General features: G+C 54.3%; 1 protein-coding gene and 1 non-coding gene across 2 annotated transcripts; one reads left to right on the top strand and one right to left on the bottom strand.

Moving 5' to 3' along the window:
• Positions 1 to 418: 418 nt before the first annotated feature.
• TRNAT-AGU (transfer RNA threonine (anticodon AGU)) lies at positions 419 to 491 on the bottom strand. The gene has a single exon. It is a non-coding gene; the product is annotated as a tRNA-Thr (tRNA).
• A 52248-nt stretch (positions 492 to 52739) lies between these two features.
• On the top strand, positions 52740 to 118426 carry NECTIN1 (nectin cell adhesion molecule 1). Its single transcript, XM_074357013.1, has 6 exons — positions 52740 to 53668; positions 101798 to 102148; positions 102694 to 102996; positions 103424 to 103541; positions 105004 to 105155; positions 114092 to 118426. Exons 1-6 carry the CDS (start codon positions 53590 to 53592, stop codon positions 114637 to 114639), a joined length of 1551 nt encoding a protein of 516 aa, XP_074213114.1. The 5' UTR covers positions 52740 to 53589; the 3' UTR covers positions 114640 to 118426.
• Positions 118427 to 141566: the final 23140 nt, after the last annotated feature.

Below are 141566 nucleotides of genomic sequence, written 5' to 3'. Positions count from 1 at the left end.
CCACAGGAAAAAGGAAAACAGAAGCCCAGCAACCCTTGCTGCCCTGCTTCCGGGTCCCGAGGCTTGAGCAGATCTCTAAAGTCCACGGAGAGTCAGTATTTTGAGGGTGGAGGACACATCTGGGAGAGAAGGGACACATCTGGGCCATTCCCGTGGGAACCCCCCGGGGACTTTGCCTCCAAGGCCCATGTCATCACATCCTCTCTGTTGGCTCTCACCTTGGGGACTGCCTGCTTCTCCCTGGAATTTCCTCCCCAGCAGCCCACTCTAGCTCTGCCCGGGCAGCCAGGCCCCTGAGCACCACCTCTCTGCCAGTGCAGAGCCCAGGGCCCCTCCTCTGTTTGTTCTTTTTTTTTTTTTTTTTTTGGAGGGGGGATAATTAGGTTAATTGGATTATTTGTTTATTAGTATTTTTTAATGGAGGTACTGGGGATTGAACCCAGGACCTTGTGCACACTAGGCACGTGCTCTACCACTGAGCTATACCCTCCCCACGAGGGCCCCTCCTCTGGAGGAAGGAGAACAGAGCCAAAGAGTGGGAGAGTCGGGGACCAAGGCCCACAACTTTGGGCAGCCCAACTGATCTCCTGGGGGTGTGCCCGGCACTGGGCTAGGGGCTGAGAGACAGTGCCTCCAAGTTTCTTCCCTGAATGTAAGGAAGGCAAGAAAGGAACCAAGAGCTCATCTGGACCTCTTGGATGGGGACACTGAAGCCGGAGAGATCGGTGACCAAGACTAGCATTTGCTGACTTCCCATTCGGAGCATCGTGCTCAGTGGGAGGACGAGGCAGGTGCCCCTGAACGCAGCAGACACTCAGGGAGTCTTGGGGGCTGCAGAACAGGGTAAGGCACTTACACCAAGAGGGATGGGGAGGGACTCCAAAAACTCAGACCCTGAGACGGGTGTTCTGAGAAGACACCCAGAAACAAAAAGGGTCTCAGAGGCCAGGCCCACCTCACCCCTACTCCCAAGCCCCTAGGAAGGCCCTAAGCCCCTACGAAGGTCTGGACCAGAGCAGGAAGAAGGGGCAGGGGAGGGAGGGGCAGAGGAGAGGGCGGAGGCAGGTGACTATGACTGGCAGAGCTGGAAGTTCTCTCCAAGGACGCAGTCCGAGGTGCCCTGTTGTTGGCAACTTGACCTCCTGACCCTGCGGCCAGCACATCTAGGGCAGGGAGTCCCTCTCGCCAGGCCCTCTGCTCCAGCCATTGCGCCTAGCAGCGGGCTGGCACTGGCTGAGCCCGCTTGACAGAGGCTGGGTATGCTTTGAGCTGATCCGCTCACACGGAAGGTGCTAATTGCGCTGATTAATTGAGCCAATTACCTCAGCCTCCCAGGAGGGCTGGGAGCGGGCCTGGCTCCTGGGGACCAGGTGTGAGGCTGCAGGATGGGTTGACAGAGGGAACCAGGCCACGAGGGGCGGAGACTGCGCCCTGCATCCCCAGGCCTGCCAGCCAGCACAGGCGCAGGATAGAGGACCCACTGATGCCCAAGGTGAGTTTGGGCTCCTGGGCAGATCCAGGGGAGTGCATCAGAAGGGGAGGCGGGGCCGGAGCAGATGCAGGACCCCGGGACAGGAAGGGGGTGCAGCGGGGGAGTGAATGATCGCACGGAGAACGAACTACCCTTTCCTGCTGCACCTTCTGCTAATTCTGGGGCATGAATGAAAGCGAGAGAGAATGTGGAATTCGAGTCCTCACTACAGAGCATCCAGGATGTGGTGCGGGAACAGTGTGAACTGCCCACTGTCCTTCCTCGCGGCCAGTCTTCCCAGCCACCCGGGAGGCAGGCCCCAGTGTTGCTGCCAGTTTACAGATGAGGAAAATGAGGCGCAGGGGCTGTCCCTTGCTCTGAGGTCACACAGCTAACCAGTAAGGGAAACATGATTCAAACCTGATCCACCAGGCTACGTGGGGCTTGGGAGCCGATGAATGTGAGCCTGAATGTTCGAGAACCTGGGGCTGAGCGTGAGTGTGGAGATGGATGGCTGAGGGCTGGCTAGGCTCACATATGTGCAAGAGCACAGGGGCCAGGGGAGCATGTCTGCCCACAGATGTGCACCGCAGAGTATGTGAGTCCTCTCCTGGGGCCACAGGCTCCATCCACCCAGACCCAGCTGAAGGCTAAGGACAGTCCCTCAACCTTGGAGAGGAAGCACATGTCCCAGCCTTGGGGTGGACACAGTCTCCTCCTGTCTCCTTCTCTGGTCCATCACTACAGTCGCCACCAACACCCTGGCTTGCCTGAACTCGTCCAATAATTTCCCACTTCCACACCTGCTCCCTTCCAATTTCATCTCCATATAGAAGCCAGAGGGCTTTAAAAAAAAGGGGGGGGGGGCACAAATCTAATCACAACTTATTTGCGTTGTCTGTGTTTGTGCAAATGGTATGTCTGTTTATCTGGGTGGTAGAAACTACACTCATTTCAAGACAACAATGTGCTTTTCTTCAAAGATGGAGTTTGTTGACATATAACTTACAGAAAACAAAATGTACCCATTTAAATGGAAAGATAATGAATTTTCACAAATATATCCACCTGGGTAACCACCAGCCCATCCCACTTACATCAGCTCAGAAGGTTCCCTGGATGCCTACCCAGTCAACATCCCACACCCCCTCCCATGTCCCACCCTGAGCGATCACTGAACCGGTTTTTATCACTGCGAACTCATTTTGCCTTTTCTGGAATTCCATGCACTGTGTGCTCTTGTGCCTGGATGCTTTCACTCGGCGTAACAACGTTAGATTCACTCAGGCTGCTGCATGGAGCAATGACTAATTTATTCCTTTCCTTGCTCTGCAGTATTCCACTGTATGGATACATCGTGTGTTTATCCAACCACCAGTTAACGGACGTTTGGGTTGTTTCCAGTTTAGGGTCTATAATGAGTAAAGCTGCTATGAATATTGCATGCAAGTCTTTTTGTGCACGTATATTTTCATTTATTTTGGGTAAATACAGCAATTGAAATAGAATAGCTAAACATGGTAAATTCGCGTTTAACTCTTTAAGAAACTGCCAAACTGATCCTTAGGATAAATTTTGAGATTCTTTAGCCTGATCTTCAAGGCGCTACATGCCCTGGCCCTCCTTTCTTTTCAGCCCCACCTTCCCTCCCTTCTTCCCTTGCTTACTGCATATCAACCACACTCTTGCTTGCTGTTCCTTTAAAGCGCCAAGCTTCTTTTGACCACAGGACCTTTGCGTGTGCTGGTTCTGCTCCCTGAAATATTTTCTCACTCTTCTGTTCTGCAGATCTCACCTTACTATCCATTCCTCAGGGGGGCTTCTGAGCCGTCCCTCACCCCATCTACACGTGGTGCTTCTCTGGCCTTCTCAAAGCTCCCTGTACTTTTTTCTCATAACACATATCACAGTGTTAATTATCTATGATTATGAGGATGTTGTGTGATCTCGTGTTTAATATTCCTCTCCTCCACTCAACTCTAGGCCCTATGAGTGCAGGAATCAGGCACATCTGTGTGTCTAGCACAGTTCCTGACACATAGAAGCTACTCAATTTGTGGGGATAAGATTAAGGAGGCTGAACCCTAAGGCCCCCAGGCCTAGGATGAGGATCACCTATCCTGCTGAGGAACCTGGGAGCCCACCCCCTGGGGAGAGGCCCAGGCAGCCAGACTGGGCTGCAGATTTCATCCCGGATCCAGTGACTGGGTGGAGAAGGGAGGGAGGGAGGTGGGGAAGACAGGAGGGGAAAGAGAATGACTCATCCTCAGAGACACACAGCAAAGGGAGAGAAAAGTGCAATTCAGCAGCGTCTTGACCTTCCCCTAGTGAGGGACAAATGCTCCAGACCCAGCAAGCGGCGGGTGGCAGTCGGGTACTCCCAGAGCCAGAGAACATTTGCCTTGGCCCATGAGCAGTACCAAGAGAGATTTCTCAGGCTCAGAGAGAAGTCAGCGTGCCCACCCCACCCTGCTCCCAGGCTCTGCCACTGCAGCCATGTCCCCAGGCTCCCCAATTTGCCTGTCCCCACCTCACCCCAGAGGCTGTGTGCAGCTCTGAGGCTGGGAGAGAGAGCGGCTTCCTCCCAGGACCATAGAAAAGCAAAGGAGCCTTCCTTTTCCAAAAGCAAAGGGGATATGAACTCGCTGACCCCAGCACCAGGATAAGGCTGGAGGCAGGGGCACCTTGGACCTGAGCAAGGCGCACCTGGGGGAAATTCTCAGCAATCCTTTGTTATATACAAAGTCAGGCCCGCAAAGGGGAGAGAGAGTGGGACCAGGAGCAGAATTGGGGGGGTGCAGGACCATAGAGGGGCGGCAATTGTCTGTAAGACAGCTGGCCTCTTGGCTCTGGACTGCGTGGCCTGACTCACTGAAGCAATTCCCCTGTCCCTAAACAAGAAATCAGGATGTGCGGGGCAGGCTTTCAGCCCAGAGGGGAAATGGTCTGAAGGCCTCGCAGAGCCACAAGTACTGACGGATGAGGACCTCCCTGCTGGGTCATCATCCAGAGCTTAACTGTAGCAAATCTGGCTTTTAACTTCTCACTAACAGGTCTCCGCCTGTAGTTCTCCAAACTTTTCTCCTTCAGGCAGGGCTTGGTTTATTATCCCCAAGATGGTCTGAGTCACTTTGCCCCCATGACCCCTTGTTCCCACCCCCCAGGACACACCCAAGATAAAGCGTGTTAGGCTGGCTCATTCCACAAAGGAAGCGGTCAGGATCTTGACTGTTTGAGCTGCCAGAGCCTTTGAGGGGCCACTGGAGCTGGATGAGGCCACTGGAGGAACTCAGGGGCCAGAGCCTGGGGCTATTATTCATGGAGATCAGCAATTTTCTGGATTCTTCAGGGTGTAAACAGTGGCAGTGTGGTTGTAAGAGCCTGGACTTCAGGTGAGCCTTGGTTCCCTAATCCTAAAATGGGGATTGAAACACCAACCTGAGTAATACTTGTCAGGATTAAATAAGGTAGATACTCTAAAAAGATGATAGCTCATATTATGCATAAGCCTTAAGTTCTGTCATAGTTTGTGTTTTATCCTGACATTTTAGTCTTCATACGTGTAATGTGTTTTATAATTTACAGAACACTTTCCCATTTATGATCTCATTTGATCCTTATAACAATCTTGTAAGCACACAGGACAATTAGGCCCATTTTACAGATGAGATAACAGCAACTCAAAAGGATAAAGAAATCGGGCAAATTCCTCAGGACCTCATGAGTATGTAAAACCGGAATTAAAACCTGATTTCTAGCCTGAATTTTTCCACCACTGGACTTACACTTTGTTATGCAAATTCCTAGCGGAAATTAAAAAGTGAATTAACATCTTTCCCATGAAATGCCAAATACCTGAGGGACACATACTGATATGGGGGTGCATTAGTTATATATTGCTGTGTAACAAATAACCCCAAAACTTAGTGGCTTAAATAAAAAATACGTGTTATCTAACAGCTTGTATGGGTCAGAAATTTGAGAAAAGTTTGGCAAGATGGTTCTTTCTGACTCAAGTTCTCTCATGTGTCTACAGTCAAGATGTCAGTGGGGGCATGAGCATCTGAAAGCTTGACTGGGGCTGGAAGATCCACTCCAAGGTGGCTCACTCACATGGCTGTGTGCCGGAGGCCTCAGGTCCTCCCCACGTTGACTTTCTATAGGACTGCTTGAGTGTCAGGACATTGTAGCTGCTTCCCCAGAACCAGGGAAAAGCCACAGTACTTTTTATGATCTAGTTTCAGGAGTCACACACCATCACTTCTGCCTTATTCTATATGTTAAAAGCAAGTATCTACGTCCAGACCACGCTCAAGGGAGAAGAATTGGGCTCCACCTTTTAAAGGAGCATCCAAGAATTTGTGGACATATTTTAAACCACCCCAAAGGATTTAACACCCTCAGATAGGCAGAGTGTGCTCAGAACAGCTGCAGGAGACAACCTTCAGGTCAGGACCAATGGGCTGGAGGCTCTCCCAGAAGCACCAGGAGGCCCCTCACCCCAGCCACAGACCCCAAATCCTGCCGTCATCACCACAACAACTTGGGGTACCCTGGATCAAGGGGACCAGGAGCTCCAAGACAGTAGCTGAGATGGAGGAGGCGAGAGCTGCTCGAAAGTGGTGGAGGCTGCCCTCACTCAAGCCTGAGCATATGGGGGAAGGCGAGACTGAGGTGTTGGACACTCCTGGCCCCAGGCTGCAACTGAGCGGGAGGAGGGCTTTATCTGTACCCTGCACAGGTAATGGGAACATTTCTAGGGACACCCTTGACAATGCTCATGGGTTTGGAAAGGAGATTACTTTCCACTGAATCCTGATTGGCCTAAGGGAAAATTTAGGGTTCCCCGGTTTCCCCTTCTAACAAACCTGCCCGCTTACAATCCTGAGAAGGCAGCATCTTGTACCACCTACTGCTGTCTGCTGGCCTCATACAATTAGATGGGAAGTGGACACCTGACCCACAAGACGACAAGTCATTGGCTGACCAACAGCCAATCAGATTGTCTTAAGGTTTTGGCACTAAAGGGCCCAGAGCCTGGGAGTCAGTCTAGGGCAGGGCCTGGAGCTAGAGGTCAGGCAGTCAGGGCAGGTAGGGGGAGGATGGAGGAGCTATTTTAGGAACATGTGTTGATGAGCAAGCGAAGAAAACTGATCTGCAGAGTAAGGTAGGAAAGTGGAGCGCGGAGAGCATCAGGGTGATTCACAGTGTGGCATCAAAGTGGGGGAACAGGCAGCAGGAACAGTTCGCCGGGTCACCGGGCACCTCTCAACTCTCCTGAGGCCTGAATGTTCTGGTGGTGGGTCCCATGAGGCACTCTTGCATCCTTGAGCTAAATCCCCTGCTCCTGAAACAAGTTTGAGTGGTTTCTCTCTCGGCAATCAGACAGTCCTGCCTAAGATCTGAAGGAGGTGAAGGAGACAGAAGGATCGGGGCCTCACTGCAATGCCACCAGGAAGGGCTTTTGGGTAAGACTGTCACATTCACACGCACCCTCTTTAAGCCCAGGGAATCCAGAGAAACAAAACATAGCACCTGCTCCACTTTCCCAGTGGTGTGTTCTTCTGGCACCACCGTCTCCTTTCCTCCTTACTCTCCCTGCAGCTGGTACCCAGCAGAAACAAGAAAGCTGACACTACAGCTGCTGATTCCCCTCCTAACCCCTCGGGGCAGAGGTGAGCAGGAAAGACAATGTGCTACAGACAGGGCAACCCTAAGTAGCCGGTGTTGGTGTTGTCCGGGAAAACAGGCCAATAGCAAGTGGGAAGGAGAGGAGAAGCAGAGGAGCTGGATGGAGAGCCTGAGAACGCCGCTTCCTCTGTTCGGGGCTCCTCTTGCCCTGAGATTGCATCATTCAGCTTTAAAGAAGCATGAATTCCTACAACAGGAACCACACCCATCTTCACATGCAAGTTCAATAGAACGGACTTTTGAATTATTCATCGCTTCATTCAACAAACATTCTCTGAGCCCTTTCTAACTGCCAGGCCCTGAACTGGGTACAAACTTGAAACCAAGCCAATCCCTGCCCTCAGGGACCTCCCAGCCCAGGAGTAGTGATGAGACGTGGAGAATACTCATTAAGTGACACTCAGGATGGGGCCATTGGTAGCTCAGGGGAAAGACGGGTCAGGCCTTGAAAAAGAAGCAGGGTCTCTCATGGGAGAGAAGGATGTTCTGGAGACACGGGAGGTGGGCAGCAGGCTGTGGTGGGAAGAAACACGTGACAAGGATCCAGGAGGGGTGAGTTGTGGGTCGGGTTCTGTCATTAACTCAGAAGATCCCCTTCCCCTCTCTGGGCCTCAGTTTCCCATCGGTCAACAAAGGAGCTTGACTTACTGACATTGCCATTTGAGAATCTATGGCGGCAGATGCTGGGGGGAGGGGCAGGTTGGGAAACAGAGTTTCTATAGTTTGATTTCGTTCAGTGGTTTTCTAGGCAGTTTGCCTGGGCCAGATAGGCAGCTGCCCCGAGTCCAGGCCAGGGGAGCTCCATCTGGTAAGACTGTCTCATCGCTGTTTCTGTGAATGCAATATTAATTCAACGCGGGGTGGACCCTGGGTCCAGCCCTTCAGTCAAGGGTCTAGGAGTGATGTCGCAGCATGCTCTGTGACCAAGAACCTTCAGTACCTTGGCAAGGTCCAGGCTGTTCCAAGGAAGGACATCCCCGTTTCTGCCTGCTCAGTGAGGTCCCTTACCCGGGTGTGAAAGCAAGAAGACCCCAGTAGACTGCTTTTCAATGTTCCAACCTAGTGACCAGGCTCCCAGGACAGGGTTTACTGTTCTGTTCCAAAGCCCACTTCTCAGCAAGGAGACCAGTAAACTTCGTGATCATGTTAATCAGCAATGTCCCTGAAATGACTCAGCCTCCCACAGACTGACCATCTTAGAGAAACACAGGCAAGATGACCCTGGAGCTTGTACCAGGAGCAGAGATTTGCCCAGTGTGACTGGTACTGAGGGTAACTTGGAGGGAACTAAGACTAGGGTGATCCGTCAAGGTCAGATCATGGAAGATCTTACATGCTGAGCTGAGGGGTTAGATTTCGGAGCGGAGGAGTGGCTGATGGGAGGTGAGCTTAGGAATATATCCTGACAGCCGTGAGTTACGTGCACCAGTGTCAGAGGGTGGTGGGGGCCCCAGTAGCCAGGAAAACACTCAGGTGAGGGCCTGAACCAGGCAGAGGCAGGGATGGAAAGGAGCAGGAGCTGGCAGATGGGAGAGATTATACAGAAGAGAGGACCCACAGGACTTAGCCACTGACCGAAAGTGGGAAACCAAGGAGAGAGAGGAAAGGGGAGGTAGCCTAGGAAAGCTCCAGCTTTCCTCCCCAGCATAGATCCAGCAAATCACACACCTCGAATCACAGAATGCCATAAGACTGTCCACTTGGGAAAAAAAATAGCTACAACCCAAAACATTCAGAAAGCCCCTAGATGCCATCAGGTCTGCAAATATCTGGAAAGCCGCTCTGCTTTTCATCTAAATGCTCGCAAAGGGCATGGGAGTAATTTGGCTTCTCTGCCTTTAGCCCCCACAGTCCCCTCCAAAGCACTCTGCAGGAAGACAGCAGAGAGCCAAGGTGCCGGGTGAAGGGGGAGCCAAGCCCCTGCTCTCATCAGAAGCCACACCGGTATTTTTAGCCGCAATCAACAGCAGGGCCCGCCTCTGGATCGGCTCAGGCAGCCTGGGCCGAGCCGGGCTGTTAAAAATGGAATGACACACACTGCAATCAGTTGTGGCGGGCGAGGGGCACCCGGCGGGGCAGCAGCTGTGGCATCTGAAGCTCTTAGCCCTCGAGCTGGCAGGCGAATGGAGGGAGCAGCCTCCCAGAGCATGCTGGGGCTCCGAGGTCATGCTGTCCCGTACTTTCATGTCCCATACCCTCCCGTGATGCCCCCCCAAAGCGTCCAGGAGTCAGGCCCCTGCCCCAAAGCACTGCCTTCACCCTGGTTCTTTACTGTGCCAGAAACCCCACCATTAGCATCTGCCCTCTGCCCTTTCCCTCTGTCAGGGCCAACTCCAGGTGCCTGGGGAGCCTTGGGTGAAAGGGGGAGGGGCTCTAGACCAGTGCTGGTCGGGGGCCAGAAGACAGGAGCACCGAGGAAGCTGGACAGAGCAGGACATAGAGCGCCTATCGTGTCGCTGAAGCAGTGGGAACCAACTGCTGCTGCCTCTGCTGCCCTCACTTCCCTGTTCTGGTAAGAGGGGTAGCGTTATGGGAACCCCTGCCAGGAGGGTGTCCCTTCCGGGGAATGCGATCCAGCAGGTAGCCTGGGACAGTGCTTGTTCACCACACTGACATCCAGGAGGCCTGGGTTTGGAGCCATTTCCACCAGTCTGTGATAGCTTTGGGGCCTCGGGCAAGGGCCTTCCCTCTCTGGCCTCCATGCCTTCATCTGTAAAATGGCAAGGCGGGAGGAGAGCACGGACACCCCTGGTTCTCTGAGCTGGTAGCAGTCTGGGTGCAGGGTGCTGGGTGCTTTAAGGGCCCTGGTCACACACCCCCTTTCCAGAGCAGAAGACTCCTGGCCAGGGCAGAAGTGGGCCCCACAGGAGGGGGTGCCCTCCGTACCCTCTTCCAGAGCAGGAGCCCAGAGGACAGGCCGACCTGGGGTGGTTTTGGCAGCATGATCTTGCCCCAACCAGGAGCTGAGAGGACTCTGTCGGCGTGCAGAGAGGACAGGAAATGGGTGGGGAACTCAGGACACCAGAATTCTCAGAATAGAAGGAAGTCTAAAGGCCATGCATTCCATACCCTCGTTTTGCAAATCTGGGGGCTGAAGTCAGCGAAAAGCCGGAAGGCAGCAGCGACCCAGGCAGACATGTGCCTGCTTGGAGGCAGGCGTGGGATGTCTAAAGGCAGGAGCCAGGTCAGCTTTCTTAATCCTTCCCCTGGATCCCTGGTCCTTCAAGCGCCCCTTCTGTTGGGATCTTCAGAACCCCAATTTGACTCAACTGAGCCCCCAGCCTCACAGATCCCCTGTGAGTCTTTGCAGTCGTCTGCCAGCCGGCATGTGGGAGGGTGAGGGCTATGGTGTTTATTGAATCCGTGTAGAAGCATAAATCTGCGTCGACCTGCCTTAGAACAGCGCTCAGCTGGCAGGCATTCTGTCTTAGGAAGATGCTTCACTGCCTGTCCTAGAACCCTTTACTCCCCAGCGGGGGAGATTCAGGCCTGACTAGCTGGGTACCTCGCATGAAGAGGCACCTTGACACATCATTTTCTCCATCCCTCTGCTTCACGCCCCTGGCTACAGCTATACCAAGTCAGCATCTCCTTGCCAGCCTGCCCTGGACAAATGTGCTCCATAGATGGTTGGCCCTGCAGATGTTCAGCAGCTGGATGAGCCCCCTCCAGGCACGGGAAGCTCCCTGCCGCCTTCCCTACTAGGACCAAGCCGAGCCCGTGCTCCCGGAGTCCACAGCAGGAGGAAACACCCAGTTCTCTCAGCCTGCCTCTGGCTGCCCCGTAGGCATCACATCCTCCCACCTGGAAGGTGGGCCCACACCCAGGGTGTGCAGACTTGAGCACCCCAAGGCTGGCATATGGCAGAGCCACGTACGTCGCCATGCTGTGGGTTGGTGGTGCATCTCATGTTTCCTCAACACCTCAGAAGGCGGGATGAGAATCTGCCATCTGACAGCCTCAGGCCCCGCAGCCTGCTCAAGGCTCAGTCACACACCTAGCGCTGCAGATGGCTGGGCTAAGCCGGGGAGAGAGAGGGGTGATGGATTCTCTCACTGCTGCTGCTCAGCCTGCAAGATGGGTGATGCCTGCCTCCCCGAGCTGCAAGAGAAGAGCTGAACCCCCTACCCCCCACCATGCTGCACTCGACCAAGCCTGCCACTGCCCTCTCTGAGTCTGGGGAGGCTCTCTGCTGAGGGCTTAAAGCTCCTTAGTAGCTGCTGACTGTAGGGGACCAAGAGAGGGGCTGGCTGGTACTCAGCAGAGGGTGGAAAGAAGGAAACTGCATGAAGAACAAGAAGATTAGCATCTCTCCAAAAACTGCCAAGGGAACAGAGACTTCTCCCAGGAGGCAAGAGGAGCATCCATCCTCCAATCCAAGGAATATTCAGAGCCAAAAGAGAGGGGGTCTTGGGAGGGGCAGAGCAACAAAAGGGAACGAGGAGAGAGTGGGAGATGGGAGTAGGAATGCCTCAGTGGCTTCACCTACACAGTGAGGGGAGGGCCTGGGAGATCCCTCCCAGCTCTAATTCTAGAAAGGAAGAAACACTTGTCAGTGACTCCATCCTTAATCTCTCCCTCCAACCCTCTCTATCTCTTGCTCCATCCTTTCCCGTAAGCAGCTCTCAGTGTCTGCTTGGGAGACGCTGCATGCCTCTCTGTATATTTCTCAGTCCTTGTCAGTCTTCCCCTGTGTCTCCTTGCTTATATCTGTCTCTCTCTGGTGGCATCACCCCAAATGAGAGTCCCAGGCAGGAAAGCTCTTTATGGACTTGAGCAAAGGAGTACCCACAGTTCTGAAACACTGGTTTATAACTAATAATCAGGTCAGTGGAGAGGATAAAGCTGGTCACCAGTGCCATGCAGAAACAATGGTGGGGAGAAAACAGAAGGGGATCTGCCTGCTTCCCTCAGAGAGCTCCCTTTTTAATTGCAGAGACAAGAGCCATCCAGAAAGCGAAGAGGAAGTTCAGACTGGTGTCAGGCCAGAGACAAGGCCCAGCAGCTGGGAGAGAAAAAGAAGGCAGACAAGCAGACAGGGCCATGAAGGCCTGAAAAGGACCAGGCAAGTTCACAAGAACATCCTGAGGGCCAGCCATCCCTGGGACAAGATCCACGAGGGATGAACAGCCTTTCAGCAAAGACTTCTGGCAAAGGCAAAGGAAGATTCAGACCACCAAGGCCAAAGAGAACGTACAAGAACCAGGTCTGCTTTCTCCGCGTCACCCAGTCCCAGCGGCCCCTGCCTGTCAGAGACCACGGCAAGCTCAGATGCTCCTGAGCAGAAGGACAGCATCCACATGGCCAATATGACGCTAGGTAGTAGGTAGCATCTCCCACAACAGCAGATAAAGGAGACGGGAAATTCTGTTCTTAGAGGCAAAGTCTGGTTGCACAAGTACGGGATGAGTTAGAACCCATTTCTCAGATACATGTGGAAAACAGACTCAGGGCTTAGCTGAAAACCAGCTTGACGTGAGATAAGAACACAATGAGGCCGCTGAAATGTCTAAACATAAGTGTCTTGGGTCAGGCTAACAGAACAGTGCCCAGAAGGAGAGGAGTCAAGATCTGGTGCCCCTAAAGTCCTGTGCTCAGTCCTGGATCTCCCGCCATGAAGGGACACTGACGACCAAGGCACTTCCAAAAGGATACAATCACAGCAGGGGAGGGGGCAGGCCCGTCATGTATGCAATTTTACAAATGCTGATATGATGCTGTATCCCCGGCACTCTTTCAAGTGCCCAGCACGACTGCTAACTCTTTACCTTTTCATGATGGTGCTGTGAGGCAGGCATTGTTGTCAGCCCACTTTCAGGCTGAGAAAACAGAAGCATAGAGAGCCTGATGAACTTGCTCAAGGTAAGCTGTGCAGTCAGGACTCGAGCCCAGGAGATCCAGCTCCAGAATCCACACTCCTAACCCCTACACTCCACTGCCTCCCTAGTACAATGAGCTGTGAAGGAATGGGGACTCTATAGCCCACAGAGGAGAGGACTCAGCAGGCAGAGGGTTGCCTGTCATGTAGGCAGTGGCAGAATCCATGCTAGGTGACCCAAGACAGCAGCCCGGGGCATCAGGAAATGTTAAGGGGACAGAATCCAACTCTGCAGGAGGAAGGATGGGCTTCCTCACTTGCCTCCACTCTGTGCTGTTCCCAGGGCTCCCATGTTCTGCCACTGTCAAGTCCTCTAAGGAACTTATGCCAGCAAAGGCAAAGGCAAAGGCAAATCAGGCTAGTTCCCAATTTCCTCCGTATCACTTCTGTCTCCACAACTGACCAACTGAACTAGGTGTAGTCTCTGAGGCCAGCGACTGTACTTTTCACCTCTTCAGACAGTCCGTTATCAACTTCCACTCTAAGTGCTTGATGACGTCATGGAATCTGAAGTTCTCCTTCTCGACTTCTCGCCCATGCGGAATTCCCCTTTGCTTCAGCCCAGCTGCAGGAGCCCATTCGCCTTGGTCACCTCCAGTAATGGAGCACTCAGTACCTCTCAAAGCACCTATTCCAGCAGTGGATGGGCAATTCTTTCAGAATGAGAGCTTCTCAATATTCTAGGATAGTTTGGGGGTGGGGGGTACAAGAGGAGGGAAAGATGAGGCAAAATAGAATGTAGGGGCATATAGGCTGAAATCTTTTATGCAAAAGGAAATATAGCACCTTCTATTTGTGGGAAACCTGAGAAAGCACATTAGAGCCTTCTGGTGCTATAGAAGGGAAGCAGAAATGATCCCCTCTTTTACAGGGTCAGGTGACAGAAGAACGGAGGACCAGTCCTAGCTAGTTACAGAGTGAAGAACAGGAGAGATGGAGCATGAGCCCAAGATCTGGGCTTCTGTGGACTTTCTAGCCTGCAGACACCCAGCAAACAGGTCTGGGGTGGCACCTGGCACCACACGAGCTTAAATAGCCTGTTCTCAGTGCCAAAAACTGTTCAAATGCGCTGTCCACCCTACCTGGGGCTACTGAGAAATGTGAATAGTGTGAAATGAGATGTGCTCAAGGTATAAAACCCACCATAGATTTTGAATAGAAAAATGTAAAATATCTCATTAATAATTTTTTTAATATTGAACACACTGAAATGATACTATTGGGTTACATAAAATATATTAAATTTTTTAAAAAACTGTTTAAGCTCTGGCATGCCAAAATGGAGCTAAGACACATACATAACATACATAAAATATGAATTCCTTGTTAATGTTAAGGGGTCCAGCAAATCAGTGACCCAGGAGTTTAGGAAAGAGAAAGCTCACTGCACTGTGAAGAAAGAGTCAGGGAAGGGTCAGGTGGTAGCCTTGGGAGAAGCCTTGAAGGATAGATTAGAGGTAACCAGATGTCAAGAGGAAGGGGTACACATGGTATGGGGAAGTAGGGGAGACCAGCGTGGTTGGGGAGAGAGGTTCCTGGTGAGGGCAACAGAAAATCAATCAGGGCAGGGAAGATAGCTCCCAACAGAGGCCCATTCAAGGTCTCTTCTTTGTTCCCATCAAGCTCCTCAAAATGTAGTCAATAATTAATCATTGAATAGCGCCTACCACGTGCCAGGCTCTCTGTTAAGTGTTAGGGGCACAGCAGTCCTCAAGGAGCTTAGAGCTGGACATCAAACAGACAGGATATGACCTCCCCAAATCCAGTTCCAGCAACTGCAGTCCTGGCAACACGTCTATAAGTCCGCCTCCGAAGGAACAGCCTAATCCCAGGACTCCCTTGCATTTTGCTGACCAGTCCTGGGCAGTCAAGTCCTCCGAGAGTCCAGTCATGAAAGTCCAGTCCACCCAGTATCCTGGGGGCCCAGATCTGGACCTACTGGGAATTCTGAGTGTTGGCACCCATGACCACTAGACCCGCAGGCCTGGTGGGGTTACCAAAGGGCGTGAAGGGCGTTCCTGCCTTCACAGCCTTGTCGCGGACCCTGTCCAAGGTGCTGAATTTACTGAACTCCAAGGAGGGAAAACACTGCTTGACTCTACTACCCAACCAAACACTCCTCAAGCAAATGGGGCCATGGACTTTAGCTCATGTTCTCAGATATGCCAGACCTGAATTCCCAGTCCTGTCTATCCATCCCTCTTCCAAGTTCACTGAAGGACAAAAGCTGCAGAGAGCAGGAAGTTGGGGGCTGAGCCCAGTCCTTTCTCCGAACTGCCCAGCCTGACCTAGAGAAAGCCAACAGAGGAAGTTGGACTCTGTCACCCATTTCAAGACTCCTTGGAGTTCCTCAGAACAAGGGAAGTGAGAATGCCACTCTCATATCCCATAAATTAGAAACTGGTCTTGAAGTTCTGCATGCATATTAGTCCAATATGTACACAATTAGTATACATCCTGCAGCCCTTCATGATCCCAGGCCCCCAACAGACACACACACACACACACACACACACACACACACACACACACACACACACACACACACACCTGGATGCAATGAAAAAGGACTAGGAAAACAGTCCACTGTATGGAGGCTGCCTTAGTGTAAGAGGCTCTGTCACATCCCAGGCCCCATCAGCAGGCTGGCAGCCCATTCTAGTCATTATGACAAGAAGGCCCATCACTCAAGGAGGGTGCTGAGTGAAGCTGCTCAGAGGTGGGTGTCAGGAGAGGCCATCCTCATGCCTTAAATCTCCTTTGCTGATGACCTTTACTCCTCCTTAGCCTTTATCCTGCAGCTCTGAATCTCTCAGTGACAGTGTCCCTGCTTCCAGAGAGTAAAAATACAGCAGGAGAATGGAAGCTGGATGTGAAAACAAACTCTAGGATGGGAGTCAGGAGAGGCTACCTTTGTGTGACCTTGAACAAGTCATTTTTCCTCTGAGCCTCCATCTCACCCTTTCTAGGAAAGTGAGTGATTGCTAAGGTCCCTGACAGCCTCGACATTGAAGGCTCTAGGGTTACGTGGGCTTTTCCTCTGGAGCCTGGCACTCTGACAACGTGCACATCAGAGCCAACACGAGCAACATATGTGCCAAAGGATAGCAATTGTGTCTGCGGGAAATCAGCCTGGCACTGCCCTCTATGGGGACATGGAAAGAACACAGCCCTCCCCTGCATCCCAGGACACCATACAGCATCTCTCTATGTACATTGTTAAATGAGAACAAATGAAAGAGACTGGCACAGTGCCTGACCCATAGCAGCTACTCCAGAAGGGCCCAATTCCCCTTCCTCTTATGCCTGGAATGTTTATCTCTTTTCTTAAAAGATGGTGGTGATGGGGGAAAACTGGAAAGAGGAGGAGGGAGAACAAGGTCAGGGAGGCTGGGAGAGTGAGAGGGACCACAGCTGCCATCATTAATCACCTTCCTTGGCAACCTGCATCTTGTGAATCAGCATCTGTGATACTGATAAAAGCTTCTGGAGGGATGGAGGTGACACAGTCACGGGCAGGTTGTGATTGCATGGGGGAGGAGGCAGGGGTGAGTCCTGCTTTCAGGGTTTAATCTCTGTTGGATACACACACACACACACACACGCACACGCACATGCACATGTGCATACAAACATTGCCATTCTGCAGACTGCAGAGCCCCCTCCTCCTGCTGCCACCCCATCTGTGCTCAGGCGGCAGCCCCTCTGTCTGCTCCCCATGGCCAAGCAGGACAAGGAAGGCAACTGCTATTTAATATTTTACACACTAAGAATTCTATGAAGCCAGTCCCATTAGAGGGAAAGGGACTGTGTAATGAGGCAAACTGGTATAGTGGAAAGTGCATGAGATGGCCTGGGACACATGTGCCCCCTCCCAATCCTCACACAAAACCTGCTTGCTAAATGAGTGGGTATTGGTTGGTTCCCAGTAAACCTTGCTACGAACTAGCTGTGTGACCTTGTTCAACTCACATCTCCTCTCTGGGCCTCGGTTCCAGCATCTGTGCGATGTCTGGGTTAGATTACAAGATCCCCAACGCTCCTGCTGGCTCCAGTAGTCTATAATCCTCTGATTCTATAAGCTATTTGCGCACCCCAGCAGATGGCCAGCAGCAATAGTCATTGGTTGAGCTGTTTCCCACCAATTCCCTGTAAGAAATGAGCACATACAGCAAATGCTCTTTTTGGTTCCTATCCATGTGACAGTCACTGTTGATAATTAAAATTCTGAATTATCAACTGTTTTCATTATAAGCAAGAAAGGGGAGAGCAGAGCAGAACAGAATTGCAGGTGGGCTCTCTGCAACTCTTTTGTTCTCTACCCACCACTTCTTCTTATCTTCAGATATCTGATCTCTCTCTCTCTCTCTCATTCTGCCCCACTTCTCTCTCCCTCTCTCCTTCCCTCCTTCCCTCTCTCAGTAAAATATTGTAATAGGCAGAATTCTAAGGTGGCCCCAAGATTCCTGCCTCCTTGCACACACGCCTTGTATAAATTCTCTTCCCTGCAGTGTGGGTGGGACTCATGAAGATGATGGAGTGAGGTAATTAAGGTCTCAAATCAGTTCATTTTTAGTTAATTAAATGGAAAGTTATCCTGAGTAGGCCTGACTTAACCAGTGAAAGCCCTTAAAAGAGGGGCTGACCCTTCCTGAGGGGAGAGAGATTCTCCTGGTGACCTTAAAGAAGTTAGCTGCCATGTGGTAAGCGAGCCTCTATGGGGCAAGCAGCTTCTATGAGTCAAGAGAGGTCTTTGGGTGACAGCCAGCTAGAGAATGCAGCTCCAATCCTACAAACACAAGAAACTGAATTCTGCCAACAACCACATGAGCTTGGAAGAAGGTCCCATTCCAGAAAGAAATCCAGGCCAGCCGACACCTAGACTTCAGCTTTGTGAGACCCTGAGCAAGGGGCCAGTTAGGCTGTGCTTGGACTCCCTGACCCATGGAAACTGTGAGATGATAAACTGTGTGTTGTTTTAAGCCAGTAGGTTTGTGATAATTTGTTACCCAGCAATAGAAAATGAATACAAATATTTAATAAATAAGACACCACACGCTAGCACCACCTAATAGGATTTTGCCTGTATCCCACTCTAATGCTAAGCTCAAGTAGCCTACCTTCTCCGCTATTTGGGAGTTAAGGCCCCAGATCCAGAGGGATCTGCTCCCCGTCACTGAGATTAGGGCACAAAGACAAATTGCTACTCCATTCAGGGAGGTGCTGCCTTCTCCCATATGAAGGCAATGACATCTGTCCAGCCCAGTGCCAACACAGGATGGCAGAGACCACCCCAGGGGACAAGTGCCCTTCTGTTTCTCCCAGCCAATCGGGTAATGGCATGCAAATGACTCTATTAGCTTCCAGGGCAATTGCCAGCCAAGCCATGCATTATGTAAATTGCCTCCAGGAGGGTGCCCACTCCCACCTCCCATAACACAGCACCTTGGCACCTAGTGCTGATGCCTGCCCTCTGCCCTTTGTCCTTCTGTGGGTTCCCTCTTGCTCCCCTCTCTGCCTGCCCCATGGGGCACCAGCCCTCACTGCCTCTGCCTGCCACTTCTGCCTTACTGTAGCAGAAGCCTCATCCAATGTGACACCAGAGGGCAGGGGGACAGAGAACCTAGCTGAGGCTTTGGAATGTGCCACACCAAGGTCCAGGGGATGAGGATGGAGCATAGGCCCCATCCCCCTTATCCCAGCACCCCTCCCACCCTCCTGTCATCTCCACTACCTATACCCTGATCTGCACAGGTTGAAGGTAAGCCAGGAGAACTTCCAGAAAAAAATCCTACGGTGCAGTCCCAGAGGCTAGAGTCTCCTCATTTTCCCCACACCCCTCTTCTGAATATGCCAAAAGGTAGCTACAACCAAGTGCCTGAGAGGTACCTGCTAAGTAAGTTGTTCGCTAAAAACGTGGCCCAGAACTTCTCTGTTTCCGTCTTCCTTCCCTCACATCCTGGTCCCCACTTCCCAGTGGAGCCAGGTGGGAAGTGAGGAATGGGCCTAGATGGGGCAGTGAAGTTTCTAGGAGCTTATCCAAGAAGAGCTTGAAAGACCCCTACCATTTATCATTTTATTGAAAGCAGAGAAACAGCACTGACCCTATCTCTGGAAACTGGAGAAACACAGTAGAAGGGAAAATTGGCTCATAAAGAAGCTGCTGACCTGGAAAAAGACCTGCTGGGGTTGATTTAGCCCCTGGGGCTTGCCTGTGTATATCTACAAACGCCCACTCTCCGGGGCTGAGGTCCTGAACTCCCAGAATTCACAATCATCCACTCTTGTGCTTCTGAGTCCACCTACAACAAGCAGATCCCCTCCTCCTCTGAACAGAGCAGACCTTTCACTTCCCCTACATTCGCACGGGCTGGGTCAGAGCCTATCAGAGTATGGGGCTTGTTAGAGGTGCAGATTCTTGGCTTATTTAGTAAGTTCTCCAAGGGAGTTGCATGCACACTGAAGTCTGAGACCCATTGTCTTGTTTCTCTGCAAGCATTACTCTTACATTTTGCTACCAAAACAATATCCAGAAAGAAAACCATGTAGGGGCAAAATCATATGCTTGATTCATTTATTGGATTATGTGGTACTTACTGAGCAATTTACTTAACCTCTCCAAGCCTCAGTTTGCACAGGTGTAAAATGGGACTCCCCAGTGTTGCAGTCATCTTGTGAAGATTAAAATAACATCTGTTCATTCCACAATTATTAATTTAGTCCATATTCTGTGAAAAGTACAAAAATCAAATGAGAGTCTCTGCCCTTCTAGAACTCAGTCTTACAGGCAAAGATGGCTTAAAAATAACACCAAAACACTTGATCCATAAAAGAAAGAAACTGACAAATTTGAATCAGCAAAATTAATAACTTCTGTTCTTTGGAAGTCACAAGAGAATGAAAAGACAGGGGATAAATAGCTGCAAATTGCAAATCTGATAAATATGAAAAGTACATCCCACCACTCAGTAATAAGAAAACAAACATCTTAATTTTGAAAAAGGGATGCAAAATATTTTAATAGACAGCTCACCAAAGAAGATCTACACATGGCAAAGAAGCACATGAAAAGATCCTTAATATTATTAACCATTAGGGAAATACAAATTAAGGAGAACCGCTACATATCCATTAGAGTAGCTACGAATAGAAACTGACCACAGCAATTTTTGTTGAGGACGTAGAAGAACTGAGCTTTCATTCACTGCTGGTGGGAGTGCGAAATGGTGCAACCACTTTGGAAAACAACTGGGATGCTTTCTTAAAAAGTTAAATACAATCCAGCCCTTCCACTCCTGGGTAGTTACCAAAGAGAAACAACCTGTGTATAAATGTTCATGCAGCTTTACTTATAACAGCCGACCCCTGGAAACAATCCAAACATCCATCAACAGGTGAATGGATAAACTAATGGTGGTTTATCTGTACAATGGAATGCAATTTGGCAATATAAAGGAATAAATTATTGATACATACGACATGGATAATTGTCTACATAATTTGCTGAGTGAAAAAAGCCAGACTCTCCCCAAAAAGGAGTACATCCTGTATGATTCCATTTATATGGTATCCTAGAAAATGCAGACTAATCTATAGTGACAGAAAGAGGATCAGTGGTTGTCAGGGGGTGAGGAGAGTAGGCTGGGAGGGGCTGAGGGGAAGAATTACAAAAGTGCATAAAGAAACTTTGGGAGGTGATAGATACATTGGCTACGTTGATCGCAGTGATAGTTTCACAGGTGTATATGTAAGTCAAAACTTATCCAACTGAACATTTTAAATATATGCAACTTGTTTTATGTCAATCATGTCTCAATAAAGCTGGTTTTTAAAATACAGTGATAGGTTAGGGAGTGTCTCTTGGCTACTTTAGATTAGCAATCAGGGAAGGCTTCTCTAAGGAGGTGACCCTAAGCCGAGATATGATTGACAAGCGGAGGTCTGGGGAAGACCATTGCAGGCAGATGGAACAGCATGTGCAGAGGCCTTGGGAGGCAGAGAGACTGGCCTGTTTGAGGAGCAGACTGGTTCACTGTCAGGGAGGGGGGAAATTATGCAAAGTGGGATCAGAGGAACAGGCAGACCCCCAGTCAGGGAGGGCTTTGCAAGCCAGGCAGTGAATTGGGGGTTTATTCTAAGTGGATGAGAAGTCACTAGGTAGATCCTAAGCAAAGGACTGAATGATCTGACTCCCATTTTTTAAATTATTCTATTTTGTAACAAGGGCATGTATGATCTATCCAAAATTAAAATATATATTTAGAAGAAGATCATTTTCACTGTTTTGCAGAGAATAGATTGTGAAAGGGATCTCCATTTAAAGGCAGCTACAGTGGCCAGGTGAGAGGAGGCTTGGACCAGGGTGGTAGCCATGCAAGCAGGGAGGACACTTCGGGGTCTAATTTGGAGCCACAGTTTAGAGCAATATTTGGGGATAGGGTGTGGGTGGAGATAAAAAGGAGGTGAGGGTGGCTCCTACTTTAGCACGAGCAGCTGGCCCTCGGGACATGGTGGCTGTCTGACCTCCATAGACCTTCCCAATTGTCCTCTCGCCTGGGCAGCCTGGGGCATCGGGTACAAGCCTTGGCATCACTCTGGTGCATCTTACCAGGGTTGGTATGTGTCTGGCCAAAGAGCATTTCTTCCAACCTCAGCACCTAGTACAGTGCCCAGCACAAGGCAAACAGGCAAGAAACCTTTGCTGAGTAAATAAGTGAAAGAATGAATGAGAGTGGAGCGAGGGAAACAGTGCAAGCCACCTAGGGGCTCTGCATCAGACCTTCGCCTCCGCCCCCTGCCCACCCACCCCAGCTACTACCCCCTGCTTCAGCAGCTTCCCTGCTGTCGCTCCCCAGGAGCTGCAACCACGTGGCCAGGCCACTGGGCAGGCAGTGCTGGCCAACTCCTGCTGGCCGGCAGCAGGGCCTGACCTAGTTTGGAGCTGGCAGAGGTGGATGAGCCAGAGCAAATGCAGCTCCTCGGGGCTTAGCGTGCTGGGCTGTGAGGCTGGATTCAGTTTTGAATGCCAGAAATTTGGAAAGAGCACTGTCCCGGGGGACATCTGAGAACGACTCGGGGTGCGGGAGGTCTGGGGGAGGCTCCTCGGAGATGCTGCTCTTTTCCTGGGAGCCCAGTCTTCGGTTTCCAAGCCCCTTTATGGTGATCTGGATTGTGGGCCTGTCTCTCCCTGTCCTGTGGGGAGGACTCGGGGACACTGGGAAGGAACAGGGGATGGGGGCACTCCTTGGGCACCTCTCCCGTGGCCCTAGTCACTGAGTAGTTTCATTAATTCAAGCATGTTCTAAACATTTATTTAATGTCAGCAATTTAGGCCGAGCATAGAATTATCACTGAGGGTCCCAGGGTGACAAAGACATTGTCATCCCAATCCTCAGTCACTCACTGTCAAGAGTCAGGGAGAAACATCAGCAACCAACCCACATCTAAGCAGATGTAGTTACAATGGAGATGTGCCCGACCGGGCGGCGTCCCAGTGGGAGCAGAGGCCGGGGAGGCCCCACAGTGGAGGAGATTCAAAGGGTCAGTAGACTCTTTCTAGGTGATGAAAGGCAGGGGCGGGGGGTGGGGGGAGCCGTAACAGTCAATCCTGGCAGAGGGTCAGCATTTAGGGTGTCATCCACCCGGAGGAGGCAATAGAAGCAGGAGGGTGTTAAGGCTGCAGGCAGAGCACAGGGAAGACTAGAGTCTGGGGGTGATGGAGCTGGAAAGCAGGGCTTGGGCCAGACCCTGAGGGGCAATTAGGAAGGCCTGGGAAGGAAGAGAGGACCCTGCCAGCCCCTGTGCTCTGGGGCTCAGCTTGTGCCCAGCTCATGCCTTCTACCTGCCACCCCTCAGTCCTCAGGCTGGGCACCCACAGAGCCATGTGCCCCTCAAAGCACACTTTCTTCCTCAAGGTCGCAGACCTGTGTTCTTTCTGCTCTCCCTTCACTGCCCATCCCCATCTTCAACCTACTGCCAGGTGCAGAGGAAATGAGAGTGGCAGACACAAAGCTGAAGACGGGCAAGGCAGAGGGAGGAGCAGCACAGGGGGCGGGGGGTCTAGGTCTCCCTGTAAGCCTATCAGGGTCTTCTCTTTTGGGGAGGTAAGTTCTGAGGTTCTTCCCCATTGCAGGGCACCTCTGCATCCGGGATTCTGTAGGGCATCACCTCTGGGCTGAGCCCGCAGAGAGGGATTAAGGGGTTCTAGAAGCCTGGACTCTCCTCACCAAACCAGGAGCTAGAAGCCTGCCCCATAGGAGGCCAGATGGAACTATTGGGGGCCAAGGCTTCCTGTCCCCAGTTGAACACTCAGTCCCTAGAAAGTGGTACCTCCCAAAGACCGAGCATTCAGGAGACCCTAAATGTATCCCCAGGGGTCAGGAAGGCCCCTGCCCCTGTATGGCATCCAGCAGGAAGATGGGAGAGAGGACCAGCAGCTGATCTCTTGGCTGGCAGGAGTAGGCCCTGAGTGTCCACCTAATGCAGTGTGACACCCAGGCCCCCAAGGCAGCATAAACATTCCATGTCGTGGTAACTGAATCTGACATGTCCTCCCTGGAGATGCGCCTTCCCCAGCCATCTCTACTCCCAGACCCGCCCCCAGGGGTCAGGGTCAGGCAAGAGAGGGCCCCAAGCCCCACCGTTGTCACAACAGTTTTCACTGCAGGAGCAGGCCTGCCCCTACACCAGCACAGGGGGATAGAAGGGGCTTCTCCCTGGCTTGTGAGTCAGCTGGGATGAAACGAAGGGAAGTGTAGGAGTGGGAGAGGGATCGAGAGAAGATGAATTTTTCGGTACAACTGAGGCAGGTGAAGAAAGGCAGTTTGGTATGACAGAAAGGGTCCTGGAAGTAAGAAACTCAGATCTCACCCCGGCTGGGACTCTCACTTTGGGCAGGTCACTTAATCTGCCTGAACCTCAGTATCTTCATCTATAAAAGTGGGGAGTAATATCCCCACCACATAGGGCTCCTATGGAAAACAAAGTAGATACATATGGGAGAGCTCACTGAAAAGAAAATGCTGAACAAAGATCAGTCAAGTTTACAGAGAGATGAAGATGGATCCAATGGCAGAGAGGGGGTTGGGGATGGGCAGTCAGGCTGCCAGGAAAGCCAAATTCTCCCTTGCAGAAGCGACTGTGGGGACAGTGCTGAGACTGCTGTGCGGATCTGGCTCCATCCTTTGCCCCAGGGAATGGTCAGGGATCAAGATTCTGGGGGTTCACCATCCCCAAATCTTACTAACTGTCCCTTCCCATAGTCTGAAGGCAGCAGACTAAGATTATGCAGGGGACCCCCTCAAAGCCACAGGTAACCCCATCAGTGACTCCACTCACCCTGGGCCTTTCTGACTGGGCAGCTTTAGAATCCACCTTGACCTTCAAGAACCAAATCATCCTTCTTACAGAAACCGCCCTATGAGTTCAACTGTATGAAGCAGAACTAAGTAATAATGTATGTCTAGTAATAACAGGAGCCACAGCTACCAGCCTTTGAACAGCACTGAGAACTTACAAAGCACCTGCACCTTAAGTCGTCTCCTCTAAACATCACTGCCACCCTAGGAAGTACATACTAAATTATGACCCCCATTTTTCAGGTGAGAAAACTGATGCTCAGGGAGTTAAATTGCTCATCTAAACTCACACAGCTGTGTGGTGACAGAGCCAGGCTCTGAGCTCCCTCTCTTGTCACCACACCAGCCAGCCAGCAATGCCTGAGTGCCTGCTGTGTGCGGGCACTGTGGGGGCTGCTGGGGATACAAATGCAACACAGACCCTCGTGGACAGAGACAAGGACGGTGGAACGCAGAATCCTATGACTTCACATCAAGGAAACTTCGTGGACTCTACGCCAGACTCTTCATCTCATACATGAAGAAAGGGAGGTGCAGAAGGGAGGGGGCTTCTGAACCGAGGGGCAGCAAACTTTTTCTGTAAAACACCAGAGAGTAAATAATTTAGGCTCTGCAGACACAGATGTTTCTGCAGCATATTATTCTTGGATTTTTTTTTTATAAACATTTCACCCCTTGGAAAGTGTAGAGACCGTTCTTAGCTGGAGGGCTATACAAAATAGCCTGGCTATAGGCAAGGCTGGGCTGCAGGCTACAGTTTGCCAACCCCTGGGCTAGGGGCCCTACAGCTAGTTGCTTCCTGAGCTGGGGCTCATTCAAACAAACAAACGAACAGTTTTTTGAGCACCTGCTATGTTCCAGGCAGTGTGCCAAGAGCTGGAGGTACAGAGGATGATGTCACTTAGTCCGTGCCCTCAGTTACCTACAGTTGGTGGGGGAGGGAGGTGGCCAGGCAAGGAAATAAGGTCGCCCCATTGCATGCTGGGAGGCAATGCAGGCAGGACCAGATACTCGGGGCAGGGAGAAGCCAGCCAGCTCCTCCTGGGGTCTCCCGGGCACCGCCCCCCAATGGTGGCAGACATCAAAGAGTGTTTTACTCTCCATTTACTTCTCTGTGCCCCTCCCCAAGTCTGCATGTTTCATGGGAGCAATGACCTGTGTCCATATTGTCCACTCCACCATCCCAGCACCCAGGACAATGCCCAGCAGCAGGAAGTAAGCAATGAAAGAGGAGTAGCAATTACAGCTGCAGCTCTGGAGCTAGGGTGGGGTGGCTGGTGAGCCCGAGGATCGTTCACCCTGTCCCCCTCAATTGCCAAACGATTGAGCCTGGAAATCTAGCCCCAGGCACCAGCAGCCTCTGCTCCACTCCCTCTGCCTCCCCCCCCCCCCCCCCCCCCCCGCCCCGAGTCCTCTCCCCATCCTGGCCCTCTGCTGACTCACAGCAGCCGCTAATCACATCCCAGTCAAGCATGCTTAATTAAGCCCCAGTTACCCACAGCTTCCTAGCAAGGGGAAAGGCCAGAGGGGGCTGGGCCGGGTGTGGGATCCGGCGGGGAGACCATGCCGGTGACAGTAAGGCATTCAATGGGATCCTGCAGTAGAAATGGTAATGATAGTAGTAATCGTGCCGATTTACAGAAGATCTGCTGTGAGTCAGGCACGGCTCTAATGTTTTCCGTGTGTTAAGCCTCCTCATAGCGAACCCAGTACATCGGTGCTATTATTATCTCCACTTTACAGGTGAGGAAATCGAGGCTCAGACAGGCTCCACGATTTGCTCAAAGTCACATAGCTGGTAAGTACCCTAGTTGAAAGGACTCCCCTTTTCCTGTTTTCCGTGGCCATGGGGGCGGGGGTGTTCAGGAAGAGGAAGGCAGCCACGTGCAGAGCTCTGACACCACTGCCACTGGCCTGGGCTCCTCCAGATAGTAGGGCCATCCCGACTCACACACAGGGATGCGAATCCATTTTAAACTCAACCCACGTTTATCAGACACCTACTATGTGCCAGGCCCTGGAGGCACAAGCTGAAGAGACAGAGTCTCTCCCACAGAAAGCTCGCAGGCCCATGGCGGGCAAATGTCCCCACTGTGGGAGCAGAGCTATAAACACAACGGTGAGGATGCGTCCTGGTGAGCGGGGCTGGGGCGGGGATAGAAAAGGAGAATCTACTGAACACCTCCGGTACCAGGTACCCAGGATATCACACCGTAACCTACAGTTATATGTGTGTTGGTGTGATGGTTTATTGTTATTACTAGTGTGACTGATGATCCCACGCTAGACCACGTACTCTGTGACACGAGCCAAGTGTCCCAGGGTCTGGCTTAAAGTTAGTGCTCAGGAAGCATTTTTTTTAAATTGAAGTACAGTCAGTTACAATGTGTCAATCTCTGGGGTACAGCACAGTGTCACAGTCACGCATATTTTAAATAAGGGAATGAATGAATGAAACACAGTTCCCGCCCTCAAGGAACTTGCAGTCTAGGAGGGGAAGTGGAGATGTGAACCGATGGTTGCAGTGCAGTGTGAGGGACACAAAGCAGGAACAAGAAGACAAAGTGTGTGGGAGCCAGGAGAAGGGACCCACCTGGAGCAAGGGAGCTGCAAGGTGTCCCCACAGAGGGAGATGCCGAAGACAGGTCTCGAAGAAAGAGCCCGAGCTTCCCAGGATGCTGGGATGGGGAGGAAGCGTGGGGAGGTCCTCAGAGCTGAGAGCACAGCCTGGAAAAGGCACGGAGGTACGATCACCAGTTTCTCTGTTAGAGAAACTCCCTATGGCTTCATGACGCTGAACTATGGTTGGGGTGGGAGTGGGGAGAGAGGGAGGAGACACAGCTGGGGAGGAGGCTGGGACCAGATCTCAGGGGGCGTGCTTCCTGCCAAGGAGATTGGGCCTTATTCCTTCGGTGGTGAGGCGTTCTGCCAGGGCTTAAGCAGTGGGAGATGGGGTTCGATTTATGTTTTAGAAAAGGACCCTGGCAGGGTGTGGAGGATGCGTGGAAAGAAGGTGAGCTGGGGGCAGGCAGCCCAGGTAGGAGACTGGCGAAGGACCACAAGTGTTTAAAGAGACAGAAACAGCGAGGAGGGGCGGGGTTGTGAAAAGAGGCACGAAAGTGAGACCAAACGGACAGAACGGAGGGACCGTTTGGTGAAAGAGGAAAGAGGTCGCTCAAGCTCTTAGAGTCTCAGTCTCCTCCTCCTCTATAAAATGAGGACAAGATGATCCACCCAACGGGGTCACTGCAAGCCTTCACAGAGACAAAGACGAAAGGCCCGCACGGGGTCCGGCGGGCGGTGGATGGCTTCCTCCTCTTCAAACCTCGCTGTTCCTTTGTGCCAAGTCTTATGCTTCTGCAGCAGAGTCAGAGAGAATGAGCAACACTGAGCTAGGAGGGAGGTGCCCAGGGCTCCAGCTGCACGGGACATGTGCCTCTGCAGAAGGATGGGGCGTCCTGCCCAGAACATGGCTGCCATGTCTGTAGGACTCCAGGTCCCAGGCCGATAGAACCTGCTCAGACCTGCTGCTCGTACACAGGCTTCTCTCTGCACAGTTCCTCATGCACTGCAGCGAGTTCACTAAGAAAACAGAAGCCACACCAGGTCTTTCAAGCAGAGGGATTTAAATCGGGGATTGTGTGTTCCAGTGGCAGAAGAGGGAGGAGAACCCAGAGGTCAGCAACCAGGAGAAGCTACCACCTTCCTGGGGCTGGATGGAGGAGGCAGTGTTCTGGGATCCCAGGAACTGAGGAACCCAGACAGAAGCTGGACCAGTGACAGGCCTGCCAGAGGGAGCTGGGGTGTGCAGGAAAGGGCTGCTCAGCAGGAGCCAAAGAGGAGACACGGATGCTCCAGAGTCCTAGCTGGAAACAGAGCACAGGAAGAAATATCCTGACTTTTCCCCTCCTCCTGCTCTCTGCCTTCTTCCAGTGCCTCCTGTTGGCCAAACCCAACCAGAAGCCAGTAGGTAAGGGAGCCTGGGAAATGTAGCTCCCCATGCCACAAACTGGGACAAAGAAGGGCCAGAAATGGATCCGGGAGCAACAGGGAAATGAGCGGCACACTCATTCATTCCATCACTCACTCACTCATTCAGTAAACATTTATTGAGGACCTCTGTGCTGCAGGGGGAACGCATCCCGCAGCTCCTGGACTGCACCTTTACTTGCCCACGCCAAGCCAGCAGGGGGCCTCCTCCACCAGCCTTCCTGGTGGGGGTTGGTGCAGAGCTTTTGGGGCCCCCTGGGAAGCCGCCAGTGTGCAGAGAGGAAGGAGCCAGGCTCTTCCTCTGGAGGAGCCAGCATCTCAGCTGGCTCTGCCTCCTCCCCAGCTGAAAGCTCACAGCTCAGAATGAAATGTCTCCAAAAAGGAAAGAAAACCCTTAAATCCCACTGTTTGTCTTTGGAGCCTGGGAAGCGAGGATCTAATGAACATGAAACGTGCGGGCCGCTCAGAAGTTGCCTTTGAAACCTCCCCAGGCCGGCTTTGTCAAGGAGCAGCATTGCCTTTCAAAGCTGCCTGGCTCCAAACGCCCCTCTCCTCCTTCCTCGGTAGCAGGCAGTGGCTAATTAGCCGGAGATGTTAAATGCTCCCTAATTCATTGGAGAAGTCCCCAGGCTTCTGGGGAACAGCCTGCAGGGCTGGCGAGCTGCGTACTTCCACTCCTCCTACTCCCCACCCCTGGGCCAGCCCCTCCCCTGCCAGCCTGGGCCCTCCTGGGTCTCCTCCTCCGTGGCCAAGCTTGCCCTCCCCACTCCCGCACACTGGCCTGTGTGCAAATACACACCTCTGTTTCCTGAAGTCTTGTTTTCTGGAATCTGCCTCTTCCAAGAAGACTCCCTAGATGTAATACACGAGTGATGACCAGCCACGCCCGGAGTCTTCACCCTCAGCAGGGCCCTTATACACACCCCTCCCGATAAGTGCAGGCCCAGGGGCTGCTCTCACTGCCCACCACTCAGTGCAGCCCCCTTGAAGGAAAGGGCTCCAGCCCAGCCCGAGAAAGGAAGGGCAATGAGGCAGGAATATTTCAGGGCTTCGTCACGTAGACATCTGCAGACAGGCCATGTGACCTAGAGTCATAGTCTGACCATATGCCACTTTCTGAGACCTTGGGTAAGACAGGGCCCTCTCCGGGCCTCCATTCCTCATCTATAAAGCCAGAGGGTTGTACTAGCCCAGGGCTTCTCAAATGGGAGGGCACCAGAGTCACCTGGAGGGCTTAAGCATAGATCACTGGGCCCACCCAAGTTCTGATTCAGCAGGAGTTGGGGGGGGGGTTCTCCTGAGAACCTGCATTGCTAGTAAGTCTCCAGGTGATGCCCCTGCTTCTGGTCCAGGGACCACACTGGAGAACCAGTGGGCTAGATGGATGGGTTTTAAGCCCTGTTTGTCAAAGCTCCAAGGGCTGCAGGAAGCTCGCTCACTCAAGAGGCAGTAGGAGTGGTGATGGGGGCAGAGGGTGCTGAGTAGTCTGGCCCCAGCCCCTACCCACCTTGCTCCCAGCAGGTCAGCTTTAACCAGTTTTGTTTGTACGTCCAGGTAAGAGTTGGTCAGAACCTGAGTTCCACACTTTAAATGAAACGTTTGGAAACTGCCGATTAGACTAGTGGTCAAGGCGGCCCCTTCTGGCTCTGACATTCGAGGCTCCCATGCTCCTTCCACACCCCTTCGTGGGCCTCTCCTACCTCCCTTTTCTTCTTTACAGACAAGGGGGCGGGGAGCACAGCAAGAATAAGTCTGTGGATTCAGGTCTTTACTCTTAGGGGAGGGGGTGTGGGAATGGGTGGAGAGGCTGGTGAGTTCCCAGGTCATTGTCATGGGGGGGGGGTCACATTTCAACCCAGAGATGCACCTCAAAGTGGTGTGTGTGTGTGTGTGTGGGGGTGGGTGCCCCATATGTGCGTGCATACCTGTATGTGCGCCCACATGTGCCCACACACACCCCTCTGCTTGCAACCCCCACCCTGTAAAGGGGCCTGGGGCCCAGCTAAGTTGGGGAAGTTCCTGAAAAATGTAGTGTCGCTGTATTTGGATGGGGTAGGGGTGGTGCACGTGTGTGTCTGCATGGTTGTATTTATGATGCCTGTGCATACAAACGAGGTACAGAGAGAGATCAGGAATGATCAGGGTGTAGACGTATTTTAAAATAAGGGGAGGGTATAGCTCAGTGGTAAACTGCATGCCTAGCATGCATGAGGTCCTGGGTTCAATCCCCAGCACCTCCATTAAAAACAAATAAATAAACCTAATTAACCACCCCAAAAAAGAAAACCAAAATAAATAAATAAAAATAAAAATAAATAAAATAAAGCAGAGGTCTCCTGGAATCTCAACATTTTAGAACTATACCTGAGATCATCTGTTCCAAACCCCTTGTATATCTGATGAGGGAACCAAGGTTCTTCTGGAGCTAGAACCAGGGTTTCCTGACTCCTGGGTCAGTGCTCTGCACCCCCCCAACAGGCTCCCCCCACCACCACCTTCACCTTCGCGCTCTACGTAGATGTCAAGCCTCTCCCAGGCACCAGAATGACATCAGCTGAAACCAATGAAGCATCATGGCAAGTGGACAAAAATGTCCACAGAAGAGAAGCCAAGGCAAACAGATCCCTACCCAACCCAGCCTGCCCCGCCCCCATCGCCGTTCCCTGGCCAGCTACTCCTGGGGTGCCACTTCCAGGAGGGCGCCTGCCCAGCCTTGCAGCCAGGCTGGGAGAGCCTGCAAGAAGAGCAGCAAAGAGGAAAACAAGAGAAGAAATCGCCCAGGCCCTTTAAAGATTCATGGGGTTCTCTGGGACCCAGAGTTGTGTCTGGATTTGAGAGAAAGAAAGGCCAGCAGACAAGCAGCAGAGCAGAAGGACAGAAGGAGGAGTGTGTGTGTGTGTGTGTGTGTGTGTGTGTAGACACATACAGAGACATTATTAGATTGTGCATATGTGTTTGTGCAAACCCAGGAGAAGCCAACAGGCAGCAGAGCATCATACAGGCTGAGGGGGAAGACACACGTGCATGCATGCACACACACACTCACACACAAAGTGGTGTGGGTGGAGCTGGGAACAGGAGAACCAAAGGGAGAGCCAGGAGGCGAAGAGCTGTCGGAGAGCTCTCCCTGCTCCAGGGTGCAGGCCATTTGTGTCTGTGATGGGGGAGTGGGACACAAGGTGTCAGAGCACGTCCGTGCATGTGTGCAGTGCGGGGCATGCCCAGGGACCTGAAGAGAGAGTGGGGAGGGAGGGCAGCCCCCAGCCCTGGATACCCTTCACAGACATGCTTTCACACTTCTCGGGGCCAGACAGCCCCCTATGTCCTCTTCGCTAGGACCCCTGCTGCCAGCCTCCCTCAGTTGCTGCAAAGGTCCTCTCCGGCCTTCACCTCCCTGGCTCACCGCCCCACACCTCGGCTAGGGAGTTTCCTCCTTCCTCCCCAGGGATTAGTGTCCCTGGACAATATTTTCCAGGCTGGGACAGTCTCTCTGCTCTGGATACAGCAACCACCTTGCCACGCCCCCCCCCCACCTCCCACACCCACTTCTGTCTCCAAGCATCGTGCCAAGCACAGACCTCGAGTTACACAGCCCAGCTCCAGATTCTACCTCTGCCTCTTGTACTATGTGACCTTGAGCAATACTTAGGCTGAAGTCCTAATTTCTTCTATCAAAAAAAAAAAAGAATAGAGCTCTTGTGAGGATAAGATAAACTGCGTGAAGCCCCTGGCACTGTGCCAACCACAAAGTAGTTCCTTCCATTCCTAGTCTCTTAATTCACGTTCCTGGGGCAGGGGCAGGTTTTTGCTTCTAAGCCCCAGGGGCTTCCCAAGCAGCACCAACTTCTTGAAACCCTAAAGCTGGAAGTGACCTTAGATGTCATGTGGTCTGAGCACCTCACCCCCAGGTTGTAAGTGAACACGCAAGGTTCCGAGACACATAACTTGTATTAATAACAGCCGAGACAAGAACACAGGTCCTCTGCTCCACGACCACCAGCCTTCAGCTTTCTCCCTTCAGCCAGAGCTGGAGGATATTCACAGCGATGTTCTTGGAAGGTTTATTCCCTGTTGGGTTGGGGGTGAGATGAGCCCTGAGGTGTGGGCAGAGGGCAGAGGAGGAGGACACTGCAGGACAGAGCCATGCCCTCCTGTGTCCTGAGCAATTCAGCTCTGGCCCCTGACTTGCATTCCCACTTAGCAAAGCCAGAGCTCTGAAGAGAACTGGACCCACTCCCCACTCCCCCCGTTGCCTCTTAGAAGGCAGTTTTGTGCCCATCTGTGGTTCCTCTCATCTGGTCCCTTGAGGGGTTAACTCCAGTCCATTGGAAGTGATGAAGGGATTTCTTCCACCCACACCCTATACTCTCCCTAAAAGGAGAATCTCAAGTCAGTGCAGGCTTCTCCTCCTCCTAATATTTCTGTAGCACAGACCAGTGCCAGGTAGCTGCCTGTCTCACCAGGCCCCACATCTGGCTCTTTATCCAGGCTCTGTGTCCTCATCACCCCTCAATCGTAGCCAACGGGATCAACGGTGCTGAGGACTGCAGGACTGTGCTGAAACATGCCTCCTCTCTGGAGGACAAGAGTCCCAGGGCAGGAGCTAAGGCTGGTTGCCGAGAGGACAGCAGAGGTCACGCTCCTTTTGTTTGCTCATCACACACGATGGGAAGGTTCCTGGGAGAGCCTAGTGTATGGGCAGGAGGTGACTGCACCAGGGGGAGGTCTGGCCAGAAGAAAGAGCAGGACATGCCAGGAATCAAGCCAGTGGGAAGAGAAATGCTGAAGGGGGTGCAAGAATATCAGGCAGGAAGAAGCACAGCTGGGGGACCGATGTGGCAGGTACCAGGGACCAGATGAATAGAAACATTTCCAGGCTCACCTTCCTCACCCACTCCTGCAGTGGCAAAGCAGTGCCCCTACTCCCACCCTATCAACTGGTGCTTCTAGGGACACAGGAGGCCTGGGAGGAGGTGGAGTCCAGGACAGGAAATTCAGGTTCCTAAGCCCGTGCCTGGTTCCTGGCATTTCCTTAGTCCTAGAGAGCTGGAGCCAGGAGCTAGGGCAAGTTAGTGACCCCGGAGTTCGCAATCACCCCCTACCCGGCAGCACCTGACATGGCGGGGCTGCACATCTGGAAGGAGACTCCCTCCAAAGGATCCTGAAAGGCCATTTGTGTCCTGCTCATCAGGTCCAGGCAGCCTAACCTGCAGGGGTCACGCCATTCACTCCCCACAAACTCATTTGCCCAAATGCGGTACATGTTATAAACATCGAATGTGCTTCATTCATTCATTCCTTCAGAGAAGCAGGACAGCATGGCCACTGAAAGCATGGACTCTGAGCCCAGCCTGGCTTGAATCCCAGCCTCACTAATTGATGGCTGTGTAACCTTGGGCAAGTAACTCAACCCCTCTGTACCTCCGTTTCTTCATCTGTGAATTAGATAGCATTCTTAACTCCCTCCTAAAAGCACTGTGAGGTTTAAATGGGTCAATATATGTCGAGGGCTTAGGATAATGGCTGCCACATAATAAAAGCTGAATAAAGACTAACTGCTATGATTATTTATTCAGTCATCAAAAAGTTATTGAGCTCTGACTGCACGCTAGGTGCGGGTCCAAACCTTAGGATCCCATGGTGAGCCATCCAGACACGGTCCCTGCTCTCGCGGGGCTTATGTTTCAGTGGGAGAGACAAACATTCAATAATCACTAAAGAAATGTACATATTTACAAATTGTGACAAGAGCAGTTAAGACAAAGATAGGGAGCTGTGAGGGTGTATAACAGGGGACCTAGCAGGTTTGCGGGCTAGGGAAGGCTTTTTGGGGTGTGATAATTACCCGCTCTGCCCCGCCGAGTCTGACCGCCCTGGGTATGTCATCGCATCAGCAGACGCCCACCGAGGACGAAGCCCGTATGTGTCCTTCACGGGTCTGGCCACGGCAGTGCCTCTGCTCCCGCTCAGTGTGAGAAGCCCGGGCAGGACCGAGACCCCATCACTTTGCCTGCCACCACCACCACCCCGCTTCTGGACCTGGGAGAGCTAGGGACAGAACCAGGAGTCCTGCTCCCGGTGCTCACATTATCTGATCAACTGCAGCCACTCGGAAGGTCATGACTATTTGTCAGGAGTCCTACCTGCTCCCTTAGAGACTGTCCTAAATCTAACAGCCAGCCCGGAAGGTGAAGCAATGTACTGAGCTTGGGACTTTATAGTTCGTTCAGTAAATACATTCAGTCTCATTTAATCACTACAACAACTCACAACAACTCCATGAAGTTGCTATTATTATTATTATGTCTATTTTACAGAAAAAAGAAACTGATGCTCTGCAAGGCTAAGCCACTGGCCCGAGGTCACACAGCGTATTCGTGGACAGCTAGCGCTCCAACCTAGGTTTGCTTGACTGCAGACCCTGCAGCCTTAAAACAACATACTGTGGTTTTTTTTAATAGCATGAGTAATAATATAATAGCTAATACTTAAGAACACTTTCTGTGTGGCAGGTACCGTTTTATATACTTTACAGATTTATGTCACTTAATCCCCACAATAATCCTATGAGGTAGACGTTACTGTTATTCTCATTTTACAGGAAAGGAAACTGAGGCACAGAGCGGCTAAGACATGTGTCCAGGGCCACTTAGATGAGTCACGAGGCTGCAGAGGGCTGGAGCGGAACCACCTAGAAGCTGAAGGAGGGATGGGCTCGCAGCTGCAGGGGAGCTGCCGGTACTGGGCTGAGCCTGATCCACTTGCCGTTCGGCCTCTCTTGCCCACCTGTCTCCCAGTATCCTGGTCTAGGCTGCTCTTTGGTCCTTCCCCCCTGCCCGGTTCGCCCGTGCAAGCCAGGGTGTAGACGCCACCCTGTCCAGCTCTGTCTCCCTTCCGCGCTTGACACACCGCCTGGCCCCAGTGCCTGCATGAGAAACCTCCAACTGCAGTTGAGCCAGGAGAGGCTGGGAGTCCAGGGCTGTTCTGCCCACAATGACGGAAGAAGTGAAGGAAGAAGGTCAGCTGATGGCCAGCTCAGAAGCTTCAGGGCAGGGTGGCCCCTCCACCCGACTTGGGTCTCTCTCTTCAGAAGCTGACCTCAACCCAGTGCAGTCGGCCTATCCTGAAAAACCAGACCCCAGGGTAGAGTGGAGACACAGGGTGGCCCTTGTGGTGTCACAGCTCCCACCCAGAGGAGGGTTCAGACAACCAGCTTTCCTCTGTCCCGGACCCCCTGCCCCCAAATCCAGCTAAGTCTCTGCCCTTTTGGGGGCCCCTTTGGTGCCAGCCCTCCCCATGACGCACAGGTTTCTGTCCTCTTCACAGGAAGAAAGTGGGGTGATGGATGAGGGCGAGGGGACAAGGATTAAAGGCGGAAAAGGACAGGAAGCTGGAGAATTTGTTTTGCTTTTGTCCTTGCATCTGCGGCCCCATCCTGCCACCACCCCCAGGACGCCCTGGGGCCCGCCTCCTCAGATCTACAGTCCTTCTGAGAGCTTAGCCTCCTGAGGGGGAGGGTTTGCTCAGGATTCCTCCCAGCAGGGAAGCGGGGGTGGGGCGGGGGACATGGGAGCACAGAGGGAGGGGCAGGGCGGCGAGGTGGCTTGCCATCGCGTTTCTCCTTCCTCCAGCTCTGGGCTCGAGTCTCCAGAGGTCTTGGGTGGAGAACAGAGCCAAGCAGGAAGAGAGCGGAGCAGTGTTTGAGGCTGAGAGGGCCCCATGGATTAGATGCTGCCTTGAGCGGTCCCCAGGGCTGGGAAAGCAGCATCTGTATGGGTTGGAGACGGGGCTGCGGATCCCGCTGAAGAGGCGCCCTCCCTCCAAGTTGCTCAGAAGCATCTAGACGAGGTCTTGTGCTGAGCTGGCATGTTTCTGCCTCCCAGCTGGACCATAAAATGGGAGGAAACATCCATAAAGTACCCGAGCAGCCTCTGTGGCCGGAAGCCCTGCCAAGGGGCTGCTGGTTCCCCCTCTAATTGGTCTTAATTTCTTTGATTTGCAGGTCCCAGGCTCACTGAGGGCCCATTCCCCATCATGATGGATGGGCAGGAAGAGTCAGCCTGGTGAGGCGGCCCCCACGGGCTCTGGGCTGGTCCAGCAGGGTCCTGCGGGGTGTGGGGCAACCCAGTCCTCCACCTGAGCCCACCTGGAGCCCAGAGCCTTACGCCTTCTAGGGCACAATCCTTTCTCCCAGCTGACCTCTGCAGGAGAGGGCCATCCCTTCATACAGAACAGGATGTGGAGAGAGAATGAGCTTAGTGCCGGGGCTCAGACCCGAGCCCCATCACACCCCCCGAAAGCCCCTCCTGGGACCTGGCACTTGGTCGGTACTCAGTAAACACCCGTGCACCACTGCTCAGCTGATCAAGGGGGACTTGGCCGTATGCCACCTGAAACTTGGACATCTTCTGCCTCCTGCTCTCTGGTTCTGCTTTTGTCACAGTGATTAAGGCACAACTCTGATGTCAGGCTGCCTTAATTTGAATCTGAATACATCACTACCTGCAAAGTAACTTTGGGCAAGTTACCTTCTCTGTGTCTCAGTTTCCCAACCTCTGAAATGGAGTAATAACACGACCTACCTCATTGGTCCATCATATGAAAAAATTCAAGTATACTGTGGGAACAGGATAGTGGATCCCAAAGATTTCTGGGCCCTAATCCCTGGGACCTGTGAATATGTTCCTTTATATGGCAAAGGAATTTTGCACACGTGTTTAAAATGCAGCCCTTTAGAAAGAGACTATCCTGGATTATCTCAGTGGGCCCAACCTAATCCCATGAATTCTTAAGAGCAGAGAAGCTTTCTGGGGACAAAAGCACTGTTAGACTGTAAGTTCCCTGAGGGCAGGCCCACGCTTGTCCATTCACCACAGGCCTTGCCCCAGAGAGGGCCTCCACAGCCATTTGCTGGATAAGGAAACACCCTCTACAGCCCTCTCAGAGGGCCCTGTAAAAAACCTGACCCTTCCCTGCCTCCCTGTAAAGGGGGCTCAGAAGAAAGAGCTACCCCAAGGAGACCAGCTGCTTTGAGGGATGGGGAAAAGGAGTGAGCTGGGTCAAGGGGACTAGGAGAACCACTGGCCCCAAGGATACCCTGACTCAGCCCAAGGGCCCATCCCACGTGGGTCGCCCACGGTCAGCTCAGACCTGCCTCCCCCTGCAGTCTCCCTCTCTATCCGAAGTTTAGCTCCTACCGCTCCCTGCTCGCCCAGCATTCTCTGGCGGTTCATGGACCGAGGAACCTCTCCTTGTTCCTCCCTCAATCCCCCAACCCACAATCTCCCTTTCTGATAAAGAAATTCCTCTTACCACTATCCCGATCTGCATGGGGGCTTTGTAGGGCCACTGATGATCCATGTGGTGCCTCTGCACAAATTAGGAAAAGTCACTTCTTTCTCCAGACCGAAGCAGGCCCCACCTTAGTGCACAGCCTGGTGAGAAGGGCACAGGCTGGATTTCAGCTCGTCTACCCTTTGGCCAACTATCCTTGTACAGTGCACAACCTGCCCAATGGCACGCAACAGCCCTGTTAGACTTTAGGCAGTACACCCATCGAAGGGGTCTAATAAACCCACAAGCCTTCACGTCTCATTTTACAAGTGAGGAAGTGTAGACCCAGGAGGGAGGAGTAATTTATCAAAGGTCACACACCAAGCTGGTGGCAGACCCAAGACCAAAGATCCAGACATCCCAGCTCTCAATCTAGTGCTTCTTCCCTCACCCTTCTCTACGCTATCCTCACTCTTGGGGACAGATGGCAAAGCCAAGACAGCAGGAGAGCTCCCGAAAGCAGCGCCTGGGGAAGCCTTCTTGCACTAATTAGAGGAGAAGTGATAACCTCATCCCAAACTCTGTCTAGACATAAAATTGAACATAAAACTCTCTGAACCGTGCACCACCTAAACCTTGGCTGGTGTGGAACATAAATATAGCTCTTCCCCAGTTATTCCCCGTCCACAGCGACATCTATCCTCAGCTACTTCACTGTGAGATGTCCCCTAATGTCTGTCTAGGCCAGTACATCTGTCTTGGCCTGGAGACTCCTAGATGAATTCCTTGCTTCCAGAGAGCCCTTGAACACACAAAAGTGCTCAAAAGATGACTTTTAATTTTGAAGGTGAGGGCAATGGTGATGAAGGAGGAGGAGGAGAAGGAAGAGGAGGAGGGGGGCTGAAAAAAGGAGAGGAAGAGAAAGAAGAATAAGGGCAATTCCTCACGTCTTAATTTCTTGCCCTGGTTTCCTGGTTGCCTATAACATCACTGAGCTCTGCTTCCTGGAAATGATACACACACGTGCATGTGCACACGTGCACACACACGGGCGCACTCTCTCTCTCTCTGGGTGGTGCCTGCAATATGATGTGGTGATTAAGCTCAGACAGAGCCAGACCTCCTAGTTTAGAATCCTGGCTTTGCCACTACTTGGCTGTGAATTTACAGGCAAGCTCCTTAGCTTCTCTCTGCCTCAGTTTCCTCTTCAATAAAGTGGGATAACAACAAACATAACTTCACAGAGTTTTCTGAAGATCATGAGAGTGAATATATGGGCAACACTTAGCGCAGTGCTTGGCTGATACCAGGTACACAGTAAACACTGGCTGTTCTATATTGGGGTGCTATTTCTTGACACCTTGTCCTGGTCTTGTTTTCCTGCAATGGGGAGATGGGGAGCATTGTCCAGGCTGCCTGGCACAGTTTTCAACTCAGTATTTCAATTGTCAGAGCAGAGGTGGACTGCCTTGAAAGTAGTGAGTTCCCTGTCACCAGGAGCAACCAAGCAAAATCCAGATGAGCATTTGACATGGATGTGACAGAAGCAGGGTTGGGGTGGGGGATCTCTTCCAAAGTCCCTTCCAACTCCAAGATACTGTAAAGATGTGAATAAACTGACATTCCCAGCACCCATGTGGGCACAGCCTTGCCCACAGTGCGGATACACATACAAGGCTCCACACTAGTTTTGGGGACCAGGAAGGAATATTTTAAACCAGGCAAGCCAGCATCCCCAGCCAGCCCCTCTCCCGGCACCCAGCCTAATCCTGTGTACACACAGGCATCTAGGTGGCAAGCAAGAGCTTTCGGGGAGGCACTAAGTCGGATTTCAAGGAGCCTGTTTCCTACCACTCCCAGCTGTCTTTTTACAGACACCAGCTGAAGCCTCCCCACCCCCATGGCAGGCCAGCTCCAAGACAGGGGGGCCGGGTGCCCAGGAATGGGGCAAGTAGTTGGGTGTTGGTTCTACCTCTGATGTAGATGGACTGATTGGGAACCTGGGGCAGTCCTGGCTTCTACAGGGCCAGGATGCCCAGAATTTGGATGCCGTGATAGGAAGTAATGAAGCAAGAATTTGTAGGATGGTCAAAAGCCCCTCCTCCAGCCAGACCTCTTCCTTCCCCTGCCTCCTCCGGCCTGGCACCTCGCCTCACCCAGTCCCCCAGCACCTCCCCTGGGAGTTGTGCGCCATCTATTAGCCCTTCCACGGCGAGGGCCGAGTGCTGATAAAGCCGCAGCACGTTCAAACCCTCCTATCAGCCCGGGATGCATTACTGCATATTATTTGTCTGCAGCAGCTGCGACAGTGGTTCCTCCTTCCTAACAATACTGGCTTCGCCTAGTATTAAAAAGGGCCCCTAAGTGCCATGAACATATTTGCTGGGACAGGAGACACACATTGAGGGGAATGGAACAGTGGGCCAGCCTGGGATGAACCATTTGCATCGGATTCAACCCAAAGGTGGATGCAAAAATTAGGCTGGGGAGGAGGAGGAGGTGGAGCAGGAGGAGGACAACTTGCCTGCCCCTGAGGCAGAGATTTCCCCAGAACCAGAGCACCCAACCCTGCGCTGCAGGAGGCAGGGTGTGTGTGTGTGTGTGTGTGTGTGTGTATCCGCCGCACGTCCCCTCCAGCTTCCCTACCACAACCCAGCTACTCTTCCCAATCAAAGGCCTCTTTGTGGCTGAGAAGGTATGGGAACCACGGCAAGAAGCAGGGGGGAAAGGGTGGGAGGCCACCTCGTAGGCACCCAGGCACGCACGACCCAGACTTGCTGCCGTCAGGGGCCAGGGCCCTCGCGGAGGGCCCACATTCTGGACATAGAGGATGGGGCGGCTGGGGCAGTGGCTGGAGCCTCCTCCACTCTGCGTGGTGAGGCAGCCAGCCGCCAGGTTCAAAGTCCCGGGAAGACGTGCTCTCCCCCTCCGCCCTGCCAGCGCCCGCTAGGTGGCGCTGGGCAGTCGGGCTCCTCCCACCGCGGGCCACCCCAGCAGCCTCGGAGGCCCCAGGAGGCCTGGAGGTGGGCTGGGGTGGCAGGTGCCCCGAGGTGGGGAGGGAGATTGGAGCAGCATTCTCCCCTTCATTGATTCACGTCCATCAAATTTCTAAGGCCTCCGTCCTTGGTTGCGTGTCCTTCTCTTGATGGTTTAAATTCCCCAGTCCTCTGAAGCCCACAACCTCAGAGAGAAAAGAGACCCAAGAAAGGTTAATGCGAGGTAATCTATGCCAAAGGCCAAGTGGGAAGTACAGCCAGTGCTCTGAGTTCAGAAACAAGCATGGAATCAGGCAGTATGGAGCTCTGATAAGGATTATCTTGACCATTCTGCTCTGGGCCACTCGGGTGGGTGCGAGTCACCCATTCCTTCCAGTGCCAAGCAGGGGGCTAAGCCCTGAGCATCTGATTATGACCAGGTAACACAGTCCCTGTCCTCAGAGAGTTTGTGGACGGGTGAGGGAGAAAGACACCAGGCAGATAACTACACAAATAATTAACTGACCGCTCCTGTCATCCCTGCACAGGTGTATAAAGATTTAGGGAGGAAGATCCCACACTCATCCTGGGTTGCCTGCTCCAGTCCCAACCAGGACTGGAAGTGAGGAAGTTTGCATTATAAAGAACAGGAGCCCACTTCCTCTTTGTAGACTGAGGAAACAGTTGCCTAACATTCAGAGCATGATCAAGGCTGGGGCGACATTTTCTCTCTGGGTAAACTGCGGAAAGACCAACGTCACTCAGTACTTAGTTCCATGTGTCAGCGTGGTTGATGTCTTCTCATTTAGTCTTCACTTCACTCTGTGGAGTGGATGTTAAGCCCACTTTGCAGAAGAGGAGATTGAGTTCTCAGGGAGGTTAAGGAACTGGCCCAGGTTGCCCAGAGCCAGTCTGTGGCAGAGCTAGGACTGGAACCCCTAACTGCTTGAGTCGAACCCCCACCCAAATCCTGCTGTAACATGCTGCCTCTGGGGCCATGTCTGGATGCCCTGCTGGGGTCCAAGGCAGGGAGCGTAGGGAAGGGAGAGAGAGGCAGACAGAGGAGCCTTGTTGGCTAAGAAGCCACCAGATGGGGCCCCTTGTCACCACCTCCTGTTCATCATCACCAGCCCTTTCTCAGCATCCTTACCAAACCACCACCCGCTTAACATTCCGCTCAGTTTCCACTCTGTTCTGACTCCAAATGTTTATCAACACATGTTGTAATGTAATCAGCTCCTGGGAAAATACACACCAGGTAGTGGATGCTGACAAGAGTGTCAAACAGATGTCCCCTCCCTGTCCCTCCCTCCCTCCCAGCCAGAGCCGGCACACCCAAGAGGCTGGGAAGCATCTCTTGCCATGGGACCCCTCAAGCCCTGGCAGTGGAGGCCCTCACTCAGGAGACTGACATAGTGGAACCCAACAGTGTGCCAGGCACGGTGCTGGGGGCTCACACCCCTCATCTTATCCTCATGGCAGTGCTGGACGGTTGGTCTTATGATACCCATTTTGCAGATGGAGAAACTAAGGCACAGTGATGATGAAACCAAAGTGAAGCAACAGCACAATCAAAAGCAAAAGAAGGGATGATCATACTACCTGCTCTTTCACTGGAAGGCCTCCTCCCCAACAGAGCATGGGCCTTTGTAGAAAGCTGTCTCACCACTTTCAAAGGGGTTGGAGCTGAGGCCTACGGGCCTGGCCTCCATGGACTTGGCAGGCCAGGTGTGGGGCTGGCAGACTGTTACCCGCTTCTGCCCCAGGTGGGGGACAGAATGGTGAGCAGGTCCTGAAGGCTCAGGACAGAGCAAAAGAGGGGGGCTTCCACTGCAGTGCAGGTTGGCAGGGGAGAGGGGTCTGAGGGAAGGGAAGCACCTTTTTTGTACTTTTCTTTCTGTTCCTCCTAGTACCCGAGCTGAAGGACCCAGAGGCCAGTCCAGACAGACGGGAGAGGAAGTGCACAGAGATGGGGAGAGCCCAAATGGGACAGGACCCCCCCACTCCAGGCCCTCCAGGCCCTCCGAGATCAGCTGTCCAAGGCCGGGCCATCCTAAAGGAAATCAGTATTTGCTTTTCCCTCCAACACAGTCAATTGCTCCTTTCATCTGACAGGAGCTGTAAATGAGACTTTATGGGATTTCTAATGATGGCGGTTTCCTTTTATCAGCCTCCAATTCCCACTTCTCAGCCCGGGTTGACTCCGGGAAATGTTTTGACCAGGAATCCAGAATCCAGCAGCAGGCCTCTGCCCGGGTTGCTGCTTTCCATCGCGAGCGCTGGAAGCTGTCAGACAGGCACCGGCGGCCATGGGAAGCTCGCTCCGGAGAGAAGGTCAGATCTAGGTTCCAGGTCGCCTCCCGGATGGTGTTTTTAACCTCTCTGGCTTCTGCTTCTTCAACCGTACACCTGGCGTAATGCCTGCTCCACCCACCTACCTCACCGGGCTGCTGTGAGGATCAAATGAGATTATAGGCCTGAAAGCCTTTTGGAAAATATAAAGCAATCACCCAGCCTGGTTTTGCTATTATTATTACTGCTGTTGTGATTGGGTGTAGGTGCAACAGAGAGAGCAAATCAGGGCAACCTGCACGTCTCTGAGCGTGAGCCGGTGTCATGTGGACACGAGGGTATACGCACCAGTGTCGTGGAAGGACGACGTTCTTGCATCAGTGTCTGCCTTTAAAGGAGCCTATGGGGCCAGTATGTGGCTATGACTATATTGGTACACGGGCACACGTTCAAGTGTCTTAGTATAATATCATATTAAAATATAACAATAAGTCATAATCCCATGTGCCAGGCACTTGGCTAAACACTCGATCTAGGGCTTGGGCCGGTATAGGTGCGCAGGCATCTGAGCGAGGCTGGATGTGGAATGTCAGCAACATCTGCGTGCTGTGTCGGGTGAGTGTAACGTCATGCGTGCCTGTTCGTCGCATGCACGTAGCAGGGAATCTCTCCGAGGGCTTGCCTGAGTTTCAGTGCACATGTGGACACAAACGTCAGTGGATCTGAGCGTGTACACGCATGTGTGTGCACGTACATGCATAAGGGTGCACACCCCCCTCCCCGTACCTGGGTCGCTGGTGTAATTGTTCATTATTTATCAGCTGCCTGGGCTACGTGAGCCCTTGGGAGGCCCTGAGCTCACTACCATGCAGTCATCAAGCCCACACACACGTGGTGGTGACAGCAGTGTGCTTGGGAGGGGGGCGTCACCCTACTCTCTGGAGCCCCAGTCTGTACCAGGCAGCAGGGCCCTCACCAGGGGAAGGTACAGATTGATTACACCAGGCTTGAAGCTCAGGAACACTCAGCAGATGGGCCAGGCTCGCGGCTTTTGGGGAGCAGAAAAGACAGCTGGCTCCTTCAGGTCCGGAGAACGTGGCCGTAACAGGCTAAAGCCGGTGCCTGGCCCAGGAAGGCCATCTTAGCACAATAGGGGTTGGGGCCCCCGTGGCCAGGTGTGAAACATCCTTGCTCTGCCACACCCACCACAGCTCCTCACCGCCCTCAGGATTAAGTCCAAACTCCATAGCGGTGTACAAGGCCCACAGAACCTGGGCACGCACCTCCCAAACCCCCTCTCCCCCTTGCCCCACACCAGCCAGACCGAACTACTCTCAGTCCTTCAATGCACCCTTCTTGCTGCCTTTCCCTCGCTGCCTGATTTCTCCACCCGACATTCCAATCGGCTAGCCAGTCCTCACCCCTCGGGGCTCAGCTCACCTCTGCCAGAAAGCTTCCCTGACCTTTCCTGACCCCCTAGATTATGGAAGGGTCCCCACTCACTGACACTTCTATCGGTCCCTAGACTTCCTTCTCGTCCCACTTCCTAATGGACCCTTTGTTCCACATTAGACTTTGGCCCCAGGAAGGAAGGGAGAGTGTTTCAGTAGTTCGTGGCTTTACCCCAGTGCCTAGCATGGTACCTGTTCACAGGTGGTAGACAAATATTTGTTAAACGAATTACTGTTAAAAGTCTGTTGAGAGAGTTGCCTTAAGCTCTCCATGTGTACCTCGCTGTGTGCATTTGAACGGGCTCTTGGTCTCTCAGATATCAAGGCTGGGGAGAGCCAGCCCTTCCCCCACTCCCTCCCCCTGATCCCACCCCACCAAAAATATCATCCCCCAACAGATGTGAAGTTGGTATAGATTACAAAGTGCTTTTACAAAGGTCCTGGAAGTCACCAGCACCTTTTTACAAATGAGGAAACTGAGGCACAGAGAGGTTAAAAGTGTCTTTTTGTTTGTTTGGGGGGGAGATAATTAGGTCTATTTATTTTTTTATTATTAGGGTTTGGTTTTTTTGATGGAGATACTGGGGATTGAACCCAGGACCTCATGCATGCTAAGCACACACTCTGCCACTGAGCTGTTCCTCCCTCCTTAAAGTGTCTTGTTAATAGGGGCGGACAAACTCGCTCTGCTTTGGCTAGAACATTCCTAGTTTTAGCACTGAAAGTCCCATGTCCCAGGAACTACCTCAGTCCTGGACAAAATGGGACAGCTGGTCACCCTTCTTATCCAGTTAGTATTGGCAGATCCAGGACGCAAACCTAGGACTCCTGACTCCTAATCACATGTCCATTCCCTGCTCAACTGCCTCTTGAGAGGCCTCAAAATTCAATGGCCCGCCTGGGCATTGTCTACCCTGTGGATGGGCCACTTGGCACTATCCTAGAGCACCTCTCCCCAGAAGCATGTGCTCACGGAGTACAAGGCATTAATATTAACCTAAATCAAATACAATTCAGAGGCTCATTTCTGGAGGAAAAGCATTTTACACAACATAGAAAGAAAGTAAATCTATTATTAAAGTAACTTCATAATGATATTAAAGCGAATTTTAAAAATAAAAACCCATCATCCACAAAATGTTTCTGATTCCCCATGTTGCCTTTGCATTTTTCTCTTTCTAGGTGCGTATTTTTTTTTTTTTACAGAACTGCAGTGAAGTCGAAGTATGAAGCTTGTTCTTTTTCTTCACTTCACATTACAGAACCTTGGTTCAGATTTGCCTCATGTCCCTCCATGTCACTAGCACCCCTCATTAGCCCAGATCACAGGGAATTTAGGCTCAGGGCTGCCTCCTTCCTGAAAGACCCCTTTCTCAGCAGGCATTGCTAACTCAGGGCCCCAGCTGGGGGGCTCCTGCGGTTGCCATGTAAACACTGTCCTTGTGCATGTGTGCCGTTTGCAGGGCAGTAGGACACAGCTTTCATCAGATCCTGAAAAGATCAGGGCCCTAGAGAAGGACATGCAGCCTCGTGTCCACGCTCCCAGGGCGGGGGGTCCGCTGTGAACTTTCTCTGCAGCGTTTGGGCTGACCCAGGATCTCTGCTCCTCCTTTACCATAAATTCCATTTCTTGGCTTCTATATTGCTCTTAAAAAAAAAAAAAAAAGATGAGTAGTCCATCCTGCTAATTATGCTGACCACAACGCCCCCAACCCACCCCACCCCAGATCTAAAGAACAGTCAAAGTGGAGAGCATGCGGGTGGGAGGTTGAGTGTCTTCCTTTCTCTAAGTCTTTCCCCTTTCACCTCTTTTTCCATCGGCATGCTCCAAGCTGGAGTTCTGCCCATCCCCTTCCCATCTCTTGTTCTGAGCTCCCTGGTCCCTGCGGATGGATCCTCACCGAAACCATCTTCTTAGCACCACTGTTGAGTTTTAAGTATTCCCACTCCAAATTAAGAATGCTCCTCCGATCACATGCAGAATTCCTTAGGATTTTGGATGTAGTGATTCACAGGAATATATTGAGAGCCTTCTAACCAGAGGCAGAGTGTAGACTAATTTACTTTCTAGAATCCCTTCTTTCCAGAGAATTGGGTGGTTCAAGAGGGAACTGGGGCCTTTTAATCATTGCTCAGAACTCCAGCCCCCAAAGCCAGGAGATCCCTGAGACACCATGGCCCACAGGGGCGAGGCTGGTTGCATGTTAGCCATCATAGTACCACTCTGACATAGTAGATCATTGGAGCTGGGGGGGCAGTTGCATTCAGCTGATCTACCGTCTTCAAGAGCAATGGCAGCCGTGGCAATGGGGAGGCTCTGCGGGGATCTCTTGAAGAACAACAATAATTAAATGTTGCTAAGCACTGTGGGATACAGAGGCACCATCATAATCACCACAGCTACCAGGGCAATGATAACAGTAATTAGATGCTGTGGTTTCCCAACTACCCCCCAGGAGCACTGCCTGGGGTGAGGCTGGCCTGTTAGGTTGGGGAAGGGGGCGCCAATGCCAGTGGATCCTCCCCGGGGCTGCTAGGACTTTGGCCGTACATCCTCCACTGGAGTCCTCCTTCTCCTCTCCTCTCCCCTCACCCTCAGCCTCAACTGACCCTAGACTGGGGACTTGGCACACAGGAGAGGGTGACTTACATTTGGCATATCACTCTAAAGTATGTTCAGGTTTATCTCGTCCTATCCATAGATCTCAGGGGGTTGGGGAACCTTGGGGACTTTTTAATAGGACTCTCCTCACATCAAAGTGAGCTTTATTAGCCAATTACTGAATGACACAGAGGGGCCTGGGAGGCGGCCAGGAGGGGAAGTTATTATTGTATTGTCTTTGGGCCTTTCCCAAGCCCAACAGCTGCCTCTCTGGAAGAGCCAGTAGAAGCCGAGGGAGGGTGGGTCATGGGGATGGTTTTCCGGGGAGGGCACCTTCCTCAGGGCGGGTCTCCATCTAGTCGCTGCCCCCAGCCATGGGGAAAGTGAGAAAGGTGAGTCCTGTCCTTTGAGCGGGCTGTCATTCCTGAAGTCATCGAGTCACAGAGCCGGGAGGGGAAGTGGAATTTATCCTGTCTACTCTCCCCACCAGGGCAAGAATTCTGTCTACATCATCCCTGATAAATGGACCTGGGGCTTCCATCTGAAAAGGGACAGGGAGTTCACCCCACTGTCGGCTCCCTAAATAGTCTTTCGTAGACTAGGTTGAATCTACTTCCCCAACACTTTTGCTCATTGATCGTGACTCTTCTCTGTGAAAGCACACGGGCTATGCCTGTTCCTTTTCCCCTCTGGGTTTTGGAAGCTTGCTAATCACACCTCCCTTCCACCTGCTTTGGCCTTCTCCTTAATGAGCTCTGAAGCCACCTTCTAGTCTCTCCGCAGTTAACTCCAACTCCTACCTTTACTACAATGATCTTATTCTTAACTTCCCTGCGTTGCACCCCAAAACTTCCATCTTCACTGCTCTCTTCACCTTCCCTCCAGACTCAGAGGAAGATGGGTCCTCTCCTTCCCAAGGCAGACCCTTCCTCCACCCCAGTCCCAGCAGCCACGCCTCCTCCAGTGTCTGCTCCATGAAGTACACCCTCTTTCGCTTCTTACACCTGTGTTTTTGGCTACACCTGTTTCGCCAAGCCCCGCTGTCCACTAGCTCTCTTCCTTCTGCCTCAAGACGCTCAGGAGCTTTTGACTTCCCACCACGAAGCGGGAAATAAGCCCCTTGGTCTCTGTTGTGCTAATCCTCTCCAAGCTTCTGATCGCTTTGCTCATTCCACCCACCCCCGAAATTCTCAAGAGCAGGGTGGACACCAACTGCCTCTGCTTTTTCACCTTCCACATGCAAGAACCTCCCGCTTTGATCTGGGATCTGCCCCTGCTCTGCTCCCCACACTAATCTCTCAAAGGTCACAGGTGTTTCTGCCACTGTTTCCAAAGACCTCTTCTGATTCCCACCTGCTCTCTGCAGCATCAGACACTGTTGGCAACCTCCTCCTCCGTTAAATTCTCTCCTCACTTGGCTTCCATGACAACCCTCTCTCCTCGCTCCCCTCCTCCCTCACTGACCAGTACTCATCTGTCTGTCCTACCCACGTTATTGCCAGATTGATCTATGGAAGCACAGCTCCAACAGCTCTCAATAAACACTCTCTGTTTGGAAACCTTCAATGGCTTACCATTGCCTTCAGGAAAAAAAAATCATGGAGTTATAAAATGATGCAACTATCTGCAATACATAATAAATAATGTAATAACACGTCAGGGGGGGTCAAACTTTTTTAAGCAGCAGAATCTTAAGAAGAATCTTTCTCAGAAGCCCAGTGTTTAAAGAGCATGAAACCATATGCTCTTTAAACTTGGCTTCTACTGAAGCAGGGAACGGGAGCCCCAGGATATTCTAGGGCTTTCAAACCACAATTGAAAAACCACTGAAAAAATTAAATTCCTCAGTCCACGGATGAGAAAACAGGCCCAAAGAGGAGAAGTGATTGGTAGAAAGCGGCACGGGATATGAGTTAGTCAATCCACACATTTTCATTAAGTGCCTAGAAAGTGCCAGGCACGTTCCAGGTGCAATGAAGCCGAGGACAAGAGTAATGTGGTCCTGCCCTGGAGGGGCCAACAGCCTGGTGGGGAGCGAATCAAGTATTATAAACAACCATTGAAGTGGTCACAGGTACGCAAAGGAAGGTGAGAGAGCACGTAGGAGGGGACCTGCCTGGTCTGCAGGGCAGAGTGGGCTACCCTGGGTAAAGTGAGCCTTAGGACAGCTAAGGAGCTGGCCAAAAGAAATGGAAGAGCATTGGGGCAGATGGAACCGCTTAGGTGAAGGCTGAGGAAGCAAGTTTGGTGGCTGGAACGTCTGGAAAGCCCAGGGGCTCCTACTCAAAACCCTGGAGCAGAGTGAGACAGGGCTGCAGAAGCAGGCAGCCCCACTGGCCTTGCAGAGGACCTGACCCTGGCCTCAGAGGCTGGCAGGCCAAGGAAGGGCTCTCAGGCATTGGGACCGAATCGTTTGCATTAGAAGACAATCCACTGCTAAATGCAATGTGGTGTTATAGACTGGATCCTGGAACACAAATAGACATTAGTGGAAGAACAAGAAACCTGAATAAATCTGTAATTCAGTTAATAGTATTATACCAATGCTGATTTCTTAGTTTTGACAAAGGTACCATGGTTATGTAAAACACTATTAGGGGAAGCTGGAGGAAGGGCATATGGAAACTCTGTACCATTTTTGCAACTCTTCTGTAAATCCTGAGCTATTTCAAAATTTTTAAAAATGTTTTAAAATACATATATCCCTCTGGCACTGTGGCAGAGAGGAGCAGAGCTGGATGCAAGGTGAGAGATTATAGTAATAATGATGACTAACACTTAAACAGTTCTGCCTGTACACCAGGCAGTGTTCCAAGCACTTAATGTGTTCAATTCATTTAATCTTCACAACTCCATGAGGTAAGTACTTTATTTCCTCTCATTTTACAGATGAGAAAGCTGAGCACAGAGAGGTTAAGTCAGTGGCCCAAGGACACACAGCTACTGAGTGCCACAGCTGGGGGCGGGGGTTAAGGATTCAAATCCTGGTAATCTAGCTCCAGGGTCCCGAGTGCTTGACCACTACATTGTGCTCCCTCCCCAGTGTGCACTAGCTACACTGCCTAAGGATCAGGCAGAAATCATGAGCGCAAGGACGAGGGTGATAACAGCAGAAATGGAGCGATGTCAATCACTAGACTTAAGACATATATTAGATGCAGATGCAACAGTTACTTTTGAATGGAATATGGTGGTTGAAAAAGAGGAAAGAAGCAAAACTGACTCTTGGGCTTCCTTCCACCTTAGGGGTAGGGACCAGAACTTAGTCTCCTGTGCTTCTTTCTGCCACTGAGGGAAACATTCCAGACCTTTCTCAATCTGGTTGCACCTACCTGTCTCTTTCTCTTCTAATCTTCAAAATGTAGAACAAACTGGACCGCCTGCTGTTCCCAAATAGGCCCCCTACCTCTCCCATCTCCATGTCCTTGTATGAGCTGTTCCCTCCACCAAAATGCTCTCCTCCATCTCCCTTGGTCCAAATCTAATCCAGTCTTCAGGGCCACCTCTTCCAGAAGCCTTCACCCACTCTCTCCTCTAGATGCCAGCATTTTTTGGCCTCCATACTATAATATAGTTATCTGAATAGAGTCTTGGCTCTTCCTCACTTTGGTATCCTCAGTACATAGCATAGTAGGTGCTCAAAAAGATATTTGTTCAGTGAATCATCTGTCTGAGTAAACAAGTTCTATCTTATTCCCCTTTGCCCCTTCCTGGTTCCCTTTTGTCTCCTGCAATCCACTACATGCATACACTTACACACACACACACACACACACACACACACACACACACACACACCCCACCTGGCACCCATGTTAGTGCTTTGCATGTTTCAGGGGCTTGTTTAAAGATGACTGAACGACCACACTATCTCATTTACCTGCCTCCATCTTCTCCACCCAACCCAACCCCAGGCAGCCATACCAATCCCTAGACACACTCTCTGGAAGCCCACTTAAGAGCAGAAGATCAAAGAAAACTTGCCCAAGGATGGAGAGGTGGGAGAACTTGAGCAGGGAACCCATGGGCACTGGTGCATCTGGAATTGCCCCCTCAACCCATCCATTCAGCTCCTACAACGTAGTGCTGCCCTGGAGGAGCAGACAGCCAGTGGGGAATGAATCAAATATTCAGAGGCAGAGTCTGAGGCCACCACAGTGAGCTCAGTCCAGCCCTGGTCCTTAAAATATTTAGGGCCAGACTGGACTACCACAAACCAAATGGATAAGGCATTCACTAGCGTAAAACCCTCCTCCTAGTGGCTGCCCAGCATTCACTGCATGTCTCTTCTTTACCCAAGCCTTAGGCTCAGGCTACAGCTACCTTAAATTCAGTCTCCTTAATCCTCTCCCCTCCAGGACATGCCTTTGTCTGATAGATGACTCACTCAGCCCCTGTGTCCCTTTCCCCCCTCCGAAGCCTTCCCTGGCTGAACTGGGCACTTCCTCCAAGATCCACCAAATCTTGTATGTGCATCTCTGGGACACACCACACACCTTAAATGCTTGTTTATAACATCAGTTTCTGTCCACCTCCCTCCACTAGCTCCTAACTAGACTGAGTGCCCTAGGGCACTGACGCTGTCTCTGCATCCCCAAGCTTGGCGTGGTGTTTGGTACAAAGACCGATTGCATCTGTTATGTGTGAAACATGCACACATGAGTGTGAGTGTTCATGTGAGCACTGAATTAGACTACGGACTTTAGCAGGAAACCAAGAGACACTCCAGGGCTAGATCCCAAATAGTGGGAAAGTGGTGCTCTCTTGCCCATCCTCCTGCTCTTCTTCTCCCAGGAACTAGAATTTACATTTTATCAGGAACTGGTCACTTCCCCTCTGCTCTTGCCAGCTGGGCAAAGGGCAGCAACGGGCAAAGGGAGCATTGTCTGGTCAGGCGTCTGAAAATTTGCTTCGCCTTAGTGGGAAACTCTGTCTATCTGTCTGTCTCCTCCTGGGGGAGGGGACGGGGTCCAGCGGGAAGGAGTAGAGGCAGGCTTCGGGTTGGGCTGCCAAGGGCCAGGAGGACCCAGACGCCTTGGCAGGAAGCCAACCGCACCCGGATGTGGCGGGTGGTGAACGGGATGGGGCGGAGAGTCCTTGCCTTGCCACGGACACTGACTGGATGGGTCACTTTCGCGGGAATCCCGCAAGGCACTTAAAACAGAGGTCCCGCAAAGGGGGTAGAACTCAGTTTAGCGCTCTGTTTGGAGAGGGGTGAGGGGCTTCGAGTTTTGGAAAAGGAACTCCTGTAGGGAGCGAAGGATTAGAAAAGACCAGAAATCGCCGTGGCCCATCTCACTCGCTAATGCCCACCACCGGCTTCTCTGGCAGCTTCCGGAGGGTCCCTGCATAGCTGCCTCTCCATTTAGCGTTCACAGGAGAGGGAGCTCTGGCTACTGGGTTCTAGTCCGAGCCCTGCCACTTTCTGCTCTTGGACCCTTGGGCGACTCGCCTTACTCTTCTTTGGACCTTTGTTTCCTCATCTGTAAAATGAGGCCAGGGTTGGAGGAGAGGGCCTGTAGAAGCCCTTTCGGCCCGGACACTGCTAGGTCCTGTATTCTCCATACTGCACGCCCGCTCCTCCACAGCCCCGCCTCCACCGCGTCTTAACTCCACCCCCGCCGAGCAGCTTCTCCCCCAACGCCGGCCGCTAGGGGTCACTGCCTCCCTTTGTCAGCGCAGAGGAGGCCGGCTAGCCCTCCCGCCCTCTGCCCGGCTGAAAGGCGGTCGAAGGGGCATCTCCCGAGCCAGCGGGCCGGAGCGGGACCCCACGGCCCTCGCCGGGGACCCGCCTCTATCTCGGGCCGGAAGGTGTGTGCGGCGGGGCGGAGGCCGGGGCCGAGCGCGGGCGCGCGTGGGAGCCAGGAGGGGGTTAACGCTAACCCCTCCCTCTCGGGCTGACATCACGGGGAGAGCGGCTGAGAGGCTGGAGCTCGGCGAGTGAGAGAAAGAGGGAGAGGAGGGAGCGCGGCTCGACTCGGCGCCCGGGCAGCTCCACATTGTTGCGGATCGCCAGGACCCGGCAGAGCGAGCGGCGGCGGCGCGGCGGGGACGCGGCGTCCCCGGCCGGCTCTCCTCGCGCGGAGCCTCACCGCCCGACCGCCCGGGACGCCGGCCGCCTAGCCGCGCGCCGGCCGCCTGGGCCCCGAGCCCACCGCGCCACCCGCCCGCCGCCCTCGAAGGACGGCCGGCCATGGACGCCTTCAAGTTGGAGCCGAGCGGGAGGGTGTGAGCGCGCCGGGGGCCGGGAGCCCGCGCCGCGCAGCCCGGCAGCCGGGCGCGCCGGGGGTGGGTCCCTCTCCCCAGCCCGGCTCTGCGTGGAAGGAGAGGGCGGGGACCGGCGCGAGGAGAGCGGAGGAGGAGAAAGGGGGCATGACTCGGGCAACTTGCGGCGGGCATCTGCCGAGCCTCTGAGCCGGCGGCGGCCCGGGGCCCGGATTGCGGCCGCGCAGATCCTACCCAGCCCACCCCGCCCGGCCGACGGCTGAGGTTGGCCTGGATCCTCGGAGCGCCCACCGGCCAGCAGGGATCGCCTTCGATTCCAGGCTGCTTTCTGGAGCGCGAGGAGCGCTCTCCTCGCGGCCCCTCTCGCCGGATCCCCGGCCCCCGATGGCTCGGATGGGGCTTGCGGGCGCCGCCGGACGCTGGTGGGGACTCGCTTTCGGCTTGACCGCCTTCTTCCTCCCAGGTAAGCGCGTTCTGCCTCTGCCTTTTTTACCCCCATACACTGCCTCCCCAGAGCTGGAAGCTGGCTGGCGGGCACGTCTGGATTGTAGTGAGTGAAAGGAGCCAGAAAAGTTGGGTCACGGCTTAGGTAAGGGGGGTGCGGGTGGCACGGAGGAGAGAGGCTGAGGAGCCGAACAGGCTGCCCAGCAGGGAAGCAGTCAGGAGCACGTCTCAATGTAGCAAGAAAGCACTTTCTCCGCGCAGTTTTTCCACACACACAAAATAATAATATGTAATAGCGTTCTATTTATTTAATAACCAGCTCTCAGCTCGGGAAGCAGTTTGGAAACACTGCATGTTACATCAATGCAAAATAATCACGGTAATCACCGTCTCGGGGTACGAGACAACAGCCCCAGGGGGAGGGCGTCAGTCTCGGAGCTGGTGGGGCTGTGGGCTTGAAGGATAGCAGGGGGGCTTCTTTTCTTTCGCCGGCCTTTCTGCCAGACGGTTTCGGGAGCTCGGGCCCCCTCCCGCACCGCGTCGCCCCACCACCGGCGCCGAGAGCCCGCTCCTGCAGCAGCGGCGGCTTCTCGCTCACCTGCGGTCCCTTTCCGGGAGGGTGAGGCCCGGGCCGCGCGGGATCGCAACCTCCCGCCTTGCGCGGGGCTGGTCTTCGCCTCGGAACTCCAATTCCAGTTTGGGGGGGTTCTCCCCGCAGAAGGTGCCTCGGGCTTGGTGCCAGCCAGGTGGCTTCATGACCCACTTTCCCGAGCGTGCCCCGCGTGTCCTTCCTCGAGATGCTGGCGGCCGAGGGGTTAATACGACGCCCGACCCCGGGGGTGGCCAGCGGTGGCCCCTCTGACGGGTGGGGTGGGGGCGGAGGCTGGGACCGGCCCGGGCGTATTGTGTTGGGGAATGAACTGGAAAATGCGTTTAGGAGGCAAATCCGACCGAGTCCCCTCGCCTGGATTTAACTCTTTGTGTCCCTGGGGAAGCTGCCCGGCTCCCACGGTGGCTGGCGACACCAGCGTGGGTCGGGATGGGGGTTGGGAGGGTTCCTCCAGCCTTCGTGGAAGAAACCTGAGACGACCTTCCACCCTAGCTAGGTGGGGCCTGGGATAGTGGGTAGAGTGGGGGTTTGGCAGGAGCACGTGGCCATGGCCTTAGGTGGCAGAATAGGGGGTGGGAGTACGGAGACCAGCTCTGCTGGGGCAAGAATGTTAAATCTCAGCTGCGCCGCCGGCAGTGACGGAAAAGAGATACCTGCTATGCTGCAGACCCCGGGGGGGCGGTTTGTTACCTGAGGGGCCAGACTGGCTGCTAAGTTGTGGGGCAGGGTTGCACTCTCGGAAGGCAGGAACCTGGCCTCATTCACCTTTATACCTCATCTGCAGCCAGCTCACTGCAAGGGCTCCGCAAATGTCTCAGAGTGGCCATTGACACCGAAAGCGGTTTGTGAAAGCTGGCACCATGGTGCCCCCAGCAGCCTGGGGGGGGGGGTCGCTGCCCTGCTAGGTGTGTGGGGGTGGGGTGGGGTAAATTCCAGGACACACAGACGTCACTGCCCATTAAAAAAGGGGCATGATTGAGTCCCTCACCAGCAGGGCGACTATGCTGAGAGTGAGTGATCTCACACTGGACCTCCTGTGAAGCTGGCAGGAGATACTGGAAGCTCAGACTCTAGCACTTGTCCGACCACTGGGCTTCTGGGAACCCTTCAATTCCATACTGCCCATACCCAGAACCCAGCAAAAGGGCAGCTTTCCTGGGGCCTGGTTAGTCCGGCATACTAGGGGTTAACCTAATCCCAGATCGGACAAAGAGCGGGAAGGTTTGGGGAGAGGGAGTGAACTCCCACCCCCCATATTCTCCCCTCCTTTTGTTACTCTCTTCCCCCGCTTTGTGGTGGTGCGGTGCATCTAGTTAATTCCCTCCCTTCTTTGGGGGGGCTGGAGGGCTGCCCTTTTCCATCCCACTCAGGAAGTGAGGGCAGGGAAGTGACACTCTCACCTGGCTCAGGTGTGGACACTGCCCCCACCAAAAATCCAGATTGAGGGGGTGGGACACAGAGAAGGAACCCCAGCTCAGAGAGGCACTTAATAAGCGCTCCTTGATTGATCATAATTGTCATGGCTGGGTAGCGTCATTCGGTGGGGAAGCCAAAGTTCCCTGACCAGCCAAGCTCCTCCACCCAGTGCCCCTGCTGCCTCTGTGAAGGGAGGCAGGTGGATGTGGTAGTGCCCATATGACACTTGGACAGAGGCTGGTGGGCCCAGAAGTTGCCCTCCCACACCCCGTTTACCACCACCCTTGGGCAGCCTCCTGATTGCTGGCTGCTGTTTCTGGGGATGTGCCAGCCTGATGCTCTTTTCTGGGTTCTCCTGGGCTGTGTCAGGGAGCATGGAGGGGTGAGGAGAGGAGCCCGATGGGGGGGGGGGTGAGCCCGCAGTGGCGGTGGTGGGCCCTTGACTTCAAAACACTCCAAATCTGGCTATTGCTGTGTAAACACAGAAGTATGTTTTTAACAACACAGACTTTACTAGGCAGGATGGAGAGGCCCCGCAAGCCTCTAAGATGACAATCTGTGGTCCCTGCCTGTTCACTAAGAGGAGAGGGCCAGTGGGACATGGGGACTGCCTTCCAAAGGGACAGGAGGAGCCCGGGAGGGGAGGCAGAGAGCCTGCCTCAGAAGCAGGTGCACTGAGCTGGTGTCCCACCTACACCACACCCTCCCTAATTGGCTTCCCCAAACCTTTTGTCTGGAAAGAGAACACACACCCCAGGTGTCATGCACACCCTCGGAAGACCTGTCGGGGCCGCAGCACACCCCTTCTCTGCAGCCTGTGCAGAACTCGCTGTCATGGTGCTTTCCTTCAAAACTCGAGGTGTCAGGACTGTTGGGTTATTTTCCTGTCTCCCGACTGCTCACGGAGAGTGGTGTGCTCAGGCTTGCTGGGCAGGACCTTATAGCAAAACCAATTCTGCTGGCCTGGGGTTTGCAGTGCAGATAAGTGGGAATCCCAGTGGCCGTTTTGGAGGCCGCACTGTGGAGTGTCTCCGAATCAGATTCAAGGCCGAACAGTCAAGGCTGGAGCCGTGGAGGAGATGTTGCAGAGCCTGGGCCCAGCAGCCTGGGCTGAGTGGCCTCAAGGGGGTCTCGGGACCTGCCTTTCTGTGTTTGTGGGATGGGCAGCCCCCTGTTGCTTGATGCTGGCCAGAACTGTGCTATCCATTCCCTTCTCGGGCGCTCAGCTTTGCACAATGAATCCACCTCATCGGCCTGAACCAGGACCCAGTTGTATGCTGCCAGGATGGTCTCTAGCCAGAACCCTTGTGCTGACTGCTGAGCCAGTGGGCCAGGCTGGGGAGGCGGGTGGGCAGAGGGTCAGCCCCAGTTGCTGTGGCTATGATACCGCCATTGTTTAGCAGCTGACTAATGTTCATTGTTCAGCACAAACAGAAAATACCCAAGGGAGGTGTGAATATACCTTCGATTTTCCTGATTAGCCTGGTAAATTGAATGGCTCCTACCTACTGAGGGGACAGAGCAGGTGTCTGTATATTCACCTGTTTTGCTGATTTTTATTTTTAAACTTTGAATGCTAGCCAGTGGGCCAAGTTCAAATGGACTTTAGCCAGCTGTGGGAGTTAGGCTGTACTATTTCTGACAACCTGCATACTACCTCACCTTCACTATAGACTGGATGCACACACAGGTGTGCAAGACTGTGTGTGCACGTGTTGGTTATCTACAGTTCACTGTGCACGTGCAGACCCATGGGGACTAGGACAAGGAGGGGCGTGCACTGGGATCTGTGGGTCACCATGGGACTGGGACCACGGATAAACATCAAATGTATGTCCACATGTAGCTGATTTCTTATGGCCTTCCAGCTAGGATTTTATGAGTTGCTCTGAGCCTGTATTTATGTCAGAGTATCAGTGAGGGTGCCTTTGGAGGAGACCTAGGATTTGCCCTTAGCCAGCTCCTTCCAAGGCAAGCTGTCACGTCCTTTGAGGGTGAGAAGCCTGGACACTGCTTTCTTTTTCTGCTCTGTCCCTAACTTTAGACTGGGGCCTCTGCATCCTCATGAGGAGATGCTCATCTGGGGAGACTTCTCTCTCTTGTCAGCCTCCTTTTGTCTCCCTGGCAAACAGAGTAGCACTGGAACCTGGTATTAACTGAGGCCTGGCTCACCCCTGCTTCTCAGCATTCCTGACCACCTGGGAAGGGTCGTAGGAGATAGGTTTTCAGCTACTACTTTGGTATGTATCTTTGCTTGCTGCATGCCTGCATGAATACCTGGGGAAAAGGATCAGCTGGGGGAAAGGTGGTATACTCTGGGCATTTAAAAAGGAGCATGGGTTGGGGGCTCTGGCCCTCCGTGCACAGCCCTGCAGAAGCATATGCGTGCCTAGGCCGGCAACATACGTGTGTCTGTAGGCATCCCAGTTCATGCAGCAGAAAGTGGGAGCCTCCTTGTTGGAAAGGGAAGTGGAAATGAGGGGCATGGAGTAGGGAAGAGGGCCGTCCTGGGGGCCCAGGCCCCTGTGCCCAAGTCCAGCTGGCAAGTGTTTCTCCCCCATGATGCCCGCCCCTCTCCATAGAGACCAGGTCTGCAGAGCCAGCAGCAGATGTGCTGGCTGGGGCAGGAGGTAACTTAAGATCTGAGCAGGGATCACCTTGCAGAGGGAAAGCCCTGAGCTGGCGATAACACCCCTTAGTCCAGTTAACCCTGTAAGCTCTGGACTCTCTTGTGCCGTTTGGAGCTGGGAGATGGCGAGAGGGAAATGATAGGCGAAAACACATCAAATCTAGTATTGCGAACCCTGACCCAATCCACAAGGAGAGATGAACTCAGTGCAATAGGAGAGACCCAAGAAGGGCACAAAGAAAGTCTTCCTGACAGCAGACTGTAGACTCTTCAAGGCGATGGATAATCCCAAGGTTTATCCTGGGGTGGGGGAGGGGGCAAGAGTTGTGAGTTCTCAGGGGCTTATGGGATCTGTGCCTTTCACATTCTTCAGGGGCAGAGTCACAGCCAAGAGGGTAGTCCCTCTCCCCACAACCTGGAGGTCACCCTATCTTGGCCACCCAGCAGAGTAAAACAGCAAAGAGAGGCCAGGTGGACTGGGTTTAAATCCCAGCCCTACCAATTGCTAGCTGACTGGACTTGATTAAGTCACTTTGTAGGCCCCAGTTTTCCCATCTGTAAAATGGGTTTCTGCTAATACAGCATTCAAGGGAGGTTTGTGAAGATTAGATAGACAGTGATTTGTGAAAAGCACTCCATGCATTGCCAGGCATGCGATTAATATGCAGTAGTGGTAGCTAGTCCTCTTCTCTGTACCTTTCCTCTGAGTGGTCCTGGCCCCCTCTGTGTCTGCCAGCCAGGCAGGGCCAACTTTGCACCCCCTTGAGAAAGAGCCTCTCAGCTCCCTGCCCACTGCCGACTTCCCTTCCCCACCTGGAAATGATGGCAAAGGCTGCAGCAGCCCCCGGGGACTCGGGTGGCCCGAGCCCAGCCCTGGTGGTCATGTACTGCCCAAGCAGCAGGTGCTGGGCCGCCTTTGTTCTGCAGCATGTCACCAAGGGCCCTCCCCGGCACCCGCCCCGTTCCCTGGCTGGGGCCCAGCTGGGCGCCACTGCCCATCTGGAGCTCTGGCTGTGGCGGCAGCCTGGGGCTGGCACGGAGGGCCCGGGACTCAGCCCCTGCCTTCCTGTGAACTTCCACGTTTGGGGGAAGGGCAGGCCACAGGACCATCTCCCTGCAGTCCACTGTATGTACCATCTCATTCGGCAGGATAGTACAGCCCGAGAGGTAGAAAATCCCTCCCTGGGTCATGCCCTCCTCCCTGGCAGAAAACCCCTTCTCTTTCTCCTGTTGCAGACTGAATCCTTTTGCCAATAATAGGAATAATGTTTATGGCACTCTTTACTGCTCCTAGTTTCAGCCAATCCTCTCCATAACCCCATGTGAAGGGTATCAGTAGTTCTCCCATTTTACAGATGAGGAAAGTGAGGTGTAGTTTTAGTACCTTGCTGACCATCTCATGCCAGTGTAGGCAACTTAGATGCCAGGCCTTCTGACTCCACATCTAGTAGATAAGGAAGATGAAGTAGGCTGGGATGGACAGATGCAGGAGAGGCTGAGCCAGGCCACGACAGAATGTGTCCGGTCAGCTCGTCACGCACCCCCCCAGCAACCACTAGCTCATACTCTCCCCCACAACAAGCCAGGGCATGGTGGCTCCCTGGGGAAGTGAGGGATAAGTTGAGGGTAAGGTTGGAGGGTGGCCCAGTGGGAGCTGACCACAGAGCCCGGGTTGGCACAGAGCACAAGATGCCCAGCGACAGAACAGCATGGGGTGAGGGGGTTGGGAGGGATCCGTGTCCTTCCAGACGCTAGAGCATCATCCCCAGGGATCCGGCCTGAGACATGGGCAGGGCCCATGAGGTGTGAGCCCAGAGCCTCAAGGCACTGGCAGGCACAGAGCCAGGGTGTGGGCCTGGCCCGGCCCGGGGCAATGCTCAGAAGGCATTGTGAACTGGATGGAGCAGCAGCGAGGGGGAGGGGAAAGCACTGTGGACTGGATAGAGCAGCAGAGAGTGGGAGGGGGATGAGATTTGGTAGGCAGTCAGTTCTCTCTTCTGGGCTACCCCCACCCCTCTCTGGTCCACGCAGACCCCAGTTTCATTCCCAGTTTATGAGGAGTCTCATTACCAAGCCACAGACAATAAAACCCGCCCGGCCACGCTAGCCCGGATCTCATTAGAGGACATTAGTTCCGCTGGCTTGGTGGCTCCGTTGGGACACAGCTGCAGGCGTGGCCCAGGCAGCAAAACAGGCCAGTGGCCATGAACACAAGAATGTCCCACTGGGAGTTTGAGTTTGATCTATGGGCTTAAGTGGGGTCCTCCCTCCCCACCCCTACCCTCACGTTCCTGGAGTGCGTGTTCCCCAAACCTGGAAACATGGAGTCCCTCCTGCCCACTTGGACCCTCAGGTCTGCCCTTTGCCTTAAGGAGACAAGGACACAGCTCCCCCCAGGGCTGTGATTAGGGGTCTGCCTTCTCTGGGTGGAGCAGCTGAGCAGCTGAGCAAATCATCATTCCATGGAGGAGGGCCTTCGGGGTTGGGGGACAGCAGGCCCACCCACAGGACTGGGGATACCCTGAGAGCCATGTCTGAGCAGCAGAGGTGGAGTCTAGAGTCCTTCCCGTGGCCTTGGCCTGAATCTTAGCCCATCTTTCTGTCCAAAGGTGAGGGTAGAGACCTGGGGACCCCATGGCAGAAGCATTTTTCATCCCCTATAGATGCAGTTTCATCAGCTGGCAGCCTTGGCAGGGGCTTCCTGGTCCCACCCCTCTCCCCAAGGTGGAGTAACTTGCCCACAATTGCTGTGATGGAGCATTGGTTCCATCTTGGGGTTCTTCCCAGCAGAAACAGAATTATTTCTTTCTTAGCAGATTCTCATGCCTATTGACAGCCAGCTTCCTCTCTGCCTGGACCTTACACCCCTGCTTTATCTTTCTTGCCCTGCAACCCTCCATCCCAACCCATCACCAGAATACTACCAGGGTTCAAGGATATCACCATGCAAAACAAGATGAGGGCCATAGAAACCTTGCCCTTCTTGGTGCCTCAGTCTTGTCGAGCAAAGAGAGCGCCGGGCCGGAGGAACTGGTTCTTAGCGAGCAGACACTTGGTGTGCGCCATGCAGGGGTCATGCAGGCCAGCCCACACTTCAGCACATAAGCGCCCGCCAAATGAGTCAGCGGGAGTTGGGAGCGCCCGCTGATCTGTTTGGGCAGACGTGCGACTCAGACCTGCTCTGGAGAAAAGGGGGCTGTAGAGCTGTACCGGGCCCTGACGCTCCCCTGTAAGGCCCTGCAGCTTGTCTGGAATTCAAGCCCCAAGTGGGTGGGTAAGCTGCCTCCATGGGTTCCATTCTCTGACCCAGAGCAGTGCCCCAGGCATTCCCTCCCTCGCTCCTGGTATCTCCTGGGCAAATGCTATCTGCTGCTAGGTCAGGAGAAGTAGACAAGGTGCCTCAGAGCCAAGCCAGCCTTGCTGCCACTTGATGTGGGTCCCACTGCGGGAGAGGCTTGTAGCAACATCCTCATTTGGGGGACTGCTGCAGCAGCCCCGGGCTCCCCTCTCTCCCTGACTTCTGGCTCTCTGGCTCCAATCTGCCTACACTGCTTCTTGGATGAATATACCAAAAATGCACCTGAGAAAGACACTCACAGGCTCACAAGCATTTGATGACTCCCCCCTCCCTGGCGCAGCTCCCACCACCCCTCCCTGCATGGCAGCTACCCACCCCTCCATCCCCGTACTCTCTCACCTCAGTGCCTTTGCACATGCTGTTCCCCCTAAATCTCCCTTTCTTCCCATCTAAATACTGAGTTTTCGGGAGCCACTTCTATCATGAAGCCTTTAAGAACCACCCTGAGCTAGAGATATCCTCTGTCATCTCAAAGCCCTCCCACCCCACGCCTCATCCATGCTACCTGAGGCAATAACCACTCTGCATCTTGCAATATAGTTATTGGGGCCTGAGTTTTATCTTCATAAGACTGAGAGCTTCAAAAGGATAGAGTCCATTGCTGATGGGGCTTGGAATCCCCTAGCACAGGATTGGCCACACCGTGGGCTGGTAGTACGTGCTCGGTGGATACACGGTTGCTTGTTGGGATAGTGATGATGATAATAATAGCAAACTGTTATCAAGAGGTCTTGGGCACTCTGACACTGTTGTCAACCATCTTACGTTTAATAACTTATTCAATCTTCATAACAATACCTCCTTTTTGGGGAAGATACATCTCCCTGTTTTTAACTTACGAAGAAACCAAGCCCAAGCAGAGGTTAGGTAGCCTGCCCCTGGTCACACAGCTAGTTAAGTTCAGATTCAGGAGGTCAGGCCCAGTGTTCATGATCCTACCACTTGGCTAAGCTGCCTCTCTTCTGGGTGACGGAGGGAGGAGAGCTTACTAAGCCTGGGGTAACTCGGAACCTTGCCTCCAGAATGCCCACCCTTCTGTGTAGCATCTTATAACCTACCCTCCTGCTTTCTTTGATGGTACCGGAATAACCTGATACCTCCGTGGAGCATTTGGGGAGTTACTAGCGCTTATCATCAGAGAGTCTTGGCAGCTGTTACTACTGTATCCTTTGGATACCATACAAGTAGTGGAGGTATAATCATTAAGCTCCTGGTACACCCTGCTACAGTCACTGTTGTGTCTTGGGAGTATAGTGTGGCTCTGCTGGAGGGAAATATCTTGACATTATCATTCTTTCATCCCTTGAGCCTTTGGGCATCACTGATGTCATTTGGAGGCTTCTTGCCATGTTTCATTGTGAGACTAGAGGCAGGTGTAATAGCTCCTCTCAGAGAATCTGTCTGGAACTGCCTCCAGCAGGTGTTCCCAGGCTGGCCCCAGATCCTGGGTGGGTCCATGGCTCAGCAAGCTGATCCTATGCCAGGGCCTATCCTAAGCTTCTGGAAGGTTCCCGTCTCTCTTGCCCTCACCCAGAGATCCCAGAAGATGGCAAGGGAGGGGCCTCTACCTGGGGAGAGCGGCAGGGAGGAGATTTAGGGTGTTCACCTTTGCTGACTGCTTTGATCTTCTAGGATGAAAGGGCTTGGTGCTTCCTCTGCCCCAGGCAGGTTCAGGACAGGGAGCCAGGGACAGAGGCCTCTGCTGCCTTGCCGCTGGGGTAGGGAACTGTCCCAGGACAGAGGATCGTGGGAGCAGAAAAATCTAAACCTTTTCCCAGTGTTGTGCTAAGGGCTATGGGTGGATTCCTGATGGCCCACGTGGGGATTGTCCTCTTGAGGGTCACCTGGGGCCAGGGCTCCTCCCAACACACCCTGACCCTGCAGGTCACCTCGTGGGCTCAGGCCTCACAAACTCCCTTGCTTAATTAGGAAGGTAACTCAGCTGCAAAACAGTCATCTGATATATTTCAATGCCAAAGAGAAATTCCTCCTCGACCCTCCGCTGTTCTAGATTATCCATGCTCCGTTAGCTTGAATTACGGTGCGGCCTCTGCGGCCCAGACACAGGCCAGAGCTGTGTGATCAGTTCCTGGCGCTGGAATCTGCCCAGCACCCGGGAAGTGCTTGGAAGCAATAGCGGGAAGGAAGACTTAAGACCCGGCTGACCTCCATGCAGACCTACGGACTGCCTCATCAGCACAAAGGGGCCAGCTCTGCACAGAGCCTGCCTGCCCCAGGGTCCGTGATGCCCACGGCGCTCTCGAGCCAAGCCACTTTCAAGCCCCTCTTGTCTGCCCTCTAGGCCAGGCCTCCTTTGAGGGTTTTGAGTCAATGGCAGAGGCTTCTGCAGGAGCTCCTAGGTAAAAATTGGAGCAGAGGCAGGGACAGACTTCTCCCCGAGTATAAATAAGATCTGAGCGGAGCAGCCACATTGCACTGGATTATTTTATTATGATTGCCCACCTCCCCCGCCCCCAAACTGTCCTGATCTCATTGGCCTAGATTGCTGCATCTCTCAGAATGATGGATGAGCTGCCTCTCCCTCCCCAGGCAGGATGGCTGGCCCTGCTCCCGAGACACCTCCTACCCGGCCCCTTCCCAGATTTATTCCCAGTGTTTACGGTGCCCAGAGAGTAATCAGTGTCCTGGGCCGGTTGCGCACTCTGATTATCTCCGCTCAGTTGATGGATGGGCCTTTGGGGAACTTAGATGACAGCCCCCTGCCCCTGCTCCCCTGTGCCCGCCCCTGCCCAGGCCCCAGCACCCTTCCCTGCCCAGGCCCCAGCACCCTTCCCAACCCTCTTTGCCTCCCAGGAGTCAGATAATGGGCCTCTAGGTCAGAACTGAAAGTGGGTAGTCATGAGGGGATGGTGATGGAAGAGGGGAGGCAGACACATTCCTTAACCCCCACCTCTCAGCACTGCTGTGGGATAACTAGGAAGGGTCTCTGGCTCCCTGGGAGCCTGGGACAGGGAACAGACAGTGCCACTAGGTAGCTTCTCTGGAGGTCACCTCCCCACCCCCCCACCTCACCCCCCAGCTCTGCTCAGAAACACCCTTCGCAGGAAATGGCTCCATTATCCTCTCCCATCTCCCATCACTCCATTACTCCTAACCCCTCGGCACTTATGTACACAGTTTGCACTGTAATGATAATTTGTGCTGGTTTATGTGTTTCTTTACAAGAGTTTTTATGTCCTCTGTGTGTGTATGAGAGAGGTTTATGGGTGTATGTGTGTGCGCACACGCATGAGGTCATATGCTCCGTGTGTGTATGTGCGTGTGTGTGTGTCTGCTCCTGATCAGACTCTGATCGCCATCTTCTCTTCTATGGGGAGCTGGGGCTCTAACCCAGCTGCCTGGGGGGACAGAGTCCAGATCCTGGGGGGCGAGGGGAAGAAGAGGGGAGAGACAGGCAGTCAAAGATGATGACTGTCGAGGCAGGGTCTGCACTGCCCTCCAGCCACAAGTTAGAGCATGCAGAAGGTCAGTGTTAGGTAATTGTTTTGTCTATAGGATCACAAACAACTGGCTTGACTATTTTTTTCCCCAGCAAATTGACTGAACCAACTGGTTGTTTTGGAGCCAAGTGGTCTCTGCCTTTTATTACTTACATGTGGCCATGTGTATATCTGTATCCTGTCTTCTCGAAACTTGAGTTCTCATCACTGTAAAATGGGGATGTGATAACGGGAGGTTTAGGAGAAGTAAGTGATGCATGTGGCACGATTAGCACTGTGCCTGGTACAGAGTGAGTCTTCACACCACTTGGCTGTTATTAGCTACTGCCTGCCCAGGGACCCTGTGTCTAGAGGGAGGTCACTTCCCTGGGGCTGGGAAGCCAGGGCCAGGAGTCCTCCCAGCAGTTCATGACCCAGCACGCTGTTGTGGGGGATGTCCCTCAGCGGGGCTCCTGTGACCTCTCCAGAGCCATGAACTCAGGAGGGGTCAGGCACTCAGGCTCCTGGGCTCCTGGAAAACCACCCCCATGCTCAGATGGTCACTTGGGAAGGTGCCTGGTGACTCCTTGGAGCCATCCAGTGCTCCCTTTTTAAAGGGTAGTTAGAAGCAAGAGTTATACACCCTCAACTAAGGAACCCCAGATGCAGGAGTCTGGCTGCCATGAGAGCTGCGTGCAGTGATGATGGGAATCCCACTGCCCTGGGCGTGTGAGGGGGGAGGGGTGGCAGGCCCGTTCCTGCACCTACTTGACCGTGTGTGTACTGGTGCCTCCCAGAGCTTCCAGCCCAGCATGGGACAGCATCAGCCCCCTGACCTCACACACAGCAGGTGACACCTGAGGGTGCCACCTCTTAATGCCCCTGCGGCAGTGGGCTGCCTGGGAGACAGGGAAAGAGCTGGGGCCTTATGAGTTCATGTCTCCCTGAGCCCTCCCTGCTTGGACGCAAAGGGGCAGGTGTGACTAGGCAGGGGGCTACATGCTCCTTCACCCTTAAAGGTGGGTTACACATCTCAGCCCACTTATCCCCTCCCAGCCCCAGGTCTGGAAAGAGCCTCCCACTAGCTGGGCTCTTAGCTGAGGGTACCTCCTGCCCTGCAGGGGCAGGTGGGGAGGATCAGAAGGGCGAGTCACAGAACCAGAGAGTCTCGGCATTGGAAGGGGAGTCAAATAATGTCATGCCCATTCACTTCATAAAACCTCATCCCTACCTGTTGGTTGATTGCCCAGCTTTAGCTTGAATACCTGCAGTGATGGGGAACTCACCACCCTACACAGAAGCCCATACAGCTCTGCCTGCCCCAAATTCTTCCTTGTGCTGAGCTGAAATCTGTATCTCTGAAGCTCCCACCTTAGTTTTGTTTTTGCCCCCTTGGAATTGTGTGGACTGCATCTGATTCTGCATGTGGGGTCCTTCAGGCCTTTACAGACAGCCTCTGGCTCCCAGAGTCTTCTTTCCCATAAGCTCATCCAGCCAAGTCTGACACACCCACCATCTCAGACGCTTTCCTAGAGACCGAGTTGTCTAGCTCCCCACTACCAGGTGTGATGCTCCAAAGGTGGGCCCAGGGAGCTCAGCCTAGGATTCCCCAGCTGGAACCGCTGTCTCCAGGAGTCAGGAGGAGGCAGAGTGTTTGCCTTCACACTTCCCCACCTCCACCTCACCCCTTCCCACCCGCTGTTTTCCTTTGGATTAACAATAAATTGCAGTGAAAGATCTGTTTATCTCCAGTGGGAATTAAGGAATTAAGCTGGTGAGGGGCCCGAGAGAGGGAACATATTGCAGAGATTCAGGGCAGAAAGAGGACAGTGGGGAGGGTGGGGGACAGTGTGGGGCTGAGGAGCAGGACATGCAGTCCCTTTACCCTGATGCTGTGGGGGCAGCCCCCTCATTGGCTTAGCAGCCTGCGCCCTAGTGGTCATGGGTCTGGCCAGTTGGAATGGGTGTGGTCACCAGTGGGAGGCGGTGCACATGGGGATGCTGCTGGTGGGGTGATCTCCCGGCAGCCTCTCATGTCGCCGGTCAGTGCTTCATGCCATGGCACAGTGGCTCTGTGGCATGTCACGGCACCGGGAGAGTGAGCCACAGCATGCGGCGGGGTGAGGCACCTCGCCATCTGACCTTATGGTACAGATTCTGCAGTGGGAAGTCCATCTGTACTGTCCAGGCACTAAAAACCCCACAGGAAGACCCCAGTGGGCTTCTTAGCTGTGGTTCCCATGGTCAACAGTTAAATGAGTCTTTGGCCCCTGGAGAGTCTGGGCTTCCCTTTATCCTAAGGGTAACCCAGAAGCCTCCTTCCTTCCTGAACCCCAAGAGATTACTCAGGGTCTGTCCCCCAACACGTCTCCATCCTACTCAGCCCCCTCCAAAACCCAGGAGGCATGGCTTAGAGCCCCTTCACCCGTGTCCCACAGGCTTGCTGCTCCTTGTCACTCTCCCTGCCATCAGACCCCTCTCCAGCAGGGTGGCACGCTTCAGTGCCACCCCTCCCCTCCTCCAGACACCTCCCCTTACCAAACCCTGAGTCTGAGCGGGGGAGAGATGAGGAGCTGAGCTACCCTCTGAGGGTTGGGGTGGGGATGGGTCCTCCCTGTGGCTGCTTCCAGACCACCTAGACACCCTCCCCCAAAACAATTTCAATCACTGTCATCCCTCTCTCCTGCCTCCCCCCACCCCAGGGCAGGGAATATTGTTGACATTCAGTAGTAACAGCCACGGGGAAGGGCAGGGGAAGATAAAGAGCAAGGCCAGGCTGGAGATAGTCTGTGCGGGTGGGGCGGGGAGGGGCCGGCAGGCCAGGTCGGGGGTGGGGAGTTCCAACACTGGTGAAGGCGAGAAGCCAGAAATTGGGCCCTCAAGTCCAACTGGTTAATAATTAGTAACTCTAGTTAATAAATCATTAGTGTTTTTTCCCCAATTTCAGCTTCCCCACCTCCAACCCTGGAGATCCTTCTAGGTTCTGCCCAGGCCTCTGGAAAGACACTGTCCCCCTGCCCGCCCCACCTCCTCCCCCAGCTAGTTTCTGGTCTCCGGAATCAACATGGTTTTTAATCTCCAAGAGAGATTAGTGACCTGCAAGCCTCCCCTGACAGACTCTTTGGATGCACCCAGATATTTCCTGCTGGGAGGGCCAGCCCGAGACCACCCCAGAGAGCATCTGAGTACTCACTCCTCTTGGCCCCCACTGGCTCACTTGGTTGGGTCCTTCTGCTGGTCAGATGCGGTCCTGGGGTGATCCTGTGGGTAACTCTTCCCTAGTCCTTTAGGTGAGGTCCATTAGTCAACAGAGGTTCTTTGAGCATCTATTATGTGCCAGGTACTGCATGTCGAGAAAAAGTACTTTTAGCGACTTAAATTGAGGTTAAAGGCTTTATTCAAAGGCTGATGTGCTGGGGGAGGGGCGGGGAGCAGGGTGTTGGGGGAACAACCTGAAAACCAGGTAACTTCCCAAGTTGAAGCAGGATTAGGGGCTTAAGGTAAGGAGGAGAGGGGGCCATGTGTTTTTTGAGATTTGGCCTTTTGGTGGCATTTTCCCTCTAATTGCTGGAAAACTTCCCACTGGAGGTTGTCTGGGTTTCTGTGCCTTTTCCTGGATCCCTGTTGCCACCCCATCCTGGTGGCTATCAGAGCAATTCTTTCTCGAACTGTTTTTGTAAGCCGGGTGATCAGGGGAGGGGCAGGTGGCAAAGAAAGGGCAGAAAGAGACCAAGGGAAGGAGGCAAGAGCTGAAGCGAGGGACCCAGGGAGCCTCTCCTGCCTGTTTCAGTCCTTGGCACGAGCTGGGACGGAGTTGTGATGTACTTACTGTCAAACAGGTGTCATCCGCTCTGGGGTGGCGCACAGAGCTGTCCAGGGAATTATTCCAGTGATTAAAGTATGCACAGGGCTGTGAAGGAGACACCCAGGCCCCAGCCTGGGGGAGGCTTCCCTGGGGAAGTGGCCTTGATGCTGAGACCTGAAGTCTGAGTAGGAGTGGCTGGAGGAGGCGCCAGAGGAGAGTGACCAGGGCAGCCTGAGGGAGGCCAGATGGGGACACACATGAAAGAAGACTAGAATTTTCTGGAATGTCTTCAGGATGAGGGAGCTGGGAACCCACAGCCAAGGAAGAGACTGGAAAGACCGCGTGGAGGATTTTGGACTCAAGAGAACCATCCTCCAATCTTCTCTGTCCAGTCTCAGCCTGACCTGCGCCCCGGGCAAGCTTGTCTGTCGGCTGGATAGCCCCGCTTCATGCCCTGTGTACAATCCTCCTCTTCGCAGGACACAGCCCTGTTCCCCATTTCTCTGCTCGAAACCCCAATTCTGCCATTCACTGATGCTGCGACCCCTTCTCCTCTGTCCTCTGCTTCTGATGTGTTGTCAGTTCTTAATTGTTCCCTTTCTGCAGGACCCCTCCCCAGTCCCAGCACCACCACCCTCTGGGACACCCAGAGGCCTCTGCCCATTCCTGCGTGGCCTGCACACCATCAAATCGAGGAGAAGTTGGGGCGTGACACACTCCTGCTCTGCCTGAAGCCCTCATGGGCCCCCCAGTGCCACAGACTCCACGATCTAGGTCAGGGTTCTCACCCCCAGCCAGCACTACTGACGTCCTGGGCCAGATAAGTTGTGTGGGGCTGTCCTGTGCATTATAGGATGTTTAGCACTATCCCTGGCCTCTACCAGGTCGATGGCAGTAGCATCCTCCCTCCACCCCCCAGCACGTGACAATAAAAAGTGTCTTTAGACGTTGCTGAATGTCCCCTGGGGGCAGAGTTACCCCCAGTTGAGAATCCCTGGTCTAGGTTCTTGCTGTTGCCAGAAGCTACTTTTCTTTTCAAGTATCTCCCCCTACTTGGCATGCACACATTTGAGGTTCCAGTCAAAGTTAACTGAGCCCAGCTCCTCCACTCCTGCCCCTGGGCCTTGGCTGCTGTTGCTGGCTGAGCCCAGGGCCCCAACATGTGAAAATACCTGGTTCCCAAATGGCCCCTTCCCCTGACGTCTTCCCCAGTCTCCAAGTACTGTGTCGTCTGGTACAGTCCTTCTCTCCTCCCATCTCCCTAGACACTGAGCTCTTTGAAGGAGGGGACAGCTGTAAGGATTGCCTTACAATTTCTGCAGGCTCTAGCTCAATGCCTTGTACACAGAAGGTGCTCCATAAATGTATAGTAAGCTGATGGGAGCTGCTGGCTTCCCCTCCTTCTCAAGCCCAGTAAGTTATGAGCTTTCTTCCTCCGCGCACCTTTCTGTTTTCTTGGCACTTGGTTTAACCCCCACAGCTAAGATGTGGGAACTTCTGCTGCTTCCCTGTCTCCCGCCACCTCCCATACTCACCTCATGTGGTTTGCAACAAACAAAAGCATCTTTTTTCCATTTAGTCAACATTTACTAAGTCCTCCTCATGCGTGGAGCCATGGGGAGCAGGGGGCTCTGTGGTTGTGCGTGTGCGTGTGCGTGTGTGTGAAGTTGTGAGTGGATGTGTGGTCCCCATGGCTGGTGCATGCTGGGGCATTACTAGCCGCGGGTGTTTGTGTCTGAGTCGGCATCTGTGCCATCCACACCAGGGTTTCTCAGGGGTCTTGTCCTCCACAAGCTCTTCCATGCTGCACCCCCCCATGCGCCCCGGACCCATCCCTGAGGGACGCCGTCTCTCACCTTTCATTCCACCAGGCCTTTGCTTGCGCTGTCCCATCAGTTTGGTCCTACTTCCCTGCCTGGCTAAATCCCATCATCCTTCACGGTCCTTTCTTCTCTAACCCACCTCCCCCCAAATTCATCATTTCCTTCCTGGCATTGTCTTGGCACTTGTGACCATTCCTACCATAGCACATGATCCTGGTATAGTTCACTTATCCTGTGTTTCTGAGCCCAGGACCATATCACTTGTGTGTGTGTGTGTGTGTGTGTGTGTTTATAATCCCTACTTTCAGGCACTTGATAGATTCTTAATACACGTTTATTAAATAAAGTGCTTATTTTGTTTCCTAAAGCACTTTCTTTGTACTGTTCTAAGAGTTTGTCTCTAATTAATGACTTTGTTCAACCTTTCTGCATGCGCCCCATGTGTTTCTGTGCCTGTAAACGTGCACATACATACACGTCTACACGTATACAGCACCATTTAGTTGCACACGTGTGCTTGGGTGTACGTGTATGCACGCACGTCTCTGTTGCAGTGTTTCTGTAATATGTGTGTCCCCCCAGTGCAGCCCCCCACCTCTGAGAATTGAAGCAGTGAGGGTGAGGGGAGCTGAGTGGTGACCCCCCCGGGCAGCTTTCTCCACCAGCCTGAGATCCCCCTCCCAAAATTCCCTTCTGACCCCAGCCTCCAGTCTGCTGGAAGTGACCAGGGGCTTCCTGTGCATCCTGGGGTAGCCTACGGTGGGCAGTTGGGTTGGAGGGCAGAGCCTTCTGTGGCCTATTCACATCACACCCCCTTCCCGATCCATCTCTGCCCTGTTTAATTGGAATTTGGCTAGTGGAGACCATCTGTTCTATTCCATCCTGTTTCCATGACAACCAAGTGGCTTGAGACTGAGGTTTGTGGTGAGAGAAGTGGCCTGGGGGATGCTGGGAAAAATCAGCAAGGTCCTCCCCCTCAAACCGGCTCCGCCTTGCCTTTTCCTCTCTGCCCTGCCCTCGCCCCCAAGCCCAGAGTAAAAATAAAGCCATTGCCTGCCAGGGTGTCGGAAGCCCCAGCATCCCTCTCCCAGCCCAGCCCGGCCCTGCTCTCTCACCGGCTCCTTTGGGCTTCCCACACACGGCTCCCTCCTGCTTCCATTCATAAGCTCTTGCCATCCACAGGCTGGGGAGCTAGTCCTGCCCTTCTACCCACACCTGGGACTGGAAGGGAAACCTGGGGTGTGAAGCCTATAGTTTTGGCCTGTACTTTTGAGCCTTAGCCACCCCTGCCTCCAAACCACTTCATCTCCCCATCCAGGCATCTTAAAATCTCCTTCAACCAGGGATCTCTCTCTCTCTCTCTCTCTCCCTCTCTCCCCCTCTCTCTCTCTCTTTCTCTCTCACAAACACACACACACACACACCACTTTACAAGCATCAGAACTTTCAACCCACTTGTGATGGCTAATGCATTTCCCCTTCCCCGCCAGTGTCCAGGGGACCTCAGTCCCCATGGACCTTCCAGGTGACAGGGCTTTGAGAGTGGGGTCCCTTGCTTCCCTCCATGGGAGTGAATGTTGCCTCAGCCCTGTTAGAGACTCTCAGGGGCCCACACGAAGGACTCTGTTAGAGCCCCTTGCCCCCAAGGCTCTCCCACCCTCACCCTGATGGCAGAGTGGCCCCAGCAAGTGCCTGGCAGATAGAAGAACCCTGAACCTGGCTGAGAAAATGTGCCTCTGCAGCTGGATGGTCCCTGGATTCCCAGGAACTCAGGCAGGCCCTGACACACTGGGACGTGAGTGAGGCTTTTTCTCTCCTATTTCTAGACAGGCAGTTCTGTTTTCATGGTGTTATCTTCTGCCCTAATTTCCCCATCTATGGCATGGCCTCTTCTGTGCCTGCTCTATTACCAGGGGACCCGCCTGTCTTCAAAAATAAGTGATGTGGCTGGTCAGGTGACCTGTCTGTCGCTCTGGTCCCAGGCATAACGTGCGGCCACACCTCCTGGATGCCGGGTGGTGAGGGGTGGAGAGGAGCCTGCCCAGAGATAGGGGTCCCTGGGTCTCTTTGGTGCCCCCCACCCCAGCAGAATCAGTCCTGGGCAGAGGAGGGAGGAAATGACAGCCTCGGGCTTCAGAAAGTCGATCCTCAGTGCAGCTGTGCTGAGCAGGGAACCCCCCCTCCACATTTAGGGGGTGCTGCAGCCTTGCAGAGGTCTTCCAGCAGCCGGCCTGCCTTGACTGGGTGGGATCTAGCTCCCCGCCATCCATCCTGCTTCATGTGCCTCTTCTTTTATTATTGAGACACAGTTCACATACCATGAAATTCACCCTCTTAAAGTGTGCAATGCTGTAGGTTTTAGTATAGTCACAAAATTGTACAGCCATTGCCACTTCCTAATATAGGACATTTCATCACCCCAGAAAGAAACCTTGTGCCCCGTTTGCCGTCATTCCCCATTACCCCACCCCACCCCCAACCCCTGGCAATCACTGTCTACTTCCATGCTTCTAGATTCGTGTTTGCACAGGTCATGTAAGTAGAATCATACAGTGTGTGGCCTTTTGTGGCTGATGTCTTTTGCTGAGCATCCCATGTGCCTCTTTCTGCGTCTCCTCCTGCTGAAACAGCTCCGGTTGCCGGCAGGGTGAAGTGCAGACCCTTGCCTAACACAGAGCCCTCATTTAACTGGTGCCCACCTCCATTTCCTTTCACCCCTGCACCACGTAGCCAGTGATTTAGCCACACCTATGCCTTTAAAGACCCTCTTCCCTCTCCCTTCTTTCTCTGAGGGACCCCTGCTTATCCTGCAAGACCCAGCTAAACATCTCACCTCTTCTGTGGCCCCTCCATCACCCTCAGAATCACTCCTCGTCTGAATTCCCATCAATCTTGGTTCATATTTGAAAAAACAAACAAACAGAACACAGCACTTACCACTCAGTAATTATTTGTTTTCATGTCTGGTCCCCTACTAGACTGAACTTGCACAGAAAAAAAAAAAAATGGCATATTCTTTCTTATTCCTCTACCTTCCTGCCTCTTAACAACATCACTATCACCTCTACCCAAAGGAACTAGCGCTGTGCTTGGCACATAGTATGTGCTCAGTAATGCTTCACAGGCATGCGGGAGCCGGTGCCTAAGACATTCTGGAGGAGGAGCCCGACACAGAGGGGGAGGGCGGCGTGAGACTTAAGCCGGTGGAGTCAGCAAGAGCCCAGTTGCCCAGGGAGTTTTGTGACAAGTTTAGGGTGGTGGCCTTTACACCTGCGTCTGGTGAAAAGCTCCGCATCCTTCAAGGGTCACTGCAGGACGGATGGACTCTCCCTGACCACCCCAGCCTGCAGGGATACCAGTCGTCCTATTGTCCTTGCCAGATAGAAACCACCAGAAGGCAAATGATGGATTCTAAAACCCTCTCCCTCCTCACCCAGCCCCATGGGGAAGAGTTGAGTGTCTTCTCTGAACCTCAGTTTCTCTTCCTATAAATATTGGCCAACTGAGTATAAAAGTGGGATGGTAACAATACTACTCCAAGGGTTTGCGTGAGGATTAAATGAGATGGGACATTCAGGTGCTCTGAAAGGGCTGAGGGAGAATCTGCTCTCCCGTGTGCTATCAGCACAAATTAACTGAGGGAGGGAAGTGGAGGCCTGGGGTCTCCAGTTTGAAGGAATCACCAAGGCCCCTTCTCTTTTCTTGTCTTTTATGTCATTCTCAAGGGACTAGAAACTCTGATGGGGACAATTCTGTGCTGTTTATTTGAAATAGGCTAGAAAGCAATCAGAATTGTATTTTCTTTCAGGGGAGGGGAGTGAGGGGAACAAATTTAGCCTCCACCCCTCCTCCGAGGGTTTGGGTATGTAGAGAAAAGAGTGTGGTGCCGGGTTAGGGGTTCCCTCCATCTTTCTGTGCACCCAGCAGTTCTGGAGCTGAGGGAAGCGGGTCCTTCCTGCTGCTGGGGGGCCAGGCTGGGGTGGGGACCAAGGTGAGGCCAGCAGCCTTCTCCGCGGGGAATCACCAGAGCCCCAGCCCTCCTCACGGTGGGATCCGATTCCCAAGGAGGGTGCCAGGCAGACCTTCTGCCCCAGCAAAAACAAAGCTGCCTAATTGCCTTTTAATCTGGGGATGTTGGGCCGCTGGTGTTGGTGCTGAATTGTAAGGGGAGATAATATCTTTCCCTTTGAGTGAAAAGTTATTTGATCTCTCTGTGTCAGAGCAAGGCCTGTGCCCAGGGAAGAGGTGGAACGGAAGAGAAGGTGGAAGGAGAGAGAGGAGTGAGGGCCTGGCTCCAGGCCGAGCTGAGGCTTTGTTTCTCCCTAAAACAATCATAAATAAAGGGGAACAAGCACCGCTCTTGTCTTGGCTCAAGGCCATTGTTTTGTGCAGGCTTCCTCCTCACCCCTGCCCCTCCCAGCCTCCCTTTCAGGTCCAGGATGGGGCAGACAGCTTGTCTGCAGGGAGAGGGAGTGGGCTGCCAGCTGTCTTACCTGGGGAGGTGGGAGAGGTGGGCTCTGGAGACCTGGAGGCAGCTTGCCCCCACCCCCCAACCCCTGACTCTGGCCTTGGCTCTCCCCATCTTTGTAGACGCTGATGAGATGTCCCAGGTGATTGCAAGAGCCTCCTCACCAGTGCCCCTGCCTCCACTCCCTCCAGTGTCAGCAGTCTTGTCCAAACCTAACTCATGTCCCTCCTCCACTCACACTCTCCAACGGCTCCCATCTCGCTCACAGAAGTCTGGGCCCTCCAGCATCTGACCCATGCACCCCTCCCCACACAGGCCAAACTTACCAAACACACACCCGCCTCAGGGCCTTTGCACCTCTACTGCCTCTGCCTGGAATGCTCTTCTTCCGGGCAGCCACATGGTCGGCATGCTCGCCTCCTTGGTTCCTTCCTCTGATGTCCCCTCTCTCAGTGAGGCCTTCGCTGGCCACCCTTGATCTAAATTCAAGTAGCCCTCGCACATGTCCATACAAACCACCCACATGGTCCCCTGAAAGTCCTGCTCACCACAGCACGCTCCAGGGGCTGTCCCTGACGAGCGCATCCCGGCCCCTCTGACAGCACCCCTGCTTCCTGCAAGGCTTTATAGCATCTGTGGAATGCTCTCACCCTATCCTGCTGGCAACCTCTGCAGGTTAGGGTGCTTATCCCTGTTTTATGCATGAGGAAGGTCCAGTGAGGCCCAGAACTCGCTGGAGAATTCCACATGTGAGTGGCAGGCTCTTAGCCAGAGCTGTGCACATTTCCCACAGAAGCTCCAGCCGGGCTGAGTGGAAGAATGTTCGAGACCTCCCCAAGCCTCGAGTCTAACACCCTGGCCTAGGATACAGGCTGTCTGGTCCTGGGAGCAGCTCACCGCCCACAGCCAAGGGCAGTCTGGGTCTTGGCCTGGCTCCCACTGATCGCCTGCTGCCTCGTGTCCCAGCTCATCTGGGTCCCCTCCCGCCTCCTCCCCTCACTCCCTGGCATGTGCACAGGCATAGCTGATCTTTTAGCCCTTTCTCTGCATCTGTCCACTTGGCTGGAAAGAGCCTCCTGAGATGGAGCAGGATGGCCTGTCCTTGCCCCGAGGAGGAGAGTTGGATGTTCTCTGAGCCCTTACAGCACTTAGGAAAGTTACAGGTGGAGAAGCGGAAGCTTGGAGGGCCTGAGGGACCCCTTCCTATGCTCAGGTCGGCCCTGTGCCTCCAGAAGCCCTTCTCTCATAGCTCTGGGCTCTCTCCATCTCAAGAAACACTGGGGTGGGCCTGGGAGAGATCCAGAGGGAAGAGGGAGACAGACCTGCCCTGGGTGCACCAGCAGGAGCACAGTGGCTAACAGGGAACTCCAGCTGTGTGGCCTCGGGTGAGGTGCTCCTTCCACCCCAGATCCATGTCCCCTGGTGCTCGGGTGGGATCCCCGAGCCGGGAGCTGGAGGGGCTCGCTGGAGCAGGTTCCCCCAGGAGCTGGGCCCAAGTGGGTGGGAAGAGCGGTGACTGGTCCTGGAGAAGAGGCGTGGTGCGGTGGAGTGGACCGTCTGGAAGGGCCGAGCGTGCATTAAATTAACCAGGCAGAGAGCTACCTCACATCGCGTGTGATTGATCCTTTTGGGATCTCCCTTTGAGCGTGGAAGCGGGGAGTTAATTTAGCAATAATGCAGGGTGACAGGGATCGAATGTGGGAGTCACACAGGAAGTGGGCTTGCTAACATGGGCCAAGGGTGCTTTGTGGGGAAGAAGCACCAGCCTCCGGGTTAGGAGTCCTGCTCAGCCACTTGCTGGCCGAGTCACCCTGGGCACTGTCTGGCCTCGGTTTCCCCATCTGTACCACAAGAGGGTTAGACTAGTCGTCCCTGTGTAGTCTCTTCTGGCCCATCCTCAGTGCTCAGTGATGTATGTGGGACCAGCGACTATGCTTCACCACTTGGTGAAGTCCTAGGCACTCAGGGACCAAGAGGGGCACAGGAGGATGTGGTGCTGTGACTTCTGAGGGGCCGGCTGCTCCCTGAGCTTTGGAGATGTCCAAATGCTCTTGCTGTAAGATGTTTCTCTGTCCCCGGCAGCTAGCATGAAGGCTCTCCCAACTACCTTTGGGCCTCAGAGTGGAGCCAGGCAGGAACTGCTGGCCCCTCCATCTCTGCCAGGAGCATTCTCAGACCTACCAGGGTCCCATACTCTTTCCACTGGGGTGGGGCAAGCTCAGAACTTTGGCCTCCCAGACATGCCGGACATCAGTCAGCTCTCAGTGGCTGAGCACTAAGGCCCGGTGCAGGGCCTGGCAGGGTGCTGGGATCCAGCCTTGAGCAGGTGGGCACCATCCGTGTTCTCATAGAGCTTATGGACTGGGGGCGGGGAGGAGGACAGACAGTAAACAGGATACTGCAGGTGTGACAATGGCCAAAGGAGTGGCCTGGTGGGAACACACAGCAAGGGGGCTTAACCCAGTCCGGGGGATCCTAACGGATGAGGGGACGCTGGAGAGAGGGAAAAGAAAAGGGAAGAGCACGTGGGGGGTGGGCCCCGCATCAACAGAAGGCCTGATGGGCAGCGGCACGTCATGCTCACATTTCCCGCGCCCAGCTCTGCTCTCAGTGCTTTGCTTATAGAAATTCATTTAAACTTCCCAGCAACCTTGAGGAAGTTACTGGTATTTGCTCGATTTTTATAGATGAAAGAATAGGTACAATACAAAAAGTCTGCAGTTACCCAGCTAGCCAGGGGCTGAGCTGGGCTTTAAACCCAGGAGCCTCTCTGCTATACAACCAGAAAGAACTCAGGTCTCCAGCAAATGCCCCCGATCATGTAGGACCAGGATGGGGGCAAATGGCAGGGCCAGACCCAGACCAGCCAAAATCAAAAGGGTAGACACTTTCTTCCAGCACAGAGCTGGCTTGGTAGTACACAGACAGCCTCTTTCCCCAACCCTGGACTGGCCTGGATGGCGTCTGGCGGTGACTGCCCCTCTCCCAGGCGCTGTATCAAAGGGCATGGGGAAATGCACTTGCTTTTCAGCGAAAGGGATCAAGATGAAACAGCAGGAAGAATTTCCCAGCTGTCGTGACCATACGCTATTAAAACGGGCAGCCAAGGGAGGTGGAGGCCCTTGTGGAGAAGGTCAATGTCTTGGTTGCTCAGAACTGCAGAAGAGAGAAGCGGAGGCAGGGGAGGTATGAGATGACCCCTCCTGCTGGGTCTCGGCTTGGCTCCGAAGGTGAGATGATGTCAGATCACAGGCACTGTCCCACAGAAAGAGTCTCTCCACCATCCCCAAGCTGGTGCCACCCTCTTCCCGGGACCCTGTCTGCCCAAGTCCTGCCATCAGACTTCATTAAATTGCATTTTCCCAGAGCAGGGCAGACCGGTGACAGAATGAGTCAACGCCAGCTTGCTACAACTGTCGCCCCTGGAGCCGGGGAGCGTAGAGGGAGATAATTGGGAGTGGTTTGACAGCTTAATGTCTGGGGTTGGCTTCCTGGAGCAGTGGAGGGGCGAGGAGGAGGCCGGGTGATTTGGGCTGCGCCGATCCAGACTGACCCCACCGCCACCACCTTTCCCCTCCATTTCCCTATCAGCAGCCTGTTGGGTGGGAAAATAAAGCGCAGGGAAGGAAATTAGATCTGGAGAATAAATGAGGCTTTCTTTATTAATTTGTCAGAACTAATTAACATCTCCCCCAGATTCATCTCCTCTCCAGCTGCCCCCCTGAGCAGGAGAAAGGGAGGAGTCTGGAAGAAGCTAGATCTGGGCTTTGGGGTTCCGTTCTAGGGACTGCAGGCTGAGAAGGACCCCACCAAGTTCTCTTGTCTACTTTCCTGGGGTGCTGAGTCCCAGAAACCTCCCCCACACCAGGTCTCAGCTACTTCACTCTGGGCTTCTACTGCTTCATCTGAAAAACCAAGTCAGCGCCTTCCCCCACCAGGTATTGGGAGAACGCGAAGCAGGAAGTACCTGCTCCGCGCGGCCAGCTCGCAGGGAGATGGAACTCTCAGATGTCACTCTGGGAGACGAAGCCCGAGTGAAACGCTGGGCAGGTCCCAGAGTTCCTTCATACTCACAAGGTCATTTTGGTTTGACCCTAACAATAATCTCAAGAGGCGTTAAGCAGCAGTCACTGGTATTCTCATTTCACAGATGACCAGAAGGGAGCACAGAGTGGTTCCATGCCTTATAGAGACCACACAGCAAATTCGCTGCAGAGGGAGGATCAGAACTCAGCTGGGCACATGCTCTGTCCCATCCCACCCCCACCTCTGGGCTCTGCAGAAACCTGACTCAGGGCCAGAGTCTCACTTACTAACAGACACCTCACTTCCTGGGTTTGAGCTCAAGATCCCCAGCCCAGGAGCCTCCCCTCGCTACCTGGAGCTCCTTCCAGCTGCCCCTTGACTTGGGCAAGGGTGGGAATTCGTCTTGCAGGATTGGTGCCTTCCCTCACCACCCAGCCCCTCCACCCCTATCCCAGAATGGGGCCCAGCCCTTCCATTTCAGAGAACAACCAGCACTGAGAAATGCCTCTCCACACCGGGGCTGAGGTTGGGGGGGAGGCCTTGAGAGTCAGCCACGCCTTGGTTGCAAAATCCAGTCTGTTCTCTAGCCTGCCATGCTGTGGTCGCATTGCAGAGGTCCCATTTCTGCTAGCTGGCAGCTCCCAGCCCCTGGGAACATGTATCGGTGAACACCTTCCCCAACCCAGCCAGTACCCTACCCCGCAGCCCCGCCCCAGGACTGGCCAGGCTGGAGGGAACCTGAAGGCAGCATCAACTGTCCAGCTCCTGAATTTAAAATGAGGAAACTCAGGCCTCAAAAGATAAAGTCACATGTTTCACTGGCTCATGGCAGCCCCAGGATGAGTGCCTCTGAGCCTCCACCCCCTCTGCTGTCTCCCAATGCCTGCTCTGGAAGTTAGTGTTGAGGACACAGGAGCCAGGTGAGCCAATCCCAGTGAGTCCGCCAGTGTCTTTCAAAAGGCCTTACCCCAGCCTCCTGCCACCGGCCCTTGCACAGTTGTGAGCAACAAGGGAGCAGGGAGAGATGTCAGAAAGGGGCCCTCCCAGCCATCCTGTGACTCCGGCCAGGCCCAGAGGCCCCAGGTGCCAGAGTGCAGGGGCACGGCAGGCAGGTGGGATGGGGGCCCCTGCTCTCCAGGACTCAGGGCTGGGCACTGACAGTGCTGGGTGTGGCCAGCCTGGGGTGGTGGGGAGAAGGACGCAGGGAGAGGGTGGAGCTGGCAGAGTTGGCGTCTGCTGGCCGGACATGGGAAAGAGTCCCAGAGTTCCCGTGAGGACACTCTGAACTTTCTTAGACTCCCGGCACTGGGGAAGGAGGTTGGGGAAAGCCCCTCAGCCCACGTCGAACCTCTGGTCCTTCTTTCTTCTGCATCCTCTGGGCCCACAGTGTGACTACAGGTCTGTGCTGGCACCCTCCCCCCACCAAGGCCCCTTACCCTCTGTGGGGAGCACACCCCAGCCAGCGCTTTGTAGGGCTCCCCAGTCCACTTGCCGTAGGACTCCAGGACCAGGCCACGCACCAGAGTGAGTGTGCTGATTTGGGGGGAATATCAACTGAGACGTGCCGTGGAGCTTTGAGACGGCCCATTCTTCTGCAGGGGGCACCAGACAGCTACTAGAACCCAGGCAAATGGAAGTGGCTAGCCTTGGCCTTGGGGGAGGGCCTGAGGGGTGGTCTCAGCTTACTGGCTCTGTCCATGACCCCAAAGTACCTACGTACAAGCTGCCACCCCCTGAGCAGTTACTCTGTGTCACACCCTCCATGAACATAACATTATTTTATTGAATTCTTATAGCCATTTTGTGATCAAATATTAAGTCTGTTTTAAAGATAAGGAAAGTTGAGGCTCACTACCGATGAGTGGAAGAGCTCAGCCCAGGTCTGTCTGCTACCCAAGTGCCCTCCCTACCTTTCCTGTTCCCTCCTTAAGAGGGGGACCTGCCTGATCTCCAGCTCTGGTCCAAGTACACCACGGGACAAAGCGTGCTTCCATTGTAGTTAAAAGGAATTGAAAACAAACATTGGGAAGAACTTCTCTGTCAATGAACATTTTAGCAGTTTCCCAGGGGAAATGGTAGGAGCTCCTACTATGAAGACCTTGAAAGAAGGGGAAGAGATTTATTTAGTCACCCAGGTGGAGTTTTGAGGGGTAAAACCTTGTCAGCTGCAGAGGGCAGAGGATGACAGCCCCTCTTTGTAACCTCTGGTTGGGCAGTTCAGAGGCTCAGACCTCCACCTCTGGCTGGGCATGGCTATCCTCTGCTGCTGCCACCTGGCCCAGAGGGTCAGGCATAGATGTCACCTTTCCAAGGACATGCTTTCTTGCCCACGTCCACTGGGAGCCCTTGCTAACTGGTGCCTGGGGCGGCATATAGGACAGGGCAGGGCCTGTGTAGGTGTGGCTCCCGGGTATCTGTCTCACCTGCGTCCACAGTGAGAGCTCAGCCACTCCAAAACCCCAATCTTTGCTCCCGGAGCTGGGCTGGGAGGAGCCCCAGACTGGGCAGGTCACTGAGGGCTTCAGCCTCTGATGCCCACCCTGTCCTGTGGGGAAATCCATCCTATTCACTTCAGCATATCTTCAGAGAATCTATGAATGTCATTGGCCAGTGAGTTGAGCACTGCCTGCCCAGAAAACTGGAATCTGGTTTTAGGAGAGGCTCCAATTGAAGACAGACGGCAGCCTCATTCTGAAAGTCCACAGAAGCCAGAAGATTGCAGCTCAAGTTCTGGACCCACCACTTTTTAGCTATGCAACTTGGCATATTTCTCAACTACCGGGCCTCAGTTTCCTCCTCTGTAAAATGGGAATATCAATACTTGCTCCAAAGGATGGAAGGGAAAATATGAGATCCTAAATGGGAAACACTTCCCAGTGCCTGGTACGTAGGGAGAGTTGAGTTTGTACTGGAGGAAATAAAATAACTTACTGCTAGATTTCTGGGAGGCAGGAAGCACAAATACTCATTTTTAGGGGTGGGGGAGCCTGTAAAGGAGGGGGGCTGAGCCTTGTAAAAACTTAGGGACAATCTGTCTAACCACTTTGAAGATGAAAAGTTGCTGCAAAATGCCAGCCATTCTGAAGGGACCAGGGCTGGAGCAAAGATGAAGAGACACAGCCGGGCAGATGGTATAAAATAAAATTCATGTTTTTAATTGTTTGAGTTCACATCTCATAAAAGAAAAAAACAAGGCCCCAGCCCTGACCATCCCATCCCCCACTTTCTCTGCCATGAGTCAAGAACCAGTTCCCACCAGCCTTTCTTGGGTTCAAAGCGTCTCCCCACCCTAATCCTCACCCCAACCTCCCCACCCCCTGCAGCCGTCTAATGTGAGAGGTTCCTTCCCCTGCCCGCGGTGGGCAGCACCCAGAGTTGTCAGGCCTGATGGGAGGTGGGGAGTGGGGAGATGGGAGATGGCAGATAAAGGCAACTCCCCCCACCTCTGCCTGCCAGGCCTCCTGGGGATTGTAGCTCATTGTCAAGGTGAAGTGGCACAGCTATCTCACTATTATCAAGCCTCACAGGTTCTTCCCCAGACAATGGAGGCTAGATGCTTCTTCCTACCTTGCCCCTATCTGCAGCCAGCAGGCCTGCTTCCTGGACTTGTCTGCGCCTGTAACCTGGTGGGGAGGGCTCGAGGCGGAGGGGGGCTTGGACCAAAGCCCCACTAAGCCAACTCTGCTCCCTTCCCACCCTGGGAACGCACCCTTTCCCTGGTTCCTGCCAGCCCTTGTCCCCATGCCCTCTGAGGTGGGACAGACCTCCCAGCCCCCTGCCCACCCCTCTCTGTTCTCCCCTTCACTCCCCCCCAAACCCCGCCCTGTCTCACTCCCTCACTTCCCACTCAAGCTGTTCTCTGGGACGTGTCTGGGCAGGGCATCCAGGTTCTGGTCCTACAGGCTCTGGCTCTGCTCGCTCTCAGTGGGGGTGGGGCACGTGGGGAGGATGTGCTTTGACCTGCTTCTTCAGGCTTCCCTCCCTCTTCCGCCCCCATCCCCAGGGGGCAGGCAGGGGGTGAACTCCAGAGCACCTCCTGATTGCACCCCCAAGGGGCCCAGCCTGGGACCACTCAGGGGAGTAGGGGTGTTGCCCATCTTCACCTTGGTCTGGGCCAGCCTGGGTCTCCAAGCACCAGGTAGGGGACGACAACCAGCCCTCCGAAGACTCCTACCTGGAGGCCTTCACTCAGCTGGGGGCTGCTTCTACGCCATCCCCCTTCCCTCATCCCTTTGAGACCAAAGTAAAAGAAGAGTCAAGAGGCTTGGATTCGCTCTCTGCTTTCAGTTAATTTATTGCATAGCCTCGAGCAATCACCTCCCTCTTCTGGGTCTCAGTTTCGACATCCACCAAATGGGTGGCACCTTCCTCTGGATCTTTCCAGAATCTGGGATCATCAGGGCAAATGGGGCTGGAAGAGCAGAGGGATGGGATTAGCCCTGACAGGCTGGACAGGATTGCAAAGGGCCTGGAATTGGATGGATGCATCTCCCATATATGGGGCCTCTCAGCCTTTCTCTTATAGGGAATCCTTCCTTTTTATAATAATCATGACATTCTCCAGGGAGTCTGGTCCTCCTTTGATCGTGAGCCTCCTAAGAAGTCTTAATTAAAAGATCTCAGCGACCAGAGAAGTCAACAGAGCCCCCCGTCCCCAAGTCTGTTCTCTGAGATTTGACTCTAGCTGGGCTCCCAGTTCACTGAGCAAACACAGATCAGGGTCCTGCCCTGTGAGGGTGCTGGGGCTTCAGAGTAACTCAGAGATAACCCGCACTGTGCGCCTGGGGAGAGCTGGTGGCTGTGGGACCTGAATGTTGGATTGGGTAGGATCTTTCCACAGGGGCCGGTGTGGAGGGTGGGGACGTGGGAGGGAGCAGAGAAGAAGCTGGGGATACAGGCAGGGACAGATTGTGAAGGCTGATAAGCAGCTCAGATTTGCCTTAGATTTACCCCAAGGCACTGGAGAGCTGGGACTTGTGTGGCAAGATCTGATTTGTGTTCAAATCCACTTATGAGCAGCTGTGGCTTGGACAGGCCACTTCACCAGCCTGAGCCTCAGTTTCCCAACATGAACAGTAGGACTCCTCTGGGAGGATTTTTGTGAGGATGAGATGAGGATCAGGGCCTAACAATACCTCTTAGACAGTGAGCTCTCATTAAAGGTTTGCTGTTTTTAGTTATCCTGGCCAGGATTCCAGATGAGTGGTGGGGTCCTAATTCCTAGCTGAGCTGCAATAGGGTTGGGAGGTCAAAGGCTGTATTCTAGAGATTCACGGGAAAGAGGGCCAAATGAATATAATGAGGTGACTGATGTGATAGGGCCCTGGGAAGGATGCAGGTGGGTGAGGGAGCAGCTGGAGAGGAGTTCAGTGTAGGCACAGGGAGAGTGAGATGCCCAGGTGGATTTGGGGGGCCCTCCGCATGGAGGCATCATTGAGGCCATGGGGGCATGTGGGCCAACCTAGAATGGACCAAACATCCACCCCCAGGCAGCCAGTCCTCTCTCCTCCCTTCATCTCATGCTACTCCCCCCAGCCTCCTCCCTCCCCAGAATAGTACAAGACCTGTAAGTCACCTTGAAGTTCGAGGGGCAAATGTCTTATCCACCTCAGCCTCCTCCCCATCACTTCGGGATGAGGCTGGTGGGGTAAACCAAGCAGGAAAGACACAGGAGATGCCTTAAGAGACTCCCACCCAGCCCTTTCCCTAGGGACCAGCCAGGAGACAGAGCTACAGCTGGAGGTGATGTAGAGGAGCTAGCCTTCCACTACCTGCCCACCACTCTCTCTCTCTACACCTGCCTGGCTCCTGGCTTGATGAGCTATTTGCTTATCTAATTACCCAGAGGCAGGGCCTTTGTAACCACAACAAGAGAAACAACCACAGTACATTACTATGGGCTGGTGTCTGGCTGATAACCATCCCCAGGTGCCCTCGCATCCATTATCACAGCATAGAGTCCAGGCAGGCTAACGTCACACCTTCCCACCTTCCCACCGCTGTTCTGCTGTTCTCTGGGGCCCAGCTTTGCCAGCTCCTCCTTCCCCCATCCCCACCAACTTCTTGGCAACCTTGGATGAGTTGCTTTTCTCTGCACCTCTGTTTCCTCATCTATAAACCGGAGAACTTCGGCCAGATGGTCTCCATCAAAGGGACCCACCCCCACCACAGCTGAAGGATTCTCAGCCTGGTCCTTCCTCCCTGGGTCTCATTCTGAGTTCTCTGTCCCTTTGACTTTCCTATCTATTTATACACAGAATTCACCCACAACATTTCAGTTTTCCAATAGCATCATTAATTACCCCAGTAATTAAACCCAATTAGCAGTTGTAGGGGCCTTTCTGAGTGAGGAGCCATTAGCCGGGGTGAAAATGCATGGGAATGAGAGAGAAGGAAAACCCACCCTTTCCCAGCATTAAAAGTGAAAGCAGGAGCCGGGGCTGCAAAGCAGAGGCCCATTAAAGCTGGGGCCTCACTCATTAAGCTAATTTGACAAGCCATCCCAGCAGCCTCTGACCGGAAGCCCGCCGGGGGAGACGTGGGCAGATGTGTCCAAGCTTCCTGCTCACCTTGGGGGCTGAGCCGGGCCCCCAGGACCCCCTCCAGCCCTCCAGCCCCCTAGTCAGGGAGGGGTGTCATGAGCCTTCCGCCCACTTCCCAGGCTTCAGGGCAGCTGATAAACCTAGAGTGGGCGGGGCGGGGCTGGGGGGTGTGGTGCATGCCAGGTGGGAGGAGCAGGGATGAAGAATGAGAAGGAAAAGAAAAACCCTACGTTGTTGGGGCCTTGGGAAAGGCAGACATTGGCAGTCACTCTCTTCTCTGAGCCTGAGGCTAAAGGGACTCCCCCCCCCCCCCATGGGAGGGCTGTGAAGATTAAGTAAGATTGCATTTGCCAATGCCTGATGCATCATAGGTGCTTAATTAATGGTGGCCAGTCTTAGCCCTTTGCGGGCCTGGTCCTCACAGCCCCACGGCCCCGGAGGCAATGGGGGAAGATGTGACCACCCACCTTTCACAGATGGGGAATCCCAGGGACAGAAAGAGGAAGATCCATAGGCAGAGAGTGGACTGGAAGTCAAATGTCTTAACTCCTGGACCAGAAGTAAGAGAGCAGGGGAAGAAGGTGTCTGCAGTGCCCAGAATTGTCCCTTTGGCCAGGGCTGTGCCTGATAGGAGAGAAGCTGGGGGTTCAGCCTCACCCAGAGCCTGGATGAGAGGTGGAAAGGGGGTGGCATGTCTGCCTTCCTGACTAAGATCCCTTCCCAGACCCAGCCCCATGGGGTCAGGGTCCCGTGTATTGTGTGCACCCTCACCCACAATTCTGAGGCTTGGTAGGTATGTGTTGGCCACTCATCTTCCTATGAAGGAGAGAGAGGGAGGCCATGGGAAGCCAGTGTGGTGGGGAAGAGCATAACTTCTGGAGCTAGACTGCCCTGTTGAATCTGTTCAAAGACTGTGCAACCTTGGGCAGGTTACTTGACCTCTCTGTTTCCTCATGTCTGTGATCCAGACAATAGTGGTATGTATGTAGCTCCTGGAGTTGTTGTGAGGATTAAGCGAGTTAATATCTGTAAACATTCAGACCTGGGCCTGGCACAGACCGGTACATGTGTACGTACATGTGTCAACTCTTCTTGCCGTCCGTCGGCAGGGGCCTGGCCGGGACATCATTCTTTGTACTCTGTCTCCTAGGGAGGAAGGGGACCATGTGAGAACCCTGGCTTCTGCTGCTAAGGGGATGGCCCCAGTCTTGTCATGGTTGTAGGTAGCAGGCAGCACCCTTCCCAGACTTGGTAGAACATGGGGGTCCGCCCCACCACCACACTTCTACCAGAGCCACTCCTGGGCTTTCGGGGGCCACTCTGGGCAGTGCAGTGGGCGGGGTGAGAAGGGCGTGGGAATGGGAAGGGTGGGGAGGGGAAGGGAAGCAGGTGGCCGCAGAGGCTGGGCTGCATCTCTGCAGCTGGGCGCTGTGCCCCGCTGCCTACGTGCTAGCTCTCTCTGCAAGGCAGGGCGAGGAGCAGGTCCTGGCATGCCGGGCCCCTACCCAGTGACTCCTGAAACCCCAACAAGTCTGAGCTGGAAGTGAGACTGGGCGAGGCTCTTGATAGATTTGTGTTGGGCAGAGGGATGGCAGGTTACAGGGGGCGGTGGAAATGGGAAAGAACCCCCCACACACTCAAAGCTCTGGCACTGCCAGTGGCGGGGGAGAGTGGGCAGGATGGAGGGGAAGTGACCAGGCCTTGGGATTTTCTCCTCCTGCGTCTTGGGTCCCCTCACCCCACCTGCCCCTGCCCAGCAGGACAGGAAGAGGACAGGCTGTGACAACAGCAGGGACCTGCTCCTCTCAGCATTTTGCCAAGAAGAGGGTGATGATTTCAGTACCACTGAGAAGGGAAGAGGAGGAGAAGGGAGGGGGAGGAAGGGAGGATGGCAGCCCAGTGCTGGGAGCACAGTGGGGCCTGGCAGGAGGTAGCCCGGGACCGCGGAGGTCATTTGACACAGATGCCCTCCCTCCATCCTTACCCCCGCCAAAGAGCTGGACGTGCTTAGGCCCATTTTACAGGTGAAACAGGCTGGGCTTCAGGAAGGTTGTGGGACGCGTCGGTGGGTCCCTCTACTAGTGATCGCTGATGCTGAAATTGCATCAGGACACTGGAGAGTGTGTGCCTCCCTACCCTTCAGCCTCCTGGGCGTTGGGGAAGGGATAGCCCAGGGAATGGACATGTCCACAAGGTCCCAGGCCATGGGGTAGTGGGAGGAGGGAGCAGCGTGAGCCCGCAGTCAGGCATACCCACCCACACAGGGAGGCCTTTCCCAACAACGCACTGTCAGGACCATTTGAAGACCCTGCTCTCTCTCACCATCCCAAGTAGGGGACTGCTGGGTAGGAAGAAAACCATTAGTCATGACTGCCTTCTTTCTGGGATGCCACAAAACTCACAGACCTGGAGTGAGTTGAGGTTAGAACCACACGTAGGATTCTGCTTCATTCTGTGGTTAAAACCAAGAAGAGTTTAGCCTGAGGGTTAGGGTCGTGACCCAGGTCTTGTGGCCTAGGTTGGCACTGACAGCGAAACTGGGCTGGGGCTGTCGTTGGGGTTAACACTGGTGGTTCAGAAGATTGCTCTTCTGGGTATCACTGGGGTGGGTACAGTGAGTTGGGGATATCACAGCTCAGGGGTATTATCAGAGAGGTTGGGGTGGTGGGGATCCAGCACCGACTGCTTATGTTTGGAGAAGAAATGTTCGTTTTCACTTGAGCCTTGGACTAGGGGGAGAATCAGGCTTGGGGGTGGTAGCAAGTTGAACGTGGAGGGTATGAAAAGGGGGGAGGGTTCTGAATGTGACGGAAGGATCATTGAAAGACCCTTCCTCCCCTTTTCATGGAGTTCTGCTCACTTCTGTCACATCCTCTGGTCCAGACCCCACTCAGATGCCACCCAGACGTAAGCCTGAATTTCTGAGGCATCGGCAAGTCTCTCCTGTGTGGGGTTTGGGTTCTCCCATCGGCCAGGGGAGCGCAAGGACTGACTGGCCTTTGCCCCCTCCTCTCCACCTCAGCAGGCCCTCAGCCCTGATCTGGAGCCCGGGGGACTGCCTTCCTGGCCCACCTCCTGCTGGAGACCTTTTACGGGAGGCGCCTAGGGCAACACTCACTGAAGGTCAGTCAGACAGAAACTGTGGCCTGAGTGACTTCCAGTCCCCTGCTTCTGGCTTCCTCCTCTTATCTGCTGTCTCAACCCTGCCCAGTAAAGAAGTTTAATACTGCCCGGAGTGAGCACGGCAGATCAAGACCGCTCCCCTCCCACCTGAAGTCCAGGAGCAGAGCTCACAGGGTGTCAGGGGAGGCTTTTAGGGGATGGAGACAGCCCTGAAGTGGGAGGTATGGAGAGGGAGGCTGACATGCTGGCGTCTGGGACCGGGTTGTGGCAACTGAGACATTCGGGAGGGGCTTCATCAAGAAGGGACTGTGCAGGGAGGGCCGCTCCTGCTGCACCTGAGTCCCTCTCGCGGCACCCGAGTCCAAGTCCAGAGGAGGCCCCATCTGCAGGCCCCAGAACACCCTATTCCAATGCCCCCCGAGGTCTGCAGAGAGAGTCCCAGGAGCTCACCCCCAAGGCCTAGCTCCATTCTTGTACCATCTGTACAGTGAGGGGGCTCAGCAGAGACCCGGCCCCTCCAGCCCTGCCTGGGAACATTATGTCATAGCTAAGCCGGCTGCAATGTAGCTACAGTATCGTTCGTTTGGTCCAGACCGCCACATCCTGCCCAGAAATGAAATAGCAGGTTTGGTGACTGCTGTTGCCACCTTCTCCCTCTCAGCCACCTTCTCCTTTTTAAGCCGCTTCAGAAGCGGGTGGAGGGAAGCAATTGCCTTGGGCCCTAATCACTGACCCCGACTCCCTGTGCAAGAGTCCAGGGGCATCACCATGCTGTGGCTACAAGCATCTTCACAGAGGCCGCTGCATTTCAGCACAAGAGATGGGTGAGACCAAGGCCTTCCTTCAGGGCACGATCAAGAGCCAATCTCCCCACCGCACCGCTGTATCCCTCCAGGGACCCTCTCCACAGCACCAGCAGTGCAAGCCGACCACGGCCCTGCCGCCTTGTTGGAGTATGTGGCCCTGGAGTACGTGGTCATGGCATCCTGAGCTGAGAGCTGCCTCCTCTGCTTGTTCCAGGAGCAGCAGTGACCCAGCCCACACCCTGCGACCTGGACGGTCCCCCCGACTCCAGCCCTAGAGTCCCTCCCTGCAGGAAGAATTCTGACCCTAAAGCCTTGCCTAGGAGGAGCCCCCAGAGGTGGGAGGGGGAGCAGGAGGCAGAGCTCGCACCCACGTGGAGGAGCCCGGGGCGTGGACGGAGGTGCTGGGAGCCACGAATGCCAGTCCAGGGTGGAACAGGCATAAGGACTGGTGCTGTAGGGTCCAAATGCCACAGGGAGGGGGTGGTGTGCACATGTGTATATGTGTGTGCTTGTGCGCGTGCGCGCGCGCTCGCCTCCCGAGGCCTCGAGGCTGAACAACCTGCGCGGCAGCCATCAGGCCGCCTGCGTTAAAGGGAGAGACAGAGGCGAGCCCAGCCTGGTGTGAGAAGAGCAAACGGCAAAACTTAATGACTTTAATATGAAAGAATTTGCCACTAATTAAGCACAAACACTCCACTAATGCAGAGAACACATGTTGTGGATTTCACTTAAGCAGGAACCAAATGAGGTGAAAATCCTTCCGAAATGATAGCAGTTTACCAGCCAAAGAACGATGCTGCCCGACCTGGTTTCTGCTCCCAGAAACACAGCCCACTTATCTCTGCGGCCTCTTTGCCTCCCTGTCCAGGGGCTCCAGCCACGCCTGCACTGCGTGTCTCCCTGTCTGCGTCTCTGCCCCTGGTTCTCCCTTCCCATGTTTTCCGTTCTCTGAGGACTGCTCACCACTCCATACCCTGAGAGCAAACAACAGTCGGTCCAAACTCCCCCAGGTCTCCTGTTCTCTCCAAACTCACCTTCCTGCCCCTCCTCCTGCCTGGCAGAGAGCAGGCTCTCCAGACGGGAACCTGCAGTTCCTCTGCCCCCGGACAGATCAGGGCGCTTCCCTCTGCACCCAGCTGGCTCCTGGCTGCCCTGCACATCCAGCCCCTGCCTGAGCTTCGCGCCCCTTCCTCTAGGCCAGTGGTCTTATTTTGAGGCAGTTTTGCCCCCCAGGGAGGATTGACCATGTCTAGAGATGTTTTTGGCTGTCGCACCTGAGGGAGGGCGCTACTGCGTGGAGCGGGGTAGAGGCCAGCGATACTGCCAAACACCCCACAGTGCACAGAACGGTCCCCGCAAGCAAGGATGATCAGGCCCCAGGTGTCAGCAGTGCCGAGGTGGAGGACCTCTGCTCTGGGAGAGTGGCCTCGTCACAGCAGGGACTTGCTCAGGATCACACGTGGATGGGATGGAAACCAGCTGACCTGACTCCTAGGCAGCTCCTTTCCCCAAGACGATCATAGCAACAAAAAAAAATAATACAAGGACTTGTGTACCACGACTGTGTGCCAAGCACTGTGCTTACGTGAATTATCTCATTTAATCCTCAAATCCCCCCTAGGGGACAGTACTATAATTGTTTCCATTTTATACATGAGAAAACTGAGGCACAGAGAGGTTGATGCAGCTTGAGTCACCCAGCTAATAAGGAGCAGATACAAGCCTAGATTATCTGAATCCAGAGTAGTGCTCGTGGATGAATTACCTATATATGTCCCATTCCTCTTAGCCCCTCCCTGTCAGTCTCCAACCCTATCCCATCTTTTTAGAATGAGCCTTCCCTAAAGCTGGCACCATCTACCTGCTGACTGCCTTCCCCTCCCCGCACAGGCCCAGCCCCCAGCCATCGGTAAGGCAGCTGCCTGGAGCTGGACGGGGCGTCTGCAGAGCTGGGCAGAGCTAGGCAGAGCTGGGCACCGGGGTGGCCAGGCCCCTCCTGGTAGGAGGCAGGTTGAGAACCTCCACTTCTAAACAGGTGGTGACTGTCGACCCAGAACCCACAGGGCTGAGGCAGTGCATCTGTCACCACTGAGCTTTTAAAAGGTTCTCCTGGGGAGGCCTGGGGAGTTCTCCCTCTGCTTTCTCGGCAGCCCCCAACATCTCCCACCCCCACACTAGCCTTCCAAAGAAGCTGCTGCCTACACTCCCCAAAATGTGTCATTAAAAATGCACACTTGCTGAGGGGAATCCAGGCTGCCGCGTGTCTGCTGCGAGACGGTGTCGTCTGCTGCAGCTGGGGTGGAGAGGGCTGGCCTCAGAGACGGGACCTGTCTGAATCCTGGTCTCAGAGCCAGGTGGTTCCAGGTCTTTGAGGCCTCAAAAGCCAGGCCGGGCCTGAAGAAATCCAGGTTGTGTTGGGAGGGGTGTGGCGCTGGGAAGCGTGCGGGCTTTGCAGGGCTGAGACCTTGGGAACAGGGCCTCAGGGCTGCAGCTCGCTGGGGTGAGAAGAGCATTTTCACATTATGGTCTGGAGTGAGGAGGGAAGTGGGGCTGGGTGCTAGGAACTGGGGCAGAGGCAAGAGGAAAGAAACTCAGGACGCGACAAGTGGGAAGTAAGCCCAGGATGTGGGGTTGGGGGCAGATAAGAGGTCAGGCAGGCCTACACCCTTTGGGGGTGTCGCTTCCTGTTTCCATCAAAAGGAGGAGATTCAGGCCTGACCTGCTTCCCTTCCGTGCAGGGGTGAGGCCTCAGCTTCTGTCTCCGTCCTCCAGCCCTACCTGCCCACACCGGGCTGTGTCTGCCTGTATGACCCCGCTCCTTGGCAATTTCCAGGAAGCTGCCGACAGACCTGAGAAATGGCTGACCCTGGCCTGGGACCCCAGCTGGCTCACAGCCTTCCCCACCAATCATTTGGGGCCCCCTGACGTTTACTGTATGCCAGGCACTGGGCTGAAGTCCTGGTCTTTCCACTCAGTAGGGCAAATGCTATGACAGGTGTATGCTGGGTACCGGGGCCCTCAGGGTGGAGGAACACCTCACTCATAGTGGAGGAAACGGGGGGAAACCTCCCCTAAAGTCAAGGCTAAGGTCATTGGGAAGGATGAAGAGGACTGGGGCAGGTAGTAGGGTATGTGTTTTTAGAGGAGAGAGTAGCAGGGCAGGGAACTGGTGGTCTTGTCCCATGTGGCAGGGGAGAGATGGGAGCGGGAGGAGGTGGCTGAAGGCTGGGATGCCTGAGATGAGGTCCAAAGCCCAAAAGGACTTTGGACTTGATCCTGAGGGCTTCAGGAAGCCATGGAAGGATATTAAATAGGGAATGATTTATATTTTAGAAAGCAGAGAATGGGTCAGAGGGGGAATCCTGGAGGCAGGTATGTATACTTGGCATTCGTACAGTAGACTAGGTAAGAGGTGACTGTAGCCTGTACCAGGGGCAAGGCTTGGGAGAAGAAGGGGCCAGGGGTAGGGGGGCAGGGATGAGATGGTAGGTGCTGGGATCAAAGGAAGAGGGTTGGGATTTACCTAACTGGGTTGGTCCCAGCCCAGGAATGTTGAGAAAATAAGGAAGTGAGACTCTGCTGGAGGTGGGGGGGACAGGGAAGGGGCTGAGCTGGTTGGGGGTGGGGAGTGCTTAGAAGGAGTCTGGATTGGGGCCAGTGGGAAAGGAGAACAAAGATGAATTCAAAAGCATTTAGCAGCTAGCATCAGCTGCACTTGGTCATCATGTGGCCGTGGTAGAGCCCTGTGCACCCCGGCTCTGCTGTCGTGCAGCCTGCATTTTCCTGGCCCTGCACTTAATCAATCTGGGAGGTCTTCTTGGAGGAGCTGGTCAGTATGCAGAGGTAGAACAGCCACTTCGTAGAAAAGTTCCAGAGGCTGATCCAGGGAAAGCGCAGAGCAGGGGCAGAGTGCTGGACGGGTGACATCCACAGTCTAATCTTCCAGGGTCACAGGTCCAACGCTCGTTTTACAGAACAGGAAACTAAAGTCACAGAAGCAAACTGTCCTACCTAAGTCCATACAGAAAAAAAGCGACCAAGTAGTGAGGACCAGAGCCCACTTCTTCCAATTTCCAGTAGGTACCCTCCCTCCCCACCACCTGGCCGGAGGAAAGGAGGCAGGTATGAGATGAGCAGTACAGAGAGAACCGGGAGGTGAAGCTGGAGATGGAGAGGGGCAGAGCCCAGAGAGGCTCCCTCTTCCCGGGAAGCCCAGTGGAATCAGGAGCTGCTCAGGACGAGCCCTGCCCTGGGCTTTGGGGCTGAGCGGCTGGCATGATACAGGCCTGTAGAGCAGTCCAGGTGTCCCTGGTCACTGGCTCCTCAGTGAGAGAAGGCAAACTCAGGTCCCTGATTCATCCCTGTCCCCCAACCTGTCCCGCTGGGGTTCAGAAAGATAGGACTTGCCAGAGCAGCCCCTCCGCCACCACTACCCCGGGGCTTCCTAGCTGTCGGAGAGCAAGGCCGACCCAGCCTGTCGGGAAGCTCCTGGGTTCCCACTCCGGCTCCTGCTGGGGCTTTTCCCAGGCTGCCGCGCCCCCTCGTCTCCCACGCACTGTGCTCATCCGCCCAAGGCGCCGGGCGCCAGCCCCACAGCCCATCATTAACCAGCTCCATGTGGGGAGTTGGGGGGGCTGTGCATCAGCCAAGAGGAAAACATCGGCAGTTTCTGTGACCCCAAATGAGGGGCGGAGGCGCCTGGGTTTGCACAGTAGCAATTAGCCCCTGACTGTGGGATCACGGGATGTTATCACCTCTGCTGGCAAGGTGGACGTGGAGGGGACTCAAGGCCCCAAGGCACCTGGGGCCATCCCAGCAGGCACTGCTCCCAGAGAGAATCCCCCAGGGCCCACTCCCACCATGCAAAGCCCCTGCATTGCCGGAGGCCAGGGAAGCGTTAGTGTTGAGCTAACATCCTTGCAGGGCAGGGGAACTCAGCCTAGACTTGTCTCTCACACCTTCCCACCATGCCCAGCCCCAGGCAGGGGTGGCTAGGGATATCATTTCTCTGTTTCCTGACTGAGCCTTCTGCCCTGGTTCACCCTGGACCCCATCCTGGGTGTGAAGGGGAGGCTGGAGGCTGGATGCTGGAGGTGCAGCCTGGTCACTTGGGGAGCTCCTGGACTAACAGGCAAACGTGCCCAGGGCGTAGATACAAGACAGGACAAGAGCAAAGGACTTCAGTGAGCGCCCTCCTGCTCACGTGGGTTCTTGCTGGCAGAAAGATTGGGTCCAGGTGACACTGATTGGCAAAACCTTCCCAGAGGAGGGGAGCCTAGAAAGGAGATTCCCTCTGAATCTCACCCTTCTACCTCACCAGCCTGTCCCCCAGGTGGCTGGGTCTTGGCATCAGAAAGTGAGGAGCCAGCCAGCCCTGGGAGTTGACATTCAGAGAAGTAGCTGCGCTGGGAGGTGGGGACCTATAACCTTTAGGTCACTGTGCTGACTCAGCAGAGTTTCGTCTGGAGGCCCTCTCCCCTCCCCCCCCACAGTGGGTGAGTCATTCCCACTTAGCACTTAGCTAAGGATACGGATATCCTGTTCCTTTCTGCCAGTTCCAGGGCAGGGAGCAGGGGAGCATCCCTGGAAAGCCCTAGAGATGGATCCTAAAGGATGTTGGTTTCAGGGAGGCCCTCGTTGGGGGGCCCAGTGCCCCTTACCCAGTGTGTTTCCACTTTCCTCCAGGTCAGGCCTGCCATTTCTGCCCATGCAACTGAGGGCACCCGGGCAGAATCTCAGGAAAGGAGTAGGGCACAGAGAAAGAAGAGGCCTAGGCCAGAGAGCCCTGAATTCCCCAGTCCTCGCTTTCATCCACTACATGGGCCCAGTCCTAGGCTGCTTCGCTAGGGAGAAGGGGGTCTGAGGTTTCAAAGGTTGGGAAGAGAAACTGGTTGGGGTGGGTATGAGGAGGAGAGCACCCCCCCTCCCTGGGCCACACCCCGATGCGTGGGAACCCGTGGCCCCAGCCTCAGATTAGTTCGATGGCAGGAGGGCAGGGCCCTGGGGAGCAGGTTTGTCGGCCACAACTGAGGAGCCTTTGTGTTTTGTTGCTGAGCTGGGGCTTTTGCAGGTCTGTGACGTCTCAGGGGGCCGGCCCGACGCCTGCCTTGTTGGCTCAGCACTTCTGAGAAGCCACGAAGGCAGCCTGAACTGCCCAATCCCAGCACCAGTGGGGAAACTGAGGCATTTGTGCACAGGCCCCAGGCACCTGGGCCCCAGGCCCTGGAGCTCATAGAGTGGTCAGGGAGAGACAGGCAGTGCTTGAGGCCAGAAGGAACAGGCTTATCCTTTGATACCCTGGGATGCAAGAACCGCTCTGCCAAGGACACAGGTTCCTGTGAGTCTCTCCACCCTCATTCCCTACCTCTCTGGCTCTTTCCTGCTCTGCCCAGAGCAGCCTCCTATGGGTGCCCCCGACTTGGGCTCCCAAAAGTCCATTTCAGACCTAGCACCATTCGCTGGACTCCAGCTCCTTGACCCCTGTGCCCGCCAAGCCCAGGGCAGGGTGGCCTCAGGACACTGTGGCCACAGTATCATAACAGGTGCTATTTCTCAAAAGAAGCAATGACGGCGCTTGATGGCGCTTAGATTACATTGCAGGAGGGATACCACCCAGAATGAAGCCCTGCGGAGTTAGATTGAGAACCTGAGTCTATTTTTATGGCAGGGTGGGAAGAGGACTGGGCTGGGCGCTGCTGTTCTGTGTCCCTGAACAATTGATCCAACTGCTCTTGGCCTTGGTCTCCTTTGTAAAATGATGGCTTGCATAGTCCATTGAGCTCCATGGTGCTACCATTTTGGTGGTCCTGGCTCCCACATCTAGGGCAGCCTCTGCTTCTCACATAAGAGGAAGCCTGTGAGGAAGAAGATATGTATCTCCTGTAGACCAGCCCTAGCTGCTTGGGGAACTGGAGAGTCTGCAGGGTACTCTCCAAGCCCTGGATCCAGCATCAGCCATGACATGATCAGTTCAACCCAAGGCAAGCCTGCTCCTTCCTTCTCCCATGGGGACTTGCAATCTGTTGGGAGATAGAGGGACACAACAGAAATTACACTAGACATGCATGCTAGGAAAGAGGAAAGAAAGGGGTACAGATTTGTGTTATCTGCAGTTGGGCAATGAATAGAGGTGTCAGCTAAGTAGGAGGTGAAGAGAGTCCAGAAGGGCTTCCCGGAAGAGGGGGGCTAGGAGTATCCAGTACAGTGCCTAGGTACTGGGTAGATGCTTGATAAATATTTGTTGAATGAAGTTCCAGGGAGGGAGGCCTACTGCTTCATAAATGAGAGAAGATGATGATGGTGGTAATGATGGTGGTGATGGTGGTGGCGATGGTGGTGATGATGATGATGATGATGGTGGTGATGATGGTGACGGTGGTGGTGATGATAATAGTGATGATGATGATAGCAATGAACATATACTGAGCATTTAATTTTGCATTAAGTGCTGTCCTCTAAGTTTCACATGTACTCATTTAATCATTACAACAATTTTATGGGGTAGGTATTACCGTAATCCCCATTTTACAGATGTGCAACCTGAGTGCAAGCTGAGCCACAGAGAGGTTAATTCATAAGAGATAGAGAAGGAATGCAAACCCACCATACTGCCTGGTGGGGACGGTGACAGGAAGGTTGCTTGGGCAACGTAGGGGAGACACAAGCATCAGTTTTCCGGCTGTTGGTGCTGGAGTGCTTGGTGGAAAAGCTTAGACCGGCCGAGGAGAGGGGCTGTGTGGTCTCTAAGGGGCCTCCCCCTGCTGCCCGCCCCTTCTCCCAGGCCTTCCAGGGGGAACGTACGATCCATCTCTTCCTCCACAGAGGAGTGCCCTGTCCTGGGTCCCTGCCCCCATCCAGCCCCTTGTTTCCCTTTTCCATGGTGAGCCGTGCTCTCTCACTGACTGCAGTCTACTGACCTGCCTGTGAGAGTTGCTAGGGTGGGGTGTGCCCCCCTCTCTGAAAGCCTCCCAATCTGCCCAGTCTAAAGGACATTCTCCTCCACCCAGCATCCTCAGACCAAGTCAGGTGTGTTGGATTCTGGGTCCCTAAGCCTGGTGTAGGGGGAGGGGTAAGGGAGAGTCTTCAGACCTTGTCAGTCTTCCCAGCCCCTCCCAATTCCACAACTCTGAGGTCCCCACCCTCAATGACCCCCGAACCCCATACTACAAACGTTGCCTTACACCCAGCCCCCAGGGTCCCCTCCCCTGGCCCTACGGACAGCGGTTCTAGGTACTTTCACCCAAAGCATTTTTAATGCAAACATTTTGCTGCATAACTGATTGGCCATGAGGCAGTTTCACTGTGAAAGATAAAAAAAAAACTGGTTGACGGTTTGGTTTGACAGTTTGGTTTCAACTGGTTGAGATGCACGAGGGTCTCTTCCAGTTAGCGACATTACTGATGACTTTATCAAGCTGACAGAAGACGACGATTTGCTCCAAGAGTTGGTTTTGTATTTTCAAACACACGCTACACTGGAGGAGAAAGAAAACAAGGGCCTTGAAGGCACAGAGTTGCTTCCAGGTTTCCCACAGAATTTTGGAAAGTCTATCAAAGAACATGGGACAATGTGCCAAGAACACACAACGGAGTGGACGCTTTCACAACACAAAGTTCAGTTACAGTCACGCATCCTGGTGTTTGGAAACTGATACCTCTCTTAATAAAGGAAGAAATTTTAGCAAAAAAGAAAAAGTTTGATGCCAGATGAGGAGACAAATCAACAAGAAAAAAAATGTATAAAATATTATGAACAAAAGACTTGGAAGACAAGCGCTTCCTGCTTCAAGTACAACCTACAAAATAAAATCAGTCCTTCGCACTGAATTGCCGTGAATCTACACACATCTTAAATTCAAATATTTTGTATTTCGAAATGAAGTGTTTTTAATTTAGTTATTCATTTCTCCCGTTCCATGATGTCCTTTTTAATGCCCCTATTTTATTTTTTATTATTTTATCTTTTTCGGCAAAATTGCCTACGGCCAGTAAGTTATGCAGCAAAAACGTTTATGGCAAAGATGCTTCCAGTGAAAACAGTGGACAAGGCTACCAGTGGGCTGTGGGCAGTGAGGCCGTGTCAGGACGAGCCCGCCTGCTCCCTCCCGCCCCCCGCACCCTCGACTCCTCACTGGGGCAGAGGGGGCAAGGGCCTGGGGAACCCACCTGGTGTGCAGCGAGCGGACACCCAGGCACCTTCCTCACAGCCCTGCCCCCGATAGGGTTGCTTCTGGGGGAGCCATACCAGACAGGAGAGAGCAGTCTGAGTCCCCAAACAGACGTGGGGTGGGGAGGGCCAGCCCGGCCTGCAGAGGCACTGATGGATGAGAGGGGGTCTCTTGGGTGCCTGAACCCCTTGCAGCAGCCTCCCCTCCCCACCCCTGGGCCACTATCAGCCGTCTCCCCTCCTGGCTCTCACAGTGCTGCAGGGTGAGGTCACTGCTGAGAACGTGGCGAATGAGAGTCAGCCTGTGAGCCAGGCACTGAACCCCGCCTGTCCCCACACCCCAAGGGTGGGTGAGAGGAGATGGGGTCAAGGCAGACTCAGGGGGCTGCGGCCCACTGTAGGACCCACCATGCCCTGGCACCCATCCCAAGATGGATCCCGGTGCCCACACCCCTCCTCCCCTCACCCCCTGCCTGTGGCCCCAGCCCTCCCAACTGGCTTTTCCTGTTCCTGGCTTTGTGTGCTGAAAGTTCCCCAATTATACCCATATTATCTCAGCTGCTGGGCAGCCTCCAGCAGGCTTGGTGAGTAGAGGCTCATGGGGAGGGAGGAGCACCCACATATCCTGCTGGGAGGCCTAGGGTCTAGTGCTTGCCAGCTGGCCAGTCAGCAGGAGTACTGGGCTGACTGGCCCACTGACTTCACTGTGGGACTGTCTCTGGGGTGGGGCCCCAGCTGGGCTGGGCCACAGTTCAGGGAATCAGACAGTTAGGGCCAGAAGGGACCTTTGAGACTGGGGAGTCCAGCCTGCTGTTTTACAGGGGAAGACAGTAGGGCTCAGGAAGGGGAAGTGACCAGCTAAGGTGCCAAGATGAACTCAAGACAGAGCCGGACTAGAACCTCCCCCCAGCCCCATGTCTCCCTGCTGGGTGCCTCCTCCATGGTTCTTCTACCAGCCCACAGTGTTCTCTGCCGGGGACACGTCTGAACCCCACAGACCAGCCAAGGGGACAGCAGGGGTGGGGTGGGGATACCCCAGGTGGGAGGGCTATGTGGATGTGAATGGGCGTAAAGGAGGAGGGAGCATCAGGGAAGCTTTCCAAGCAAAGCGAGGGCCTGGCTTGGAGGACCAAAGATACATTTTTACAGCAAGCATTTCTTGAGTGCCTACTGTGTGCCAAACACAGGGGATACTGCAGTGACCTGGAGAGACCCGGCCTGTACCTTTTGAGGGGAGGAGTGGAGGGCAGCACACTTCACTGACCATGGTCTTTGGTGCCTTCAGAGGAGTCTGCCTGCTCCCATCCCATCACACAGAGGGAAGTGTGAGCCCCGAGTCTCCACTCCCTTGGGGGTACCATTCAGGCCATCCCCCTGCCTCTGGGTCAGTCCACAGCCTGGCATTGATTTTATTGATGGTGTCCAACAAATGAACTGAGTGAAGTAAGTTTTCAAGGAATGGCCGAGGACAGAGCTCAGGAGTGAACACACTGGAGGGGGTGGCCGCCCCCAGTTAAGAAGCTGAGCCAAGTTCAGGGTTAAGGAAAAGTTCAAACAAAAGCCATTCTGGATGGAATAAAGCAAAATCAGTAGGGAAACTAGGAATGTATTCATTCATTTGATGCCGCTGATCACAGCCTCCTTGCAAAGCTCCCCTCTCACGGCGTTACTGCCATGTGTCTGGCCATGAGCATTCACTGAGCACCTACTATGCCAGATGCTGGGCTGGGCGCTGGGGATGCAGCAATGGGCAAGACACGGATGCTGCTCCGGAGGAGCTCACCATCTGGTGGAGAAGTCAGAGGTGTGAGCAGCCACATTCCCAGGCAGAAAGGAGCTGTAATCGAGTTGGGAGGATCAGGGAAGCTTCCCAAAGGAGTCAGCTGGAGTGGGATAGCCATAGTGGAGAAGGGGAAGGGTCTTCGGGGCCTTCTAGGGAACCGCAGGAGCAGGAGTGTAGCATCCACAGGCTCTGGGCTCCCGGGAGGCTGGGACTGAATCACTCGTTGACGTGACTCAGGTGCCGATAACAGACTTAGCAAGTGGGACATACGTGGGAGGAGGGAAGCAGGAGACACAGAAACATGGCGTGTTCCAAGGAGGGGCCCAAGCTGATGGGGTTTGGAAGGCCTCATGTATGGAGAGATGTGGACAAAAAGGCAGGGCCTGGTTGACAAGGACGTTGAATGCCAAGTTCAGACCTCCAGACTTGATTGTGAAGGCAAGCAGGAGCCAGAGGGGGCGGAGCCTCATGCAGCGCCTACTGCTCTCTGGTCGGGTGAGAGGGGCCGAGCCAGCGCACCCCAGGGCCTAGGCACTCAGCCCTTCCTGAGGGAGAAGGCAGTGGGGGTAGCCATAATGACGGCCACTCACTGTGGGCCCCAGAGCTCACACAGTGCTTCCTGCCTCCTGACGCTTTCTCATCCATCACACCACTTGGTTCTCCTAGCAACCTGCGAGGTAGCAAGGACTGGATTATCCACTTCGTTTATCAGATGAGGGAACTGAGGCCCAGGAGGGTGCAGATGCTGGGCCTCTGCTCAAAAAGCAGCTTGTTCCACCCTCCTCATCAAAAAGGATATTGACTACCTTGATAACATATCACTAAGTGGAAAGGCAGCTATGGAACCATATGTACAGGTGCATTCTGATTCTATTAAAAGAAAAAAAAAAAAGGTCGTTACCTAGATATGCAGAGAAAACTGTCACAGGGGATGCTTCCTGTAAGGTCATCAATGATACGTCCGAGTGGTGGGATCACAGGTTGCTTCCATTTCCTTCCATTTTCCAGTATCGCTCACAGTGTTTCTCTAATAAGCAATTATTCTTTTTATAGTCAGAATTTTTTAAATAATGATTGCTAGAAAACAGTGCGCAGGGAGTTGGGCTGGGGGCCGTGGCTGTCCCTGACCACCTCTGCCATCTCCCCTGACCAGGTGCCCACAGCCAGGTGGTCCAGGTGAACGACTCCATGTATGGCTTCATCGGCACGGACGTGGTGCTGCACTGCAGCTTTGCCAACCCATTGCCTGGCGTCAAGATCACCCAGGTCACGTGGCAGAAGGCCACCAACGGCTCCAAGCAGAACGTGGCCATCTACAACCCCGCCATGGGCGTCTCAGTGCTGGCCCCTTACCGCGAGCGCGTGGAGTTCCTGCGGCCCTCCTTCACCGACGGCACCATCCGCCTCTCCCGCCTGGAGCTGGAGGACGAGGGCGTCTACATCTGCGAGTTTGCCACCTTCCCTGCCGGCAATCGAGAGAGCCAGCTCAATCTCACTGTGATGGGTAAGCTGACCTGACCGCGCCCCTCTGCTTGGGTGAGGCCTGTGGCCTGGAGGCTTGGCATCCTCAGTGGCCCGGGATGCTCTCCTTAGGTTGGCATGCGCCTATGGTCTGGGTGTGGCATTTCCAGTCCCTTCTAGTGAGACTGTCCCAGTTCACTAGGGGCTAGGCCTTAGCTGCGGACAGAACTGAGGATCCGTGTTCAGGTCGGAGCCCCACCATGGGGCACTTTCGGGGGGGGCCAGGAAGCAGGCAGACACCACGGTAAGGGAAAGAGCCACTTGAGTCGTGTGCCTAGAGCATACCAAGACTCCAGGAGGGCTGCCACCTGACAAAAGGGGCTACAAAGAGTAGAGCAGGAAGGCCGTGGGTTAGACACGAAGAGGTCCCTGTGAGAAGCACTGGGAGCGTGTTGGTAAAGCACAGCTGAGAGGCAGGGATGCTCAGGTGACCGGAAGCAAGGCCTGGCAGGTGCGTACCCTCTGGGGCCTGTGCATCTTTGATGAGGCAACAGAGCCGGACCCATCGTGCTTTCTGGTTCCCAACAGCCAAACCCACCAACTGGATAGAGGGCACCCAGGCAGTGCTTCGAGCCAAGAAGGGGCAAGATGACAAGGTCCTAGTGGCCACCTGCACCTCGGCCAATGGGAAGCCTCCCAGTGTGGTGTCCTGGGAAACACGGCTGAAGGGCGAGGCAGAGTACCAGGAGATCCGGAACCCCAATGGCACGGTGACCGTCATCAGCCGCTACCGCCTGGTGCCCAGCCGGGAAGCCCACCAGCAGTCCCTGGCCTGCATTGTCAACTACCACATGGACCGCTTCCGGGAAAGCCTCACCCTCAACGTGCAGTGTGAGCGGAGCAGAGTGTCGATGGGCAGGGCTGGGCCTCCTGGGGCAGGCGCCACTGTCCCCATCCTCACCAGTACCTCCTCCTTTGCTTCTCACCTCTTGTCACTCTCCCCACCCACTCTGTCCCTCACCCCCTTATCTTTCCTCCTCCCCTCTTTTCCTTCCTCCTCCCTTTCTCTTTCTGAGGGTACTTTGTCCAACCCTCCTCTCTTCCCCCATCTCCTCCCTTTGCCCATCCTCTCTCTCCTCCTCCCTCATTCCCCTGCTGCTTCTGCTCTGAGGGTCCATGACCTCCACCCTCCCTCTCACTCCTCCCCCTCTTCCAGCTATTTCCATGTCACTGTCCCTTCCAGCCTTTCCCCATCTGAAGCTCCCAAGTCCTGCTCTCCTGACCTTACCCTTTTCAAACATCATTTCTTGCCCCACAGATGAGCCTGAGGTGACCATCGAGGGGTTTGATGGGAACTGGTACCTGCAGAGGATGGATGTTAAGCTCACGTGCAAGGCTGATGCCAACCCCCCAGCCACCGAGTACCACTGGACCACGTAAGTTCTGCGGGACTGGCCGGTCACCTTGCAAGGTACCTTGCTAGTTACAGGGAGGCCCACCCACCCCACCTCTAGGAGCCTTAGGCAGGGAGGAGACAAGGGTCTAGGCTCAGATTTCTCAGTGAGAAGGGGACGTGGCACAAGAGACCCCACACACACACATATACCCCCATATTTGACAGCATCAGGGTCAGTGGAACAAACCATTCTGCCAGCGGGGGCTTCCCTCGTGATCTGCCTTCTTTCTCCTCCCTAATAAAGAATTTTGTCATTCTTTGGTGATTCAGTCTGAATCACTCCCACCCCAGCCCCCAGTATTTATTTTTATCAAGGTGTCCCCAGGGAAGCTGGCTTTCTGGAGCATCCTAGATCTTTCTTTGTTCCTACTCCTTCTCTCTAGCACCTCCAGATTGTCAGGGAGGAGGCAGCAGTCAGCTAGAATGCATGTTCATGGAGTGCTCACCCCATTTCCCATTATCCCATCCTTGGCTCCCAGTCTTCCAGCCTGGACCTCAGAGGGTCCAGTCTCCCCCTCCAGCCAGCTCTGATGCCCTGAGCCAAGATTATTCCTAGAGAAGAGCTAGATGGAGCACACAGAAAGATGGGCATGGGGAAGCCAAGAAGCAGGTTGACACGAGTGGCAGAAGACAGCTGCCCAGACTGTGTCTCCATTCCTTTTCCAGGAAGTAGAGGGCACAGGCACACCCTAGCTATTTGTTACCATCCATTTCCTGAACAAGGTGCTTTTGCGAAGGTGCGAGAGGGCAGGGCCTGCTTGCCAATATCAGCTCTGTGGACCAAGGAGCTGCTAGGTCCAACAGAATAATAGCTTTGTGGCATCGAGGATCAGGAAGAAGGAAGAGGGTCCTCCCCTGTGTTCTAGGATGTCCTCCCACACGAAAAGGCCTGTGACATGCCCAGCAAGAAAATGAGACAGTGAAATGGAACCCAATTACTAAACGTAGGTCACATCTCCTTATTTGAGTAGCTTGTTAAAATTCCAGGCCATGACCCCAGTGATGCAGCTTCAATAGATCTGGGGTTAGGACCCCTGATTATTAACTCATTACCTGGGAAACCAAGGACCAACTGCCAGGAACCATGACTAGTAGAAAGAGCACTGTGCCAGGAGTCCAAAGATCTGGCTAGACCTCCACTTGTCACTGACTGTGTTTCCCTGGCCTTGAACCTCGTTTCTCATCTGTTAAGTGGGGCCAGAATCTACCTGTCCTGCCTACATCTCAGTACTGTGATGATCAAATATGGAACACTGAGTAATACAAAACTGCCAAATGCAAGAGATTATTGTTGTTTCATTGTTTTTGCTCCTTCCAAGACCAACCCTGCCTATTAAACTCAGCCAGAGGGCTAGAGGACTTGGAGTTGGGTGGGTAACACAGGGGCAGCTTCTTGGGTCTAGAGAGTCATAACCCTCTGCCTTTTCTCCCAATGCCCACAGGCTGAATGGCTCCCTCCCCAAGGGCGTGGAGGCCCAGAACAGAACTCTCTTCTTCAGAGGACCGATCAACTACAGCCTGGCAGGAACCTACATCTGTGAGGCCACCAACCCCATCGGCACCCGCTCGGGCCAGGTGGAGGTCAATGTCACAGGTAGGAAGCTGCACCCCTCCCTGCCTCTCCCCACCCACCACCTTCTCCGCCGCCAGCGTTCCCCACCTGTGGGCTGTGTCACTGTAGGAAGTCTGCGTCTCTTCCTGCTTCTCTGGTTCTCCCTTGAGCTCTGGCCGTTGGTCTTGCTTTGCTTTTTCTCTTTCCTGTGTTCAGGCTGTGTGTGAGACAGGATGACTCCCATTCGAGAGGGGCAGGAGGGAGGCTCTAGGAGGGAGGAAGTCAGTGCTGTCATCTACAGCAGTGCTGTTGGGGGTGGGGGGGTGGTTAGAGCCCACCCGTGGGTCTGCCTCCAGAGCACACAGTGTGACGCCGACTTGGTGGGGTGGGCTTGCAAGAGGCACTCATCTCCCCCCAGCACTGCTCCCGCAGGAAACTCGCATGTGCTGGAGGGCGAGGCTTACCTCAAGCAGGGATACCGGAGGGGAAGCCAGGATAGAGCCAAGCCATGGTGGTGTGTGTGCCCTGCCAATGAATCGCTGTTCTCCCTGCATTTTCCCCTGTCAGTGCAGATGGGAGGGAGATGCAGCCACCTGACCCCTCAGGCAAAGGGAGACCAGGGGTGGGATGTTCTGGGGGAGACATCGCATGGGACGTGAAAGGAGTGTGGGTCCCAACGTCAGACAGTTGGGACCCTGGACAAGCCCTCATCTGTAAAATGGGGATAGCATGACATGCCTTGAAGGTTGTTGTTAAAATTTACATAATGTAGGCCAAGTAGCTAGCACAGACCAGTCTGTCCATAAATGGCCCACATTCTGTGATTACTATGTTGACTCTGTCATTATCACATTAATGGAAAGATCAAAACAGGCCAATAGAGGGGTAAATTACCATCACAACTTCACAACTGGGGTGTGTTTAACCCTGAACCTGAGCTAGTTGCAGGGTGAGAAAGTGACTGAAAGAACCTCCTAGGACAGGAAGTGATGTCATACTGCTGCTACTGAGATGGACAGGAAGTGACATCAAAGGGTGTGTGTCATGCACAGAAAGTGACCCCAAGGAGATGCTGCACCAGACTCAGGGACCCAGGAAGCTGGGCAGCGGTTCCTGGGCTCCGGGTGCAGGGCTTGGCCAAGTCCTGAGGTGTCATTTGCTCTGAGCCTATTTCTCGGAATTGAGAGGCCTCATCTGTGGTTACATTACGTTCAAGGTACAGCTGCAGACAGTACAGCCCAGAGCTGTCCAGGGGCTGCATCTGCCTGTCCTCCGGGCTGTTCTGTCCTCACTCTCACGAGGGTTTGGGGGGAGGGTGGAGTCACTCATCATTTGCTCTTTTCTTCATTCAACTCCCTGCTTTTGGCTCTGAGGCTAGTGGAGGTAGTGGAAATGAAAGAGGTGAAGCCTGGGGAAAGCTGAGACAGCCCCTCCCCCAGGCTAGGGTCTGGGGGTTCCCACAGGTTAGCAAGGATAGGAAGGCCAGAGCCACACACTTCTCACCCCCTGGAGAAAGTCTGAGCAAAGCTTAGTAAGAGCCTCCTAGGTGCCTGAGCTCTGGCCCTGGGGCCCTGCGGCAGATCAGTGGTCCTAAGAGAGCGTGACCACCTGTGGGCAGGCAGGTCACAAGAGGGACAGCACAGACTTGCCCTGAGCGTGCTCACATACTGGCTCCTCCTGGCTGTGTGCCCTTCCCCTCTCTGAGTCTCAGCTTCCCAGTCTGTAATACGGAGATAATCGTATTCATCTCAGGCTTCTGATGATCACACCAAACCCGTGTTCCACTGCCTGGCACACAGCGAGGACTCCCTGCCTGGGGATGCCTTCCCCCAGTGGACCACCCATCCCACCACTGCATCCCCCTTCACCACCCGGGCTCTCTGGGGAAGCTGCTGATTGAGAAATCAGGGGCAGAGGCCAAGAAACCCAGGAGCAATGACCTCCCATTGATTTCCTCCCCAGCAGGAGCAAACCGGCCAGAGGCCCTGCTAGGCTTACGGGGCTAAGTGGTGCTGCCCAACCCCAGAGGCAGGGCCGGGACAGGAAGGTCGGGGCCTCCCTTCTCCCAGAGCTCAGGATGTTGCAGGCAACCGTGACTGCAGGGCTGCTCATCAGGGAGTCACACCAGGTCCAGGAGCAGGGAGGAAGGAAAGGGGGCAACTGCCCAGGCCCAGGCTGGGAAACGAGAGGACAGGAAGGGAGGGAAACCAGCCGTGCAGGTGAGCCATCTCCTGGGGCCTGACTGCTCCAGGGGTGCCCTCTGTGGGATCTCTGGTCAGGCCCAGGTGGCCTTGCGGGCAGGTGGGCTGGAAGAGGCAAGCAGCTCGTCCCCCTGTGCTCCCTGAGTACAGAGTGGGACGGGGGTGGTCACCAAAGACGCACACGTGGGTGGTGAGAAGGGCCTTGCATAAGGCGACTCTTGTTGACAGCCCAGTTAGGAGCCAGGGAAGCGTGATGCCCACTGAATCACTGATGGCCCAGGAGCTGTTGAGCTGGCCGTCCTGCGGGAAGGTCTCTCAGCCCCCTCAGGAAGACTCAGCCCAGCGGCCTGAGCCTTTTCAGAGCTGTATGGTCTTGTACTCGAGGGCAATTTCCATGCAGCCACCAGCCCCAGCAGCCTTCCTCCCACATTGGCTAGTCTCCAGGGGGCACAGCCATGCCCTGTGCGCCAAGCCCCGCTGGTCTGGAGGGAATGCCTGAATGAGATAGATAAGTGAAAATTTAATTTTTTATTTTGGCCATCCATTCGGCTAATAGTTTTGCCCTGGGCACATCTGGAGAGGGAAATGAAGAGCACGGCGGGAGAGGGCATGCGGCACGGTGCGTGCCAGACACACACGCGTGTGCAGGGCACGCATGCACAGGGACGCTGCATCGCCTGCACGGGCACACTTTGGCACAGGCTTCTCGGAGTCCTATATCCCAGAGGAGGTGGCCTTTGAGTTGTTCTGACAAGGATGAGTCGGGGGCAGTGATGGATGGTGGAGGTTCCCAAGCGAGGGAGGCGGCAGGGAGGGGTGAGTGGAGCCGAGTGAGCAGGGACCGAAGAAGCAGGACTTCCTCTCTCTTGGCCATGGGAGCCTCTGAAGGGTTCTCAGCAGAGAAGCAGTGTGGCCAGGAGGGTGGTTTAGACTGAGTACCTGGGAGGCTGGATGGATGGCACTGGGGGACCAGTTAGGGGCTGTATGTACGATGAGGGTTTTCCTAGAGGCAAACAACAGGCCTAGGCTGTGGCCGTGCCGCTGAGAAAGCGGAGGAGACAGGCTCACCGGAATCTGCGTGTACACTTGCACGGGGCCTGGGGCCCTCAGAGAAGCCCACTCCCAGGAGCAGTTTCATGGGGTTGGCCCCCAAGTCACAAAACAAACCCATGGGCTCCCCTCCCTTCTCCCTCCTGGGGCAATGCTGAGAGTCGGGGGTGGGGGCGCTGCGAGGGTATGGCCTTGACCAGACCAAAGAGGCCAAGTGAGGCTGCACTGACCCTGGAGCGGGGGCTTTCTGCAGAAGAGTGTACAGGGCACTCCAGGAGCCGGGCAGGGAGGCCGCAGCGCTGCGGGGTGTCTGTCCCAGTTTCCCTTTCCAGTGAAGTGCCGTTGCGGGCGCAGGCCAGGGGGTCTGCCTGTTAGGCCGGTTCTTCAGCCCAAGGGTTAGTGGGACTCCGAGGTCCTTCCGGGAGGAGGCGTGTGAGCCTGCGAGTGTGCATGCCCGGGCACACACACGTGCCCGGGCATGTGAGCCTGTGAGTGCGGGTGTGTGCCTCTGAGTGTGTAAACGTGCACTGACAAGCAGGCAGTGACTGTCTGCAAGCTGAGCGTGCAGGAGGGGGCCCGCGGCGGCGCACCGGGCGGACGTGCCTGCTCCCGGCCGTCGGGGAGCCTGTGAGGAGGCAGCTGTGTCCGCACCCCTGGGAGGTCTCGGTTCTCCCCCAGCCTGCGGAGGCCCTGCCTGCTGGTCCGCCGTGGTGCACAGCTGCTGCAGCTGCAGGATGGGGAGAAGGGCTTCCCAGAGCTTGACCTCAGGCCTTCCCGCCGTCCCTGGGCCGGCAGCACCGCACTCTGGGAGCTGTAGTTCCCCCAGCCTCCAGGCCTAGTCTTCTGGTGCCAGAGCCTCGCCTGCCTGCCTGAGGAGGCAGCAGACGTTGGTTTGCAAAGCAAGCCCAACATCCTCTTTGATCCCAAACCTCCTTCATTTCCTAGATCCAGGCTGGAAACCCTAACCTTCATGTGGCCTCTGATCCATCCAAAGCCCCCATTCCAGCTCACCCCCCCTCAGTTAGGAAATACAGAACCTCCACTGCCCAGGGTCCCAGCCGGCCGCAGTCCCAGGGTGAAAGCTGCAAGCCTTCAGGAATGGGGCCGCCGGGCTGCCCTCTTTATAAGAGGAAGTGAGGGAAGCCGGCTGGGCCCCCCACCAGGAAGCACAGATGACCCCCATGGCCCAGCTCTTCTCTCTCCTGCCAGCTGCGGCCTTTGAGGCTCTGCTCCTGGCACAAAGACAGGAGCTACTAGCTGAATGTGACAGCTGGAGGGATGAGAGGGGAGGGCGCTCCATCCACACCAGGCAGCCACCCCTGCTTACAAATGAGTTAGGTCCCCATAGCCACTCCTCCTGCACCCTTACCTTGCATTTTCACTTCGAAGTCTGCAATGCTGGAAGGTCATGTTAACCCGTCTCCTGCCTCTAGGCAGGCTGGCCTTTAAGTAAGCAAAATCATCAGGGTTCCCTTTGGTCCCCAGAATCCCCAGGGAAGAGTAAAGCTACTTAGGACTTAGTGGGGGGAAAGTTAAACAGAAGGCCCGAGAGGAGAAAGGGACCTAGAGGCTCACCTCTCAGACATGGCCTTGCCTTTGTAGAATTCATTCACCGAATGTTCTTGGACTCTGGCCACATGCCAGGCAGGCTGGGTGCTTGGGGATACAACAGGGAGCGAAACCAAGTCCCTGTCCCTGTGGAGCTTGCATTTTAGCACAGAAGGACAGACGGCAACTAACACATAAAATGCATTTTAAAAGTTATATAGTCATTTTGAAGATGGTACGGAGAAAAGCAAAGCAGGTAAGGGGTTCACAAGTGCTGGGGGCAGTGGTTCGTCAGCTGTCATTTTCAGAAAGGTAGTTAGGGAAGGCTTCTGTGAGAAGGTGATCGTCTCCGTAAGAGGTGACAGTGGCTGGGATCAGGTCGGTAGTGATGGAGATGGTGAGAAGCGGTCAGCTTCTAGATTTACCTTGAATTCAAATTCACAGACTAGTCTGGGACACTAGTCATTCTCGTGAAACGGGTAAACTCTACTGTACTGTGATTCGTGGCGTCCAAAAAAATTCAATCCAGTTGAGTAAAATGTAGGAGGGATTTACTTCTCCTTGGGTGTCTGTTGCTACAGAAAGGACAAAAGTAAATATAGTGGAGCTGACATTGTACACAATTGTAACAGGCTGAATTGAGTCAGCCCCACATTACCAGGAGGCTGCCACTTCCTCAACCCCTCTCCTCGTTCCCGCAGAACAGAACTTTAGCCATTTGGAAACTGGCAGACAGACCAGAGCCAATCATGGTAGATCCTAATTTGCATTTATTGCAGGGTGTTCTATTACAGGCTTTACTCTAATATGTCAGTATGTGATTAATGGCATGGAATAAGCTATTGTTTATAGCAAATGAGAGCTGCAGATCATGGGTAAATCAAAATTCTCAAGAGGAAAGTGTGAGCTGGAGAAGAGAAGGCTGCACAAAGAAGGGACTGAAGCACTGAAATGAGCAGAAGGGGATGAGGAAGGGCATTCCTGGCAGGGGGAACAGCATGAGCAAAGGTTCACAGTGAAGAATCAACTTGGACAGCAAGGACAGTGAGTTGGCCAAACCCAAGATCAAGTTGTGTGATGGAAGCTTTGAAGACCAGCCTGGTGTGGATGAACAGGCAAGGGGAAAGTCACTGCTAGTCTTGGAGCAAGGGAGTGGTAGTGTCTACACAGTGAAAATTAACCTGGTGACTGTGGATGGAGGGACTAAAAGGGGACAGAGACCGAATGAAGGTGGGAGATTCAGGAATCTACTGTAACAGTAAAATCTATTAAATAGGAAACGTCAACAAGGTTTGATGGCAGATTTGGACCCAAGAGGTAAAGAAGGAAGCACCAGAGATAAATGAGATTCTAAGCTGGAAGAGCAGACAAATGGTGGTGGGAGTTGTGTTGAAGGGAAGAGGGTTTGGAGGGAAGATGGTGAACAAGGATTGAGAGAGATGGGCTTTAAGGTGGTAGAGAGAATTCCAAATGAGGATGTGCTAGATGAACAAAAAAGAGTTTTCAAAGTGGGTACCCAAATACTCGTCCTGTGAATGGTCCTTGCATCAGGAGGGGTAGAGTTCGTGCTCCAGTAGGTTAGGAAACACTGCAGCCTATGTGTTCCTCATACAGTTCACAGTGTGCCTGAGAAGACGAGGGGCTCTGAGGCTTTGTCTGCACCAATGTTTCCCAAAGAGTTTGACCCCAGTGTTTTTGCTGACCCTCTGAGCCAATGGCTTAGGGTCCCATGGCCACAGCTTGGGTCTGCTATCCACAAAGCCTTTGGAGATTAAGCCCCAGAGTTGGGTGAGAGCTAGCTACCCAAGATGGGTTGGAGAGCCAGCAGGATGAAGGTAACTCAGGACACTGCTATCAGGTCTATCCCTAGGAAAGAAAGCAGAGGGTAAGGGCTGAAGGTCCAAGAACAGAGCCCGCAGCCAGGCGGCTGGAGCAGAGAGAAGGCCCAGCAATGCTGTCTGCAGACAGAACACTCAGAAGGGACAAGGATCGAGGACTTGTTGTATCAGACGGCAAAGGAAGCATGTCAGAAAGGAAGGGCAGGCCCCTCCACCTGACGCCTTCCTTATTCTGTTGGCCTCTCCAAGTCTTAGTCATCCTTCAACTTGGCCCGTCTTCTCTCCTCCAAGAGGCCTTTTCAAAAACCAGGCCACAGTGCTCTCCTTCCCTGCACCCCCGAAGCACTGCCAGCACCCTGATGTCCACGTGCTGCTTTGTCTCTAAGAGTGTTGTTTGGTTCCTCAGCTGGGCGGCTAGTTCTTCGTATCCTGTGACTAGCAAAGTCTACGCTCCATACATGTTGCTGGGTGGGTGGGCGGGTGGATGGAGCGATGATGAGGCAGGTGGCGAGAGGAGAGAGCACGCAGGTATGGGGTGAGAACTGATGAGGGAGCCAGCAGGTTGAAAGTACAGAGGCAGCTAGGTTCCTGCCAGCTGCCCCTTGGGCATTTCTTGTGGTGGCAGCTCCCATCTCACAGGGAGCAGGTGCACAGCCCTTTTCAAGGCAGTAAACAGATGGGACCTGGTAAACCAGGAGAAGCAGCCTGAGGTTCAGGGAGGCTGTTCTGGAAGTGGGCGGTGAGGACAAATATTCAATAAATATTTATTGGACAGTCACTTCGTGACCTGCACTGAGGACACGGTGGTGACAAGTGGGAAGCTGAGTCTTCAGTGGTTGTGCTTCTCTGCCAACTCCCGCCTGTGGGGAAGCCAGGAATGGGAGCATCTGGGCGGTCCCCACTCAGCCATTCGACGTGGGCAAATCACATCCCTTCCTTGGCCCCAGTGTTTTCATTAGCTCTTCCAGCCTGAACTCCTGGAAGGCCCTCCCGCTTCTGGTCTAGAATCCTTGCCCTGCTCCCGCCTGCTGCAGACAGCACCCTACAGCACCCTCACACACACAGGACTGGCTCCACCCCCAGGGGGAGGGACTGGTCTCCTAGGAGGAACAGGATTCCCACGGAGTGAGTGATGCTGAATCAGGGAGTGAGCTGGCAGAAACCGATTCCCAGAGGCCTGACCGTATGCCCAAATCCACCCTCTCCTCTGGCCTGAAGAGAGGAGGGGTGCAAGCTGCCAAGGTCAGCCCTCCAGGCCTGCTCTGGACCTGCCCACCAGTTCCTTCGGTCCAAGGCCAGAGGTGGTCTCCAGTGCCACCCTGTGGTGGTGCTGGGAACCGCCTCCCTCAGCCTCCCCTGGGGACCCTTTTAAAAGGCCTCTGGCCTGGCCCCACTGGCCAAGTCACTGACCCAGCCTTCTCTCTCCACCCACCCACTTCCTTTTTCTTTTCACCTTTTTTGCCTTTTTGTTTTTCCTCTGTCCTCGGCGTGGACGTGTGTGTACACACACACTCATCACATCAGCACAGGTGTGCGGGCTCGTTGTGCCCACGCGCGTGCCCTCTTGTGTATACTTGTCATCTGTGCTGCTCACATGCTCTCACTCCCCCTTTCTGCGCAGCCATGCTGAGCATCCTATGATCACAGCCCTGGATGGCTGCACGCCCTGGTTCCCCCCTTACCCTGCAGGGCTAGAACGCAGCCAAGAACCTGGGTTTCTGGCACTCAGGATGTATCTACAGGGCGAGCACCTGGGAGCCCGTTCTCTTCCCTGTACTCTGGGAGCAGATAACATAGGCATAGGGCACCCAGTCTACTCTAGGCTCTGAATCTCGGAAGCCACGGTGTGGTGCCGGGGCACAGTGACCAGCAGGTGTCGGACCAGAAGGTGGTGAGATCTGCATGGGCTTTCTGTGCAAGAGAACCAATGATGCCTGATTGGCCGGTGGCCTCAGGCAAGTTATTTAACCTCTCTAAGCCCCATATCTTCGTGTACTGGATGAAAATTAATAGCATACCTGTTTCACGGGGGGTCGTGGCAGTGACTGGCATCTAGTGGACACTGGGTCATGAGTGAGCAAGCACCCCATCCAAGGAGAAGTCAGCAGGGAGGTTCTGGGGCTATGGGACTGTCTCTGCCTCTCTCTTCCCTTGCTCTAGCAACCAACGCTGCAGCACATTGGAGGGGTGGGGTGGTCGCGGGGCCTCTGGAACTAGAATCTTCCTTGGGCCTTGGGCCCACTTCCTGGCTTTCCCTCCCCTGCCTCCCTCCCTCCTTACCTCCCGACTCCCCAGGAGCAGACACTGACTCTGTCCCCCTCCATCTCTTTTCCTCACCCAGAGTTCCCCTACACCCCGTCTCCTCCCGAACACGGGCGGCGCGCAGGGCCAGTGCCCACGGCCATCATTGGGGGCGTGGTGGGGAGCATCCTGCTGGTGCTGATTGTGGTCGGCGGGATAGTGGTGGCCCTACGCCGGCGCCGCCACACCTTCAAGGGTGACTACAGCACCAAGAAGCACGTGTACGGCAACGGCTACAGCAAGGCGGGCATCCCCCAGCACCACCCACCCATGGCCCAGAACCTGCAGTACCCCGAGGACTCAGACGATGAGAAGAAAGCCGGCCCGCTGGGTGGAAGCAGCTACGAGGAGGAAGAGGAGGAGGAGGGCGGTGGTGGGGGCGAGCGCAAGGTGGGCGGCCCTCACCCCAAATACGACGAGGATGCCAAGCGGCCCTACTTCACCGTGGATGAGGCAGAGGCCCGTCAGGACGGCTATGGGGACCGGACTCTGGGCTACCAGTATGACCCCGAGCAGCTGGACTTGGCCGAGAACATGGTCTCTCAGAACGACGGGTCTTTCATTTCCAAGAAGGAGTGGTACGTGTAGCCCCCCTTTCCAGAGCCTCTGTCTGCACCCTCTGGGTCCCAGCCCCGACCCGCACGCCCCCTGCCCACCCCCCACCTCCCATTCCTCCAGGAGCTCAGCAGAGACTCATTCAGCTGCCCAAAGCTGGCCCCACACCCCCAGGGAACCGGGAGCCCAGGGCCTGGACCTGGCTTTGTTTTGACTTCCTCCCTGGCCCCCACCCTCCCCCATGGAGTTGTGTTCACTGTGGCTTTGGTGTTGCTGTACCTTTCCCTCCTGACCCCATCTGCTGCCCTTTGCAGGGAGCCCTGTTCTCGTCTTGTGTACCTGGGCATCCCTCCAGGGTTTGGGGAGCCAGCCCTCCCCCCCAACACTGGAATTTGTTTGTGTCCTCTCCCTTGCGGGTGGAGGGCTGAAGGGGCTCCAAGAGGAAGAGCCCCCACCCCTCAGCCACCCAACCCTGGATGCTGCTCCTCCTTCCCTGGGAGAGGGAACCTGGCACCCACCCCCCCACCCCGCCACGAGCTGGCGCAGCGGGAGCTCAGCCTCCCGTCTAGACAGCCATTGCACCCAAGGGGTTGGGGTGGGGGTGGCTTTTCCAGAGCACCCAGGGTTGTCCTTGTTTGTTAAGTGAATCAAGTTGAGGCCCCCACCTACGGCCTTGGACAGTGTGTTTCCTGGCAAGGTGGGTTTTACATTTTTTTTCCTCATTGGCCTCCAGAGAGTTAAGTTGGCCCAGATCTGGTATGTCCTCCTCTTTACCCCAGTCCGCTCCCCACAGAGCGGGGCTCCAGGTAGACTCTGGCCCACACGTCCATACACCTCTGCCAACACATACACACACCCACATGTACACACACGCCACTCGTGTCTACTCCTGTGCTCCCCTGGGGTCACATGCCTTACCCAGGCTGGACACTGCCCAAGGCCCGCCTCTCTGCTCTGCCTCTTCCCCCTTCCTTCCAGCTGAGGATGGGGGCAGCCTTCAGAAGCTGCCAAGGGTAGCAGCAACTAGGCCCTTTGGTGCCTCCACCCTAGGATCTCAGGCTGACCCTTCACTGCTTCTTACAGCATGGAAGTTCCTCAGATTTCTCCCTTATCTATCAAGTGCTAGCAACTAACTCTTGATTCTCTCGGGGAGTCAGAGCTGGTATCCCAGGAGGGGATTACCTCCAGGAGTTACAGGTGAAGGAGGATTGATGTGGAGGGCAACAGAGAAAAAAGCTCGCACGATAGAAGCTCTGCAGACACAGTCTGATAAGACCCTGGAGAGTGTAGGCAGCTCCTCACCCACAAAGGTCAACGTAGATGTTCCGGGCCTGGCAGAAAGTTCAAGGGGAGTGGGGTAGCCAGGGATCCTGAGTCTGAAGCTCCTGCTTGCCACCCTCCCCGTCTTGCTCAGCTGTCCCTGGTCTCCATTCTGGATGAGGGGGGGCCTTGGAGAAGCTTTCCCTTTGAGTTGTAGGTTCCCTCCTTAGATGGGGCTCTGGGTTCCTGCCAATCACCCAAGATTGATGGTCTTCCCATCTATACCATGGAGGAAGACCCCTCTCAGCCCTCTCTCAGCTCCCCCAGCTCAAAGTGCCTCAGTTCCTCCATCTGCCCACCCCGTCCCCCCAGCACTCTAGATGGGAAGGACTCTAGGATGGTAGAGGCAGGTTCATGCCTGCCCATCAGGATTCTGGGTAGCTCAGCCCAGGGTGCAGGGGCTCTGTGGGATGACAAGTGTCGGGGGAGGGAGGCAGACCACTCTGTGCCCCACGGGCACCAATCTACCCTGCCATAGGCTTCCCAAGGGAGCCCCCAGCCCCCGCCCTACTCCTCCCCTCCCTGGTGCTGCTATTGGACCCCCAGCCAGCTATCTCTCTGCCCTGGCAACCCTGGGCCCACCAAATGGGCCACCCTTCTCACCTGGCCCCCACTGCCCTAGCCCCAGCCCAGGCCGCCCAGTAGCCACGTAGCAGAAGTCTGAAGCCATGCCAGCCCTGGGGCGGCTCTCCCCTCTTGGCATTGGGGGTACTGGATGGGGTAGAGTTGGGAGAAAATTCTGGGGTCTAACCACAAGGCAGAGGTTGGTGGAGGAGCTGGGCTGCATGTCCCAGCAGCATGTGTCCCCCCAGGGCAGAGGATCTTTTCCATGTTACATCACTGCCCCATCCCACCTCACACCACTCTGTCCCCTCCGCTTGGTCCCCTTGTCCCCAGGCAGGAGGAAATCCCAGGGGCCTGCCTGACAGAGGCACTGTGTCCCCTTGAAATCACAAGATTGAAAAGACTCCTCTTGTGTCTTTTTTATCCTGCACTGCCATCTCCTCTTCCTCATTATATGATGGACTTAGGAGGCCCCCAGGCCTAGCCAAAGCACTGAGTCCCCCTTAAGACACTTCCTAGCCCTCCCCTCCTGCAAAGCACAAATTGTGGGGTCCGGGCCACATGCATGGGCCACGTGGGAGGCTCCTGCCTTGTCAGGGGCCCATCAGCAACCTGCCCAGCAGGCAGCTGCTACCCAGGGCCAAGAGTGGGTATGAGGCCAGGGTTGGCACTGGGGCCTGGGAAGACAGGGTTTTCTGTGCCCCAAGTTTGTGGGGAGATAGGCCCAGACACAGCCAAGCTGGTACAGGGGAGGTCTGGCCCCATCAAGAGACAAGGATGTCTTGCTTCTCCGTGCCCCCAGCGTGAGCTGAGCTTCTGCCTTTGCTGGACGTGAAATAAACTTGGTCTTCATTGTGCCAAGACCTCCCCAGTTGTCATTCTGCCTCGTGTTACCCTCCCTATCCTTGCCCGCACCCCACTCCACCGATACCCCTATTTCCTTAAGATTTTGATATTGTTCTAATGTGTGACAGACCCTCTGAGTCCTCTTTGATCAGAAGGATCTGAAGAGCAGCAGCACAGAATGGGGGACCACAGGCACGCACGTGCAGCCACCTGGGGCCCGCACACGCGTACCTAGGGGCGCACACCCCTCCGACAGACCTAAGCACAGGTGCCTGGGCACCAGCACAGGCGCGTGCTCACAGCCCCACATACAGGCCAGGGGGATGGGCTGGTCCTGCTGAAAGCCCTTCAGCAAAACAGTGATTTCAGTGCTTGGGCCCTAAGAGAGACTCACAGGGGCCATTTCCCAGGCCTCTGCCCCCTCTGCCAAACTCCTCCCACGTGCCCAAGTCACTGATGCAATAATTTTTCCGCCATCCTCCAAGCAGAGGAATCGGGGATTGTGTTAGGTGACGTGGGCAGCTCACCTGGGAGAAGGCGAGGGTTGCCAGGCCCCCGGGGAGCCAGACAGAGACCTCCGAGGCCTGACTGCCACCCGGCACCCTCTCCTAGTGAGAAGTAGGTGGGTTCCTCCAGGCTCCGCGCCCGCAGGGACACCTGCTCCAGCCCCTGTGCCATGGCCCAGGCGGTGAGGGCATCTTGGGGCCTCACTGCTGCTGCCTGTTTTTAAGGCCAGAGGAGCCCCCACACCACTCGTGCTGCTGCTCTTCTGACTCCTGCTGTGAGGAATGGGATTCGCGGCCGGAAAAAAAAAATGGCTTTCTTTTTTTGTATAAATGGAAACAAAATCCAGGAGAAGCTGCCCTCTTCCCCGCCCCCTAGTCCCCAAGTGTGATGCACCACCTTTGCTTCAGGTTCTGAGTCACCGTTTTCTTCTTTGGTCCCGGGGACGGTCCAGCAGATTCTCCTGGTTCTAACCCAGGGGGTGTTTGCATCACCCCCTTTTACTTGTATAAAAAAAAAAATGATGGATTGAAAATGTATTGAGGAAAAAAAATGTACTTTTTTATAAATAAAGTCTTTAAAACAAGTTGCCTCGAGTCACTCCTTTCATCTCCCTTAGGGACAGGGCCCTTCCCCACGGCCTTGGGGGCGGGACAGCGTACAGCCGGGGTGAGGCCAGCACCCTGGTGAAGGGAAGGCAGTCCCCACCCCTTGCCCGGGTCCCATGGTTCTGGGACAATGACTCAGACCCCAAAAGAGCCCCCTTGCACAGGCCAAAGGAACCCAATCCACGCCCCAAGGGAGAATGGAGGAGTCCTGCCGGGGTCCTCGCCACAGCGCATGGGCTGCTGCTGAACCGCCCTCCACATGAGTGGGAAGACCATGGATCAGGAGGGCTCGGCCGCGGGGGCACAGGCAGAGAGGCCTTCGATGTGAGGCCTGAGAGTCTGGGGGCCGACGGTGCAGAGGGAGGGCCCCGTGCTGGCTGGTGTTCCCTGCCCTCCTACCCTCCTGCCCCAGGGATGCAGAGCTCCCATTCAGGCCCCTCCAGTTCCCCTCACTCCCCACTGTCCTGCTCCTCCTGCCAAGTCCCCCCTTGTGGCTGTTTGGAGAAGAAAACCAGCAGTGTCACACCTGTTGTGTTAGACAGATCCCTGGGGACAGGGAAGAGACAGGAACTTTATCCTTTCATCATTTTTTTTTTGGAGGATACTGCTGGCCCCATCCCCCCCGCAAGCTCTCTCAGAGACCCCACCCCCCTCCCTCCAGGGGGCTGGTTGGAGGGAAGGTCTCCTAGTTCCTTGGTCACCTCCCCTCCGCCCCACTCCAGCACCATCTGCTTCCCATCTCCCGGGCTGGAATGCAGGACAAATCGATCCTGGGGTGGGAGTGGCAGGGGCTTCGGTGACTGCCCCCTCCCAGCCACCCCCAGCAGCATCTCCTTTCACTGAAATCCACACCAAACACCCCTGAGAAAAGGGGATGGGGATGCGGGAAGCCAAGGTGGCTGCCTAGCAGAAAGCCCTCCCGCCCATCTGGGGCAAGACCACACCCTTCACACCTAGGACTGGGGTGGAATTGGCCTGAGCAGGAGAAGCCAGCAGCTGTTGGCAGCTAGCTGGACCCCTCATTGGAAAGCCAAACCCAGCACCCCAGACTGTGCCTAGATGTTGATACTTGAATGAGATGCAAATTGGTTGTTTAAGCGGTCACCTCCTCAGTTTTCCAGGCTGTCCGTTTAAGTTAATTTTTAATTTGTGCAGGCAATAAATGCTTAATTACATTATTAATATATTGGAAGAGAGCAGTGGACAGAATGTCCTAATTGGCATTTAACTAGAGCGTTCCGGCAAATTAGCCAAGACTTTCTCCGGCAGCGGAAGGAGGGCAAGCCAATTAGTCCCAGGCACAGCCTCTCCAGGCTGGAGAAGCCAGACCCGGCCCCATCCCCCAGGACACCAGGAGGCCAGGACACACCTAGCTTTCCAGTTGAGCTAAGCTTTGGAAGAACTTTCTGCTACTTTCTGTTAGGCTAGTTCTGCCCAAACCTCAGCCCTTGCCCCCATCCCCCCACCCCTACACTCAGCAGAGCAGAGGACCAAACGCTGGATGGCTTGGAGACAGGATCCACCTGAGTGGTTGAGGTCCCCCACGGGTGTGCCCACCTTTGCCCTGCCTCGACTGTGGGCCCAGAACTGAGATAGCTGGGGGGCAAAGCTCCTCTCTGTATACCATGGAGACCTCTCTCCCAGCCTCCTTACCTTACCTCCTGCAGATAGTTAAGAAAACGAACTTGATGAATTGAGGGATTCATTTATCTACAGATACATTCATTTGGCCATCCTGGGCCAGGCACTGTGAGACATTGTGATAGTCCCACCCAGAGTACCCACTCTCAAAGAATTCAGAACCTCCAGGGTCCCAAACCCCAAAACAATGCCATGCTAGCTGTGAACTGAAGCAGAGCTATATATAAAGTGCTATGGTAGCACAGAACGGGAATGGCTAATTTTGTCTGGGAAGGTCTGAAAGGCTTGATAGATCATGTGACATTTCCCCTGGGCTTTGAAGGGTGCGTAGGAGTTCTCCAGAATAGAGCCATGTTAAGAGTATTCCAGGCCACCTTTGAATTTAGCATCCTATATTGATTGCTCAAAAAGAGACCATTCTAGTCCAACATGCTCATTCAGCACATAGAGAACTGAAACCTAGAAAGGAAACTAAGGTTGGGCAACCAGATCATCAGAAAGCATGTGTTAATCATGGTCAAGGACAAAGCCATGTTCTGAGAGCAGTAGGAGCAGGAAGAAACCAGGGGAGGGGGTGGCACCAGCCTAATTCCTGAGGAGATACCAGATCTGACCCAAGTCTCACTTTCTCTCCCAGCATAGTGTGAATGCCCATAGGGTATCAACTGGGCTTCCGGGAGCCATATTTGGTGTTGAGTTGAGCCATCAGAGTCAGTCAGGGCCCATGGGGAAGACTTCCTGGACAAGGTGGGATGGTACCAATTCTGGCGTGTTTTTTTCCCACATCACCAAGCAATAAAATCAATTCTAACAGTATCTACCTGGAGATAGCATCAGATCTCACAAGTTAAGGGCTCAGTCTCACAACATTGCCCCCACTCTGAGTGCCAATCACAAGTCCAGGTTGTGACCTGTGCTTTGACCAACTGGGAATGAATCAGAGGTTCCCATGTCCTCCAGCCCGGGTTCAATTATTGCTAGCTAAATCAGCTCACAGAACTTAGAAAACCAGTTTACTCACTAGATCACTGGTTTACTGTAAAAGAATACAACTCAATAACAGCCAGATGGAAGAGATGCATAGGGCAAGGTGTTTCAGAAGGGGTATGGGGTCTCCATGCCCTCTCCAGGAGGACCCCTCTCCCAGTCCCTGCATGTGTTCACCAACCTGGAAGCTTTCCAAACGCATCCTTTCAGACTTTAATGTGTATTAGCTCATCAAATCACCCAGCTACTGCCGCCTCAGTCCCAGTTTCCCATCTCATCATCATTGATCATCGCCATCCTCATTACCTCTGAGACAGGATCCTGGAAGACAGTGTCTGCAAGGAAGGCCAGAGCCTGGAGGCAAGTAGGGAGCAGGATGCAGCCATGCTTCTGATGCTAACGAAGCCAGTTTTCTGGTTTTAGACCATTCCTGGGCACTTGGTCTCTGGGTGCCTGTTGGAGGAGAAAGTAGGATTCTGAGTTAAAAGCCAGGCAGCCAGTCCCACAGGCCCTCTCCAAATGGGAATCTTGCTCCATAGTGTTATCCACCTTGGAAGAAGCAAACGAGGTTTACAAAGGACAACAGACCCCTTAGAGCCCTGTTAGGCAGGTAAGGGACGGCCCTCGGAGAGAGGCAGAAGGGGAAGGTGGCCCACCGGCGCCCCGTAAGCCCTTTCCTCTCTGCCCGAGGACTGGCGGGAGGGCCCCTCGAGAGCCTCGTCTGAGGAAGGTATTCTATTCCACAGGGAGCCAAGACTTTTGGGGATGGCTGACTCAGAGACTGGCAGGCTGGGATCCCCTCAGCCTGAACCCCTCACACCCACTCTCCCCTCAGCTGGTGGTCAGCTCCTTTCCATGGGGTCCAACAAGCCCGGGACCCTCAGCCCCACAAGAGCCTCCACGGGCGAAAAGAAAGGCAGCAAGTGATAGAACCACACAAGCTGCCTTCCCGCGAGGCTGTAAGCCCCTTGAGGGCTGGGATCCTGTCTTCTTCATCTCCAGCACCTGGCCCAGGGCAGGAAGAGCAGGTGCTCAGTAAAGGTTGAACTGAATTGAACTCATCCAAGTGAGAGTCAAGAGACTTGCAGGTTGGTGCTCCAACCTCCTGGAGGCAAGGCTTTCCTCCAGGCATCCCAGGTGCCTCTGGAGATGGGCAGCTCACTACCTCCGGAACTAAGCCCTACCATCAGAGGGCAACTTCTCTGTTCAGAAAAAATGTCCCTCAAGTTCCACCCACTGGTCTAGGTATTTCCCTGAGAAGCTACACGGTCTGGGTTTCCTAGGACAGTCCTTCACATATTCGGAGATGGTTACTCCTGGCCAAACCTCTTTCTCATATACTTCTCCCTCTGCTCTAGCCATCAGGCCACTTGGCAACACATCTGTTAGGAACCCGGACTTAGGAGTCAGGCACACGTGGGTTCAAGTCTTGGCTGAGTTGACCAGCAGCCACAGAAAAGCATTAGCACAACGCCCAACACAGGAAAAGCTCTCAAAACCACATCAAAAATCCCAGCTACCTTTTGACTTTGGGTGGTCATAATGTATCTATACAGGTTCACCAATAGTAATAAATGTACAACTCTGGTGTGGGATTCTGGTAGTGGTAGCTGTGCGTATATAGAGGGGCAGGGGGTATGAGAAATCTCTGTATCTTGCACTCAGTTTTGCTGTGAACCTAAAATTGCTCTAAAAAAAAATAGCCCTTACATTTAAAAAAAAAAAAATCCCAGTTACTCCAGCTGTTGCTGAAAAAAATACATTACCAGCTCCCTCTCATTCTGAGGGAATAAATACTGTTTCCTGGAACTGATCTGACCAGCAGGGGATGAGGGATTATCTGTGCGTCCTCCCTGAGCCTGGCCTACCCTCTCTTACGCTGTGGGCACAGCCAACACAGCTGACCTCATGGTGGTGGCGTGGAGCCAGGTGGGCTCAACCCTGGTGGTTAAATTCCTCGGCGGGTGGTGGATGGTTGGATGGATGAGTAAACCTTTGAGTCTTTTTCACATGTGCTGCCTCTAGGCAGGTCTCTCTCACCCTGTGCTTGGGCAATTTTTCCCCTAAATGTGATTTTAGTGCATCTCTGCTATGTTTTATCTTAATGACAGAGTCAGCATTTCAGCCTGTTGTGATCCTTTTAGAGGCTGGTTCTATCATCAGTTTAGTTCACACCAGACATTTATGGAAAACCTGGTAAAAGGAAAGAGGCAGGGCCTTAGGGTCCAATGACGCTGATTCAATCCCTGGTTCTACCACTTATCACCTGTGTGGACCTTAGGCGAGTTGCTTGCCTTCCCTGAACTTTATTTCTCGATCCATGTGAACAGACTGCTGGGATGAACAGAGATAGTTGTACACAGAAAAAGTTCATTGTAAAGCAGATAATAGGGGCACCTACCACCGAGAGCTGCTGTAGGGACTAAAGGAGAATCACCCCTTTGTAAAGTCCTTAACACGATGCCTGGAGCAGAGTGAGTGCTCAGTTAAGCTAGGATGACAGTATCTCTTACCATTATTTCCACCACCGTGCATCTTCCCTAAGCAGCAGCAAACTGCAGCAGGAAAACAGAACCCAGCACGGAAACATCAGGTGTCAGGACATTTGCCAAGTCCTGAGTAGAATCCCAGCTCTGTGCCTTCCTGGCTCTGGTGGCCACCATCCCCTTAGTCTCTTCCTCCCTGATTCGCATCATCCCACCTCATGACCCACTGGCTGGTGAGAGGGACACAGGCATGGAAGGGCTGCAATGTGTCCCTCAGGGGATGGTCTTTCTTGGTGGGGATCCCTGTGCTGGGCCAACCCCATGTGGGGGGACTGGGGCCAGCTGTGGGAACAGGAGGCCACATTTACTCCAGCGCAGAGTCCTCCAAAGTTTCATTTGCAGAAATGCCCCCAGAGCCACCTAAGGTGGGAAGAAAGAACTTCCCACTGTTTTACTTACCAGGACTCTGTGTAAGGTTTTACTATGTTATTTTTAAACTTAAAAAAAAAATTTTATTGAGGAATATGAAGAGTAAAGTGTCAAATCTTAAGGGAACAGCTCCATATGTGTACACCCATGTCATCACCCCCAGATCAAGACACAGAGGCTTGCTCCAGCTCCTTCTCAGGCTCCCTCTCACCCGACTCTGGAACTTCACATAAGTGGATCAGACAAAGTGTACACCTGTGTGTCTGGCTTCTTTTACTCAGTATGATGTCTGTGAGCTGCACTGGTGTGGCTGTTTTCCTTTCTGTATAGTATTCCATTGTGTGAATGTGCCACAATCTATTCCTCTATTCTGACTTCAGCAGATATGTGTGTGGTTTCCAGTTTGGAGCAATTAAGAATAGAATTGCTACATTCCTGCATGTAACTTTGGGGCACATTAACACTCATTTCCGTTGTGTATATACCTAAGAGAGCATGAAATTAGGATTAGTAAATACAGCCAGTTTTCCAAAGCAGTTGTGTCCATTTCTACCCCCACCAAAAGTATATGAGGGTCTGATGCCTCCACTTCCTTACCCAAGCTTAGTGTCATCTGTCCCTCTAGGTTTAGCCGTCTGGCAAGTGCATAGTGGTATCTCATTGTGATTTTAAGTTGCATTTCCCTGATGACTAAAGATGTGGAGCCCTTTCATATGACTATCAGAAATTTGGAATTTTGAAGAAGTCCTAGACTTAAAAAAAAAAAAAGTTGAAAACCCATTGTCATGCATTCTCTGGAGGAGGGGTTAGCGTCCATCCAGTCATGCTGTGGTCCTCTGAAGACCCTGTCCTGGGTGCCTAGGAGGCAGTGGGGAGGTGCAGACAGGATGGATAGAGTGTGCCCTGGAGGAGACCCAGAGTAGCAGGAAGGAAGGGCCAGCCATCAGGAATTCTGACACAAACACAAAGCAATTCCCTGTGGCTGAAATAAGCTGTTGAAGTGTCACCATGACCACACTGGGTGGAATTAGCTGGGAAACCTTCCTCTGCTCCCCATGATCAATTCCTAAGCAATGCAGATTTCCTGAGGTTTCATCAAAAAAAGGGCAGGGGATAGTGAGCCACACTCAGATGGGGTTTTCACTGATGACTATAATGGGTTAGCAAGGAAGTGTGGGTGGTCAGGGCTGGACCACAGGTGGGAGGCAGGTAACATGCTGGAAAGATGCCTGGACTGGGAGTCGGAAGGCTGAGCTCTGCTTCCTCTCTACTTCTCACCAAGTGACCTTGAGCAAGGCCTCTCTGATTCCATGACTTTCTATGTATAGGACAAAGAACCTGGGAGATGGGAGCTTGGTGACCTCTCCTGGGCTAATCCTGGAGAAAGTGAGGGCCAGGTTGGAAGATCCCGCGGCAGCCCTGAACAGTGATGAATCACCACACCCCATTTCATCAGCTCTGTCTACTGTAACTGATCCTGCGGCCAGGTGCCTTCAGTGATATGGCCAGGAGCAGCTTCCAGAGGAGACCGGCTCTGCAGCAGTGGGCATGTGGGGGAGGGTGGGCAGCAGCCCCCTCCCTGGTGAGAACAACCCATGCTGTCCTCTTCTGCAGAGAAGTGACAGATCTGCCCTGAAAGCAGAGCAGAGATCCAAGCCTCTGTAAGAGCTGAGCAGAGAAGGGGTCCCCCCTGAGAAAACTGCTGTTGAAGCGGGCCCCCCACGTCTCCTCTGACAGTGCACTTAGGGAGCGCTGGGGAGGGGTGGCCAGACCCCCAGGAAGGACTGTGGCGGCTATCTGCCTCCAGGCTTTCCTCCAGAGGTTCACTCTAGGAAGATCCGGGGGTTTGATCAATGAAAAGTATGGGTCCCTTACATGCAGCTCTTTCCGGAGACATCGCAGGCCCGCATAGGAACCAGGCCCAGAGCCGAGTGGAACTGCAGGGCCTCCCTGACTGGGGAGGCTCGCCCTCCGACAGCAGCTGCCTCCTCCTGGGTGTTTTCTGCCATCACCTCCCAGGTGATCAGCTCTCCCTTCCTGAGCCCGGTTCCTGGGGTGCCCCACGCTGTGCCCTATTCTGTTGCCCCTACAGGGCAACACATGCATTTCCAAAGCAAGACATCTATCTACCTATTTTAGAATTACAGACCATTAGAACCAGAGGATCCTCAAAGATCATTTGCCCCACCCTCAAATGGGGAAAGTGAGTCCCAGAAGGCTAACAACAGTAAGAATTTCTTACATTTATATAACGCTTAGAAATTACAAAGTACATCAAGATCTTTTAATAACAGCTAAGACTTATAATATCACTATGTACCAGGCACTGTTCAAAGTACTTTATGATATTAAATCCTTACCTCGGACTTAAAATTATTATTACCATCATTACTAGGGAAACGAAAAAATGAAGACAGTTGCCCAAAGTCACAGTTTGCTGGGGCAGAAGAGGTCTGGGCTTTGAACCCAGGCAGTCTGGCCTCAGACGCCATGCTCTAACCACTCTACTACCTTGCCCACTGCCCGCAGCCTCTCCTAAAGGGCAGAGCCATGTACTGACAACGGAGTGGGAGGAGAGCCCGGAAAGGAAGCCACACCAGCATAACTCCTGGGGGGACCCTGGGCCTGACACATCCAGTACACAAAGCAGCAGGTATCCCCAGGCGGAGTTCCACTGAGCCTGTAGGAACCACGTCTGGTATCAGATGAAGTCATCAGAGGCAGGTGGGGCTCATGTGAAAGGACTTCCGGGAAAAGATGGTATCAGGGATGACTCTGTAAAACGGAAGTGATCTGGCAAAGTTGTAGAATATCCAGCACGGGGGAGGACCTCCAGGTAAATGTTTGCAGCGGGAATCAACTAGACTAGGCCAGGTGCCGAGGGCCATGAGAGGGAACGCGGCACCCAGGGCCCTCACAGCCAGCTGGGGAGGTAAGAAGGGGCCCCATTTAGCTGATGATCAATCTGAGGCTCAGGGATGTTAAACATCTGGCCTAAAGTCACACAGGTGGTGCTAAGGACACTCCTAAGTTGGACCCAGGCCTTCTGACTCCAAGCCAAGTGCTCTTTGCACTGTATGAGTCTCCCATTAAAGAGAAACAAAATGCCACCGTGGTCACAGTTTTACATTGGCTTATAACTCATGACATGCACAGACCATACACAGTCCCCTTTGCGGCAGTACTCCAGAGTCTCAGGGCACAGCTGTGGCACACGCAAACACTGGTGAACGGGCCCAGCTTGGAGTCATAAAGGCCTGGGCTCAGTCACCAGATCTGTTTCTTAGTAGCTTGGTGATTTGGGGCAAGTGGTGTGAAATGGAGACAACAACACCTACCTTGAAAGCTGCAGGAAGGGCCGGCGTCATGATGCACGTGGCCTGTGCACACCACATTGCACCCAACCCCATGCCCCCTACCCAGATGCCCACCCCAGTCCAAGTCCAATGTCTTCCAGTGTTTCTCCCACACCAGAGTCGAGGTGTCCCCTGTTTCTTTTCTAAAGATGGTTTTCCCCTCAAGAGCTGTAAACAAGATAATCAAATATTCTCTCTGAGGCTTCCCACAGTGCTACCCAGAGAACTTGGCAGAACTAAGCCAGCCCACTCCTCCTCACCCTCTAGATGTGTCCAGATTCTGAAGTCCTCTGGATTTCCTGAATCTCCCACCCCACCCCACCCCAACGTATTGGAGCTCATCCCCTCCCCAGCCCCAATACAGCCCATCTAAGAACCAGAGCTCCTGAGTGGGGTACATTTGTGCCTTCCACCTTGGCAAGGCCCAGAGGAGCAGCATTGAAGTTCATGACGTTTTAACATAAGAATTTCCAGATCTAAATCCCCTCATTTTCAGTTCAGATGGTGCTGAGGTTACTCTCAATACACTGATCTGGGGATTCGCCACAAGGAGAGGGGTCCTGCAGGATGGATAGACAGCTAGACCATCGACACCCAAGACTCCCAGGGAGACAGCCCCTCGGCTTCTAGCTCTTTGCTTACGGAGTTCTAGCCTCTTCCCGTCCCCTTCCCAACCCAGACCCTCCCAGAAGCCTCAAGAGTATCCCCCAGCCACCCCCACCACACCACACACCACCCCGCCCCGCCAGCCATCTTACCAACTATCTCTGTGGAGATGATTCCCCCTCCCTGCTCAGGGTCCATTAACTCCAGTCACCTCCAGCCACCTCTTAAATATGCAGGTGAGGGGGATTGGCTCCCACAGGAGATGCAAGTAAAGAACCACAGGTGCCCTGAGGGTGGAGCAGCTCTGCGCACCCCCTCCCCGGGGCTCACCTGAATCCTAGCAAGTGTGGTCACCACCTCCCTGCAACTTTGGAAGAGCCACTTCTCTCTTGGACTTCAGTTTTCCTGCCTGTAAAACAATGATATTAATCCTTGCTCTGCCTATTTCCCAGGAGCACACCAAAAACACTAGAAAGCAAGTGAAAGCCCTTGGTAAACCATGAAGTTCTGCGCAGAAGTGAAGCATCACCATTATGTGGGGAGCTTTCAAGGTCATCCCCCACCAGGGAGGCGTCTAGGCCCTGCTAGAATACCTCCAGTGACAGCCCTCACTTCCTCCCAGGGCAGCCCGCGCTTTCTGCCAGCAGCGCTGACCTTCGGAGTGTTCTAGTCTGTGGCTGGATGGTAAATTACATCAGGAGAAGAAATAGGCTCTCCATGAACTCGGCTGTCCCTGTGTTTTTGTATTTCTTATTCTTCTTATTTTCCTAGTAACATTCTTTTTGGAAAATGCTCACCTTGTGTCAGATAAAATTAAGTGGAAGAAGTTTATCCTCATAGGCATTGACTGTCATGGCAGGAAGCTCAGGCTGTGAGGCAGTGGGGTGGAGGATCCCCCCAAATCCAGAGACTGTTGAGGGGGTACCAGGAGGGGAAGAGCTGGAAAGAGCTAGAAGTACAGCCCCTTCCCAGGCCATCCCTCAAGCCACACAGGGCAAGTCCTGGGGTTTGTGGGTAAGTGAAGGGAGGAGTAATGAGCCCCCAAAACAGGGAGCAGGGGGCTCAGGGGACAGCCTGTCTCTGTGACCTGGGACATTGTGTATATCGGGGTGGGGGAGGAGCAGACAGGCTGCTGCCCCCTCCCCCCACCCACCACTCGCACCCTGAACCGGCTCCAGACTGTGCTCTGTGGCTGGGGCCTGCTCTGGAATCACTGGCCATTGCAGCCTTCAGTCTAATCACCAGATGCCTAGGGAGTGTCCCAGCTGCCCCTGACCTCACATCTTTCTGCTCCAAGGACAGTGCTGATACCACCACGCTGCAGTGGGGCAGGGTCAGACTTGACTGCTTTAACACTGTCACTGACACCGTCTCACCCCAGCCTCAGGGAGGCAGGCCAAGGTTGTAAGAACTTCAACCAGACTAGAAGAGAGAGAAGGCTCCCTCAGGGACACCCTGATCCACTGGAATCCCCACCTGCAGGAGACAGTGGAGGGTCCATCAGTGCGAGGAGTGGCTGTGCGGTGCCAGCAGCTGAGAGTGGGAAGGTGGCCGGAAAGCCTGGCTGGGACCTCAGGTGACAGATGCCAAGCCAGCAAGACTTAGTTTCTGTGGGGACTGAGCCTGGGACCCCTTGCTCCGCCCAGCTCTCCTGCTGGCTGCAGAGGGCAGCAGTGGCAGGTGATGAAGGAAGATTTCCTGGTGCTGGAAGAATCTGGAGCTCACAACAGGTGGCCAGTCCCTCCACCACCATCTGGACAAAGGAGAGAACTTTCTCTCCTCATCACACCGTACTTCAACATCAGAAAACTAGCACCACCGCTAATGTTGAGACACTGCTGTCGCCAGAGGCCGCCCTGTGCCAGGCTGTCCATGTGCGTCATCTCACCTATTTCTACTGCTTCTCCACTTTACAGACGAGAAAACTGAGGCTCAGAACAGCCAAGGTCACAGCACTAGAAATACTGGTGCATCCAGGCCATTATTTTCCCCAGTGCTATGTGAGCCTCCTCAGATTTGGTCCCAGTTTCCCCCTTCAAAGCAGCCCTTTGTGAGAAGGGGAGGGAAGGGTTAGGAGCTGGCAGGTGAGGGAAGAGGGCACCCAGAGGGGTGGGAGGAAGTGCCCAGAGCACAGGGTGTGTGACAGACAAGTGGCTTCCATCAGCTCTCCGCCCTCCCCACCTGACCGGGCCATATCCTCACTCACCTCTCTGCCTCCAAGAGGGCTGGGGGTCAGAACCCTGCCTAGCAGGGTCCCCAGCAGGGCAACAGTCCCTCTCCCCTCAGGAATGTGCGTGAAATCCCAGTAACTCTCTCCAGCTGGGCCTGACTTCGGAGGGGGCTCTGAGAGCAAGCCCTGTGGTGAGGGCCGGGCTTCTAGGAATGTTAGCCTCAATGCCTTCCTTCTCCCTCCTAATGACAAGGTGTGAAGGGCTGGGTGGGAGAGGCTGGAACCCTGGTGACACTGGGGAGAACATTCCAGGTGTGCAAAGTGGGAAGTGACTGTCCTCAACGCTCCCGAAGGAGTGTCAGAGTCTCTCTCTCTCTCTCACACACACACACACATTCACATGCATAGACTCACATGCACATACATACATACACACACACGGATGCCCTAAGGCTCACACATGCCTAGACAAGTTGGGGTTTGTGCATTGTGACCCGCAAGGGACTAGGAAAAGCCAAGGGCAGGGATGATATTGGGCAACAGGCAGGATTAGAGCAGGGGTCCCCATCCCAGCTGCCTGGGAGCTGTCCTCCTAGGACCAATGCTTATGAAGCACTGACTGGGCAGAGGCACTGGGCTGAGGGCTCGAACATCCCTGAGCTCATGTACACCTGACAACAACCCTGTAGTGATTCCCATTTCACAGGTGAGGTCACTGAGGCTCAGAGAATTTGAGTGACTTTCCCAAGATCCTACAGCTACAGTAAGTGGCAAACTCAAGAGGGAGCTGGCCTGTCTTCCTCTCCAGACAGACGGGGAGAGAGCCTCATCAGGACCACTCCGAGCTCCACACCAAGGTCCCGGACGCCAGGGTTTCCATCTCAGTTCCGTCATCAGTGAGCTGTGTGACCTTGAGCATTTCACTAACGTTCTCCGAGCCTCCAGTTACCCACCTATCAACAGAGGCAAAGGGGTGGGAGCACCAAATGAGGTAATTTAAGTAAAAGCGCACGTAAGATATATAGGCATCATATTACATATGTGAATCTGCTAAGGTGGCCGCCGGTGTAACCTGGCCCAGTGCGCCAGCTTAGGTGAGGAAGACAGGACGGCAGGGAGGGGGGAAGCACCAACATCGCCACTGTCAATATGCATTTGTTGAGTAGCTAATAACAAAACTAGCAGCCATTTATCACATATTGACTATGTGCCAGGCCCTGTACTAAACACTTTTCATAATTCATGTCTATCCACGCAAATGACACAGAAGTCAGAGGCAAGGGAGATAAAGGGGCAGGGCTCCAGAGCCCAGAGCCCCCAGCCTCCATCCAGGAGGTCTGAGGAACGTGATGGCAAACTGACCTCCACCTAAGTGCAGAACCAGAGCAAATTCTGTGGCCAAAGAGAAAAGGCTTTGGGAAGGGTGGCCCACAGGAGAGCCCGGGTCAGTCCAGCCCCTGAGAATGCAGTGTGTCTGTCCCCAGGCAGGGGCAGCAGGAGAGAGGGTACTATGTTACCCATAGATAAAATCAAAACCTCTGAGCCAGGTCGGCCCGCTCCATACCTCTCCCTGGATTCCTACCCACTCCTGCACCCCGTTTCCCAGCCATAGCCAATGCTTGAACTTTCCCTGGTATACCCCACATCTCACACACATGTCCCTGCAGCACTCCTCATCCTGCTACAATGTTCTTCTCCCTGTATTCTCCTGGTGAACTCCTATTACGCTTTCAAAACCCTGCTCAGAAGACCCCTTATCTGTGAAGTCATGAACTCCCAGAAATAATCACTCTCTTCCCTACCCCTATCCTGGACCTTGGACAGACGTCTCTTGAGGGATGAATCATAAAACAGAGTGCTTCTTTGGGGACCTGTCTGACTCCATTAGCCAGAGGGCAAGATCCCCAGCACCTGGCACAGCGCCTGGCACGTAGAAGGTGTCAGGACATGTTTACAGAACTGAAGGAGAGGCAAAAGGTAGGCAAGGGAGCTGGCCTTGCCTGGGTCTAGGTCTGCGTCTCCACCACCAACCAAAGGCTGAGGCTCAGGACCTGGCTGAGGTGGGGGTGATGGGGAGAAGCAGGCTGAGATTATTGGACACTTGGGTGGGATCCAAAGCTCCTCCCTCCCCCACCATGAGACCTCAGTGCAGTGGGCAGGTCCGGTTCCAGGAAGAGCCAAGAAGCCCATGACTGTCCCTGGCCCGCAGCTCCTCAACCCTCAAGACTGGAATCCAGGTCTGTGTTTACCTCGCAACTGGGGATTTCACTTTCTTAGTCTGAGGGACGGGAAAACCAGAGCTCCTGTCACCAACTGACAGGTAAGAGAAGTGAAGCTTAGGGGATGTCACTGGCGTGACCCCAGAGACAGGCAAAAGGGAGCTGGTCATTGCCATCCTTGGGGCCTGAGCCAGGACAGATGCAGACTCTGCCAGGAGAGGGGAGGTCCCAGGACACAGAGCAACCAAGTCCTGCTGACACAGTAGGGAAAAGAGAGACTTCAGACATCGACCTGGATCCAATCCCAGCTATGAAGTTCCTGGCTATGGGACTCTGGACAACTGACTTAATGTCTCTGAGCCTTCTCAATAGAGTAAGGCCAACATGACCAGCCTTGGCCCAGTACCCAGCCTAGCCCACAGGAGATGCTCGGTGGAGGCTCCCACCCTCCTCCCTCACACCCTGATTCCTGCACTCCAGCCCTGGCTGGACTCAGCTGCCTGTAGGTGACCCGTCCCGTCTTAAAGCCAGTGTAGCTGGGGCTGGGGAACGGATTTGTCCCGGTGTAACCAGAGAGTGTCTGGGGGCTCAGTGCCAGGGCTCCAGCTGGGGCCAGCGCCAGACCCCCACCTCACAGCTGTCAAGGGGAGGAGGCTGAGAGACAAAGCAACCAGGGGCAAGGGGGTAGGTAGGGATGTGTCTGGAGAGGGTGGGAAGATGGCAGCTCCATGCACGTGAGGGACCAGGACCGCTAAGACCCCACGGCCTGATAAGGGAATGTCACACAGATGCTGGTTCCAGTGCCCCCTCTGCCACTGACCAGTTGGGCGACCTTGGGCAAATCACTTAACCTCTCTGAGCCTCATTTTGCTCACCGGAAATAACATTAATTATGCAGGCCTGATGTGAGAATCAAAGAAAACCCAAATCAGCCAAGGTGCTGGGCAGTGCCTGGCATGCCTGAGACTTCAGGTCGATTCTCCTCTTTGCTTTTCCCTTTTCTCGTCTGCATTTCCCATTTTCCCTCCACTAGTATTTCCTCCACCAGCACGGGGCCCTCCAGGTGGAGCAGGCAGGGCCCGGGGGCTGCAAGGGAACTGGCACTTATACTCTGAGAAGGTGGGACATGGAGGGTGGGACATGGAGAGAGGGCAATTTGAGGGAACAAAATCAGTTATCCACTCTGGTCCTGGAACCTTTGGGCCCTGCTTGCACCCTTTCTGGCCCTAGACCTCCCAAACAACCACATTAGTGCCTTTACAAACTCATTTGGCATATATTATTGTTTGCACTGCAGGCATCCTATAAGGCCCCCAAGAAGGACCGCTGCCTCCCTCTCTTGCTTACGTGGCCCCAGAGTCACTGAGGGGGTGATGGGTGAGCACCCCTGAGAAAGGGCACCCGGAAGCAGGGAGCCAAGGCAGGGGTGACATGAAGCTGTCTCTCCCTCTGGCTGGGATCCCATGCAGGGCTGGCCCACCCAGCTAAGCTGGCTATTGCAGGAGAAAAACCTGAACTTCATGAGCCAGGCAGGGTATGTACACTCTGTTGCCCAGTGTCGGAACAGTGCCTTGGAACAAGAGATGCTCCATAAAAGCCTCCAAAACCAAAGAAGAAGCAGAGTCAGAAGGTTGCAGGTGCGGAAGCAGGAAAGCTTGAGGATTAAAAAGAGAGACAGGAAGGAGATTACGGTGGGTGCTAAGAAGCTAAGATTTAGAGAAAGGGAACAAGGTTTGTTTAATTGATCGCAGTATCCCAGCCCAAGAGGTCTGTGAAGGAGAGGAGAGCAGGGGCTGGGGAGTGTCCAGGATCCACGGAGGAGTCTGGGGCTCCCAAGTCCCCAGATACACACAAGCAGACACTGCCCTTCCAGTGGGACCACAGCCTACTGACTGCAGAGGGATGGATGCTGGGCCCAGGGCCTTTGCTAAGAGTCCTCCTTCCAGTTACTGTCAGGAGCCTGGCCAGAAGGGCTGCAGATTCACTGGGATCCAGGTTGTTACTGAGGTCTCTGTCAGACAGCCCCTCCTTCAGGGCACTGGGATGGAGCAAAGAGACAGAGACAGAGACAGAGAGGCAGGTGCCCGTCAATCCCACTTTAGGAAAATTGGCTCCATGATGTTTATTGCAAACTGCAATTTAGCGTCTCTATTCAGGTGCTCTCCTGTTTAATTATATATAATACGGGATGGGGAGGAAGAAGGGAAGGGAGTGTATATGATTTTCTCCTCCATCCCTTCCTCCCTGAGCGTTGGGAAGGTCAGAGGTGAGAAATGGAGCCCAGCAGAGGGAGGGAAGGGAAAGGCCTGGCGCTGTCCATGGCTTCCGACGCTAAGCCTGGGCCAGCAGGGCCGGCTGGACAGCAGCACATGCTCCTGGCCACGAGCTCAGTCCCAGCAGCTTCGTGATGTCCTTATATTCAGGGATGGCCAGCAGCCCCAGTTCAGGCTGAGAAATTGTTCAACACATCTTCACAGCCTCCCAGCCCTTTTCTTTCCAAGGCCCAGAGGTACTGGGGGACTTGCCCCGGTCATCACAGAGCAAGGCAAGAGGGACTGCTGCATAGCCCAGTCCCACGTCCCATCCATGGGCCAGCCCTCCCAGGGCAATGGCCAGGGGGGTCCAGACAGCAGGCGGGCTTAGACCCCTCACCTTAGACCATGGCCCTCTGGGTTTTTCAGTTTCTCGGTACTGGACAGGCTAGTTTTCACCCAAGAATCCCCATCGTTCCCCTCCCCGGATCCTCGAGCTCTTTCCAGAACTGGGAGGGCAAAGCACCAATTAGTTCATTTGCTTGTTTAATTGGGTAGGAAGGGGAAGGAAATTAAACTCAACAGGGATCTTCCCTGCAGGGCCAGAGATGGAACAAGGAGGTGGGGACCCCCATCTCTGAGCACCCCTTTGCCTGCCCTGTGTTCCCCATCCTCCAACCCCACCTCCATGCCCCAGATCCCAAGATCAGAGCAGAGGCCGGGATTATAGGGCCCCAGGGAGCCAGAATATAAGGTCTGTCCTACCCTAACTGAGACAGAACTGGAGTACGATGGGGGAGGGGAGCAAAGAGGAGGAGAGTTCGGGCAGGGCACTGCCTCAGGGTCTGATTCTCTTACCCTTTACCCACCCCTCTGACTCCAGGAGTTTTCTTTCTCCCCGCCCGGCCTCCCTCTCTCTCCCCTTCTCTCTCATTCTCTGCCTTGGTCTCTTGATTCCAGAAAAGCCCCTCCCCCAGGGGGGCCCAGGAAGTGTGGTCAGGTTCCTGGGGTGCACCGTGGCTGTGGTCCTCATCCTTGGTGTGGCTCTCACTGTCTCCTTTCTGTATCACCGGCAGCAGAAGAGCCAGATGGAGATGGATGGGGGCGGGTGAGTGCAGATAAGCCCATCCTCTCCCACTTAACTCCCCCCACCCCCTGCTGCCCACTCCCACAGTCTCCTGCTGAAACACCTGCACTCATAAGAGACTCAGGGCTACCTTGCCCCCAAGGCCTCCTTTCCTCCTCCTGCCACCTGTGGGGCGGGAGGGAACTAACCCTTCTTCAGAGTACTTGCTGTGTGCAGGCACCACCCTGGGTTATAAAGGCTCCCACTGGGTTATGAAGATGCAACTCTGAGACGCACAGGTGTGATTATAATCCATAGGTTAAGGGTGAGGGAACCGAGGCACAGCGGCGAAAGACCTCACACAAACCTACCTTCTCCCGGCCACCGATAAAGGCTGAGGGCAGGGCCTGGGCCAGGGGAGCTGGGTGGGCTCTCGCCTCTGACACCAAGCTTAACGAGGTGCCAAAAACCTCCGTCACTGTGAGAAATTTTATGCAATTTTTTTTAAATCAAAATTTAATGCCCCAAATCCACAATGAACAAAATGTCAACACTTTAAACACAGGATCAGCATTACCGATTTTTCGTTCTGCCTCAGGCTCCAATATGCTTGGCATGGCCCAGTTACTGATCTCGTCTTTACTTAAAATGTTGATATTTTGTTCATCATGGATTTTTCACATTTTGATTTTTTAAATATTGCGTTAAAACATTCTTTATCATGATGTCTGATACCTACGGTGCCCCCACAGGCTTTGCACCTGAGGCCCCAGTCCCCTCACCCTGGTCCTGGCCCCGAGTGAAGGCCCACGGGGATTTCCCACTGTCCTTCAAGCTAGGGTGCCTAGCTTGGTTCCTGTGCCCAGGCTGGAGGGAGGGACAGGCTAGGTCAGGTTGGGCTGGGGGTAGAGACACCTGGGAAGATGCAAGGGGGCTCTCTCAGCCTCTCAGCCTCCACCCCACTACGCTAACCACACCCCAAGCTCTGGCTACTCAGGAGGCCGCCTGGGAACAGAGCCTCGGGGTCATCCTTGAGGAGGGCTCAGAGGCCAGTGAGTGTCAGGTGGCCTGACTGGAGCAGAGACCCCCATGTGAGCCTTTCTGTTCCTCCAGGACTGCCCTGACCCTCTCCCAGAAGCTGGAGCCTTCTCCCAACAGGCAGAGCCACCTTGCACCTGAGGACATCCAGGTGGGTCCGGGTCCCTAGAATGAGGGGGTGGGGAGAAAAAAATGGAAGATGGGCCTCAGGGACGGGGCCCAACCTGAAGGCGGAGCCCTCCCAACTCCACGGGTCCCTGAACCATCCCTAGCACCACTAGCCCTGGCTGGTTCCCACAAAGCCAGGTCCAGGCTAGAGACCATGGTTAGGGCTTTCCCCTCCCCCATGCTGAGAAATGACAAACTAGGACCCTTCCTACCCAGGATTCCTGCGGGAACCTCAACCTCCACCTCTCAGCCCATTCATTCAGTCAGAAAAACAAAAAACATAAACCACTGATGCCTGACCCCCGGGAGAGCCTGCAAAACTAAACGCTCAGGCGCCCCTTGTGCCTCCTGGACATCACTGGAGTGGTGACTGCCAGGATGGGGTGCATGTGGACTGAGCAGGGGAATCCCCATCCAGCTGGGGGGCCAAGAGGGCTGCCTGGAGCAGGGGCCTGGAAGAGGCCGTGCAGCTGCTCACCCTCTTCTAGATTCTTCGCCTGGAGCCCAGGAAGCAGCAGCAGCAGCAGGAAGAGGAAGACGCACAGAAGCTGCCCCTGCAGACCCACTACTATGACCTGAGGGCCTCCCCCTCCTACTGCCCCTCGGTAAGGACCACTGAACCTCGAGGCTGCTGCCCCCAACCCAGCTCCACCCACCCTGGCCATGAGCCCAGCTGCCTCAGAGAGAAACAGGACAGAGGAGGCTGAGGAGATGGGGCAGGAAGGGTACCGGGCAGCCCACTCTGGGACAGGGGAGGCCCCTCATGGCTGCACCACTGCAGGGACCCTGGGCAAAGCGGGCGTGGGATGCTGACAGGCCAGGGTAGGAGGGTGCGGTTTCCAGTGAGGCGAAGCCCCAACCTGATGTCCAGCTCTCCCTCCCCTAGGCCCACACCCTCTATACCCTGCACCCCAGTCCCTGGTCCTGCCAATGACCGCCAGAAAGCCAGCCACAGCCCCTCCTCCTGGCCCCAGTCCTAGCCGCGCAGAGGGCCAGCGTCCACTTGAATGGCTGCCACCTCTGCCCAAAGCTGCTCCTTTCAGCAGACTTGGGGGCAGGGGCAGTACCCATACGGTGCCAGCCCAGAGGCCCAGGCCAGACCGCCTGGGCCCAAAGATAACACATTCTCTCCTGGCACTGCGGGGAGAGCCAGGTTTTTGTTTCCACAACACAGCCATCCTTCCACTCACCTGGAAGTGCCAAAGTGAGCCCATTTTGAGATGCCAAATCCTGCCCCAAGGGAGATAGCATTTCTATCCCAGGGTGCCAAGTCCAGAGGACCAACCCAACCCCCACCTTCTGGTTCTACTCAGGGGGTAAGAAGACCACTAGCCGTTAACTACTCCTCAGTCAACCTAGAGGCTTGGAAGTGAGTTGGAACTCACTGTGGACACAAAGTCCATTCCTCAAACAGCAGCTGGACAAGCTCTTCCCATGTGAGGGCGCCCACACCCCCACATCCCAGGCTGCAGTGTGTGGCCCTGCCCGTTCTGACAGAGGGATCCTCGTGGAAGGGCAGAGCATGTACTGGGTACCAGGCACTTTACTGAGACTTTTCAAACACTATTCTGCTGACTCCTAACAACAATCGATGTGGTAAATCCTACTATTGCCCCCATTTTAGAGAAAACTGAGGCTCAGTGAAGTCAAGAGGCTTGCCCAAGTTCATCCAGCAAGTAATTGGGGAAAGTGTCATTCAAACCCCTGGTCCTCAGGCCCCAAAGTTGAGGCCCAGGCACACAGTGTCACTGTGATGGCCAGAGCTGTGGGGAGTTTACCTGAAAACAGAGGAGAGGCTTCAAGACCCTCAGGGTGGGCATGAGCTGATGCAGAGCCCTTTCGGCCTCAGACTTCCTGTGCACAGCAGAACGCCCCGCTCTGCTGCCTGGCTGCCTGCCCCTCAGCTCCGGGGGCCTTGAGAGCTACAAGGCAGCTCTGAAAGCTTGGGTTTAGGGTCCTGAGCTGGGGATCAGGTGTCCCTCTGGGCCACACAACCAGCACCAGGCAGGGCAGAATCTCCCACCTGGAGAGCCTCATCTCACCCACCCCTGCCTCAACAGTGAGAAAGCACATTATCCCCAGGCCTGAAAGTAAGGTAGGAGTGAGTGTAGAGACCCCGATGTTTCCAGAAAAGAGAAAGCCATGCCCCATTCAGAATTCTCCAAATCAACCTTCTCCCTTGGCTCGGGCCCGAGCAGGAGTCAATAACCTTGTCGGAGCCCTGGATGGAAGAAGAGTGGGAGCAGAAGAGGAATGGGGCAGGGAGGGGGCCTGAGCCATGGCAGGGAGAGATGATGGCAGGGAGCAATTTGGAAAGTCATGGAAGACTCCAGTGGGATCTCCTGAAGAGTGGGCCCAGGCTCGCCATAAAATTCGCTGTGATGTAACAGGACAGCTGCAGCTGGCCCTAATCCCCACTAACGACTTCTCGGCCCCGCTCTCTGACTGCTGCCCCCTCAGCCTGGCATGCACAGCCCTCCCTGGGGGCACGGCAGGAGCCAGGCCAAGCCTGGCAGCTCCAGCTCAAGGACAGCTCCCCCCAACCTTACCCCTCCCAATGCACACTCCTCCCCCCAGCACATGGCTCTGACCCTGTCCGCTGCCTGACAGGCTTCCCTCCCTAGGCTCTGCTCATACTGGATTGACATAAACCTCAAATGAGCTTAAGCATTCGACAAGGCCACCTGGGACAGCGAGCAGAGTGAGCTACTGTCTACTCACCTAGCCAGGAGAGGCTGGGTGACAGGGCCAGTCTATGTCCTGAACCCAGGGGGCATCAGGGTGACTGGGTGCTTGCGAGGACAGCCTGTGGGGTGGTGTATGGAGGTCAACTCTGGCATCCTGGGGAGGCGCTGGTGGTGTTGCCAAGAGAAGTGTAATTCCTTTTGGCTTACAGAGCAATTACTGGGCCAGGAGAGGATTTATCCCCAGCACTCGGTCTGTTGGCGGTTCAGCTTGTATACAAGTCACATTATTGATGCTATCATCAATTCTCCTTCCCAACAAGTAGTGAGCTGGAGCCAGGCAGAGAGCACGCACTGTTCACCCCGACGGGGCTCCAGAGGAGAGCAGGAGGGCTGCAGGGGCCGGGGGGGGGCCAATTAGAGGTTCGTCCAAGCTCGGTGGCCCCAGCCTGGGTGGGCCCTGGCCCCATGCTGTCCACACAGTCAAGGGCACTAACTGAGGTGTGACACTCCCCTCAAATTCTGTCAAGGTTTCAGATGGCAGGTATCATTTGAAGGGCTGGGTACTCTAGCCTAGATCTTAGGGAGGACTTCCAGAGGCTCCAAAGTGGATGCCTACTTCTGCCAGGAGGCCTGCCCCGTCAATGCCATCATCGAGGGCCCCAACTTCGAGTTCTCCATGGAGACGCACAAGGAAGTGCTGTACAAGGAGAAGCAGCTCAACAACGGGGACAAGTGGGAGGCCGAGACTGCCGCCAGCACCCAGGCTGACTACCTCTACTACGGACTTGCCCCCGCAGCCAGCCTGTGGCCCCTCCTGCCCAATAAAGCTTTGACTCACTCCCCCAAAACAAAACAAAACAACGTGGATGGACAGTAGAAGACTGGATGCAACGACATCTGGGAGGATTAAGTTCTGAAGATTTTGAAGATTTTGTGTTGGTTTGGGTCCCCCAAGGAGGAGATGCCAAGATGGGATCAGACACAGAGAGTCCCTGGAGGGAGCAGTAGTAGACGGGGAGAGCCCTTAGCCCACGAGGCAGCTCTGACACCTGGGAAAGGAGAGGAGGAGGGAAGGACGGCTGAGCAGGGAGTCTCGCACTGTCATACATTCTACAAAAGCTTCAAGTGGGCCACAGAGCTCCTTCCAGCCACAGTTGCCGATAGAGGAGTCCCTCATACCAGAAAGCGGCTGCACCAGGTCTCCATCCCCTCTGGTCATTGGTGGGAGCAGCCCGGGGGAAGCATGGGCCCAACACTGACACCGAGGTGGATCCATGAGCCAGCCTGGCGCCACAGGGGTCTACCCCTCTGTGATTCGGGGGTCTCTCTTCCTGCGGGGGGCAGAGCCTCATTGCTCCAGTAGATCTCAGGGCCACAACTGTGCTCATCTTCTCCTTCCCAAATTCCTTCTAAACTCCCCTCACTCAACTTTGCCTACACAGCTTGGGAGCTTACCTAGTGCCACGACCCAAACCTTCATTCCTGAGCATCTGAGACCTGTGATAATCACGCTGTTCTTGGGCCAGGGCTGATGCACATGTCCATGCACAGGCCCAAGCAGTGTCCTGTGCCCTCCACATACCTGTCCTCGTGGCACATGTGACAGCAGCTTGATCTCCTGCTGGTCGAGGCCAATACCCCTGCCAAGATGCAACACCCTGCCTGCTGCAAGTCAACACGAGAAGTCCAGGTGCACCCTGCAGAGCCCAGAGGTGCAGGAAGGGGAAGCACAAATCCCCACGGCCTGGACCATCTGGAGTGATGGCGAGTGGGGCCACTCCTTTCTCACCCCTGGTGTTCTTCCTGTGGGGGACACAGCACCACACGGAGTGTTGCCCCCGAGCTGGCATTTAGAAGACCGCTGTGTCTATGGTGGTCGGCAGTCGCCCCCTAGCATCCTGAGGGCCAGACTGAGAAATTAAATGAAGATAAGATAGGGCCCCCCACCCCTGCATCCTTTAGGGCTTTATGATGACACTGACCTCTCCCTCACCTCAGAGACAATATCACTTT

The sequence above is a fragment of the Camelus bactrianus genome, chromosome 33 (genome assembly GCF_048773025.1).
Source record: "Camelus bactrianus isolate YW-2024 breed Bactrian camel chromosome 33, ASM4877302v1, whole genome shotgun sequence".
Taxonomy (NCBI): domain Eukaryota; kingdom Metazoa; phylum Chordata; class Mammalia; order Artiodactyla; family Camelidae; genus Camelus; species Camelus bactrianus.
The sequence above is the reverse complement of the archived record's forward strand: the minus strand, read 5'-3'. Positions and strand labels throughout refer to the sequence as shown.

What these genes read in the sequence shown, in the direction of transcription:
- NECTIN1 (XM_074357013.1), top strand. Translation starts at nt 53,590, where the DNA reads ATGGCTCGGATGGGGCTTGCGGGCGCCGCCGGACGCTGGTGGGGACTC. An exon ending in GACCGCCTTCTTCCTCCCAG is followed by an intron (nt 53,669 to 101,797) that starts GTAAGCGCGTTC and finishes TCCCCTGACCAG; the next exon opens with GTGCCCACAGCCAGGTGGTC. An exon ending in ACCGAGTACCACTGGACCAC is followed by an intron (nt 103,542 to 105,003) that starts GTAAGTTCTGCG and finishes CAATGCCCACAG; the next exon opens with GCTGAATGGCTCCCTCCCCA.